This window comes from Pagrus major, chromosome 5 (assembly GCF_040436345.1).
Source record: "Pagrus major chromosome 5, Pma_NU_1.0".
NCBI classification, from domain to species: Eukaryota; Metazoa; Chordata; class Actinopteri; order Spariformes; family Sparidae; genus Pagrus; species Pagrus major.
The window spans coordinates 2318941-2440836 of record NC_133219.1 but is presented as its reverse complement, the minus strand read 5'-3'; the positions used below and the strand labels follow the sequence as shown (position 1 = coordinate 2440836).

Sequence of the window (121896 nt, the reverse complement as noted above, 5' to 3'; positions counted from 1 at the left end):
CTTTCCAATCACACAGACGCCGTCTCGCCTCATCAGGTAGTATCTGATACTACCTCCGGAGGTGGATCAGAGCTGCAACAAAACTGTCCCCCCTCTCCACATCTGTAACTGTCACACAGATGCGAGTATCAGCGCATGATTCCCGCACTGAATGGCAGTGTGAATGGTGCTAGTGAATACCCGTGTCAGTCTCTAAATGCCTGCAGTAAACATATTTATTGCCAAGAAGGATTTTACACCAACGAGGAATTTGTCTTGGTGCATAAGTTGCATACATTGAAGACAATAAACAATAAACAAACAGTGTTTATATTGTATATATTATAGTCAATATATACAATATAAACAAACAAACAGAAACAAAAAGTGTGGGCTGACTGAGGGGTCGGCCACAATCCTACCTGCACGCCTCAGAGCCCTGGAGCTGTGCAGGTCCTGAAGGGATGGAAGGTTGCAGCCAATCACCTTCTCAGCAGAGCGTATGATACGCTGCAGTCTGCTCTTGTCCTTAGTAGTGGCAGCAGCGTACCAGACGGTGATGGAGGAGGTGAGGATGGACTCGATGATGGCAGTGTAGAAGTGCACCATCATCATCTTTGGCAGGTTGAACTTCTTCAGCTGCCGCAGGAAGAACATCCTCTGTTGAGCATTTGAGGGATCTGATGTTCAGTTCCCATTTTAGGTTCTGGGTGATGATAGTGCCCAGGAAGCAGCAGGACTACACAGAGTCGACTGGGGAGCCACACAGGATGACGGAGGTGGGTGGGGATGGGTTCTTTGTGAAGTCCACGACTATCTCCACTGTCTTTAGAGCATTAAGCTCCAGGTTGTTCTGGCTGCACCAGGTCACCAGATGCTCAATCTCCCACCTGTAGGCAGACTCATCCCGGACTGGTGACTGGAGGTGCAACCGTTGGTGTACAGGGAGAAGAGTAGGGGATAAAGAACGCAGCCTTGGGGGGATACGGTGCTGATGGTCAGGACTGTCCCTTTGTCTCTCAAAGCGACAGTAGAACTCGTTCAGTTCATTTGCAATGAAGTGGGGGGGGGGGGGGTTTAGGTTGGTAGTTTGTAATCTGTCTGAGGGAATCAGGTGGACCATGACGTGGTCGGAGAGGCCCAGTGTAAAAACAGATACCTCCACTTTTAGATTTGCCAAAAAGTTCTGTGTCGCGATCCGCTCTGAAGAGTTGGAAGCCTGCCAGCTGCAGCGCAGAGTCTGGTATCAATCTGCAGAGCCATGTCTCCGTAAAACACAAAACAGAAGATGAAGAAAAGTCTCTGCTTTTCCCCACCAGCAGCTGAAGCTCATCTTGTTTGTTGCACAATGAACGCACGTTGGAGAGAAAGATTTCTGGTAGCGGTGTGCGATGTCTGCGCTGACCGAGACGCACGAGCGCACCAGATCGTTTCTCCTCCGTCGTTTCACCGCATGTGCAAACGTGAGCACACCTATGTCCAATAATTCAACGGATGGGAGGAGAAAAGGGGGGAATAAATCTGCTGAAGTGGTTGCCCTTGTGGACAGGAGTACTTCTCTATTGAAAGAGCACTGGGTATTCACGCAAAAAGTTAAAGTGTAACTCTCACCAAAATGCAACCTAGGCTTTTTTTTTAAAGGAACCCGAGTCAAACCTTCGTGTAAAAGCATAATTATGACGAAAAAGCCACTTTTAAGATTTACCGTATTTCCGATTTCGGGTCAAAATCATTTTCAATTGCGTGCTAGGGGCAACATTACGGTAGCATCAAAATTGCTATTTTTAAAACACTAAGAAGACTCGACACAACATGAAGCTTTGCTTGTAGTATCACCAGGGTCTGGTGGGGTCTGGTGATACTACGGATCCCGAGTGCAACCTAACATGGAGCTTTCCACCTTTACTCTCCTCCATGTTACGTCGGACTTGGGGATCGACGCATATCGACTGGCAGGACGGTGGCGAGCGGAGCAAGCGGCTGCTAACGTGAGTTGAAAAAATCTAATTTTCAGGCCGAGGAGGGCTGAGAGATTTCATTGGATTAGCCCAATGTCCTTCAAGAAAATCAACCAATGGGCCATCGTGGTCGATGATTTATAATATACTTTTTTGATTTAAAGGAACTTGGGGCAGGATCTGTGAAATTATAAACATGCATTTTAAGATTTTTAATGCTAATGGGTGATGAAGCGTTCAAAACCAAAAAAAATGTAGAAATGTAGTTATGCTATTAAGCAAAGTCATTTAAGAATAGAATACCATTAATATGCTCACACACCTTTTTCTCCTTTTCAACCCTAACCAGTTTAAAGGGATAGTTCAGTTTTTTTGAAGTGTGGTTGTATGATGTATAAATGGCCACTGAGTATGCTACGTGAGTTGGTTAGTTCCAGATAAACTGCTTTCTGTCCGACCAGTTGATGCACTAAAAAAAAATTATATATAGCGTACACTTAAACTGGTATTTTATTTTGAGATGGGGCGTCTTGTAGGCAGTGAAAATGCGCTGTTGTGTGTGTCACGTGTGGGACTGTTCACTGCTGTTTATTTCCTGTATCTCTGTCCGGCACTGTGTGCTGGTATGACATACTGGGGGAGAGCAGAGAGTTGTCTACTGTGGCTAATACACTTGGTGGCCACTTCAAAAAAACTGAACTATCCCTGTAATGTTTTTGCTCATGTTTCTAGTTCACATGACTAAGGCTTTTATACTATACTCTAATAATGTATGTTGTGTGTTTTAGGTGCTGGTGGTCCATTCATTGAAGTTTGGCTACAACTGTGGATGAAGTGGAGTTGTACGTTTTGCAGTTTTGCCACTTACAGTGAAAGAAAAATAGTGAGCCATTACAAAGGTGGACATGGACATGGAAGACGGGGCCTGAGCTGCATTTACCCCAGCTGTCTAACTGTGCTCAAATCCCATGTGGATTTTGCAAAACATATCTAGGAGCATAAAAAAGGATCAAATCCAGTTGCTAGACTACGCTGTGAACTTTGTACTTTTTCCGCACCAACCAACATAAAGCAATATTTTCTTCATTTAAAGAGACATTTGAGAACTCGGGACACTGTGAATTTTCCATTTGAGGGGTGCTCTTTTAAGTCGAGTGTATTTTCAACTTTAACTGCCCACAACAGTCGGTATCATCATGATGCTAAGTTTGTTGTACCTGGCCTTGTTGTAAAATGTCACAGTCAAGCCTTTGTAAGTGATGAAGAGGAAGACTTGAACAATTTAGTGTCATCGGATTTATTGTCTGAATCTGAATTTCAGCCTGTGCAGAATTCCATTCAGCAGCGGATTGCATCCCTTTTACTTCGCCTGCAAGCAACCTTCATGTGTCACAGACAGCAACTCAAGAAATTGTTGATGACTTATTGATGTTAGTGAATGTGCGGGACAAATAACTAGGCAGACAGTTGAAAATATTTTGAAGGAGCATAATTGCACAGCTGAGGAATTAACAGCATCATTGACTGAAGCATTACAGAGTGCCAACCCACTTTCTTTACTTTCAAGAGAGGGGTCTCTTGGCACCGAATTTAAAAGGCAGGCATTTTATAGACATAACTTTACTGTCATTGAGCCTGTTGAATATGTTTTGAGTAGACAAAAAAGGTCTCATACTGTTGTTTATGTCCCTATTCTAAAATTACTTTCTGAACTTCTGAAAAGAGAAGGAGGTATTGCATGAGTTGAGAGTAAACAGACCAGTTGAACAGTCTGGACATTACACATCATTCTGGATGGTGACTACTTTAAAAGAAATCAAATTCTCTCACATGAATATGTTAGTTTATGTGTAACTTTGTACATTGACAATTTTGAAATTTGTAATCCCTTGGGCACCTCCAGAAAAAAACACAGAGTTTGTGGTGTGTATTGAGCTAATTTGCCAAGAAGATACAAGTCATCACTGTCATCAATTTACCTAGCTTTACTGTGCAAGACTGAGAATATCAAAATTTATGGGTATAATAATGTTTTGGCGCCACTGATAAAAGACATTCAATATCTAGAAACTGTTGGTGTGTTTGCTGCGAAACTTGCTTGTAATGTAAAAGGGACCATTTTGTATGTGGCTGCTGACAACTTGGCTGCACACTCCTTAGGTGGGTTCACATTAGACAAACTTAATAGTGAAATACAAGGCTTCGCTGACAACACAAACCGCCCTCAGAAAATTCCAGCAACTTTCCAGCGGAATAAGACTCTCGGCGGTAATGGACATGAAAATTGGAGTCTTGTGCGTTTCCTTCCCCTCATCATCGGTCACTGTGTTCCAGAAGGTGATCAAACATGGGAATTAGTCCTTGAGCTCAAAGGCTTGGTGGAGTTACTGTCGACCCCGTATTTCACTCCAGACCTACTTTGTTATTTACAAGCAAAAATATCAGACCACAGACAGTTGCTGCAGACAGTTTTCCCTGAAAAATTTGATTTCCAAACATGACTTTGTTGAACATTATCCACATCTTATTCAAAAGTTTGGACATCCAACTGAATGTTGGACAATCAGGTTTGAGGCAAAACATTCTTTCTTTAAAAAAGTTGTGCGGGATGCCAACAACTTTAAAAACATTCTGCTTACCCTCGCTTCAAGACATCAACTCATGTTGGCACACTATCTTGAAATGCCAAGCATTTTCAAGCCTGAGACTGAGACTGCAAAGGTGTCTGATATGTGCCTCGAAGTCTTAGACGCTGCTGTCAGACAAGCCATCTTGAATAGATTCGGTGATGTTGACACAGTAGGACTGACCCCTCACGTCTTCCTAAATGGAACAAAGTATTGAAAGGGAATGATTCTTTCTGCTGGGAGCACAAGTGGAATACCAGACTTTGGATTGATTTTGGAAATATGCATTCTGTTGGCTAGTCAAGTTTGCTTTGTTATTGAACCTTTTACAACGTACTATGTGGAGCATCTGTGGAGTTACCATCTTGTGAAAAAAAATCCTACTGAGTGTCTGTTGGTGAAACCAGAGGATCTCAACGGCTACGTGCCACTGATGTCATACCTCATTCGGGGCTGCCTCCTGGTCACTCCCAAGACCAGTGCAGAAGACAGACCTTCTTACTGAAATAAACCTGCTGTAAGTAATTACTCATATTAAGGCTGAACAATATTGAAAAATTTCTAATTGTGATCATTTTGGCTGGTACTGCAAGTAAGATGATTTGCATTAGATGGAATATTAATTTTTGCATTTCTCATTTTAAGTGAAACAAATAATTATGATGTGATTTTTTCAGGTCGCCATCAGGAACATGACAATATTAAATGTAGAATGCTATTTTGACACATTTTGTCTTTATCAAATATTGCATCTGCTGTAGTTATAATATTGCAGTAGGTCATATTGCAATTTTGATAAAATTTCAATTGTGCAACCCCTAGTCATACACATACATACTATCATACATACTCATATTTACTCAGTCCTATTATGGACACCTGTAAAATCTAATGTTTTTTGTTACAACAGCTCTGCCAGAAATTCTGTTTTTGTGACGTTTATTATATTGACAGTCTTAAATGTTTATCAAAGTTCAAAAGTTCAAAGTCGACTTTATTGTCAAAACTGCAATATGTACAAGACATACAGAGAATTTAAATTGTGTTTCCCTCTGTCCAGACAATATAAGTGAATATGTACAGAAAAAGCAGAAAATAGAAATATAAGAATATAAAATAAAATAGAAATATAGATCTAAAAATAAAAATAAAAATAAAATATGTACAGCTAAGAGACATTCGGGAATATAAAGTCCGGAGATATAAATAGTGTGGAATAGGTATGTCAGTATTGGGGTTGGATATAAATATAGATATAAATATGGCAGTTTGATATAAATATGACAGTATAAAATGGTATAAACTGGACTATGACAATATGACAATATTATTATTATTATGTATATTTTTACTTAAAGTGCATAGTTTTTCTTCATTTTCAGGTAAAAGTTGTCTACAATGCTTCTGCGTGTCATAGTGTCAGAAATGAAATCAGACGTCTTCCAGTTGAAGGCACCCCCTCAAGTGTCGAGGAGCTGTACCAGGTGTTACGAACCAACCTTGGTCTTAGGGTGGGATTTATTTTACAGTTTGAGGATCCTGATTTTAATAATCAGTTGTGCAATCTAACGGACATCAAAGACCTTCCTGTGGAGCGGGCAACTTTAAAAGTATTGTTCACAGCTGATGACTCCTTAGATTCTACACTGGACACAAGCAGCCTTCCTTCCATCAGTAGTGGGGATTCTGTCAAATGGCCCGACCCTTTCCCAGTTCCACAGTTCTCACACGATGTGGAGCTGCAACTGAGAGAAGCAAACTGTAGATACACTAAGGATGGATCTGTGATGGTGATTCCTAAAGGTTTAAAGACTGATATTCTTGACATACTTGCAGACAGTATGTCGAAGATTACTGCCTATCCTGAGAGGGACCACTATGAGAGTGTAGCCAAGGCACTGGTGGAGAAGCATCCCTGTCTGCAAGAGCCAGGGTCTGAAAAGGGATGGTATTTCGGTTTCACAGCCTGAAATTTAAGCTTGGAAACTACCGGCAAAAGTTGAGTGCAGCAGGATGCCCTGAAGTGGTCATAAACAAAGGAAAAGGAGGAGGCTCGAAGGGAAAATGTGTCAAGAAGTCCAAGAAGGGTGAGGTGAATTACTGTCCTGATCCACCTGAAGGACAATGTCCTGAAAACATGGAGGAGAAATGCCAGATAATGGAAGCTGAAATGCAAAAACGAGACCCTGATCACCAGCTGTTGGGGAATCTGATGGTTGCCACGTTTTCTCAGCGCACAAGAGAGATCACTGGAGATCAGCCACTCATCACAGAAGTAATTCCCCGATGGCCAGCTCTGTTCCATGGGAGACAGGTATTCACATGACTGCAATTGTATTCCACAAAGAGTTTTAACCTTCCTATTGTCCTCTGGGGTCAAATTGACCCCACTGTTCCTTCCTTCCTCCTTTCCTCCCTCCCTTCCTTCCTCACTTATTTCCACTCTTCTTTCCCTTCCTTCCTCCACCCTTCTTCCTTCCACCTCCCTTCCATACTCCCTCCCTTCCTTCCTCCCTACCTCCCTCCCTTTCTCACTCATTTCCTCCCTTCCTTCTGTCCTCCACCCTTCTTTCCTTTTTTCCTCCCTACCTCCCTCCCTTCCTTCCTCCTTTCCTTCCTTCCTTTCTTCCTTCCTCCTCTTGTAAAGGGTTTGGTTTGGACCCAATAGCAGCACAAAGACAGGCGGGTATCGTTGGTAACAAACTTTATTCTCACAAGTGCAGGAATCAATGGCAGTAGGCAAACCAGTCTGTCTTCTGGCCGCTGGCCTTTAACAGTCTCTGGTGGGGATTGTAGATTAGGTTCAGCCGAACCAAACCAGGATACTGGTGAGTAACGTCCGTGAAGCTCAGTCTTGTACTCACTCAGTGAAGGAATAATCAGAGCCACAGAACTGCAGGATGCCACAGAGGAGACGAGAGTGACACTCACTATGCAGAGCTGAATCAGGTAATCACCGGACAGCCAAGGGAGCAGACAGGCAGAATCCAGAAAGGGACAGGCGAGGATCGTGGTCGGGGACGGAAGGCTGAGGTGATTACCAGGAGATCGCTCAGGCAGGATGGTCGGAGGCAAGCAGGGTCGAAACCGGGAGATCAGGCAGAGAAACGCTGGAGAGCCTGGTGCAAGCATCGAGAACAATCTGGCAATGAGTGAGAGTGGAGCTGGGGCTTAAATGCAGCCAGAGCAGAGCAGAGAGCACAGGTGAGTGGAGTTGGCTTGATGAGAGGGGTGTGTCTGATTGGCAGATTGAAGCAGGCAGGTGCAGAGTGGTGAGGCAGAGATGAACTGTGACACCTCCCTTCTTCCATACTCCCTTCCTCACTCATTTCCTGCCTCCCTTCCTTCCTTCCCTTACTCCATTCCTTCTTTCCTTACTTCCTTCTTCCTTCCTTCCTTCCTTCCTTGACCTGAGGACAACCAAAGGGTTAATCATGTTATGTCAGACACTGTATTGTGTCCTATTGAGAAATATGTTGATCAGTATTTTCTGTCTGTCTCCTCAGATTATGGCAGAATTCAAGAGGATTGTCACCATAGACCTCCTGGAATCTTTTCTCGAAGGACTTGATGGTCTGGTCCCAAGACTGCTGGAGGCGTACAAAGCAGCAACCAAGTCTGGAAAGAATCAATCACTAAAAGACATTTTGGACTGCCTTGTGAGAGATGTAAGTGGAAGAGGGGATGACTAGAAAATTAGGCATCATTTGTTATGTTTGTTATAACATTTTCATCTTACTGCATGTTTTTGTTTTTCTGCTTGGTCTGCCATACTACATATCAGGCGAAGATCCATCGAATGTCATCAGGATGTGTGATGTAAGAATAATTTTTTAATTTAAAAAATATTTAAATATGGTATGCACTTGAACTGACATTGATACTTTACCATGGGACTTTTACGTGGTTAGAATTGGCTAAAATATCTTCTGTTGTTGGCCTCATCCTCAGCAGTTTATCGATCTGCTTCTGTGCCATTACTATGCTCTGTTCTCCAAACCTTTAATTTTGATATGGTGTTGTAAAGCTGATGTACTTGCGGATGAGAATGGTCATACGTTATTTCTGCTTTTCAAGGCTCATGCTGAGAACCTGGATGAAGCCATGAAGGGGATGCAGCTTGGAATCCTTTGAGTTTCTTCAGAGAGTGGTAATGAAGATCAAACCTCGGGCCGAGGCTTGGTCTAGCCTCAGCCCAAGTACACAGATTGAGAAACATAATCTTGAGGTACAAACTGTAACATCTGTCCTCTGTTTTCAACTTCAGTTTCTCATGTGGAAACAAAACCTTCAGGATTGAGCTGAACTTATGTACTGTGAAAAATCATTACTGTCTCAGGGTTTTGTTTTTGAGATTGCTAAGGAAAACACACTGATCTTGTCCCACTTCATTATATTGGACTGATAATGAGGGCTAATGGCGTTGACTGTTCAACACAGAATTGTGATGTTAAAATGTGGGGAACTTGTGATACAAGACTTTCATTGTAAATTCTCTGACAACACAAACCAGCCTCCAAAAGTTCTATTTTTCAGTGGAATAGGACACAAAAATTGGAGTATTTGCATTTCTTTCCTCATTGTCACCAGGCAAATTTTGCTGTTCATTCTTTTTTTATTCACTGAAGAAAACTTGGAGCTTAGCCTCAGGATTTAAAGCACTGATATTGACCATCTTCATTTTGTTGGACTGACTGAGATGATGGTCTCAGATGTTCTCTTCTGACAGACATAAAAATGTGTTTTATGAATGTTAAATTCACTCTGCAAAGTTTCAGCAACCTCAGGATTTAAAGCACTGTTAATAACCCACTTGATGGTTTCGATTGTTCTGTGCTCTGGCAGATGTTTATTTTTTTTAATTAATATTATAACACACTTTAATGTGAAATGCACTACATCTGATTTATTTTAACTCTCCTGTCAAGGAAGGAAGTGATTGAGGAAGGGAGGGAGGGAGGGAAGCAAGGAGGGAGGAAAAGGGAAAGAAGGGAATAAAGGAAAGAATGAAGGAAGGAAGGCAGGAAGAAAAAAGAAGGGAGGAAGGAAGCAAAGAAGAAAGGAAGGAAAGGAGAAAGGGAGAAAAGAAGGAAGAAATTGACAGCTGATTGGGTCAACTTAGTAATTTACTCAACGTTCTTGTTAACATGCATAAATATGGTCTCAGATTGGCTTTTAGGTTTGCCATCTGCCAAAATTGTATTCAACAGAGAACGAAACTGTAAGTTGGAGTAATTCAAATAAATGTGTTTGAAGTTGAGTTGTAAGTGTATGCAGTGTAATCTTTTAGGAAACTGGTGAAATTTGCAATTTTAAGTTCAATTGCTGTTAACGTAACTTGAAAAGGCAGTTGGTATGAATATAGTTAGTTGGTTAAACTGAAAAATGTGAGTTGAAAGGGTGTGTAATTGTATGTTCTTTTGACATGACAAAGCAAATTTTCTCAAATGGATAATGTAATATAGTTAGTAGTTTCAACTCAGTATCAAGTTCAAACAATAAAAAATTATGAGTTAACTATTGTAACTGAATTTTGTGAGTTGAAATAACATAATTGTAGGTGTCTTTGACAAGAGAAAGTAAGTTTTTCTTAATGCATTATGTAACGTAGTAAGTTATTTCAACTCAGTATCAAGTTCAAACAATAAATCATTAATTAAGCAATTGTCAGGCCTGGACTAAAATGAGGACTCAGATGCAGAGGATATCACGTACAAGCACACTTTATTGATTTCAGATCCTTCTTTGAAGAGTGACAAAAAACTGGGCTATGAAAAACTCACTTAATAAACTAAGGCCTGGCAAGATAACTCACAGAAGAAAAGACTTCCTAATAAGGGAAATCTCTCGTAAAAGTGAGACAAAAAACACACTAGAATCAGGGAAGACCCTAAAACATAAACCGCTCTCGAAGGAGGAAAACAAAAGGCTAGATCAAATCAAAGCGCTCCCGAAGGAGGAAAACCAAAACTACTGATAAGCAGGACAAAAGAAAAAGGCTCACCTAAACAGGAGGCTCTACAACTATCTAATACTATCTAAACACAAAATCGCTCCAAAAGGGAGGAAAGAAAACAGTTTACCAAATAATACAAAACAGACGCTAAACTAGAAAACTTTACAAAGGAGGAAACAGAAAACAACTTACGTGGCGTATCAAAACTCTTGGCAAAACTGACTATGACTGTGGTAAAGGGCTTGGGTGCACGGACCAGGACGAAACACTTTGACAAAGGGAAGACGCAGACTATGAGGGTAATGGGGAACAGGTGGAAACAATCAGGGATCAGGTGAGACAATCAGACCGGTGACACATGAGGAAGGGCAAGTGACCTGAAACGAGAGGAGAGTTAGGTTTCAAAATAAAACAGGAAGTTACGAGACAAAAACCCAAGACAAGACAAACCTCACCGCGGTGTGACAGCAACTTGTATAACTTACCTTCCTGAGTTGAAATAAAGCTTTTTTCAAAGTTGAGTTTACTTATGTTTTTAAGGCAGCAATTGAACTTAATATTTTAAGTTTAACCAGCCTGATAATTGTGGGGGGGGGGGGCATATTTGAAAGTTGCAGTTGCTGCTAATGATAACCTGATAACAGGTCACATAGTACACGCCACAGGTGTAGCTATTATAAGATCAGTCAAAATATTCAAACAGTGAGCAGAGTTGTCTCGAGTTCTTTTCAACACCTTTCAGCAGAGAGAGTGGTCTATAATGAAAACTGGAGCAAACTAAAACCTCTGTTTGCACGCAATTGGTCAGCAGAGGTGTGCACACAGCTACAACATCACAAACCAACTTTCGTGTAATTTACTTCTTTTACTTTTCTGTAGTTTTGCATCTATAACTTAATCATCTGAAATGTCCATCAAAGTACAGATATCAATATGACTCAAACAGGTCTGAAACATGTCAGATTAATGACTGAATGTAAATATAATGTTGCCCAGGTGCCACTGAATGTATCCAGGATTTCACAAGAACATCAGTTTTGATTTTTTGTTTCAGTATTAGGACTTTGAAGAGATTGTGCCGAAAACTTTGTCTGTTCAGAAGGAAAAATCACACAAGCATGGAAGAGGTGGCCTCATTCGCACAAGCTGAAAATGAAAGGATGTAGTAATGGCAGAGACCGGATGCTCGGGCAGCTCACATAGCTGTCAGTCACTCCCAGGTTGCTCCCCTAACTAGATTTGAGGGACCAGAAGAGCTGACTTTATTCTGGAAATATCGACTTTATTCACACAATTATATTTCAACATTATTCTTGACATTTCGTCTTTATACCTAAAATTGTATTTCGACTTTATTCTCAACATTTTAACCTTATTCACGAAATTGTATTTCGACTTTATTCTCGACATTTTGACTTTTTTTTTCAGTGCATAATGAAAAAAAAACCCTCATTTTTTTCCCTCATCCCTGGCCCTAATAGTCTTCCATAGAGAACTGAAGTACACTGTGAAATGTATCCTGTGCTTGTAAATATTTGTCAGGGGAGTTTCTTCTAAAATAGCCTGATAATACATCCATTCTAAGCAATTAATTAAAAATGAAAGGAAACAATATTCCTGCTGAGCATCGTTTCATCCTAATTTTATCCTGATTGTTTTTTCCTTCATTGGATTTCATTTATTGGAAGTAGTTATTACTCCCTTTCCTTCTGCTTGGCCCCTCATTTTAATACATTGACGATCTTGTAAATGGTGTGCCCCCCGTTTAATAGGTAGACGTCGCTGAAGGATGCGACTCCCCTCTTGGTAATTTCTTTTTTAAAAAACATTTAAAAACACATTTGAAGTAATATTATGGTCAAAGACCTGGAAAGTAAATTTTCTATTCTATTTTTGTTTTTTCAAAATGACCAGAAACAGAAGTCCCCGCCTGGTCAGTGTAAACATTTAGTCCACTCTTAGCAATGAGAGAGAGAGAGAGAGAGAGAGATGCGTGTTGCTTGGCCATCCTCAGTTTTCCATTTCATTTTCCGGCTGAATGGTTGAAAGATGCTTTCCTCTCCAATGCTGTTGAATTAATTTCTGTCAAACCTGAAAGATTAAAAACAAAAGTGTAGCGAAATATGAAGGCACTATCAGCAGCAGCATCAGCCGCCATTGCCATTGATCTAAACAATATCTATGCAACACAATATACAATCTTGTGTTGAATAATGGCAAATTAATCTTAAATCTTGAATTAATGGGAATGTAAAATCTGTTGTTCAGTGCATTCATTGATTGTATTCTGATGAAAACAAGATTAGAAAGATCAAGACAAGACCACAGAACTTGTTGAACATCTTGTGAAGTGTCTCTAACTGTGAAAAATACTAAACTCCTGTGTAATACAAGACTGGAACAAAAGCACCACACTCTAACCTCAGTATCTTAACTGCACTCGCACTCCTGTAAAGCTCATTTGTCAGAGACGTACTGTTTATGGCAATTCATGAGAAAAAACACACCTTTGAGAGAGATTTGTGGGATTCCCTCTGTATATACTTGACAAGATGTTCTGGTTATATAAGCTTGTGTTGTGTACCTCAGCAGAGGTAGACAAGTGTTCAGCTGCTCTCTGGTAAATACTGGTTTCCATAGCATTGAAATGATCTTCTTATAGTACCTCCCTGCCTGCGGCCTTGAGTGGACTACAGCCTTGCATAAACAGAGCTTTTACCAGAAAGATAGCAGTGTGTTATTCCCACAAGACTTCTGAAAGGAAATGTAATGTCTTCTTCCTCAAGCAGAATGGTATTCATTGGGCTGGTAGAATACGGATTGATGAGGATTTCTGTTGTTGAACACTGACTTCTCCCACTGTCTTGCCCTTTAGACATCCAGACAGTGTATTGTTTTTTACCCATTACTCTCTCCTTAGCCACCAAAATCATGATCAAAACATCAATGCAGGTTTAATGGGAAATGACTCTAAAAATAGTTATTCTATCACAGCTGAGTTCACACGCTTCAGCGCTCTCATAATGAAAGATCAGCCCCACGCACAGCTTTTATCAGTGCTTGGCAAAGGCTCCCTCTAGTGGCTTCATGGAAATGACAATCTTCATGCAGGTTTATACCATTAAGACTCAAAGCAGGTCTGACCATAATATATTTTTCTATGGTGCACATCTGTTTGCCTTGATATGACTAAACCAGCATTCCTGAGCAGATATATAATGAAAAGACACCAATGTGGAAAAGTAATAAGGTGCAGTTAAGTGCAGTAGTTGAAGAACTGGTACTTTAAGTAAGCTACTACTTTACACTTACACCAATATTGTACCGCATTTAATGGCAGCTATCAGGGTTGCATTAACCCATCAGGAGGTAAGACTTAGTTGTGAACCTCCTATTGACTTGCAGTACTATTCCTCAAACAACACTGTGTATATATCCTGTTGCTTATACATTAATAATAATAATGAGGAGAACTTAAACTATAGTATTTCCATTCTATGCTACTTTATACTTCCACTCCACTACATTTTTGGGGCAAATATTGTATGTTTTACTCTCTGAATTTGTTTGATAACTTTAGTTACTATTTACTTTGCAGTTTGCTGCATCAGAGCCAAAGTAGCACATTTTTAAATTAATTTATCTAATGGGCAATCAGATAAACAAATACTGTTTGTGATAATCATGTAGCGCTCCCCTCAGTAGTCATATTGGTGAGGCAGGGCTTTTGGGTTCTTTTAAGATATTTATCAAATATTTTTAACCCTGATTAACTCAGTTTTAATTATTATCTTGGATTTCTTTTTAAAGTACACACGTGAAATGTTTTTTAACCTACCTATGAATTCACCTTTCTTAAGTTATAGTTTTAATAAAGATTTTTAACCAAATGTCTCTCTCTCAGAATGAAATGATAACCTCTTTCCAGGTAAGTAATAAAGTAACACACACAAGGTTTTGGAAAAATAAGTCTCAATTATTTACTTAAAGAAAATCACCAGTTCCAATGAAATAATAAAATTAAATAAAAATGTGACTGTTCTTTTCTTAAACCTTCAAAATAAAATGTCCCTTTTCTTCAGGAAAACACTGCAAATTAATTCTCCCTCTTTCTTAAGGAAAACACTAGAAATACTGTACCATATATAAATGCACAGACCACAATTTAAACCATTTTAACCCTCAAATGGATTACTTCAAAAAACCTCAATTTACCAACTTCAAAGTCACTTAAACACAATTTGTGGGCCCACACACACACCTTAATGCCGGCAACTAAAAGTATTATAAAACCAAAATAAAGTAGCAGGCCTGATGCGGTGCTCGTGTTCGTTGAGGCCCAAAACTTAATGGCCGATGGATGATACCTGAGGTAACGTTTCTGTCCCGTCCTTACTCCAACAGTCACAGATCAGCATCTCAACACGGACTCCGTCGGGTTCTCTTTTCTCTTTCCACGTTTCCAACAACTCACAGGCAAAGTCCTGGTTGCCCCAAGCTCTGTCTTCAGGTCAAAAACAGCGGATAAACCCCTCAATCTGGTCGACTGAGGGAATCAACTTGAACTGTCAGTTCACTTGTAATGAACTAACTCAGTCCTATACTTCCAGGTGGCGAAGCATTAGTTTTAGCATTAGCAGTAGCACAAAACGTAAACAGTTTCCCGTTTCTCAATATGCAGCTTGTCACTCTTCTCACTGGTTGTCGTGCAGACAATCATAAGACACAAGTTACACACTGGTTTGTGCACTTCTAACTCACAACGTAACTCAGAAAATCTCTGGGTCACGCTCACTCCTTAGCTACATCTTGCCCGCTCTCTCCTAGCCTGTGCTGAGGTGCCCCCTCCCCCTCGTCCGTGCTGAAACACCTGAGCCCTGACGCTCCGGCCAATCGCTATTAACCCCATAAATGCTGGTTTAGACCGTTTTCAGGAATACATCATCTTTTAAATAAAACAATAAACATATAACAATTTTTAAACTGCTTTTAACATTGTTATACTAACTTCTTAAATGAATTCCAACCATTTTAATCACACTATTTATATGCTTTGATCATTAAATGATACTGCAAGCATCACTTATTACCTCATGTTTTTAACTGGGTTACAATCATAAAAAGAAATTGGATCTGACAGCTGGCCAGGCCAACAATCTTCCAGCAGACAGTATACAGTATATACATACAGGTTCATTTATGTACAATACACTTTTGATGATTACGTCAATTTATTACCAGAAAACTACAGTTGATGCAGATACAAGACTTTTACTCAAGTATGTACGGGTATTTTTTCCTTTTATATAATTTTGACACTTTTACTCAAGTATGAGACTTTGGTACTTTTTACAGCAGTGTATAATTGTAGATTTTGATACAGAGGCCCTCCACAAAACAGCAAAAACTCAGCATCTACTTTTTGAGGCCTTATCAGTTCACTTTACATTGTGCATTCTCAAATGTTTGCATTAAATCAAAGCACCACAGAGTTAACTTTTACACCCTGCATTCTGCCACATGGCTGCACAACCTTATTCTTCTAAGTTCAATGCCAAAAGTTTGTGACTGCATGTGAGTGTTGGAATGAAGCTCAGCTCTCGCCTCACAGGTACAGCAGCCTCAGGGACAGTGTGAGGAGTCATCTGGAAAAAGCTAGGTGGCAAAACACTGCATGCTTTGCATGGAAAGAAGACTGATTCGAGATGGTTTGAGCATGCGATTAGGCTCAATCAGGTCATTAAACACCTCAGCATCCCCCCAGGAATATTTGGAGGACAAAGCTGATGAACTCTAACCTACCTCACTATGTGTGCTTCACAGTGAGCTGGACCTGGATCAGCAGCAAGGAAATCGATGGTTGGACGACTAATTGCTGCTCTGTGAATTTGGGACCTCCAAGCTTCAGGGATGCTGAGAGCATGCGAACATTAAGCTCAGTTGGTTATCCAGGATTTGTTAGTGTGCAGATTGAAGGAGCAATTTGTGAGATAATTTTAGTATACAAAATTAAAAAATGAACATTATCAGCAGAGTGTGAAGAAATAACAGTGTACAGTAGACATTTTGTCAAAGACATCTATGAACTGTTTTGCAGATATCTACTGGCATTAGCATGCTAACCAGCTAGCCCCAGCCCGTCCTGTCTCTCAATATCTCTTTGTATGGCAAGAGGTTAGTCTGATAGCTTGCTATAAGTAAGTAAATTTTAAAAAACTCAGAAAATGTCAAGAAATGAAATCCTCTGACTTCTATTTTCCTTACCAAACAGAGAATACAATCGTACACTGTCTAACTAACTAACTCATCGTAAAACACACATCTTTCAGACTGGACAGGAACTGAATAAAACAAACCAACAGTCCAGGATTGTATTTCCAGAATCACCTCTGGTTTGGTCCAAATTAACCCTGTCAAATGTGAAAATATTCAGGTTGCTGATGTCTGACTCCCTCTCTCTCGTCTGTTGCTTCATGTCTCTCCTGTCCCCACCTGCCATGTCTTCTTGTCCCTGAAGTCATAGTCCTGGTCAGACCTGCTGTAAATCACCACTATACTGTATCCACTGTCTTCAAACTGGCATCTGTTGGTCTCTTTGGGGCTGTGTTCACTGAGCCCAGTTGAAAATCTCCCTCTTTATCTCAGCCTTCAGGTGACGAGGATGCTCCCCCCTATGGTTTTGGACCTACCTTTGAGTTCTGTCCATTTCTTACAAAATACATCTTTAAAAACACTGATCTGCATTCGTCATAATGAATCATGTAGTTATGAGACTTTCTTGGTATTTAACTTGTGGTTTATTACATGTATTGTATGTTGTGAGAACAGAAGGTGTAGTAGGCTATGCTGCACAGATTGCATCACACTTTGAGGCACATTTGTGATTTTGGGCAATATAATAAATTTAACTTGACTTTTTTATCAGTAAAAATTTGACTAATTTTTTCACCACTAAGTAACTTCCTGTAGTCAGCTCAGACCTTGTACTTCAGAGAGCTCCTTATTCTTTCATATTTATTTAGTTGTCACAGGCAGAGACCAGAGTTTAATGGAAGCCACTTTATTAGCTTAACACACATCCTGCAGCAAGTATTGTTCATGGATGTGGACATAAAAGCACAGACTTGTGAAATATATCATAATACTGAAATCTCTCTTCATACACAGTGGATGACTAGTTACAGAGAATCACAATACAACAATAACCAATGACAATACTGTGATCCAACACAGGGGACAACAGGAAACTGGATGTCTAAAGGAGAAAAGTACACTGCTAAAATCACTAGTAAGATTACCAGACTATACTGTATATGTCTCTTTCAAAATGCTTCATCTACAGCTTAATACACCATCAGAGGGCTTTATGTTGCCGTTTCCAAGGTCAGACACAACACTGTAAATCTGATGATTTGTACAAAACAGTATGGTTGCTACTGTATGGAAAGCACTACATTAACACTAGCAGGCTCCAACAAAATAAAAGAAGAAGATGAAGGTTATGTGTATTGGAAGGGGAGAGAAAACAATAGAAGTGAATAAACAGATAATGTGGTAAATCCACCAGTGTTCAGTGAAAAAGACCATTTTGTTCCATTAGAACTGTGAAGCAGTGGAATAATCGTACCAGTATAATCTTTAAGCAGTTTTCATTTATAACCCATCATCCCTGAATCTCTCCTAGTCCTCTAAACTAATTCACATACATCACTTTTCCAAAAGAAAGAAACATCCCACAATATACTGTCGACAACATTCAACACAGATCCAATCTCTTCCAATAAACTTTGATCAACATCAGCACACTCATAAAATCAACACACAATGACGTGATTTAAAACACAGTTTGGTTTATGAGCCACACAATCATATTCAAGATCAAATGTATATTTAATGTGTGAGGCTGGGGGAGGAGAGGGGACTGAGGGAGGGAGGGGTGGGACAGTTTGAAGATCCTGCTGAGGAGAGAACGCTACAGGAGCTTCTTAACTCATCTGCTCTTCTTTTTCCAAGTCTTTGAGGGCTTTTAGAAGATGAGGAGGGGTGAAGATTTCAGTTGATCCTGGAAGACACAAGATGACCAATGATCAACCTTTTCACAATAATGACCTGAGGGAATTAAAGCTTCATTTTACTTATATTTTTCATGGGTTTGGTCATCATTTCTTTCAGTAAGAATGTAGTACTATAAAATACAACTTAATCTTGAAAAATGATATGTTATCTGACAGCGAGGCTTGCTGAGCAGGGCACAGTTTGCTGAACAAGCTGATCAAATCTCTAATAACTGCACTTCTTCCTGCACATTTGCTCTTTGCGTCTGCACTGCTGCCAGTCAAGCACCACCCCCACATTGATGATGACCTTTTCATCAGTGTTGTTCGCATTAATCTATGTGAAGGAGGTTAGTTATCCACTTCTACAATCAACAAAAATATTAAAGCCACACTTTTGTTTTTGTTGACTTTTCTATGCACACAAAATGCCTACTTCTGTCATCTGTTCAGCACAAAGCACACCATGGTGGTGTTTGGTGAAAGTGTACATTAAAATGTAGCCTTTTACTGTGACCATAGCACACCTGTCCCTAATCATGCTGTTTATTCAGCATCTTGATATACCACACCTGTCAGGTGGACAATTATCTTGGCGAGGGTCAAGTGCTCACTACCAAACAAATCTGTGTTCCAGACTTGAGGGAAGGCTTATGTGTTCACAGAAAAAGTCTCAGATCCTTTTCATGAGTGAAAGTAGAAACAAAAGCCTTTATATTTATGTTCAGTGGAGATAAAACGATAGAAAAGATGGAGATAAAACCACTGTTGCAGGTAATTACATAGATTAACTGTGACAGCACTGATGAGTTGACGATGACTGTTTACATAATCTGTGTTTACTTTTGTCCAGATTTTGTTTGGCCTTGTTCTTGTCCGTTTTTTTATCTTCCTGTCATTTGTTTTATATATATCATTGAAATCAACTTCAAATCCACATTTACATTTTTCGTATGTGTACACATACTTGGCCAATGAAGCAAAATCTGATTCTGATCATTCATTTGTGTATGATGCCACATCCTGATGGACTATAAATGATTGGCAAGTACTTATTTTTTACATACACCGATCAGCCACAACATTAACTGACAGGTGATGTGAATAACATTGATCATCTCATCACAATGCGATGTTCTGCTGGGAAACCTTGGGTGCTGGCATTCATGTGAATGCCAGTTGATACTCACCACCCATCCAAACACTGTTGTGGACCAAGCACACCCCTCATCACAACAACACTACCCGATGGCAGTGGCCCCCCAGCAGGACAATGTGCACTGACACACCGCAAACACTGCTCAGGAACAGCTCGAGGAACACAATAAAGGGCCCAAGGTGTTGACCGGGCCTCCAAATTCCCCACATCCAAATCTGATCGAGCATCTGTAAGACGTGCTGGAGCAGGTCTGATCCATGGAGGCCCCACCCCCAACATACAGGACCCAGAGGATCCACTATAAAACGTCCTGGTGCCAGACACCACAGGACACCCTCAGAGGTCTTAAGTCCATGTCTTGACAGGTCAGAGCTGTTTTGGCTGCACAAGGGGAACCTTCACAATATTAGGCAGGTGGTCATAATGTTATGCCTGATCGGTGTATACCCTGAGTGGTGCCTATTTGACATATATTGTATCGCATCTTAAATGCATGGCATTCTCATCAGCCAGTTTCAATAAAGTTTTGGTAAATCAATCCTAAATCGTCCGTGCAGAATTTAGACAAGGAACCAAGGAACTTTTGAAAAGAAGGAAGGGTCATAACGTCACTGACTCTAGCAGCTGGTAGCAGCTGTATTGAAGTCTATGGGGGATGATGGAGAAACACACTCAAACCCAACATATCTATGTCATATGACTGATGAAGAAATGCCTCCAGAAAATGAAAGAACACACTTCAGAGAGGAGGTTAACCACAGATTGTTTTGTTGACATGTTGTTTGTTCCTCTATTTTGTTTGGAAAAGGCTCCTCTTCGCGGCAAAACTGCAGTCTCAACAGTGAAATATGTTCGGACCTGTATCGTTTGATCATGATATTATCGGCCCTGTCAATCATTTGGGAAAAACAATCAGTGGTTAACCTCCTCTCTGAAGTGTGGTCTTTCATTTTCTGGAGGCATTTCTTCATCAGAAGTCAAACAATGTAGTTTTGTTGGGTTTTAGTGTGTTTCTCCATCATCTTCCATAGACTTCAATACAGCTGTCACCACAGTCTGGAACCAAAGTGAGATTCAGTGACGTAATGACCCTTCCTTCGTTTTTAGGTTCCTTGGGTGGAACAGGGAAGTTGCCCATCACCTCTGTAAATCACACAAGTCATGAAAGACTGCAAGCTATGATTGGTTAGGGTCTAACATGTACTGTGCCATGTGTGCCAACAACTTATAACTCTGTAATTGCATCTGACACACTGAAGACAAAAATAATGAAATAAAAAATAAAGAATAATACCAGCATAACTATATTTTCATATGGCAGGCCATGGTTGCAGCAGGTTTTGTGATTTCCCTGCCCACCTATGCATGCTGGCAAGGATAAATGAGAGTAATAGTACTAACTTAATTGCACTGCTTGTTTACGGTGTAACAACATAAGTGGTCCTGGCAGCACTCAGACAACCACAACTGAAGATCTCCTGACACATGGTTCATTTTGGTGTCATGGCTGCTCAGTGATTAAGATGGCTACAAAACAACTTTTTGTATCAAGATCGAAAGAAAGAACACTTTGTTTACCAGTCAACCCTTAACCAACAAACAGCAGGGAGACGGCAACAAACATTTTCCTCAACTAGCAGGACATTCAGAAACAAGTTACAGGGACATTTCTCCCTGTAAGGTTGTGGCTGCACAAGGGAAAAATGTGCCACGGATTGTGTTGGAAAAGGAAACTGTGCTACTGGAAAGGAAGACAATGAACAGTGGCAGAAGACAGAAATCACAACAACGGCCCTGAACGGTGTAAAAGGGAGGTGAGATACAACACAGCACCACAAGTCAGACAGGAAGATACATGAAAACAAAATGATAACAATGAAATTTTTTTCTTCAAAAACTGAGCGACCAAGATGAAAATCAACCGTTGTAGTGAACTGTGGTCTGAGGAAAGTGAAACTGCCTCGGCTTTATATCACTTCTTAATATAAAAAAGGGAACAGATCTTCTACTATTAGCGAGGTTGTTTTATTTGATTAACACTTTTGACATGAAATGAAACACCAGACAAATATTTTCTATTATATTAGAAATTCACACAATGTATTTATTCTAGGTTAGTGTGTGTTCTGATCGACTTATGTTCTGTGATGTTGCAGTATCACATGTGTATGCAGCACTATTATGGATCCCACTGCTTTTCTTGGTATGACCCACCCTACTTTACCTCTGATTGGTTGACTTCATTGGTTGAGTTGATAGGTTTAGTCTTGAGGATTAGTCATGGGATTGGTTAGGATTAGGTTCAGACTATCAGAAGCAGAGTAGGGTGGGTCATCATATTTAACATACAGTAATTAACGTATGCATATGCAGTGTTAACATAAAACAGTAGAGCCACACTAGACCAAGCCAAGTTCACATCAGGACAGTCTACCAAAAAAGCTGCAGTATTCCTTCAGGATATGAAACACGGGTCAGGGTCAGTGTCTTCACAACAACAAAGAAGCATTTGAGTGTGAACATCACTGAGAAAAAACACTGCAGGGATCAAGGGTACAATACTGGGCATGTGAGCTGGCCTGGGAGAACACAGATTCACAAATTACACCATTACTTGTGTATTTACTTCCAAGCATGTTTTCAGTCTGCAGTTTGCTCCTCTGTCCCCTCTGTCCCCTCTGGTGGGGCGTTGGGGTCCAGGAAGTCTGGGTGCTGGAGTTCCTTTTGGTACTTAGGTGGAGTGAGAATGTGGGTTGAACCTACCGGGGACAAATGCCTGAAAGGTCAGCAAGGACTGAATTCTGGATGAAGGCTTGTGTACTACATAAGATGCACATTAGACTGGCCATGACAAAAAAAATCCACTTAGGTCTGATTGAAAAGTTACAAAATGCTACTAAAATATTCAGTGAGACTGAGAGTCTAGTGAAATCTGAACAGTGGATGATTTTGCAGATTCACTTATTCTCTCCTCCTTCCTGTCCCTGACACTGAATCCACTCGCTGAGAGTCACAACAACATATCAGCTCTCACAGTCAATGTGATTAATACATTTCACATTTCACAGAAGTCACACTCTGCTGAGTCAGCTCTGCAGGGAACAGAAATATAACAGACACATCAGCAAAATGCAAACACTCAGGAGGACTCCATAAAGGAACAGTTCACCCAAAACTGAAAATTCAGTCATTATCTCCTCCAGCTGATGTCATATTGGATGAAGTTCAGAAAAAAATTCTGGAGCTTTACAGCAAAACAGCATTCTCCTTAACAACTGAAGTAGCTGGAGACTTTAAAAATGTAAAAAACACGTTAAAAACATTACAAAAATTGCTCCATACATACATAACAAAGACATTATTTACATCCTTTTTTAAGATCAAATCTTCGCTGCTGCTAAGCTAAAGGCGGTAGCGTACACCCCGTCTGAAGTAGGTGCCCAAGCTCAATGGTTGAGGGTGTAAATAACGCCTTTTCAAATCACTTTGGGATCTCAGAGCTTCGAGAAACTTAGATTACAGCATACGAGCTGTACAGAGCCATTGGATGTTTTTTGGTTAGTTTTCCATTTTAATACAAGTCCCCAGCTACTTCAGTTGTTTAGGAGAATGCTGCAACACTGTTTTGCTGTGGAGTTTCAGAAATAACCTTAGACCATCGATCCTTCATGTACGCACTAATATTGGCTGAACTGGTTTCCGGCACTATGCACCTTTTAAATGAAATGAACTGCAAACTGCACTCAGACTTGAGTCTTACATTTACTTGCGTAGATTAAATCAATTTTAACGATTCACAATCTGATGTATTTTCTGATTCTTGTTAATTGTTTTTATAAACCCCTTTTTACTGTGTAGTTATGTTGTTTCTGTCTGCTGATTGTGTTCTTGTAAATGTTTCTTGCTCACAGTCTCTCTTGGAAAAGAGTAAGACTGTCGGATTAAATAAAGATTGAATAAATAAAATTAACCTTAAAATAGAGGAAGAAAAATCTGTCAAGTTAGACACATCAACATGAGGCAGAAATAGTATTCATATTAAACAGTATCCATACAAATAATGCTTTTTAACTGTATGAAAGAGAATGTTTTTTGCTGCATAATCAAATATAAAGGGGCACTTGACTAATAAAGTATCACACTTTAGTAAGAGTTGTGGGACTGAGACAGATTTGCTCTTTCTATCCAGTGAACTCACCGATCAGCGCCTCCCACTTGCCATTGGCCTGGGTGACCTCATATCCACAGCGCATCTCGCTGTATGCCATCCCTCCGATAATAAATACGATGATCCTTGGCCCCGTCTTCATCTCTGTGGGGCCCCTGTTCTTGTGCCAGTTACCATAGCGAGCACTGCAAGATGTGAAATGAAGAAATAGATATAAATAAAGATAGAAATAAATATTTACTGCAAAACACTTTTTAAACACAATTTAAACAACACTTTATTTAGGTGCTGTATCGTAGGCAACTGGACTTGTTTCAGTTTCTTGAAGACGTTTCACCTCTCATCCAAGAGGCTTCTTCAGTTCTAACTAACTGGAGAGGAGTTGGCAGGCTTTTAAACTCTGTATGGGTGTGTTCTTACAGAGTCATTAAGGACATCTGTGAGCTCTGAGTTTCAGAGTCATTAGGGCCACTTGTTGGTAAAACCGGCCATCATGTGTTTGTCCTTAGGATGGAAAGTTTCTGCCTCATTGTGTTGGTAGGTTTAAAGTGAACTGAGATATGATGTTTATTGAAGATCCTCCTGAGTTTCTCAGATGTTCCTGCAACATAGGGAATGACGATGTTGTTACGTTTTCTTGTCTCCTCCTCTCTGTCTGCTCTGGATCTTTTGGGTAGCCACAGGTTTTAAGTGCTCCCCTGATGTGCTTCTGTTCCTTCTCCTTCCCCTCTGACTTAGTGGGCATGGTCTCAGCCCGATGGTTTAAGGTTCTGATGACCCCCAGTTTGTGCTCCAGTGGGGAGGGGGATCGAACAGCAAGTACTGATCTGTGTGTGTAGGTTTTCTATACACCTCAGTGTTGAGGCTTCTGTCTTCTTCAGTGTATACTGCGCAGTCCAAGAAGGGCAGACTGTCTCCTCTGACATCTTCTCATGTGAACTTGATGTTATTGTTACCAAGGAGAACACAGCACCTGGCCCAGACAACATCAGTGGCCGTGTCCTGCGGAGCTGTGCAGAGCAGCTGAGGTGCGTCTTTCAGCTCCTGTTTCAATGATCCATGGACAGCAGCACAGTTCCCCAGCTATGGAAGCACTCCACAGTTGTCCCCATCCTCAAGAAGAGCTTAGTCAAAGCTCTGAACGACCTCGGGCCTGTGGCTCTCACCTCTCTCGTGATGAAGGCTATGGAGAGGGTCATAAAGAGACACTTCATCACGGTATCTGACCCACTGATGGAGCCTCTCCAGTTCGCGTACCGTGCAGGCAGAGGGGTTGATGATGCCAAAACACTCATCATGGACACGGTACACAAACACCTGGGACACCCCAACACCACAGCCAGACTCCTGTTTGCAGACTTCTCCTCTGCATTCAACACCCTACAGCCACACATCCTAGCAGAGAAACTCTCCACCCGCTTCCACCTAGATGACCAGCTGATCCTGTGGATTACAGACTTCCTGACCAACAGATCACAGAGGGTGCTGGTCAATAACACCTTCTCCGACGTCTCGGTCACCTCTACAGGCTCCCCTCAGGGCTGCGTCCTCTCACCTCTGCTTTTCATCCTTTACACCGATGACTGCAGGTCCACCCATCCAGACTGTCATCTGGTCAAAAACACAGATGACACAGTTCTCCTGTCCCTGCTCTCAGGCCCCTCACATCACCACAGCTCATGAGTTTGCAGAGTGGTGTGATAAAGGAAGGCCCTGGCATCACTCAAAAGAGACCATTATAAATGCCGACACCGATAGTTTGGAAAATGCCTAATATCGGCCGATAATATCGGCCAGCCGATATATCGGTCGGGCTCTATTTAGAATATCTGCAAAAACTGGAAAAGAACAAAGCCATTGACAGACCATTGTATTACAGACTTTTCCCCCGAGGAAGCCATCCCATGTATCTATGGACTCCCCAAGATACACATGGAACGACCACCACTCAGACCCATCATCAGCAGCATTAACTCAGTTATTTATAACATATCCAAGCATTTAGCCAATATCCTAGCACCTTTGGTCGGTAAAACTCAACGCCACATCAAAAACTCACAGGATTTCACCAGCAAGGTGAGAGAGATAACACTCGTCTCGGACGTAACAATGGTTTCTTATGTCACATCACTTTTTACATGCATTCCCACTCAAGAGGCTGTTAGGATGGTGAAGAAACACCTGCTACAGGACAGCACTTTGTCCAGCAGAACCAACTTCACCCCAGATCACATTTATGCCTTACTTGACCTCTGTCTGATGACCACCTACTTCCAGTACAGTGAAGGCTTTTACAGACAGAAGCACGGCTGTGCCATGGGCTCACCGGTGTCCCCAATAGTGGCCAACCTCTACATGAAGAAGTTGAGAGCAGAGCTTTGATCACCTTCACAGGAACTGCTCCAAGCCACTGGTTCAGGTATGTGGACAACACCTGGGTCAAAATCAGAGCAAAGGAAGTGGAAGCCTTCACAGAACATATAAATGCTGTGGGCAATAACATCAAGTTCACACGGGAAGCTGTCAGAGGAGACAGTCTGCCCTTCTTGGACTGCGCAGTATACACTGAAGAAGACAGAAGCCTCAACATTGAGGTGTACAGAAAACCTACACACACAGATCAGTACTTGCTGTTCGACTCTCATCACCCACTAGAGAACAAGCTGTGCCCACTAAGTCAAAGGGGAAGGAGAAGGAACAGAAGAACATCAGGGGAGCACTTAAGACCTGTGGCTACCCAAACAGGACCCTTGTCAAAACCACTAAAAGATCCAGAGCAGACAGAGAGGAGGAGACCAGAAAACGTAACAACATCGTCATTCCCTATGTCGCAGGAACATCAATGCAGCCAGGAGAAAATCATTCCTGTGAGGACAACAATGTAAACATCTTGTCCAGAGAAGACAGATGGTTTGAAAGAGGAGTAAAGGAATACATCTATGTCAAACTGGAACGACCGTCTTTGAACAGAGGAGGTGGCCTAAGACATTACTTATCATCCTGCTGTACTGAGTTCTCTCCCCAGACAGCTTAACAACCATTCACACCTGGGCTCATCTAGCCTTAGAAACCCACATGAAGGCCGGTTTGACCAATGACCCACAAGTGGCCTTAACGACTCTGAAACTCAGGGCTCACACGTGTCCTTAAAGACTCTGTAAGAACATGCCCACACAGAGTTTAAAAGCCTGCAACTCCTCTCCAGTTAGCTAGAACTGAAGAAGCCTCTTGGATGGGAGGTGAAACGTCTTCAAGAAACTGAAACAAGTCCAGTTGCCTACGGTACAGCACCTAGATTTACCATGACCTGGATGACTGAGAACCTTCATCAACAACAACACTTTATGGCTTTATTGAAACAATGTGGTACCAGTTGTATAGGCAACATGCATTAAAAATGACAAACCTTGATGGAGCGCTGGCTTTGGCAGATACTTGTCGCTGGGAAATGTATGGGTACTGCTTGGGGTCAAGTTTGTCCTCAATGGCGTCCTGTAGGAACACATTGAAGTTACTACAGTTGGCATTAGAAACAGACTTACAGTTTTCACCAAAAATATTACCTGAAGCCACATTCAGATAGATTAACAGTACAGGGAGAGTGATGAATAAAATATTAACCACCACAAAATGACAGATTGTGGTCTGTAAAAGACAGGACAGCAGGACAAAGCCAAAAGAGAACGACAACACATCTGATGAGCTCTTTCTCTCCTGATGACTTTGTCTGTAGTTTTATTTCTTCCCAAATAGGCCTCTATGTTGTTGTTGGGATCCAATTTAAAAATTCAAGGACATTGTTCCTGACGGGTATGAAATAAAAGAAGGACCACATTATCATTATTGTAGACTGCATATTTGTAGCAGTTATGGCACTAATCCCTAATAAAGTCTACAGTCATACTGCATTGTGATAAAAGGAAAACTAACACAGAAAAATCACCTCAATGAGATCCTTGACGAGGGGAGTCCACCTGGACAGCTGGTAGGTCTGCTCACTGATTCGCTCTTTACGATCGGGCTTCTTGGCTTTCTTGGTGGTGCCCTGAGAGGAAAGTGATGCTGATCACTCATCTGCTTTCATAGTTCACACAGCAGTACATCAACTCAATGAGACAGTTAAAGGGTGTGTCATTTTTCATATCTGTCTGGAGTTTCAGTTAATTAGTGTTGGATACACACATCAGAGCACAAACCATGCTTTTACAGAGAGGTTTTCAGTTCACTTTGCTGTTAGACTGTCATCAACATGTTTAAGAGACATGCTCAGAGTGGATTTTTCTGTTGGCAGTTCCCAGCCAGCCACCTACCACTGTAGGTTTTCCATTTTGGGCCTGTGTGCGTTTCATGTGTACTCAAATATAAATGGGAATAAGACATTGAACATGGTCTAGAATGGAATTTAGGATAAATTATATATATATATATATATATATATATATATATATATATATATATATATATATTAAAAAAAACTGGAATGAAGAAAAAAACCCAGACAAACCAAGTTCAGTAAAGATTCTGCGTTATACATGGGCACACTCTGAAAAAAGAACACCAGAAAACTGCATTTAAAGAGCCCCTTCAGACATGTATTAAGACATACATACAAATACTCTGCGTGGAACAAGTATGTACATCTGATACTTTTCCTTAAAAAGAAGTATTATGTCCACATTGAAAACATTAAAATGGCACATATTCCTCTGCCTCATAAAATATCCTGATTTGTCAAAATGCAATTTTTGTTCATTTGTGAAGTTTTCCTGCAGGACATGAGATGTCTCCTACTCCACTGTGAAAGTCCATTCTCAGTGTGTGCACACACAGCATCATCACACTTGTGTTTGCTGAATATCGGACCAGGATAGACTTCCAAACTATTTGTGATGTCATAAATCATGCTCGTAGCTCTGCCTCTTAAAATCATATTTTCAATGAGTTCAGAGAAAATTTTGAGCAAACAATGTGAAAACAACCTTCTGTAAAACATTGCACATCCATCATTCTAGGCAGTGAAGCTCAGACATTCAACTGGAGGATCAAGAGTTAAAGGGTAACTATGGATATTTGATATTTTCTTAAATTCCATGAAAAGACCAAACCAACGGTGACTGTATCTACTTACATGTTTTGTTTGTGTGTTAAATAGAGCTCTATTGTTAAAAGCTATTGAACTGTGAAAACACTGTAGCACTGGGTGACATGTTCCTTCATTACTATGAACTCAGTCCCACATACACCATCCTGCTGCAACAAATACTATATATACTGTATGTGCAGTCTATACTAATACCACCAAATTAATCCGCTGCTAAAATAGTCCCCAACAATTCCTTTCTGTTTGAGTAACATTTGATAATGAAAACTACAGTTTCTGAGCATTTAAAAATTACATTTTTAAATGTAATTTTTCATGTCACAGGTCATACACAAGACTGAGCACAGCAACAAGACACAAGGTAGTTATACTTCTTCAGCAAGGTCTCTCCCAGACAAAGATTTCAAAGCAGACTGGGGTTTCAAGATGTGCTGTTCAAGCTCTTTTGAAGAAGCACAAATAAACGGATCGTAGACGCAGTGGTTGGCCAAGGAAACTTAATGCAGCAGATGAAAAACACATTAAGCTTATTTCCCTTCGAAATCGGAAGATGTCCAGCAGTGCCATCAGCTCAGAACTGGCAGAAACCAGTGGGACACCCATCTACTGTCCGGAGAAGTCTGGCCTGAAGTGGTCTTCATGGAAGAGTTGCAGCCAAAAAGCCATACCTCCGCCATGGAAAGCGACTTAACTATGCATGAAAACATAGGAACTGGGGTGCAGAAAAATGGCAGCCGGTGATCTGGACTGATTTAAATAAAAAAATAAAAAATATTTGGCTGTAGCAGAAGGCAGTTTGTTCGCTGAAGGGCTGGAGAGCAGTACAATAATGAGTGTCTGCAGGCAACATTGAAGCATGGTGGAGGTTCCTTGCAAGTTTGGGGCTGCATTTCTGCAAATGGAGTTGGAGATTTGGTGGATTAATGGTGTCCTCAATGCTGTGAAATACAGGCAAATACTTATCCATGATGCAATACCATCAGGACGCGTATGATTGGCCCCAAATTTATTCTGCAGCAGGACAACGACCCCAAACATACAGCCAAAGTTATTAAGAACTATCTTCAGCGTAAAGAAGAACAAGAAGTCCTGGAAGTGATGGTATGGCCCCCACAGAGCCCTGATCTCAACATCATCGAGTCTGTCTGGGATTACATGAAGAGACAGAAGGTATTGAGGAAGCCTACATCCACAGAAGATCTGTAGCAGATTTAAACCAGCCAAGTTCCTTCAAAAACTGTAGTATACCTTGAAGAATTGATGCTGTTTTGAACGCAAAGGGTGGTCACACCAAGTATTGATTTGATTTAGATTTCTCTTCTGTTCATTCACTGCATTTTGTTAACTGATGAAAATAAATTATTAACACTTCCATTTTTGAAAGCATTCTTAGTTTACAGCATTTTTTGCACCTGCTCAAAACTTTTGCACAGTACTGTATGTAAGGGATAATGTATAGTTCGGAGGTTGTTATGGAGAAATAAACCCCGACAGGTTGTATGTGTGACCGGGTGAGTCATCTCCCCCCTGATCACTGCATGGCGCTGTGGCAGCCTGGCGCAGGTTAATGGGGGGACGGCACTGTTAGGTGATTAAAACAGCTGTGTTGGTCGACATTTTCCCTCTCTGCTCCTGCTGTGCGGTGCGTCCGGTGAGCTGGCCGGCGTGCTTGTTTGTGTCTTCCCGTCGTATCATTAAGTGTTGGAGCAACGGCGAGCTGGTGGAGCGGCGCTGTGTGTGTGATTGGGACAGGTGTGTTTGGTCGCTGTTCCCCCTCTCTGCCTCTGCTGTGCGGCGCGTTCGGTGAGCGGGCTGGCGTGCATGCCCGAGTCTCCCCGTCATATCACTAAGTGCTCGGAGTGGCGGTGAGCCGGAGGGAGCGAGCGGTTCTGGTGGGCGCGTGTTGGGTGCAGTAGGGCTCAGAGCGGGGCGCTGTAACCAGCGGCCCCCACTCTCCTAGTTCTGCACACTATCCTGCGTCCTGGTGTGTTCCAGTCATCGGCCACCACAATGTTTGCTGCTGTTTTGTTTGGCTCGATTACATGGTTTTGATTAAATGAGTGTTGTTGCCGACGATAGTGACCTCGGAGACATTTAACAATCTATTTATTTTTTTCTTGTTTTCCTTTTTTTTTTCTTTTTTGTGGGGGGGCGGGTTTGATAATTGTTTAATTGTTTTCCTCTAATTTGTATTTGAATATTTTAAGAAGACTTTATTATGTTTAATTTGGTTTTGTATTATAAATAATTAATTGTTTTTGGTGTATGTGAGGTCAGCTAGACTGCGGCCATCCTAATTTTCCCTTTCTCCCTGTGGACAGGTGCTGTAGTCCAGCGCGGCGGCCCAATCCCTGGTGGTGGCTTCTTCACGTTTCCATTGCGTGTGTGTGCAGTGTCACGGGTGATATTATTTTCTTGGTTTGTTTCTCCTTCCCCTTGGTTTGGTTTAGGATCACCGTGGCTGGCCCAGCCCTGTCCATTCCCCTTTCTTTGGCCCAGTCTTTTAGTGAATGTGAAATATTTTGGCAACTATTGAAGTTTTATAGAAACAATATTGTGACAATAAATATTTATTTTTTCGATACCTGAACTCTCCCCTGTGGTGATTCGAGCCTGCGTGACCTTTTTCATTTTTATAAAAGAACAGTAACTATTTCCTGGGGCGAAACTCCCCAGGTGGCGTTGTTGGCAACCACTCACCACTACTCACCACTCCACCTCGCCACATCTTGGCGTTGTCGGCAGGATCACCACATTTAAAGGGGCAGGGACGTGTTTTTTTTTTTGTGTTGTGTTTGTTTTTTGTTTGTTTGTTTTGTTTTTTTTTGCTATTGAGATTGATTTATTTTTCTTTTTCATTGATATTATTGTTTCTAGTTACAGAGTCAAAACAGCAGCATCCATCCCAAGAACCAGACTTCGGTATCGTGAGTATTGGTGCTATTTCACAGCCATCATGGCGGATGAGGTACAGCGACTTAGGGATTTAGTGTCACAGCTAGAGGCAGACAATGAGCAGCTGCTTCGGGAGCGCACTGCTTCCCGGGACGTGCCCGGTGGAGCTGTTGCAGGTCCCTCCGGTTCAGCTAGCTATGCCCCATCTAGTGCTGCTACTGTCACGGAGCGGTTGGTTGTGGTTCCCAGAGACCGTAAATGTCCTTTGTTTAATGGGAAGACAGGTTTAGGGATAGCTGAGTGGACGGAGGAGATCGAGGCATGCATGCGGGTTCGCCACCTTTCCGCCGCCGACAAAGCCCTGTTCATTTTTGATCATTTAGATGGGGAAGCCCGAGAGGAGATCCGGTTTAGGCCCAGCATAGAGCGAGGAGATCCAGCTAAGATTTTTGCTATTCTGAGGGAACTGTATGGCTGTGCACAATCGTATGTAACGTTGCAGCAGGCCTTCTTCTCTAGGAGACAACAGGAGGGGGAGACTCTGCAGGAGTATTCCTTGGGCCTGCTGGCTTTAATGGAGCAGGTTGAGCGGTGCGCACCCGACGGGATTCCTAATGCTGGGGATCTTTTGCGTGACCAATTTGTAGAGCATGTTCTTGACAGTTCTCTCCGTCGAACGCTTAAACAGTACGTCCGTAGCAAGCTGACTGCTTCCTTGTTGGACGTACGCGCTGAGGCTATCAGATGGGAAAGGGAGGGCCAATCAAGTGGGTTTAGGGGGCGAAGCCATTCGTTACCATCAGCTTACGGTCTCCAGTATGGGGTGCAAAGCGACTCCCACCCACGTCATCCCGTTGCCCCTCCCAGGTCAGAGATGAGTGATTTAATGGAACTTTTGAAGCGTCAACAGGCCCAACTTGACCAGCTCACGCAGACTGTGGCTGCTCTGCAGGCCCCACGACCACCAGGGAATTTCTTTCGAAATGGTCCTTTAATTTGTCGAAGGTGTCAACAGCCAGGCCACATCGCACGGGAGTGCCGGGGCCCAACCGTACCCCCTCGTGCACGGGCCAACTCTTTTGGTGGTGCAAACCCTCAGGTTACCAGGGCGACCTCCTCGGCTCATCAGCCGGAAAACTGACACCCTCTGAGTCGGCGGGCCTCCGCTCAGATGGGGAAGTCAAGGGCTCACAGGAAGAGTTAGTTGCTGGTTTGATGTCGTCATGTCCAAAAACTGATGTTGTGTTTAGTGGTGTTCATGTCCCTTGTTTGGTCGACACTGGGTCTATGGTGTCCACCATTACTGAGAGCTTCTTTCAACAGCAGTTCTCATCTTGGGACCAGGATCGGCTTCGGTCGTGCAATTGGCTGCAGCTGCGTGCCGCTAACGGGTTAGAAATTCCCTATGTTGGTTACTTAGAGCTTAATGTTGTATTGTGTGGAAAGGTCATTCCTCGCTGTGGGGTGTTAGTCGTCAAGGACCCCCCCGGCACTGTGTCTTCCGTCCCTGGCATCTTGGGGATGAACGTCATTCGCAATTGTTACAGAGAGCTTTTTGGGACTCATGGTTCTTCCTTGTTTGCCTCGCCACCCGTGTCGCACGCTCCAGGTCCAATCTTTGAAGCGCTGCAGCAGTACCATCAGTCTTCAGTCAGCGAGCCAAACCCGTGCACAGGCACTGTGAGGGTCGGGGGTGAGTGGACGATACGAATACCTGGTGGGGTCCTTAGGCTTGTCGCCAGCACTTGTCCCGAGCAGGCCAGCGATCAGGCTGTGCTTTTCGAACCCTTGGAATCTGGTCTGCCATGTGGCTTGCTTGCTTCTCCCTGTCTTGTTCGGGTCATCCGAAGCACTGCTTACATCCCGGTGATCAATGTGGGGACGACAGATGTTCTTCTGTACCCTCGGACTCGTCTTGGCTCCCTCTGTGGGGCCCAGGTAATCAGTCTACCTCCGGGCGTGACTGAGGTTAAGTCGATCACCGCCAGTGTTTCTGCCCAGGGAGCAACCAGTGTAGCACAGGATGAACTAGCATCTATTGACTTGGCTACATTGTCTGATGAGGACCAGAGGGAGGTGAGATCATTATTGCAGCGGTACCGTTCTGTCTTTTCCACCCACGATGGTGACTTGGGTTGCTCAAATCTTATATCGCATAACATACCACTGCTGGATGATGCGCCAGTCCGGCAGCGTTACCGCCGCATCCCACCCTCTGAGTACGAAGAGGTGAAGTCTCATATCAACCAGCTTCTTGAGACCAAGATCATTAGGGAAAGTTGCAGTCCTTATGCGTCGCCGATTGTTTTGGTCAGAAAGAAGGACGGGAAACTTCGACTGTGTGTAGACTATCGTTTGTTGAACACCAAGACCCGGAAGGATGCGTTCCCTCTCCCTCGCATTGAGGAAAGTTTGGATTCTCTCTGTGGTGCTCGTTGGTTTTCCACGATAGATCTGGCTAGCGGATACAACCAGGTTCCAGTTGCAGAGGAAGACAAACCCAAAACAGCATTCTGTACACCGTTTGGACTTTTTGAATTTAATCGAATGCCTTTCGGGTTATGTAATGCCCCGAGCACCTTTCAACGATTGATGCAGAGAATGTTCGGGGGTCAGCAAGGTCAGTCTTTGCTTCTTTACTTAGACGACATCATTGTCTTCTCTTCCTCCGTCAGTGAGCACTTACAACGGCTGGAGGCCGTTCTGGGCCGGCTCCAACAAGAAGGCCTGAAAGTTAAGCTGGGGAAATGTGCGTTCTTTCAGCAGCAGGTCAATTATTTGGGGCATGTTATCTCCAGCCAAGGTGTTTCCACCGACCCTGCTAAAATCGAGGCCGTGGCAAAATGGCCACGTCCACGCCAAGTGGCTGAGTTGCGCTCGTTTCTCGGCTTTGCGAGTTACTACAGGCGGTTTGTAGAGGGCTTCGCGAAATTGGCTGCCCCCCTTCACAAGCTGGTGGCGACTCTTGCTGGTACGAAGTCCAGAAGAGTGTCAGGGCAGGCCTTTAGTGATGCTTGGACGTCCCACTGCGAGGAGAGCTTTGAGGCCCTTAAGTCCAGGCTGGTTTCTGCTCCTGTGTTGAGCTATGCAGATTTCTCGCGTCCATTTATCCTGGAGATCGATGCGAGTTATAGTGGTTTGGGAGCTGTCCTTTCCCAGGAGACAGAAAATGGCGTAAGACCAGTGGCTTATGCTAGTAGAGGCCTCCGGCCCACGGAGCGCAACATGAGCAATTACAGCTCGATGAAACTAGAGTTCTTGGCACTTAAGTGGGCCATGTCTGAAAAATTCCGTGACTATCTGATGGGGCACAAGTGCATCGTCTTTACAGACAACAACCCACTGAGTCATCTCAATTCGGCCAAGCTTGGGGCGACAGAGCAGCGATGGGCTTCGCAGCTTGCCATCTTTGACTTTGAAATAAAGTATCGTTCGGGTCGCAGTAATAAAAATGCAGACGCGCTCTCCCGGAAGCCCGAGGTTGTATCCAGCGCCATCGGTCAACTCTTGCCTGGTACGCCAGTCCCCAAGGTCCTTCAGGAAGTGTCACGTCCAGCTCCTGGGGCGACGGTGACCCAGTCCATCGTTTCGGTCCTCCCAGGCCAGTCCACTGTCGACATTGGTTCCTTGCAGGAGGCGGATCCGCTCCTGAAGGAGGTCTTGTCTTTCTGGAGGAGGCAAACTCGGCCTTCTGCAGCTGAACGGCGTCAGCTTTCTCCATCAGTCATGGCTGTGTTACGTCAGTGGGACCGTCTGGTTGACCATGAAGGGGTACTGCATCGTCGGATCTTCCTCCCGGAGGGTGGAGAGGGGATTCTTCAGCTCCTCCTCCCAGCAGTTCTCAAAGAGGAAACTTTGAAACAACTTCACGAACAGCATGGTCATCAGGGCGTTGAACGGACCACCGAATTGGTCAGGCGTCGTTGTTATTGGCCAGGAATGTCCCTGGACATAAAGAGATGGGTACAGGAATGTGAACGTTGTCAAGTTGCAAAAGACTCTGGCTCGGTGCCACATAGCTTTATGGGCCATTTGTTGGCCTCCCGGCCAAATGAAATTGTGGCTGTGGATTTTACACTGCTTGAGCCTTCCCGAAGTGGTTTTGAAAATGTTCTTGTCATGACTGATGTCTTTAGTAAATTTTCTGTAGCTGTCCCCACCCGGGATCAGCGGGCTTGTACCGTTGCTCGTGTTTTGTTACATGAATGGTTCTACCGGTACGGGGTGCCGAGTCGCATCCACTCAGATCAAGGTCGTTGCTTTGAGAGTCTGTTGATCAAACAACTTTGCTGCTTGTATGGTGTTAATAAATCCCGCACCACTCCATACCACCCTGCCGGGAATGGGCAGTGCGAACGGTTCAACAGAACTCTCCACAATCTTCTTCGCACCCTGCCAGTTTCACAGAAACAGGACTGGGCTTCTTGTTTGCCACAGCTGCTTTTCAGTTATAACAGCACACCACATCAGGTTACTGGCGAGTCCCCCTTTTTCCTGATGTGTGGGCGGGAGCCACAGCTTCCCATCGATTTCCTTCTTGGTCGAGTTAAGGACCCGGTCCCAGGCGAGGTACAGGATTGGATCATTGAGCATCAAGCGAGACTTGAGGTAGCATTTGAGGGTGCTAAGGAGCGGCTGTTGGCTGCTGCAGGCCGCCGAAAGGAGAGGCATGACCAGAGAGTCAGAGAGGTGCCTTTTCAAGTTGGTCAGTTGGTATATGTGCGGGACCTTGGTGTCAGAGGTCGGCACAAGATTCAGGATGTCTGGAGCTCTTTGGTCCATCAAGTAGTGAAAGCTCCAGGTCAGGGTGCAGTGTACACTATCGCTCCTGTGGAGGCTTTGCATCAAGAGCGGACAGTACACCGTGACATGTTGAAGGCTGTCGTCAGGCCCGAGGCCCTTACTCCACCCCCGGAGGAGCAACCTCCCCCAGCTGTGCTGGAAGCTGACAGCGACTCTTCTGTTGATGATCTTTACTTGCTGGTTCCAGAAACCCCATTGCCCCGCACCCCAGTGGTGCCAAGCTCGGTTGGCTCCTCACGCCAACTTCGGAGAGACCACCTAGGAGGTGGGTCCAGCCCCGGCGCTGCTCCACAGCCGGGAGGTTCTGTACCAGCTTCGTCGCACCCGCCCAGGGATCCACCCTGTTCCAGTCAGCAGGCTCCACGTCGTACACCTCGTTTAACAGCTGGTCTGCACTCAAATGTCTATCATCTCCCACGCTCCATCGGTCAGGTAGATGGTGCTACCAATGAGCAGCCCGTACTTACCGCTCAGTCTGCTCACTTTAGGCCTTGGAGTTGAGGTTTCACGGTGGTTCATCGTCGGGACGCCGATGCAAGAAAGGTGGAGTAGATGTGACCGGGTGAGTCATCTCCCCCCTGATCACTGCATGGCGCTGTGGCAGCCTGGCGCAGGTTAATGGGGGGACGGCACTGTTAGGTGATTAAAACAGCTGTGTTGGTCGACATTTTCCCTCTCTGCTCCTGCTGTGCGGTGCGTCCGGTGAGCTGGCCGGCGTGCTTGTTTGTGTCTTCCCGTCGTATCATTAAGTGTTGGAGCAACGGCGAGCTGGTGGAGCGGCGCTGTGTGTGTGATTGGGACAGGTGTGTTTGGTCGCTGTTCCCCCTCTCTGCCTCTGCTGTGCGGCGCGTTCGGTGAGCGGGCTGGCGTGCATGCCCGAGTCTCCCCGTCATATCACTAAGTGCTCGGAGCGGCGGTGAGCCGGAGGGAGCGAGCGGTTCTGGTGGGCGCGTGTTGGGTGCAGTAGGGCTCAGAGCGGGGCGCTGTAACCAGCGGCCCCCACTCTCCTAGTTCTGCACACTATCCTGCGTCCTGGTGTGTTCCAGTCATCGGCCACCACAATGTTTGCTGCTGTTTTGTTTGGCTCGATTACATGGTTTTGATTAAATGAGTGTTGTTGCCGACGATAGTGACCTCGGAGACATTTAACAATCTATTTATTTTTTTCTTGTTTTCCTTTTTTTTTTCTTTTTTGTGGGGGGGCGGGTTTGATAATTGTTTAATTGTTTTCCTCTAATTTGTATTTGAATATTTTAAGAAGACTTTATTATGTTTAATTTGGTTTTGTATTATAAATAATTAATTGTTTTTGGTGTATGTGAGGTCAGCTAGACTGCGGCCATCCTAATTTTCCCTTTCTCCCTGTGGACAGGTGCTGTAGTCCAGCGCGGCGGCCCAATCCCTGGTGGTGGCTTCTTCACGTTTCCATTGCGTGTGTGTGCAGTGTCACGGGTGATATTATTTTCTTGGTTTGTTTCTCCTTCCCCTTGGTTTGGTTTAGGATCACCGTGGCTGGCCCAGCCCTGTCCATTCCCCTTTCTTTGGCCCAGTCTTTTAGTGAATGTGAAATATTTTGGCAACTATTGAAGTTTTATAGAAACAATATTGTGACAATAAATATTTATTTTTTCGATACCTGAACTCTCCCCTGTGGTGATTCGAGCCTGCGTGACCTTTTTCATTTTTATAAAAGAACAGTAACTATTTCCTGGGGCGAAACTCCCCAGGTGGCGTTGTTGGCAACCACTCACCACTACTCACCACTCCACCTCGCCACATATGGAACCCCTCCGCTTTGTGTCGGGGTTCCATACAACCTGTCAGGGTTTATTTCTCCATAACAACCGACTAACTATACATTATCCCGCTTATTACACCGCTTACGAGTGAAATAAATAATAAATAATCACCCACAATGATTCAGCAGCGACAAGGATTGGTCGGAAAAGTTTTCACTTTCACTTTCACTTTCAAGGCCGACCTGAGAGAGGAGCTGGACAGTGTTGCTTCTTTTGCTGTGGTTGGTGTAACTAAACGCGTTGCAAGGCCAGCTGTCTTGCTTATGTTGCTATATGTTGCCAGGGCGGATCAGAGCGCCGTCCCTAGCAGCGGTCTGTTATACTTGACGACGGTCATTATACAGAAATAACGGACCGTAGAACGCAGCGATGGACCAATCAGAGAGCAGCATTCAATAGAGCAAATGACAATATTTTTATTTGGAATTTGGGAGAAATGTTGTCAGTAGTTGATAGAATAAAACAAAACTGTTCATCTTACTTAAACACATACCTATAAACAGCAACATCAGAGAAACTGATAATTTTGCAGTGGTCTCTTAATTTTTTCCAGAGCTGTTTGTATATATATATATATATATATATATATGTATATATATATATATATATATATATATATATATATATATATATATATATATGTATATATATATATATATATATATATATGTGTGTGTGTGTGTGTGTGTGTGTGTGTGTGTGTGTGTGTGTGTGTGTGACTTGTTACTGAAAATATTTTCATCATCAATGACAGATGGACTGTCAAGTTTTCATGAGATTTGTTGAAAATGAAAAAAGTACAGAATACCTCTGTTCTTATCGTTTAAGGACCAGCGTTTCTGAAAATCTGAAAAGTGATATGTAATCATTATTACAGTAATGACTGTGTTTGTATGTCAGGTCTGTTGTTATTACACACAACCACATCTCAGAAACTTTGTGATTGAGGAATCTGGAACAAGTTTTCCATTTAGAATCGCAACTTAAAGAGCCATGCTGCTTTATTATGAATAGTAGGTTAAGGGTCATATGGTCTTGATGAGACACTGAGGTCCTGGACCAGGACAGCTCACCTCAGAGATAATGGGAACGCCCATGTGGGCCATGTTGGAAATGATGTCACTGTCCTCTGGTGGGATGTTGGCATGCTGAAGGAGCTTACACAGGTTCTCCTCAGTCACACCTGACACACACGTAAAGATACACAAACACATGCAGCATAGACTTTCAGTTCACACAACACACACCAGCAGGTGTGAATGCACATTCACAAATATGGTATAATGCATGCAAACATGAAGGAACTTAAGAATGGATTAGCACTGAACAAAACACGAGAACAAAAAATGAATGCACATTTCAGATTCCATCAAAAACTCTCAGTTAATAGTTGATATGAAAAACAGCACGGTGAATATCTGACCATTCTTAAGGAAGATGTAGAGCAGAATGATGCGGATCTTGTCAGACACACTGACATTGGCGTCCAGCAGAATGGGTACAATGAGCCTCATGGGATCCTTGATCTTCTCTCCCTCTGCATCTATACCCATCGCCAGATCCTTCAGAACAATGGAGCGCAGGAGAGGCCAAAGCACAACATGATTCCACAGAAGTTCCATTGAAACAATTACTGAAAGTTTCTGACTAGACATGTAGCTCAGACAAAAGCGATATCTGATATCGCTGTGTTGGTGTTGTTCCATCATTACAACTGATCAGTCACATTTTTGTTATGTTATAGCTCTGCGACTCAGGACCAGACCAGAAAAAGACGCATGGGAGAAGTTATTCTGGATAACATGTGGTTAATGTTTTGAAAGTGTCTATCCTTGTTGTGTAAACTGAACCAAACAGCACAGAAAACAAAAAAAGGAAATAATAAGTGAACTAGTGTAAAGACAATAAATGAACATTATAATTAATATGCTGTAAGCAGGATACAAAACCTGATCTCCAGGGTATAAGTACTGTACTGAACCCAATCAGGAGTTTTTCTCTTTGTGTTAAGTTAACTGGCAGTCCTGGAGCAACAATAATAATGTTCTAAGAACAACACCAACACAGACATATCTGAGAAAGTGTTAAAGAAGAGCCTGTACGTGGCTTTAATTACCTCCACTTAAGGGGTTGAGAGAGGGGGGAGAAGCTGTGGGGAGACAGCAGGAGGGGGGATAAAGCAGCCACAGCAGTAATAACAGCTTTAATCCTTTTAGTAATGTGTTAATATTACTTTTTCCCCCTGGTAATGATGCATTGCTGTAGCACATTACTTTTAAAATGCATGTATAAAGTTACCCCCAACACTACTGGGGACTGAGGATGGATAGGGTCATTTTTGGGTGTGTGGATTTGGTTTAAATTCTAAATTCTGAACTGACCTCGTTGTGACCTTGTTCATGTGAACCAAACTTTGAACTAGCTGCTGTGAAGTGTGAATGTGCAGTGCTAATATCCTCCATCAGCTGTTGACTGTGTGGTAAGTGGGCCAGGCTACAATAACTAACTTCCTGTTGGCTTTAGAGCACTAGCGTTCACCTGTGCATTCCTTGTGTATTCAAGCACATTTCCCACCCCCCATGCTGCCATTGGTTGCTTAAACTGAAATGCCACATCGAGGTTCCCTCACTTTCTATGTTATTACACAATCTAGAGACAGATCTAACTTTACAGCTGTGGTGTCTGAGTGATTTACTTGTTCTACACGACAGAGTTTGTCCACAGTGCCCTGGTAGCGGTTCATACAGTCTTCAGCCAGGTGGAGATGGGTTGAATACTGAGGTCAGAGAGGAGAGATACTGTCAAATTTGACACAGAGAATACAATCAGCTGCCAACAATATTAAAACAGAATGTTTTTCAGTGTTCATATATACAACTTGGGAAATCTGCAAAATCTGAAGCTCTGTTCTCAAATTAATAACACCTGTTTCGAAATCACATGTCAGATAATGTCATTTTCTCCTCTTGCTGATTGATTGGTGAAACAGTGTTACAACTAGATCATCTACGTGTCTGTACGCACATGCACATGTACACACATGAGTGCACAAATGTTCAGCTGTGTACAGTGTCACAGTGTAAGTGACTCAATATAGTAGCATGACCTGCTGTTAATGTATAGATGTACAGTAACACTTCAACCTTGCTGAGCTCCTTCTGATACTGAGGCATCTTCTTCAGCATCTGAGACAGTTCCTTCATGGTGGTCTGAAACACATTGAAGAGTAATATACTTTACTAATGCCATTTACCTTTTTACTTTCATATAATACTATACTTATGTTTGCTTGGCTAGACTCAAACATTCTACACATTATTGGACTTCATTCACATTTTAATTACAGAGTGCTAAGTTTGTCATAAGTTCTGTATCAGATCATGAAGTGCGGAACAGTAAAATCAAACCTGCCCCATAAATGTGAGGGGAACGTTAATTAACTGCATTAACATTAATTAGTACTCAGTTTAAGTGGTGTGTGATTTCATCACAGTGAAACTATATTTCTGTGAGTGTGTCAGTGTGACACGGCCTGCAGCTGGCTTGATGTTTTGAAGAGGCCTCTGTGGCATTTTCAGTTGTCTTTTGTTAGGATTGTAAACTGTATGGCACACATTCAAGATTCAAACAAATCAGTGCTTCATCGCATGCTTTTAATTTAATTATTCATTCATTTATAATATTTATTAATAAAGCAAAGGTTTATGCTAAGGAAATACATGTGCCAGGTATCTCACTTTAGTGCTTTGCTGGAGTTTGAAACATTTCTCCAACTCCACACCGGCGCCTTTGGGCCTCTAGTTGTTTAATATCAGGTACAACCAACTCTCAGGTTCCTTCTCCTAGCTCTCCCTGCAGGACTAGCTATGAAAGAAAGCTGGTTTTGACACGTTTAAGTAAAATTTTCACACACACACACACACATGCAGTTATACAGTTCTTGACATATTCGTTTCAGAGGAGGAAATCTGTCCCTGTATCCTTCTGGACGAGCAGTGCCTCACAATGTTTATACTGAAACCTTGGTGATAAGCAAAATCTTCTGACCTCCAGTGATCACTTAACACACACACACTTCTGAGATGTCATCTCATTTAAAAGACATGCCAATCGTTGATGATTCCTATTTGTAAGCTGGGAGCATATTTACAGTCAGTCAGTCAAACAGTGTTCAACTCAAAGTGATGGCTGTTGGGCCAAAGCAGTATAAAATGCAGAGCAAGATGAATAAGACAGTTTTCAACGTTACCCTAGAGTGGATGGATGGAAGCTTTTTTAGCTCTGTGTTTGGTCCTGAGAGAAATATCTGGTTAAGTGTTCACCAGTCTCTAACTGTGGTTGTCTGTTATTTGCTGCTGAGCAAGTACTGTATAGCATTTTTTTTCCATGAAGACATACACAGATCAGGCATAACATTATGACCACCTGCCTAATATTGTGAAGGTTCCCCTTGTGCAGCCAAAACAGCTCTGACCTGTCAAGACATGGACTTAAGACCTCTGAGGGTGTCCTGTGGTGTCTGGCACCAGGATGTTTTATAGTGGATCCTCTGGGTTCTGTATGTTGGGGGGTGGGACCTCCATGGATCAGACCTGCTCCAGCACGTCTTACAGATGCTCGATCAGGTTGGAATCTGGGGAATTGAACCCTGGGCCCTTTATTGTGTTCCTCGAGCTGTTCCTGAGCAGTGTTTGTGGTGTGTCAGGGCACATTGTCCCGCTGGGGGGCCACTGCCATCAGGTAGTGTTGCTGTGATGAGGGGGTGTACTTGGTCCACAACAGTGTTTGGATGGGTGGTGAGTGTCAAGTGGCATTCACATGAATGACAGCACCCAAGGTTTCCCAGCAGAACATCGCATTGTGATGAGATGATCAATGTTATTCATGTCACCTGTCAGTGGTTTTAATGTTGTGGCTGATCTGTGTATGTCTGCTGTGCTGAAACTGATCCTGTGAGAGCGGTGAGAGTGAACCAAAACATTAAAGTTGCAGCAGGACAACTAAATGAAGAGCTGAGGCTCACTGTAAAGCGAAGGGGAGCTGCAGATTCATGTGATAATTCTGTTAGTTCATCACTTTCACATTGTCACACTGTTATTTGATACATTGATATATCAGCTCCCACACACTGTCCACTTCACTTGCGAATGAGTTTAATGACAATGTTTTGGTACTCATCAGGTCATCTCAAGATAAAGAAGATAACCTGATGAAGGTCTGAGTACCAAAACATTAACCTTATTTGCAAGTAAAGTGGAAAGTGCTGGAGCTTATTTCCTGATTTTGTCGGCCCTTGGTCTTCTCCTACAAACCTGTCGATCCTCAGGTAAGCAAAAGCTGTACTGTGTATTATAACCACTTTAAATATATTTCATAATAAATCTTTTACTTTTTGTTGACTACTTGTCTTCCCAAATGTATATTTTTAACTTTGTTAAAATTCAAGTTAAGTCCAGAACTGCTGCATGATACTTTGACTCTTGTATCACCTGTATGTGACTGTGAAGGACAGTTGGGAGCTGGAACAGAGTAACAGATCCTGAAAGCAGAGTACAGTGATACAGTGTGTCCTCTACCTTTTCTCCAGTGTTCATCTTTTTGCTGGCAGAGAATTCTTTCAGAGAACGAGTCACAGCCCTGCGCAGACCAATGAGACAGAGAAAGAGAAGGACAGGGAAAGTCAGGAGAAATGATTTGATTCGTGTAAACTGAGAAGCTTCACTGTATGCTGATCTCTGAGAAGAATAATGCTCTGCGGCAGCTTTGTGCCACGAGTGTGTATGTGTGACTGGAAAGGCAAAGGCACTCACGTTGACACCTCAGCGATGTGTTTGTGTCTCAGAGTCAGCCACAGGTCGTCATCCTCATCCAAAACTACCTCCTTCAATCTCGTCTCTCCCATCCCACTGGTCTCAAAACTGACAGAGAGGGCAAGAGAGCTTTACAGACTGTTGTTCTGTTTGTTAAAGAAAATTCAAAAAAATGCCAGTGGAAATAAAATATTTCCCCAATGCAGATCAACACACATACTTATTATGATGTTGTATTTAACCCACAGGGCCACCCTGCCACCACAGAACCCAAACTCAGTGACTGTCACAATAATCAACAAAATGAGCTCAGTGACTCCTGCAGCTGTCAGAGCGCCTTCACCTGTACACGTCGTTCTCGATGCCCAGCAGGTCGTAGGCCATAGCCTGCAGCGTGAGCTCATGCAGGAGAGGTGACACAGGGTCGAAGCCACGATCCAGAATGAGCAGCTGAGTACGAGACTTGTCTGGACCCTGAAGGCATCAGAACAGACACACAAAGCGCTGTGGAGGAGTGATATTTTATACTTTTTACTTGCAGCTGATCATCTGAAACACCCTGCATGGTGACGTGTCAGTGATGTATCTGCTTCTACAAATGAGTTATTTAGCTCCACCTCCCTACCTCACCCATGGTTGGGTCATCAGCTTTGTAGCTGTCCAGCTTCTCCTGAAGCATCTGGGCCAGAACTGCACAGTCTTTGTACTCCCTGAACCAACACACACACACACACACACACACACCAGCATACAAAACCAGCTCTTTATCCTGAATATGAAACATTTATTAATCATTAGAATAGAATGTTAGAGTAGAATGTTGTACTTTTTACTTCACTACATTTATTCGATAACTGTGGTTACTAGTTACTTTGCAGATTACATGCTGCATCAGTGCCAAAGTAGCGCATATTTAATTAATTTAGTGTATTGACAAAAAAAAACGTGTTGAATATCAGATCCAATAACAGGCCAGGTGGATAATCTGTTGACCCATGGTATACAGTGGTATGTAAATATATAAATAATCTCCTTTCTTGTACTTGATTAAAAATTACTTGTAATATTTCGGTATGTTTAATATCAGATACTTTCAGAGTTTTCCTCAGGTACTATACGTATGGCTAAGTTTTACCAAATTAAAATATTTTAACATGACATCTTTTTTTTTTTAATCATGTATGACTTTTGGGAACTTTTTGGGCAAGTTTGATTCTGCTTGAAACGTGATGATAGCCTCTGTCACACCATAAACCTTGTCCTTGCTGGTCTCACCCTCTGTATCGGACTCCAGGATACTCTTTGAGAGTGGCACAGAGGGTGGCGAGCTGCTCAGCACAACGCTCCAGCATGTTATTCTTCACGTCAGCCTTGAAGGGGCTGTAGAAGTCCTGAAAGGCATCCACTTTATCCAGGGAGTAGACCTGGACACAGAGAACATGACAGGGACACAACATGAGCTCCAGTTCACATTCATTAATGCTACAATAATTGTCTACTTGGGGGATCTTAACCCAAATTCATCCAAAGCAAAGATGGCTATATTTAATTCACAGGTATGCATTCATGTACTATATTATAAGCATTTTTGATAATGAGTTTTAGTGCTCTATGATGATCTAAATGGGGTTTGAACGTTTCTCAGCTATGAAGAGAATTGTTGAGGAAATACAGTAATAATCATTCAGGTTTGAAGTAAATAATAGATTAAAATATATTGTCCAGCAGAGGTCTGTCTCAATGTATTGGAGCTGGCACTCAAAATCTGACACTAATTAAACTCCTTTCCACACACACACACACACACACACACACACACACACACACACACACACACACACACACACACACACACACACACACACACACACACAATGACCCCCATCTGTCACCGACTCCATCACACGATAATGATCCTTGTGCTTTCTCTTGTCACACATCTTATCTGTGCTCTCATTGGCTGCAGAGCATGCATATTGGTACTGTCAGCCTATGAGATAAAGGGATGAGTGGAGGACATGTGGGCAGGGTGGGTATGATGTGTCCCGCCCACTCAGGATTAAGACTCCAGGACACCAGCAGAGGATTGAGGGCTAATGCTGATCCAAAACAAAATACTGCTGATGCTCCTCTTTACCACTGTTCCTCCCTCTGTGGAGGAACTGAGTCAATATCACAGGGCGAGGTGGGGAGCGGGCTTGTCAAATATGACAGTGGATCAAATGACTGTGTGATGTTAAAGGTAGATGTAGTGATGAAGTTACTCTGCAGCTCCCCTCAGCTCTCTGGAGCTTTTTGTGTATTTCAGCTCTTTGTATTGGTTTAATGTTCCGTAATTTTACTGGACTTTACTTCACTGCTCTCAGAGTTCTAAATAATAAACCCACTGTGCATCAAACAGCAGACAGACACAGTTAGAGACCAGCTGCTGAACATAATGGAGCACTTAGCTGGTACAGAGCCAGACATTTTTCTCTAGAGTTGCTGGAGACCAAACTAAGGAGCCCGGGAGGTCTCATTGTTGTAGTATGTTTCCATGCACACTTAAGTCGAACTACGGTCATAGCTCGATTAGGCCATTTAATTGGACTACTGCCATTGTCCCAGTATACAAACATCAGGGGAGAATCGATTTATTGACGGAAGTATGTCCAACTCCACCACGGTAGGTGGCGATATGCACCGTTTCAGCTAGTTGCGAACCTTCATCCGGTTGACCTACTATGTCACATACCAAACAAGTTAAGAAGCGGCAAACAGGCTGCACAGCGAACGGTGAAAACATGGATGACTTTTCAGCGCTGTACAACAATGTGTATTTCTTGTTCTAGCGCTGGCCACGTTGATACCTTCACCGTTGTCTTCTTCTTTTGTTTTTCCCAGCTTCCTGCTACAGATTTATGCCATGGATGACTTCCAGAACAACATGAAATACATGAAAGAGTAAATCAACTTCCAACCACATTATCTGAGTGTGTTAGTCCCACTTTAAGAAGTTCGATTTAGTACAATTTCAGTCAGACTAACATGTTAAGATCATGTTAACATCCTGATTGATTCAACGATTTGAGTTCTCACATGAATAATTCATGAGCACAATTTAATATAATTTACCTCATCACAAAATGTTGTGCTATTTCTCTTGTCTAGTGTACCCTTCACATTCTCGGATTTAAGGCTTAAGTTAGCACACAGAGGATGCAGAATAACCAAAAATGTGAGCTTTAGAGATAATGAAAGTCTGGCCACCATGTCTCATGACATAATAATGCCAAGTCTTATCTTGTAATACAATAAGCCACACAATAACTTTATGCACAATAACTGAATCGGTTGTAAAAAAAAAGAAAAGATAATAGGTGGTTAAAAGGAGATACTAAGGTTGCTAGAGGCCTTGCAACAACAATGTGAGTAGATGTCTAGTAGTAGTAGAAACTATTGCAATTCAAGAACTCATGAGAGGACTGCTAATGCAGGATATGGCCTCGATTGATTGACTAAAGAATAACATAATGCATAAATTTACTGCATCCATCCTCCTCTAAAATGTTCATAGTCTCCCTATGTGATGATGTACGGTACACATCCCAAATACCTTACACAACATCTCACTTGAACTCCAAGTCCATACAAGGCAACAAGAGAGAGGAAGGCTTCTCTTCATCTTTTTCACACAGTTGACTAAAATCCTTCCAAACCTCATCCATCTATCTGAGGTAGACGGTTAAAAGTGGCTGCAGTGGTATAATCCCAGTCTAGACAGCGTCTTACCTGAGATTCATAGGGCAGAAAGGCGATGTGGATCTCAGTCAAGGCCTTCATGGCTTTGGAGGCGCGGGATTTGGTCAACAGTCCAAACAACGAGTCTGGGATTGCTGCCGAGATTCACAGAAAACATGGTGACTGTCTGAGGCAGGTAGTCAGCAGATATAAGAATATCAACATTATGTCAGTCCTAAATGTTATTATTCTTTTAGAGTACAAAATATTTTAATTCACCTAATGTTGTTAGATAAAAGCAGGCTGTTCTCTTAACCAGTGCCACATAAGGGTTAGTTTTATACACAGGGAGCAGTACACAACCTGTGAGAAAAGTTGTGTAATGTCTTCTGTTGCTCCGGAGGAACTTTGTCGAGAGTAAGAATAATAAACCCAAATGATGTCATTAGTTATCTCAGTTTGGGCTGAGTGGCAGATTTTTAACAAAAGCACACAAAAGTCAATTCACCAGACTAAAATTTTCTATATTGTAAGTTTCTGCAAACCACAGATAGGTTGAACGTCTATGTTTCATATGTACCATATGAACATTATTACAATACAGGTAAAGTGACAATGTTCAGATAACAAAGTAAAGGAAAAAAACAACACAGTCTTAGTAAATAATACCAGAATAAGATCCAGAGGTCTGATCTGAGACAATCACTTTATCTTTCATCACAATCATTTCCAGGTAAATAGTATAAATAAGCTCTTTGTGTTACAAAGACATCTATGTGAGACTGTGAGAATGTGAGCTTCCATTTATTTCATTGGTCTGTACAGCACCTTGCAGGACGGTGTTCTGTCCTTGGGTCCCTTTCAGATTAGGTCTTGTGTTTCCAAAAATGTATTTAAGATTGTTGGATTACATAGGATTTCAGATATTTATTATTTAAAGAGTCCAATATTTCCAAAATCTAATCCCAGCCAGTCGGAAGGATAAAATGTTAGCATAACGTTTCTGTAAACCACTGATATATTAAAATGTGTGCATGTCATCAGCTACGTACCATATTGACATGTCTACCAAAAGTGTCATTTCAAATTCACATTACATGTTTACTGGACATTATAAAGAGAAATCTGGTCTATTTCCAGTCATATTTGTGGCAACCAAGATAGGTATTTTAAGTCAAAACATTATCTTTCAACCCGAAACAAGTAGTTTTGGTGCCTAAACCTAAGGAGAGTATAAGCACAGTGTTGTGACAAGAGAAACATTTAACTTGTAACATAAAGAAAGTTAAAGTTTTAACTTATCTGTGGTTTTTAAGAGATGTACCTTGACCAACATTGATTCTGGTGATTGGGTTGCTAATCCACAGACTCGAGCTGTGCCCACTTGTCAACAAAAAAAAGTGGCAACTGTGGCTGTTTTAGGATTTTAACAGTTACGTTGGAGTTCTGTGAGAGAAAGAATGACTGAACAATATGTACCTTTATGGCAGAAATGGTAATAATGATTGAGCAGTCTACCTACAGGGAACAAGTTATTACCTTAATGTTTCCCATTGCTATGAGCTGTATGTTAACTTTACATTCTGCAGCCGTTTTGGAAACATTCTTTGAGTATGGTTTATGCAAGCTTCTGCTAATATGAAATTGAATTTGTGTATCAAGAAGTTTCTAGATTAACTTTGACTTTGAGCAAATATTCCATCTATATTTTGTTGGTGAGGAATGGATTTACTCACTGTCGGTGAAGAAGACGTGAGCTGCTCGGTACCTCGGAGACTGTGGATCCCTGAAGTCATCAATCAGACCCTCAACAGACTAGGACAGCAGAGAGCAATCTTTTAGCTTATGAACTGTGACTGTAAAGGGAATGACAGTTAGGACAGTTCTTCACTCTGTTCAAAAGTTACTGGATAGAAATATTGAATAAAAATCCAGCGTGTTTCCTACTTTATTCAACATTTAAGAGACCAGCACACAAACTAACCATAACACCCACTGAAATGACAATGAAGAGCATTTTTCAGTTGCTGGACAAAACTGAAAAAAAAAAAAATTTGACTGAAGAAAGCCAATGAGTTACCACTGACAGACTTTATGTAGTGCACCAACAGCCTGAACAGGAGTGGTATCACGTACCTCATCTGAGGGTGTGATCAGGTAGATGGCCTCCATGCTGGGCAGAGGCTCACGCCGCTTGTTTATGTCTTCTACAACTGAGGAGCATAGGCAAACAGTCATATAATATACTCATCTATCAGCTTGATTAGACTAAACATATTACCTTTCAGGGCAGCTGGATTTGTGAGATCACTTGATCGTGTGATCTTGCAAATCCATCTTGCCAGGATTGAAGCTATTCACTTGTAACTGAACACAGGGCACTGAACCAATCAGCGTTACTCTATATGAACTCATGTGATCCACTGGGTAGAAATGGGTCATTTTAGGTGAGCTGAATGAGATTTGCCTTCACTTAATGTATGAAAACTGAGTTCAGAGCTACAACTGAAGTGAACTGAGGTGACCTGGGTGGTTGTACTTACTGGTGATTCCCTCTGACATGATGTCTGTCATCTTACAGCAGGAGGAAACCATCCTCATACTTAGCTTGTCCATTACCAGCACCTGTAACACAGACACACACAGCAGGAGCCTAATAATGAGCTCATTTTGAAAACTTGTGATTGTGAATTTACTCATATCCAGTGTCAGGATCACAGGGGAGAGATGCTAAACTTGATCCGAATAAGAGGTTACCTTCCATTTTCCCTTTTCTCTTGCCTTCTTGATGACATCATTCATTATTTCTGTAAAAAAGGAAAACAATAAAGACATCAAGGACAAAGACGACGGCCAAGAACACACACTCGGCCGTGGGTATTGGTCCCACTGATCTCCCTCCTTCTTATCCAGCATACTACCAGGGCCATGAAAGTCTTTACCAGCATAACTGACACATTAGTATTTGCTCTTCAGTGGCTATCTGGTGAGATAGATCAGGATTAGTTAGACCAGTAGAGAGGCGGAAGAGTTCGATCTGTTTATCCACAAAACTACAGTTTTCTCAACTGCCAAAAACATTACCTGCGTCTTGATCAAGCAGATCAATTATGTGAAGTTGTTGTAGTTGAAGTTCCTGTTTTCCTGCTCGTGTGACAAGTGTTGAAATGTATTCCCACTAAAAACTAAAACACTATACAGCACATGTACCAAGAGTGAATTATGCTGTAGAACAGAATAACTAAGCAGCAGCCCACTGTTAGAGTCAGTGATAGAGTCAGCATTATAACCAACTGAAACTGATTACCCTGAGTGACCACAACGTGTCTCTGAAATGTCATGATGGACTTTCAAATAACCTCTACTGTATTAGGTCAGTGTCAAAAGCCTCATCAAAATATTTCCCATAATCTTAAACTCTAGATTGACTCCACACATGATTGACCTGAGCAGAGGCAGCTGCTGGCATAGGCAGTAATAAACGAGTGAGGGCGCCAGAGTCCTGAAGGGGCTCATGGCGGGGAGAGAGAGAAAAGTAAAAAACAACATAATAACATGTGTAAATTATGAAGGGTAGAGTGCCTGCTGTGTTGTCAATAGATTATGTTTACTTAATTTCTGCAAACAACAAATATATAGCTAGGTGAGAAGGCTGCCATGCCAGAGACCACTGTTCAAAAATGCATTTCAACATTTGTAAGAGTGGGACATTTTCCCACCATGTTTGTGGCAACCTGAATTATATTCCCCTAACTCTAACCAAGTGAACTTAATCAGACCAATAGCACAGTGTAGCCACAACAAAAAAAACTAAAAAATGGAACATAAAGAAATGTAAAGTTTCAACATATCCATGGTTTCCAGAAATGTGCATTTAAACATTTATTCTGAAGACTGACCAGTGTTTCCATCAAGCAAGCAGTGACTTGTTGGCTAAGGGGCAAATCCCTGCCCCCCCCAGCTGCATGCCGAAGTGTCCTTGAGCAAGATACTGAACCCCAAATTACTCCTGATGAGCAGTTAGCACCTTGCATGGCAGCCTCTGCCATCAGTGTATGAATGCGTGTGTGAATGGGTGAAGTGTTGTAAAGCACTTTGTGTGGTCCAGTAGACTGGAAAAGTGCTATAAACAGAAAGAAAGAAAGAAAGAAAGAAAGAAAGAAAGAAAGAAAGAAAGAAAGAAAGAGTCCATTTTACTTTTTTTTTAAATACACAGGCTCTGTTGGCAGTATTGCCATTTGATTTTAAAATACCAAGGCCTATTCCATGTCAGAAGCACGAGTAGAGCAAAAGTTCAATCATTCCTTGATTTGAACATGGATTCTGGTTCAGAATTAGAGATTAGAGATTAAAGTGAGAGCTATAAAAACTAGAATAAAATTCCTTCCACAACCCAATTGCCAGAATAAATGTTGGCAAAGTATATTTCTGCAAAACTACCAGTACGATTAAACGTTCCATTTTTTTATGTTTCTTGAGGTTCAATTTTTGATGTTTCTCTTGTCACAGCACAGCTCTGCTTAGGTTTAGGCCCATAAACCATTTGGTTAGGGTCAGGGTTGGGTAAACATCATGTTTGGCTTAAAATACCTATTTTGCCACAAACACGGCTGGAAATTGTCTCTGGTCTCTGTTGAAATGCAAACTTAACTGCAGTCACCTACTTGTCAGCCTTGCCTGCAACTCCACCACCATCTCTTTCCACCTCACAACATGAAAGTCAGGTAATAAACATGTCATGTGAATGGGATGCCACGTACACATTTTGAATGTTTACAGAAACATTAACTAATAACATTTTGTCCTGGCAACTGGGCTTTCTTGCACATTGAAATATATTTGGAAAATAAAAATGTTTCTGATTCAGATGCTGGCACTGATTTAAGCACAGCCAGGGAACCCTGTGGGCCCACATCCATCTCCCTATTTCTCCCAATCTCTGTGCACTGTATTAGTTGGTATCAAGTCATTAGTTTGTAGAGAATTGCACCATGGGATAACAATATATAACTTCAGTTTATAATGTCACATCAAAAGATCCGGAATAATTATGCTATAGAAAATGTAGTGTCTCTAAAAGGAGGATCTGAAACATGTATGATTCTCTCGGTATTGCTGGAAAACAATATTTCTGAAGTATGGTGGTTAAAGACATCCAAATATCATCTCATGTCTGAATACAAAGCTCTCTATGTGACAACCTTGATGACAACTATGCACTGAGCACACAATCTCACGACACATTGATTGAGCAAATGTTTTTCCATAAGCAGTAGGGAAACAGAGGGACAGAGGAACAACATGATCCCTCATGAGGAAAGCAGATAATACCATCCTGTATATACTGTAGCCTAATATTATCAATAATAGAGGGTCGAACTAGAATTACTCAGGGAGATGAATCAGTTCCTGAGGTGTGAATCAAACCAATGTGTGTAAGACATAATTCAGCACTTATCAATATCCTGTCATTTTTGTTGATGAGCAGCGTCCCAGTTTCCCTCACTGGGGGTTGTAGCGTTTGTCCAGTGTGTCAGACTGAACATGAAGGGACTCTGGGAGGGTGCTGGGAGGGACGGCCCACTGCAATCACTGCCTCTAATCTGCTCCCAATCCTCTTACCCCATCCACCAACCCCACCGCTATTTCTGGGCCGTTTCTATGTCAGCGGACATGATGTCACTGGGAGGCAGCATCACTCGCTCACACACATACAAACACAAACACAGAGATAAATACACAGACAAGCAAATAAGTCAACATGTCCTGTTTCCACAGAGGGTCAGAGTGACATTTCACTTGAAGAGCTGCTCCTAAAGTGTCATAAGCACATTATCATGACATTGGGGCCATGTAATAATAATGACCCATCTGTGTGGCTAATGATGATAATTTTGAATGACATTACATGAAATTGGAAATTTAAAGAGCATGCCATCTGAGCAAAGCTGGTAATGACGGTCGGTGTTGTATAAATCAGTGAATGGTCCTGTTCATACAATTGTTAAACTGGAATAAGTTGGAGTTCCCGTGAAAGAATGGGAAGTCACCTGACAAGCAATTTTCACAGGCGGGATAAACAACGACAGGCTGCTGCTGCAGCGGCGGCAGATAGATATGTCTTAGAATGTCTATAGAATATAGTATTTTATCACAGTAACTAGCTGTGAGTATGGAGGGGTTAGTAACCTCTCCAACCCTACCAAAAGCACTGCTGTTTAATAATAGTTTAGTTTAGTCCCAGGCTGGCAACACTTTTGTTTAGTAGTTTAAACCTGGGAAGAGACTTAACAATCAACTATCTTTATTCAGAATCCCTCACATGCTAACAAGCAGCCAGCTCGTCCATCAAATAAAAGAACAGAGTAGCTTGGGTTAAAACCACATCAACAACACATCCTCATACCTAAACCACTGAATGACTTCCAAAATTACATATGATGGAGACATGACCATTTCAGATAAAAAGTGGTTTGGCTTAAAATAACTACATTACATATGTAACGTCCATCACAAACGTACCTACTACGTAACTTCACTACATTAGTAAGAAATAAAGTAAAATAACTCTTCGACTTGTGGTTTCACACTGGACACGAACAGCGGCCTGCTGGATTAAAGTCCTCTGCTTGTTTAACCCAACAGTCCTTCCCCAGTCTCCTCCCTACAGTACATGGCTTTGTTGCTCTTTACATTACTTCTCCTGACTTCCTCCTTTGCTTATGAATATCAAACAGGTTTAAAAATCCTGTTCAACAAGCTATCAAATGATAATTGTACACATATTCTAAGTGGACTTCGTTTATTTTGACTCAGAGACAGATTAGTGCTTAGAGCGGACGTATTTCACAACATAAGAATGAGACTCAAAAAATCAACGTTCTTTCTTCAGAATTGCTTTCAGAGTTTGCCTACATCACATAGTGCTGCTGTAATTGTCCACCTTATTGCGCACACACACTGGCTGGCCTCTGTTTCTCTCTCCCAGCAACAGCAGTAAGTTTTTTATAAAGTGGACCAAAAAACACACCTGACATTCTGGATTTTTTTCACCCATGTCTCTGTTGTCATAACAGCAGGTGAGCCACATGTGAAGGAAGCTTGTGCACTAAACAATATCGCAACAACCAGGAGCACTTACAAGTTTGTACAAAACATAGCATAAGTAGGACGACATTAAATAGGAGAGGTCTAGAGGAAAATTGTATCAGGGTGGCCTTGGCCCCCCCGGTCACCCTTTGTGTACGCCACTGAATCCAGACGGCATTACACTTCTTACAAAACATATCTGCAAATAAGACGTACGTATACAAACAAAGAAAACATATTAAATATGTAAACATATGAACACAGGGACAATATTTTTGATGAGCTGATAATCAGACTACATTTTGTTTTTGTTTCACAACATTATCAGTTACCTTGTGGACATTCAGAGGTCTGGAAGCAGGCCAACATTGGTATATTGCTAGCTAAAATGCTTTTACTGGGACGTGCCTGATGTAACAATATGGCTCTCAAAAAGACTGAATCACCATGAAGTCCTGCTAACAACGACAGTCAATTCCAGACAGCAACTGGCTGTAACCCTAAAGTTTAAAGCTACAAAGTTAAACACGCTGGTCCGACCTATCTGGCCTTATTTTATGTGCTGTGCTGCTCTGTTAGATCTTTCACAAACTGAATCTGCACAACTGCGACAGATAGCAGATAGTTGTCACACCCTCCCCAACTATCGTCAGTGAGAGTGTTGTCATTAATGACATATGAAAGCATCGAACATGTGTTTAAGATGAATTAGAAGTATGCACTTTGAGATAAGATCATGAAAAAAGAAACTAAGGGTGACACAGGGGTTTTCAACCCTGAAGGTATTGTAAACAATCATGATTGGTTCTTGTGGATGACTATAGCTGTGACTGTTAATTCTGGGACTGAACTGTGTGGTGATTGTTGGCCTTTGTATTCAGAGCGAAGCGTCATCTCCATTGTGCTGATTTGGTGACAATTCAAATGAGAATCTCCTGCTGCAATTTCTCTCTGTCAGGGTACATCCTAATACTCTTACATCATAGTTCCACCATCATCTGTCCTTGTGTGACCCTGATATTGATTAAGTTCACTAAATAAGCTCTAGTTCTTGTACTTGTGCTCAGAGACCCAGAGAGAACTCCTCGACATAGCATATGTGTTCGTCCAACTATCATTTGTGTTTTCTTCTATTTGTAACTTTTTTGTAAATTTCAACTATTATCATTGATAATAAGGGTGACCTCAATGGTTTTTCAAGTTTAAATAAAGGTTTGATGATGATGATATTTCACTTCTGTCCTGGAGGGCTGGGAATTCTATCTGTGATTTTCAGGTTTGTGTATCAAAAAACCCAACTAGCCCTAATCTGACAACAGCCTCATATGTGTTTATGTGTGTTCAAGTGTATCACAGTCACTGTTGATACTGTAGGTTGGAGCTATACTTACAGAATAAGTGAACAGAGTCACATACTACAAACTAAGGATTCAGTTTGTTAGGAACTGATGCTTCTTTCTACGAAATATGGAGCTGAACAACCATTTGCATCAGAATTTCAGACTTAAAGAGGTCAAGGCCAGGTTTCTCAACCAAGTCGCTAGGACAAAATGCTAGCAGTTCACATTTCTGTAAACCACAGACACGTTCAAATTTATTTGCGCCATAGGCTGCGTACCATATTGACATCTCTACAAAACGTGTCATCTTTGAGCTGGTGATGTTCGTTTAACGGACATCTCCAGCTGCGTTCAGACAAAAACAGGTCATTTAAGCACAAACATGTTTTCCAACCCTAACAGAGTGGTTTTTGTGCCTAAACCTAAACAGAGAATAAACCCAGTGATGTTACGAGAGAGAATCTATAAATCTAACCTAAAGAAATGTAAAGTTAAAGTTTAATTTCTTCTGGTACTGTATTCATTCATACAGCTTAGCTGCTTCTTATGTCTGCAGTAGCACATTGCCTGATGATTTTAAGCTGCACTAATCAAATTTTTTAAAGGCATACTATCCAGGATTTGTTGGTTGCTGACACCAGCTGCAGTAAGCAATTCTGAAGAAAGACAGATGATGATCTCATTTCCAGGTCATCAGATAACGAAGCTGCAGCCAACCCAAAGTGTATTGTGCAAAATACTCCGTAAATAAGAAAATACAGAGGGCAGTGACATTACCCACCACTTTTTTTTATGTCTATACATTGTTTATTTATCTATTTATTATTTTTAGCAAGGTCCTGCATATCGCACCTTAAATTTTAAATTAAATTTAAAAGGTGTTACTCTGCAGCTCCCCTCTTTTTTGACTCTGAATAGCTGGTAACCTAGTGGCGTGCTTAGTACTTTAAGAACCATTTTTTTCAAGAGTTGTCATAACAGAGCTAAAAGAAGAGTGAAAACTGGTCTGAAGTTCACTGAGGCTGCTGCTGTTTGGAACAAGGTTGATAAGCACAGTAACAACTTCTGTGTGGGTCCGTCACTCGTACCTTTCCCACAACATGTATTATCTGACCTATTGTAAATATAAAAATATTGAGTCATTTTTACAGTGTTTTCACCTCAAGGAATCTGTCATGAAGATGTGACAGACACGGCCACCCTCAAAGACCGAACCTTCTTGAAGAAACATTGTGTTATTAAAATATATCTATCAAGTTATTTAATGTACCCCCCTGGAGCTCTGCACCGTGGTGCCCTCTGTCTAAGCAGCCCAATTGATTAGTATGGGCACTGAAATGAAGCAGGCAGCACAAAAGTTGTGAGAAGCGCACGTACGCAGTAAAAAGTCACAGAACACCAAAGAGTCAAATGTAAAAGTGATGATACTGAACACTGGTCATTACCTGCCCACTTAAAGCACTGGTCTTCAATCAGATACACTAACATCAAGTTAAACATCTGCAAGCAGAATGAGGATTATGTACCTTGTTTTAGTACATGTTTAATGTGCCCAAAGACAATATTTAGTATGATAAGGAAAAATGACAACAACAACATTTGTTGTGACTGGTTTTAATTGGTTTTGACCTTTGACAATTGGTTTTATCAACGATCAAAGGCAGGATTTATGAAAAATGCTGAAATTGTGTGTTATAATTTTTTTCTATAATGCTGCATATCTGTCCATATCTTTGATAATCACCTGATGAGTTCATAGATAGCCAATGCACGATTGTGCTCTTTGTTTTTCTGAGTCACAGTCCTTTACTTAGTGTACTATGTTTAGTTTTCAGGCACAAGTGGCTACTGTTTTTTCCTAAAATGGTAGAAATGCCCTAAATAAGCATTTATTATTATTATTATTATTATCATTATTATTTTCAGTGCACACATGCAAGGGGCTCCCACCTTTATTTTCCATATAAATAAAAGTTGCACAGAACTATTAGCAGGTGATAGCATATAAATCAATGATGATGATTTCAGATGACTGTTCTGACCGGTTTAAAACAAAAGTCAGATTTGTGCTTAGGCCAGCCCAGAAAACACTTACACCAAGGGGCATCCAACATCCCAGTGAATGGCTTATGGCTAAAAATGTTTTTTAAAGCTGTACCTTTTTGAGCAGCTATTTTAATTAGCAGACACCTGCAACGAAGCTGGACCACCAACCAGCCACCGTGGCCAACTTCCCTGCAATTTTACTCCAGTGATGCCTATGACCTGAAGAAGCCCCCCAGGAAACCTCTGTGTAGTCATCAGTAACAGTTGAAGGTGAAAAAGTAGCATAAAGCCTTTTGTGTTTCCAGAGGAAGCGGCATGCAATCTGATAAATTACCTCCAGTGATGTCACTCAGTGGATAATTTGCACTGTGGGAAATGTAGGCTCCAGGTATAAAAGCAGTCCACTGCCCCTATAACACTGCTGAACTCATAATGGACAGATCAGAATCAATACAGCAGAACAGAGATATCACCTTTTTATTCCACCTTTTCAACATCTGGTGCATACATTACCCACAATGCAACTGAGCCTCTGAGTGACATCACTGGAGGTAATTTATCAGATTACATGCAGCTTCCTCTGGAGAGACAAAATGCTTTATACTACTTATCTCCAGCACCGTATGAGAAAAATAAATAGTTTTAAAAAATAGTTTTTGATTTGTTTGTCTTTTCCTTCCTACAGAAATACACTAACATGCCTTTTTGATGCAATACAAGAGTTTATATTTGTTAAGTGAATGAATCTGTTATCTTTGATTTGACTGTTATTTCTATTTCAGTTTCACTTTCTAGATGTCACTATGAATCGGTTCAACAGCCTGTACTGAGCAGTGCAACTGAAACAAATACAAGCAGAAATATATCATTGACCACTGCGGAGCGATCACTGGGTATAATAACCTGAAATAATCTTTAGCTTTAGGTCATTAATGTCTTGCCATTGTTGATTTTTCTTATTATTTTCTTTTTAGTTTTTTTACATGTTGTTGCCACACTGTACATCATCAAAAATAAACGGCGAATAAACGAAATAACGAGCTCTTGTCTCTGCCTCCGCTAAACATCTTCCAGAGAGAACACGTCAGTAAAGTTTTTACTGAGTGTGTCTTTAGTCGCGTGAGAGCTTGTCTACATTATAATATTGACTAGCCTACATGTGGACCATTACTGATGACAAACTCTAGTTTAGTTCCTGCTGAGGCTGTCACAGTCGGATGTTCACTGCTGCATGTCGCTCCTCTTCATCTGAGGATGATGTCAAAGCACTTAATCCGCACAGACAAAGATTAGCGAGGCAGGATTTAACCAAACCAGGTCCCCGCTCTTATATTTCAGACAAACACCAATAAAGGCTGTATGAACAATAGAAACTCCAATCAAAGTCTGACAGTGCACCACCGAACAACTTCGTAGCTGTCTGGTTCATGTCACTGACCGGAGAGTCTGGAGAGATTACCATTTCTTGAGCCGCATGCCTAGGATGTGCCTGTGCGTCTTTTACGCATCGAACTTCACAAACTAAACCAAGTATAACCAGGATCTGCGCTGTATTCTATCAGCACCAGTAATCATTAAAAACACGTAAAACAATGTTCATATCTCACATTGAAGGGTTGGGGATGGGGATGGCCCTTCATGCTGGTAGAATACACGAGAAGGCTTTAGAGTGGGATAACAATGATTAATCAGCTGTGGATGACGCGTCAACATGTCCAAATAACAAGAGTGAAATGTTGTGATGAATCACAGAAACACTTACTGTCTCCAACAATGGCTTTAAGTCCGAGTGGTGCCATGATGAGCCTCTGTTGCGCGTCCACCTCTCCACACAACTGACTGCGGCCACAACGCGCGTCAAATCTCAACAATGAGCCACACACTTCCGTTCCAATTGATTACAAAATAAAAGCCCTAGGTTAGGAACGTAGCACAGTGCCGCTGCTAAGAGAAGTCAAATAAGAATACACACAATACAATGAACCACATACAGAGGGCAGGCTGTGTGATACAGAGCCAAATGTGCATGCATCAATACGTGTGTGGCTGCCACATGAAACCACTCATGGGAATCTGATAATGAATAGGAAATAATGTCATTTGTAGAATCAGCTTCATTGGCCAAGTATGTGTACACATCCACATAATCTGAGTGTGCTTTTCATTCCTCTCGATGTACACAGGAACAGCTAAGAAGGAATCACAGCTGAACAATGAATGGAAAGAATAAACAGGACTGTTGTACACAAGTCTGTGAAAAAAGTGTTTGTGTGAAGAAGAGAAAGACAAGAAATGAAGCTGTTTCTTCTGGACTGTTTGCATTGTTAGTTTAACGTTGCAACATTTAAGAATTTTAGTTTAAAACCAAAAACCCTCTCGACAGACGGCGACAAAACAAGAGTTTTGACTTTATGTCAAAGATGTCTGTGTACTGCCGTGCAGACATATCTACTTAAGTTAGCGTGCTAACCAGCTAGCCCTGTCCTGTCCTGTCTTGTAGCACTGCAGTCAGGGGGCACCCAGTGGTTCAGCTGGTAGAGCCCCCTCAGCAGGGGCTGAGTCCTTAGCAGCAGCCCTGTGTGATTCGACCCCAGGCCTTCTGCTGCTTGTCACACACAGGCCAGTTAACATGCTTACTACAGATGATCGTTTATAAGGTTTTCTTTTGAAGGCTACATGACAAAACCGGAAGCTGAATATTTGCTACTAAGTTCCAACTTGCTGTGTTGAAATAAAATTTAAAAAATAAAAAGCTCAAATGAAAGTCAATGGACACATTAAATAGTTCTTTTTTTGTTGTTGATATTTTCATATTTAAATCGCAGTCATGTGGTCTATATGTCTTGTTCTGTTTGTTTGTTTTTACCCTCTGTGAGGCACTTTGTGCTACAAAACTGTATGAAAAGTGCCATATAAATAAAGTTGATTTGATTTGATTTGATATATGAGATCTCCATGGTGCAGCTGTTGGATCATGATCTGAAGTTTCTTGAAATGTATGACACAAAGAGCAGAGTGGGATTTTAGAAACTCCTCTCTTGTGTCCACACAGACAGACAGACAGACAGACAGCAGCCTTTCATAAAGGAGCGCACTTACAGGTAATGGCAGAAACACTGAGTGTCCATGAGAGGGCAGCAGAGGAGAGGCAGACACCAGATCAGCTCCCTGTGAGAGGAGGACAGAAGCAAAGAGCTCTCAATCTCTCGGAGGAAAACATTTCATTTAGAAAATGTTACATTATTTGTAAATATGTATGTATTTTGGCAGTTTCATACACCTCCATACTCAGTTCTCCATGTGCCCTTCAGTAGACAGGATGTTGAAGAGCTTCAGCTGCTGGAAACTCTTCCTTCACACCGCTGACTAATGATGCGTTCCCGTCACATACAAAAAATATTTTTTTTATGGGTAAAAGGGCAGTTATCTGTTAGAAATGCCCTCTCACTCTTTCTTGCTGGTGAGGTTAGTAGTAGACAAAATGAGAGAAATCACAAGTTAGTTTGTATTTTATCACCTTAAAGTGAGCTCAACTGTATGTTCTAGCATTCAGCATCAGATGAGCACACTAGGATTGTGTCCTCTGTCCTATTTAAGGAACATTTGACATTTAGCAACCTTGTAGGCATGATATCTATCATAAATCATGGTTGGTTTTATATTCTGAATCTGGTTTTTAGACTGAATAAATTAATACTGTAATACTTTTAGGCAAAAGAAATAAATATTATGAAAAGATTTATGTTTCTCCTCCAAAATTGTCTTCCTGGCAGTGTGGAGAAGGCTTGGAAAAAATGGAGGACAGAAACCACAATAATCTAAATTAATAAGTAAACTGATCAGTAAATAAATCAGTATGCTGTTAAATGCTCTGAAGATAATATTAAAAATGAATGTAGGCTTTAATTAATGTATAAAATGTGACATAAAGTGATTCTTCTGTTTGAATCTGCTTGCTGTGTTTATTTACCCCTGTCTTAAATTTAACTACTTGTTTTTACTTTCCCTGCAAAGGAAAAGAATCCAGAAATAAAAACTGAACAGTTTAAAAAAATAAATGGATCAATAAATGAAATGGAATAAAATAAAAAGGCTTTGCCAAATTAATAGAAAGATAAATGAATACAGACATATCAATTTATGTGACATTTTATAAATTAATTCATGTATACATTTTTATGTTACTTTCATACATTTAACTGCATTGAATGATATGCTGAGCCATTTCTTTCTTTCTTCAGAGGTATGGTTAACAATTTCGGTAAACTAATAAAAAAAATCATTAATGAAAAATCCAAACGAATTGTGTTCTGGTGTTAGTGTTGTAGGAGAATCAGACTTATGACCTAAATATTTCCTACATTTTGGCTACAGCCCTGTAAAAGAGATATTTTGGATTCGGAAACTCGTGTCTACCATTATTCCCATGTCAAGTGAACGCACCGCAGCTGGAAGGTGGAAGTTCGTCTCCAACTTTAAAGAGGGTGTGTCCGTCCGAGAAATAGGCAGTCACTGTGTAGGGCAGCCGACCGTCTTTTCTTCTCCCTGCCTCTCCTGCCGGAGTGTCGCTAGACCGCCCGTCTTCAGCTCACTGCGCTCATGTTGAAGAGGAGCTCAGAGGCTTTCTAGAGGATCTGAATCTCTTTGTCTCAAACATCAGTTGTAGGCCAGTGGAGTCAGGGTGGGTCTGTGAGATTCAGCCACCATGGGGGACGTGATTTCCAGTCACCTGGATGAAGCCAAGCGGGAGATTATCACAGGTGAGGCGTTGTGTGGAGGTTTGTTTAGTGCGTGCTGCTGTGGCGTTTTGGCACGTGTGCGTTTTTACGCAGCGGCCACGCACTATCAGAAGATTCTGCATCATCTTGTAAAAATGAAGTAAGTCATATTGCCAAGATGTGACTGTGACTGTGACTGTGGCACTTCTTACTGTTTTTGACTGAAGGTGTCTTTTTGTAGACTGCTCTAATCGCCTGTCGTGTCGTTATTGGTCTACTGTTGTCGTTCACGTGAAGGTGTTGTGGATGTAAGCAGGACAGCATTTTCTAACAGTGGGTCAGATCTGAAGATCCTTTCAAAGAGACCTGAAGACAGTCAGACATATTGATTTGATGAGGTTTATTTAATTCATCTGTCCAGTGACCACCTACTAGATGGTCCAGCAGTTGTTTTCTAACAGCTTGTCAATCTGTCACAAAGGACTCTGTTCTGAGGAAAATGAACGTGTTCAAAATGGGCTTGTTCTGTCCTGATCTGTTGGTCGTTGGCACTTAAAGGGGAAAACTGACTGGCAGCCAAGGTAACTGCCTGGCAGTTCTCAGACTTAGAAGTAAGATAGGAAAAGTACTCTGAAAAGATAGAGGCTGCACCCTTATCAGCCTCAGCTCTTATAAATGGCCATTTGACATTGTTATTTGACCTGTCAGGACTTGTTCAGTTAGAAGTGAAGTCAGATGTTATAATAAACATAAAAACATAAATGTATATAATGCCTGTTACATAGTGATGAACATAAGTTACAGAAGTAAAGGCTCGACCCCAAACCGGGTGTTTCAGGCAGTGCAGGAGCAGTGTTTTCTTGGTGTAGACTTTGGGCTTTTTCACTTTGTAGACCTTTAACATGCACAAACATGCTACATAACACAACAAAGGAAAGGCTAAAACCCAAAAAGCAGAATATGACCTCTTTAACACAAGCAGCCAGAGAGCAGAGAAGCTGACGCTGTGCCGCGGAGTCATTGGAGCATCAGACTAAAAGGAAAGCGCATCTTGTACTTGATTTTGTGTTTTTTCTCAAGTAACCAGTTAGTTACTGGTTAATGGGTGTCGGCAGGTTTCAGGTTTTAGAACACATGCAGCCGACTACCTCTCAGGAAGAAATGGAGAGAGAAAGCTCTGTGAGACACCAAGCGTCATCTTTTTTAATGCCCTGAGTGGCCCATTCAGAGTGAGGTACACACGCGCACGCACACACACACATCTGATGTAGAATCTGAGGAATGCATGAAAAAGTGTGGCTGGATGGAAACCTCCTCCATGCCTCGAGCTGCACAGCAAGCGCCCCACAGTCTCTGCTGTCAGGCCCAGTGCCTGGCTGGCTTCGAGGGAAGTGCCTGGATTTATCATTAAAGCACGACACACACATTCACTCATTTTGTTCACTCCTGATGCATTCAGAGGGCGATGAACCACTGTGCCACTGTGTGTGTGTGGACATGACTTCTTATCAGACTTGAGGTAATCATGTTTAGAGATAGCTTCATTATTCAGTGCCATTGTATTAAGGCGAAGATTTATGGCCAGTGGATGAATGGGCCGCACCTTCCTGTTGTCATCTATGCCTCGCCTTGATGGCTGATAAGAATAGCTGTGGGAGTCCTGAGCAGAGTCATATGTAACCAGCAGGCAGTGTGTTTCACTTCCCTCATATCCTAGAGCATGAGGTAATCGTTACAGGGATATGTGGGGGCGTGTTTAGGGTGGAAATGATCACATGATCAACCTCTCACTTCCTCTTTGAAAACTGGCATGAGTGCACGTGTTCAAGCCAGGCTTATGTATGTACTTTTTTTTTTTTACTGAAAACTGACATTGAAGATCAACCAGTCAGTGGAACTTAAAATATTTATATTTTTCTGAATGTTTTGATCTGATCATGGTCAAATATTCACTTACTACTAAAAATGTGAACATTTTGGAAGGTACCTATCTTATTTTCAAGAGAATAGAATATTATTTACTAGGGCTGTCAATATGTCGTGTTCATTTCGATTATTTATCATAGAAAAATAACACATTAATCGCTCTGACACCCCTTGACCAGCATCTTTGTAAACATGATGGAGGCAGATGCCACTGAGCATAGCCTCTGCGTAGGTGCACCTCCCCAGAAATTTAAATGCACGTCACAGCAACACAGACCACAAGGACTGTGTTTGGACGCATGAAATCATTACACTTTCCAGTTTCTCCTTCGGTGCTTGGCGGCTTTGCTAATAACGGATGTTGTGACCTGTAGTTTCCCCATTAAACACACTGGATTCTTCGGCAGCTGCTGTCCCTCCTGAACGGCTGGCTGCTGCTCTGCTTGGATTATACTCCCCCTCCTGAGCCTCTCCTCTCTGCTGGAGAGTCTCTGGGCAAGAAAGAGCAGACAGGCTGAATGTCTGAAGGGCAGGCTGCCCCTCAACAAAGAGCCCAGTGGCAAACCTGACTTGCCGAAACCAAGTCATTCCAGCCGGGTTTGTATGGAGCTGCGGGCCTCCCTGCAGGCACTCTGCCTGTCCGCTCGCTCGATTCCCGAGACACAGCTGTTAGTTGGTGTGTTTTTTAAAGGGGAAAGTCAGCTGGCAATCCACTCACCACTGCCATCAACACAGACACACCAGCACACATGTATAAATGCTCATTACGGTGTAGGTCACTCGCCTAGGTTACAGCCTCGGCTCTGCGTAGAGCCTACATGCAACCATAAATCAGCCTCTATTGTAACACCAGAAGCCAAGCTTTGGTGGATGACTTAAAAGTCCCAGATTCTACTGCAGTCCATTCCATTTTAGTGACAGCTTAATGTTTTGTGTTTTTTTTTTAAGTTTAAGCTCAAAATTAAGTTATTTGTCAAAAATTCTAAAACATCGTCAGGAAAGATCATAAAAATACCAAAACATGCTGAATTGGGGCTTCATGAAACACCCAGATGGAACTGTTGACAGTAGCACTGTTTGGTGCAGTTTATGCAGCAAGGAATTTTTGTACCATCCGAGTACTTCAAGCTAGAAATATCTCCTCCTTTTAAAGTGTAGAATGTCCATTTATTCACTGATTCACTCATCTATAAAAATACATTTGCATTGAAATATTTTTAAATGCTTACAGCTAATATTGGTATGTGTGATTAATTCTGATTAATTAATCACAAGGCTTTCATAATATTAGATTATTTTTTGAATAGCTTGACAGCCCTATCATTTACCCTTTAACATTAATACAGATTTCATAAGGCATCACATTAACAAGAACAAATGATCAAATTCACAAAATGAGTAAATATTCAAATAGAATTGTGAGAAACAAGTAATTTTACAGTTTTTCAACACACATTTGAAGCCAGTGGTTCCAACAGAAAAGAACAGGTATTTTTTTCTTTTTATTTCTCTTTTTCTTTAATCATCTTTTGACCCCTCATATTCATGGAGGGACCCCTTGGACGTACCCATCACATGAGTTAGGAGCCACTGCTCTGACCAACTTGATTAGGTTTTTCTGGAAGATCTAACAGGGGACTGCCAACTTCATAATCAAATTAATTCAATAAATTAATTACATTAATTTCTTTTTAGTTATATGTGACATCACACAGGATAATAACACACACAGATGTAGAGGGGAGAGTACTAGAACAGCTCGCTATCATAGAGCCCGAACAATACTTGATTTTATAGGCTGATGGTGAAATTGGGGAGTGAAAAATCTGCTACATTGATTTGGCCGATTTGCACACATGTCGCAATGATCTCTAAAATGTGGTTATATAGATATATACAATTCAACAATTCAGGATATCTAATATATAATAAACATAAATTTACCCCAAGCATCTTTTTCTGGATTAAAATTTCTAAAAATACAAAGTAAAAAGTTTTCAAGTTGGCCCATATTGGACAACATATAGGCCAATACCGATATATCTGTGATCAGCCAATATTCAGGGTCTAATAGCTAATATCAAGAAAAAGATGTGCAAGTTTATTGGTGTCCTCCACAAAGAACAAAGTGTTGTTGTTCTGTAATCATTACAGTCAGAGTTTCAATATTCTCTTTATTCACAAAGACACACTCCACACACATTTCCCCACAAAGTTCCTTTATGTATTCAAATGTGGAGCAGTATTAGCTTGGTCAGCAGAAGAGAGGCCAGGAATCAGGACATCCTAAAATGTGGACATCCATAGTGTTTTTCCTTGTTTTTCTCTGTTATATCTGCAGGCTCTGGAGGGAGTATCAGGTGGCCAACAGACTGGCTCTCTGTGGCCTGGCGAGGTGTGGCACACACCTCAACACACACCCTGCTCAGCACAGAGAGGCCTGTTTTAAACTGGTTCAGATAGTGGAAATACCTGCTGCTGGGACCCCACAATATATACACATACACTTGTGTTGGAGGCAGAGCTGGTCTGAAAGTAAAAATGAGGTAGACCTCAACAAACAGAGTTACAGAAGGTTTCTGGTGAGGTGACATCACAGTGAAACCCATACAGGAGGGAGAAGTTGTTGGGGTGTAGGCTTCATAAAACCTTCATAAATATAAGCTGGCTTAATCAGTCTTCGGGTCGTGTTATCACAGTCCTGGAATTTTTAACTTCAATACAGTACTGTGAAAAATAGCAATATTCGATACCATATTTGATACCATGGGAAAAAGTTAGAAAAGGTATTAAAAGATAAATATAATGAGGCTTGTGTACTATGTGTTATGCACATACACAACAGCATCTAAGTTTATTTACTTGTGGAGCAGGAGGGAGTGTGGACACTACAGCGCTGCATGTGTCAAGAGAGGCGAGTAAAAGAAAAGCAGCTCGTACTGGAACGTCAGTACCTTTTTTTTAACACATTACTGTTGTTTGGTCCTGTAACGTTGTTTTGTGGGTTAAAGTGTGGGATATTTCTCTTTTATTGGATGAGTGAAGGATCTGTTTAGCTGTCAGACTGAACTCCATCAGACTGTCATACTCCTGTGCCGCGCTGTCGGCATTTCCATTCACACAGACATCGTCTCTGTTGCGGCTCTGTTACTACCTCCACTCGAGAATCAGAGGTGGAACGAAACTTATCTCAACTTTCATACAGATGGCGAGGCAGAATATCGGAACAAGATTCCGGCCTTGAAAAGGCAGTGTGGCAGTGTCTGTTGTAGTCCTCTTTTCAGATTTTATTAATACAGCACAGTAAGCTCAAAGGGGGGTTTCCTGTACAGGAAATGTTGGGGTCCTAAGGCAAATTTCAGAGTGCTATTAAAAAAGGATCAGTTAACATTGTATTTTAATACAGCTGAGTCAATGGCGCAGGCTTTTTCCTGAATAGGCGATGTTGTGGTGGGCACCAGAGGGGACTTTTGGGCTGCCTGAACAAAAACAGACTGTCCCACTTTGCAGCTGCATTCATTGTTAACATTTGTTTGGCCCCTTGGGAGACCCAAAAGTCCCACCTGACAGGACAGGACAAGAGTATACAGCTCTTTATTTGTCTCCTGCTTTCTTACAAGGATTGATTTATTGTTTTCAAGAACCATATCAACTCAAGAAGGATAATTGTGATATTATGATGTATGGAGGACATCCTGGTAGCATGTTTGGGTTTTTTTAAACACTAACCAGGCCTGTTGCATGAACGTATCTGAACATATCTGGCTCTGCAGCATTTAATTGCCTTTCTCCCCCAATGTGCCTCAGAGTTGGGCTCGTTTGATTCTGTGGACCATTATCATGAGATCATGCAAATATCCCCAACAGATTTGACTTATTTTGGGCCTTGCATCTCATACTGATCAGCAATGATGGTCCACCTCTCTGAGTCAGGAAAAAGCCTGGAGCGGAGCAGTGAAGTTTCCCTGTTGGCTGAGGTGAACTCTGGAAAACTAAACTGAACTAAAATCCTGCCCTGCCTCTAATTAGCTCAGTAAACTGTTTTTTGTTTTTTTTTAAATATTTTATTTTTTATTTTTTCAAGAACAAAGTTACAGTTACAAACTGACAAGACAAAATCAAATCAAGGAAAAACTCATTATCCACAAGGTGGCAAAGTAAAAATGAAATGAACTCACAATGACAGGACAATAGAAAGTGGAAAAAATAAATAAATAAATAAATAATAATAATAGTAATAAATGAATAAATAAAATACATTATGCAATAATCGAAGATACAGAGAGAAACAAAGGGTAGCATCACTGCTCTTAGATCATGCCAAGCCAAGCTCGAATGCAGGGAAATTAGTCAACCTGGTGTGCTAGTAGATTTTCCATATAAATTAAAAATGGTTGCCATATTTTGTAAAAAGTCTTACTTCTTTTCTGCATCCAATAAGTCATTTTCTCTAGGGGCACACAGCTATTGATTTCACAAAGCCACATTTTAGTTGGAAAGGGGGCGTCTGATTTCCACTTTATTGCAATACATTTCATAGCAATTGTCAAAAGGATTTCTGTAAATTTCTTAGCATAATTTGTCTCAAGATTGGAATTAGTAAAGTTCCCTAGTAAACAAATTTCAGGGTCCAGTGGAAACGTAACCCCGTGGATGTTTGATAGAGTTTCACAAACCCCCTGCCAAAACCCCTGCAGTTTAGAACACTGCCAGGTAGAATGAAGGAATGTTCCTTCCTCCGTGCCACATCTAAAACAAAGAGGTGATATATTGGAGTTGTATTTATGTAATTTATGTGGGGTAATATACAGCTGATGCAGGAAGTTGAATTGTATCAGCCTATACCTAGCATTTAAAGTAGAGGGGACCCCATCTCTGCACAAGTTCCTCCATAACTGCTCCTCAATAGTTATTCCCAGGTCCTTCTCCCATTTAACCCTTGATCTATCCATATCTGGTATTGATAAAGTCGACATAAAGGCTGTATACACCCTTGAGATAGTGCTAAATAATGGTTGGCCAGCATGACACAGATGCTCAACTGGAGACGTGGGAGGTAAATTCCAATCTCCTTTTTGATTGGCTCTAATAAAGTCACGTAACTGGAGATAACTAAGGAAATCTTTATTTGTCAAACTGTACTTTTCTTTTAACTGTTCTAGAGACATAAATACTCCATCTTTATAGCAGTGTTCTAGGTGGCAAATACCTTACTCCTGCCAAGATCTAAAGTTGCCACTCTGAAGGATCATTGGTAGCAATTTATTTCCCGTGGGGCGACCCCCATTCCGAATGACCGCCATTCCGACGGTCCGCCATTCCGAAAATTTCCGAAGGTAGACCTTTTTTCAGGTTCGGAATGGCACCCTTTTTTCTAAAATAATTAAGGGCCAGCATTCCAAAACATGAAAGTGAGCGTTCGGAATGGCGGCCCTTCGGAATGCCGCCCTGGAACCCTATTTCCCCATAATGGAGTTTTAGGAGAAAGAAATCCTTCTATCTTAAAAAGTTCACGGAGTTTATACCAAACTTGGATTGAATGGATGATTAAAGGATTATCAGTTGTAGTTTTGATTGTTTGTTTTTTTATCCCATTTATACAATAAATTTGTTGGTGTCTCCTCTTTCATCTCTATCCTTTCAATATTGAGCCATGAAGGAGGAGGGCCCGTGTCTGTGCCAAGAATCTGGATTGAGCAGCATAATAGTACAACTGAAAATTAGGGAGTTTAAGACCTCCATCCTCATAATCCAGAGTTAATTTATCCATGCTGAGTCTTGGCATCTTACCATGCCAAATAAACTGTCTGATTAATTTTTTAAGGGAGGAAAAGAATGCTATTGGGACATGAATCAGAAGTGACTGAAACATATATAGGAATCTAGGCAGGATATTTATCTTTATAACATTGATTCTACCAAGTAAGGTAAAAGTCCATCCATTTTTTCAAATCTTGTCCCACCTTCTGAAGCAAACTAACTAAATTGAGCTTGTAGAGATTTTTAAGGTTACTGTCAACAAACACACCTAGATATTTAAAACCCATAGTCAAGTCAAGTCAAATTTATTTATATAGCACATTTCATACGACAAGCATATAAACTTTTATTTTTGTGTTTCAAAAATAAAAACAAAAGGAGACCATTTAAAAGGAAACTTACGCTTAACTCTACTGAAATCAAATACAGACAGCAGCAAAATTTCACTTTTGTCAGGATTAACCTTTTCCCCAGAAAATGAAGTGTATGTACCCAGTAGTTCCTGGAGGTAAGAAAGAGAGTGTTCAGGGTTGGTCAAAAATAAAATGATGTCATCAGCAAAAAGTGAAATCTTGTGTGTATCAGTGCCAATCTCAAAGCCACATATATTAGGATTGCTTCTAATGGCCTCCGCCAGGGGCTCAATGGCAAGCGCAAAGAGGGCGGGGCTAGCTGGATCCCCCTGTCTGTTGCCTAAGCCGGAATGTGCCAGAAGTGCTCTAGATCCTTGCACAAGCATAGCCGTGGCTCTGTCTTCAGCTCTGATGGGAACATAGTCTAAATTTATGAGTCAGACCATGGGTCTATCTCAGAGGAATGTTTTTGTTAAGGCACCGTGGAGAAATGAGGGGGGTGGGGCTGGGGGGTTCTCTTATGGGTCCATGAAACAGCAGTCTCTAAACTCTCAAGTCAACTCTATGATCAGATCTCTGTGATCAAAATGTGCTGAAGTCGTCAGGGCGTCAGCGATAAGACGGGCTGCCATGTAAAGGAAATGTGGTGTTGGTTGGATCAGATTACCACAGCGACAGTCCTCATCATCAGGACTGATAGCTGGCCTCAGCACTGCAGAGGCCCCCTGGACAATTAGTGTGGTTGTTGGCTGCAGCACAACAAGGAGTCAGCTCGACTCACAGCAGCAGCAGCTCCCTCATATGTTTTTCCAGCCTTATACTTAATGAAAACAATGTTCCGTGTCTGTACAGAGCTGGGAAGTGGGAGGAGGTGCAGGCCTGGACACTTTGTTTACCACTGTACATTTCAGTCACTGAGTTTTAGTGATATTGTCAGTGTTCCTGAACATGGAAACAATACTAGGTTTATGTTGCTGCCATCAGTTCAAATTGTTTCCACTTTGTTTCTGAGAAAGCGTGTCTTTTCCTGCAGTTTGTTATGGCAGTTGGTTCTGAATATTACATTACCCATGAGCATGAGTGTTAGAAAGTAACTAAGTAGATTTACTCAAGCACTGTACTTCATAAACAATTGAAGTACTGACCCAAGTATATCCATTTTATACTACTTCATACTTCTACTCCACTACAGTTCAAACAATGATTAGTTGATGGAGAAAAAAATGCCCCTAACTATTTTGATAATTAATATTTTTGTCTGTTTCAGCTTCTTAAATGAGAGGATTTGCTGCTTTTTTTTTGGGTTATATATGATTTAAATGAAGAGTCTTTGGGTTTTGGACTGTATATTGAACAAAAGAAGTGATTTAAGGAGGTCACTTTGGACAAAAACCACTGAACAGATTTTTACATAACTGTAAAATCAAGGATGAGTCGCAGCCCAGAATAGACCCCATTAACTTTTTGGTGTGGATCTGGATAAAGGAACAGATCCAGGATTTTTTTTTTCGTTTTTCTGGATCTGGCGGATTTAAATATGTTTGAGATTGGATTAGGCTTGATTGAATTAAAGGGGACTGACACTATAGTGCCTTTCTAGTTTTGCAAATAGATTGCTCGTGATATTCTGGACCTAAGTTCAGGAAATCTGCAACACAGACTGGTAGAGCTGAAACGATTACTCGAGTAACTCGAATAATTCGATTACAAAAAATGGTTGAAGCAAAATCTCTGCCTCGAGGCTTCGTTTAATTCCTATTACCCGCGTTATGTGGCCTGCTTAGCTCAGGGATCATTTTTCCACACGGACACACACCACTACGTTCAGAATTGAGTGGGCACGATGGCGGAGAGCCAAGAAACCGTCCGTAAAAGACAGAGAAGGTCCAAAGTTTGGGATCATTTCACACTTAAAAAAGAAGATGACAAAGTGTGTCTACTGCAAAGCAGAACTGGCTTACCACAACAGCACATCAACAATGATTCAACATCTGAACCGAAAGCATCCAGTTGTTAACACCAGCTCACCAAGCGTCGCCAACACAAGCTAACGTGAACAGTGATGTTAGCTAATTCAACGTAGCCTACCATCGCTAGTTAGAACGTATGGTATTTGTAGAGGCTGTAGCCTGACTGGTGATTGGCTTTTTCATACGCAGTGGTTCCCATTAATGAACAAGACTCTGGCAGTCCACCATAGTCTGATTTGCTGCAACAAAGTCTCATTGAACTGAAAATATTTTTCACATCTAATAATAGTGTTGAAGATCTCCAATGTTTTGTGCCGTTAATTCAGCAAAGCATCTTTCACTCCCAGTCAGTCAAGCCCCCCCACCCCTTGCTGTATAGGAACACACGAACACACATACACACACATACTCCAGCCCAAGGCCCCATGAATTTCGCCCCCTCCCCCTTGTATCAGAGTGGCGTGTCACTAGCCCCATTCACACTGCCCTTTGAGTTCGGGAATCATGTGCCGATTCTCCGCACCGTCCTCTGTGTGAAAGTTTCAGCTGTGGAGAGAGGGGACAGTTTCAGTGTGGCTCTGATGCGCCGTAGGAGGTAGTATCAGAGCCGCAGCAGAGGCGAGGCGGCGTCTGTGTGAATAGAGCGAATAGAGGTGCGGAGCAGGGATTGATCTGATGGTGTTCACAGTCTGACAGCTAAACAGATCCTTCACTCATCAAATAAAAAGAGAAATGACCCACACTTCAACTGGTAGTGTCTTTGGCAACTTACATGAGGAAAAAAATACCACAGTTATACGTCGCAAAGTATCTGTCGTCCTGTCTGTCCTACTGACTACTCGCACATTTCGGCCTGAAAAACAGCGTCTGTCCCTGGCAAAAAACTTTAACTCACCATGTGTTTGTCTCTTTCCACTATTGTTGTTATAGTTACTGTCTTGAAAAAGATCCAGAGAGCCAGACAGGGTCCGCTGTTTACTGTTGGCTATTATGTAATTATGTAATTTAGAGCAGAAAACTTCACTTTGGCACTCTCCAGGGTGTTTGGTGGGTCAGGATCTCAACCACAACACATTATAACTGCATCCATATGATTATAAACAGTCAGCAGGTACATGTTTAGATTAACGCATTGAAAAAAACCCACAGATTTCAATGTCCTCATGCGTACCTTTGTGCCTCTTTTGGATCTGCCGCGCCGGCGTGCTGTATGAATTGACACACTGGTGCGTCTTTACGCCGGAGCTGCTTGGCTCTGTGTGAACAAACAAATGTGGAGAATTGGTGAGCCGTCACTGCGGAGATAATGCAGAGTCTCTGTGTGAAAAGGGCAAATGTTTACAAGTTAAACTATGAAGCAGAAATCTGGTCATTACAAGGAAAAAACATCAAAGATTTACAGGAACAGCTATTAGGTAGATTCAAATAGTTTCAGATAACTAATGTTAAGTTGATGTGTTAGTTTGCAGTCTATCTGTGTCTGTCTGTCTGTCTGTCTGTCTGTCTGTCTTGTTAACCTAGCTAATGTAAGCTGGTAATTGTATTCCTTGGTCTGCTGTTTTATTTACCAGCCACTTCCAGCGCTGTTCTGTGTCCCTGTGCCTGAGAAATGTGAGACTAAATACAACTCGTTATTTATTACATTTGATAAGCACACATGCGTAACATTGTTTATGAACTGCAGCTTGGAAAAGATATACACACGAAACTCAGGTTTTCCAGCAGCAGCTTGAACCAGACTGACCAGACAATGGACGAGATGGTTCTCCTGACAGTTGACAGTCAAGGTTTAGTTACATCAAAGTTTAGTTACAGTGGATTGATAATGACTGTTGCCTATAGGCTTGTGTTAATAGTGTATAGCCAAAGCTGTATTGTATAGTAAATTGTGATAATCACCTAACCAATTACCGGGCAGCAGAGCCAAAGCTTAGTTATATTTCAGTATTTTATACATTTAAAATTTTCTGATTTATGGCATTAACGACAGTTATTTATGAGATAGCCTCTTAAAATATGCAAATTGTTCGTTCGGAGCACCCTCCTGCAGGGCCTGTGGTCCACCATAGTCTCATGATATCCTTTGGGAAATACTGATACCATAATGCTCCCTGGAAATCGCACTTTAAATGTTTATGACCACAGGTTTGAAACTAATGAATTTTTTTTACTGAAAGATACATCTCATTGCATTTGTAGAGTCTGCAGGTTTGGTTTTTAAGTTTAGGCCTCCTGTATGGGCCCTCTCAGCCCTGCCCAGTAAGACATCACCCTGATAGTCCTCACACATCCTCACATTGTTGTCAGAAGGCACTTTATTGCAGCTTCTCTGTTTTGGCCATAAATTCTGCCTAATCATCAGGGATGTTCTCGTTCAGGAATTTGATGGTCAGTGGAAGTACTGAAAAGTTTGCTGACGTGTACATATGCAACTAGGACAGTTTAATAAGGGCTGCATCATCTTTTAGTGTATCTCCTGCTGTCTTCAGTTCTTTGACATGAATGAGGTCTTTGATTCTCTGATGCGGTCTGGTTGTCATGTGATTACGCTGAGTGACTTTCCAAGAGAAGCATGTCAACCATAGAACAAGCTGCTGTCAGTCTTTCCATATGGATGAAACTGAAGGTCAGGGTTCTGAGGGCTGCTGCTAGTTATAAATACTTGTATAGTTATACGTATCCCTTGACTGAATCGGCTGTTAGACATTGTGATCAGGGAAGAGTCTGATGGAGCTTTTGAAACAGGGATTGCACAATGATAAAGACTAAAGTTCTACATTTTCAACTCAAACCTGCTAGGGTCAGGGATGAGGGAGTTCACACAGGCTTTCTCATGCAGTCATAATCATATGGAGCTTAGTGCTGTTTGACTCAGCTGAGTGTCATACACATACAGATGATTGCATTGTTTCTGTCTGCTGTGGGTATTACATGAGTCAGCGCTGACTTTATTCCCCGGTCTCCCACCCATGATGCACTCGCCCTACAGTGCTCTGGCCCCTCCCACCCAAAGGGTGGAAGTAGATGGAAAGAGCACAAATGTTTTGAGAGGTGCAGTACTCACCAAGATCACTGCTGGGATGGAATGTACTCTTGACAACTGATAACATTCTCAGGAGTAGGGCTTGATTAAAATGTGTCTGCGGCCTGACGTGTTGGTGTTGTGTTGGAGACACAATGAGCATTACAGTTTTGACATTTTTCAAATATCAACAGTTATTAATCAAGTGCATGCTCAGATTTCGTAATTTGGTTTTACTTGTCACTCGTACAGTTTTTGAATTTAAATCTTATATCTTTTATCTTTAGACTGAACATTTTCAGAGTTCTAGTACAGCCACTTGTAGGCAACTTTTTCCATTTAAGACCCTTTCCTCTTTTCATTAGGTGAATAACAAATTACCTTCACTCCCACTTCACACTGTAATTTGCATTCTTGACAACACCTATTTCATGTTTCTTTGTCATGTGCATGTGTGCACTAAGTCTGGAAATGTGCAGCATTGTGCCTGTATTTAAACGAACAGCATCTCTTGCCTGTCTTTATGACTGCTGGCTTGTTTGACTCTGAATCGCTGCCATATGAGGTGGGAGTGAGAATGTGTTAGGAAACATACATGTCTCCAGGCATTCATGTATTTTAGAAAACTACAATAGTGCTATCGAAGCTAACAGTACATGCCAGCCTACACCTAGCCTACTAATTAAAAATGGCAAATGTCTAAAAACCATGGGTCTGGACTTTCTCCTTCCTCCATCTCTCGTTTTCTTAGCTAAGGGTCACATTCCTCTTGAGACTTCCTGTCCGACCCAGAGAACAATTCACTGTTGCTTTTTTTTCTTGACCATGTGCCTGTGCAGGAGCTATGGTACATTCAATCACACTTATTTTTAGGGAGTAAAATCTGTATGTAGCCTGAGAGCTACATTCAGAGATTTGTACAAGAGCATGAAAGCAAGAATGTCTGCTCTTGAAGACATCATGTAATTAATTGTTGGCTTTCACTTTATTTGTTAACCTCTGACACAGCAGCAGCTCTGTGGATGTAACTCTGCTCTGTTGACGTCTTTCATGAAGTGTGAGACATTCTTTGTGGGAGAGAGTGGAGCAGGAGGCAACTGACTCAGACTGGCGAATGTGTAAGAGAAGCAGTTCACTCTTTGGTCACCAGGATGTTTATTCAGGATAGTTTGCTTTAATCCTCACAGTAAAACAATGATGTCAGGCTCATTTCACCTGTATCCACCAAGTGTTATTCAAAATGTTGTCCTGCAGTGACTTTCTACTTACTACTACTTTCTACTTCCCTGCCTTTTTCTGGCCACATGTGAGACATTCTTTATGAACCAGTTATTGTTGAAGCAAACTGATATATTGTCTAGGTCTTTTCTTTTGTCGTGTCTAGATTCATTCATATTGTTGTGTGGCTAGCTTCCAAATGCCAATACCAGTGATCTTAATTGTGTACTTCCAGCTCTTCATAACCACAATGCAGAGATGGGCTTATCCACGTCCCTACTGCAGTTGCACCTGTTGGACATATTTCCCATCAACCCTAGATGGAATCCTGATTACACTGAACAGCCAGTTACTAATGTACGAATACAGGATCAACATGTAATGCAGTTTGATCGATGCAAATATCCCCAAGATGCTCGATAGTTCCTTTTTTCAAGTCGTTTCATCTAAATGAATTTTCTATTTTAGATGGACTACTATTTTTCTTTGGGTTCATGAGTAAGTGAACAAAGCTGTTTTTGTTTCCCGGGAGTAAAGTACAGTGTACCCTATTAGGCCTTATTTGCTTTATTAGCCTTGTTACATTGTTGGCAAAGGTGTGTTTGTCAAACATAGCTGAATTTACCCGACAGCCTTCTTTATGTTAAAAAGACCACCCCCTTTTCTATTTATTTGATAAATGTATAATAATTCAAGGTATCAATTTGTTTTTTAAAACCCTTGTTTAAAAAATGACAATAAATGTACCTTGAACCTTGTAATGTGATGAATTGTCATTAACAGTAGGACCTATTCAACAACAGTTACATGGACTGTTTTTGCTCCATACGAGTGGATGACACTCAGATCTGGATCAGGGAAAGTCACACGATTTGGATTCACCTTCAGTAGCCATAACGTGTCTTCCATCACTAATTCTATCTATGCACAAGAGAGGCCAAGTAGTGTAAACTTTCCTTTCACAGGTGTACAGTGTAAGAAGTTAGACATGGGAAGGCCAACCAGAGCTCAAGCACAAACTAATGATGTGGGCTCACTGATAAAGCACAAAAAGAGCAGTTTGATGTGCCACATTTTACACTTTGTCAAGTCTGTGTTTGACTTTCACCTTCAAATGTTCCCACTTGAATAACTTTAGGCTCTCAGGTCACTGGACTTGGTCTCATTTAGTCTCACTTGATCTACTCCGCTAATTGAATTGTATTCTGTATCAGGGTGTGCATTAGTGAGAGTAAGTGTGTCTAGTTATACACCTCACATTTGTGAGAACACATTTAAGTTAAATCTTGGGTGTGAGTTGTTTGCTTTTTAAGGTTTAGGTTAGGGTTAGGTTAGAGTTGGGTTTAGGTTTACGTTAGGCCATGAGGTTAGGCATTAGTTGTGATGGATAAGGTTCAGGCAAGGCTTAGGGTTAGGGTTATATTCATATATCAGCCGATGTACACACATTTATTGCAATAATCCCTCAAATGTGGTTATCAAACACTTTTGACAAAGACACAGTGCCTATAAAAAGTAGGGTTAGGGTTATTTGCCAAAATCACTCGATTGGATATCTGAGAGGGGTAAATGTATAATCCGATCCAATGTATTAGCCTAAACTCTCCCATAAATGCTTAAACTATGCGCAACATGCTGTAAAGCGAGCAGCATGTGTCACGTGACTAGCTGGAGCGAGCTTGAGTGAGACTCTCGTCATGTCAGCTGTCTGGAATTACTTTAAGATAACAGAAGAAAAAAGCAAAACAGCTGAGTGCAATTTATGCAAAGCAAGTGATTCGAGGGGTGGCAGCACCATTGGAAACTAGAAAATTGGCTGCAAAAGAAGAGTACAATTCAGGGGGTGGATACAAAAGATTTCGGAGTCACAGACTCCACATACAACAACTGTTGCCTGGATTCTTCACCAGTCAAAGCTTTATGGGAGAGAGGCAAAGAGAAAGCCACTGTTGAAGAAAGCTCATTAAATCTCAACTAGAGTTCACCCAAAGGCATGTCGGAGACTCCAAGGTCAACTGGAAGAAGGTTCTTTGGTCTGACGAGACCAAAATGGAGCTTTTTGACCATCAGACTAAACGCTATGTTTGGCGGACACCAAACACTGTCAATCACCACAAACACACCATCCCCACCGTGAAGCATGTTGGTGGCAGCATCATGCTTGATTTTAACAAGCCTTCCAGGGCCTGGAAGGCTTGTAAAGGTAGAGGGTAAAATCATTGCAGCAAAATATAGTGAAATCCTGGAGGAAAACATAATTCAATCTGCAAGAGAACTACTTGGGAGAAGATTTATTTTCCAGCAAGACAATGAAACGAAGCATACAGTGAAAGCTAGAAAGAAATGGTCTGAAGACAACAAGGTGAATCTTCTGGAGTGGCCGAGTCAAAGCCCAGACCTCAGTCCAATAGAGAAATTGTGGCTGGACTTGAAAAGGGCTGTTCAGGCCTGATCCCTGTGCAACCTGACAGAGCTGGAGCAATTTTGTAAAGAAGAATGGAGTAAAATTGCAGTGCAAGCCAGACTCAGTGCTGTGATTTGATGGCCCACAGTGCATCTACTAAATACTGACTTGAAGGGGGTGAATACTTATGCAATCACTTATTTTACATTATATATTTTCAATTAATGGATTTGTTTTTTATAATAAAAAAAAATGTCAAAAAAGCCAAATTATATTGACCATGATTCCATTTATAAAAGCAAAAAAAAGGGGAAAACGTCCCAGGGGGTGAATAATTTCTAGGCACTGTATGAACTGAAGACAGGATATTTGACAGTTTTACTGTAAACTTTACTGTCTAAAAAAACATCAGTGCAAGTTTTTATATCGGCACATATCTGACAACATATACAGCAATAACGACATGTCTGTGAAGGACCGCTATCAGCCACCCAATATGTCAGTTGTCTCAACAATGCGTTTTGTCACTGAGAGTCCTCACATCTATATAAGTACAAACTGTGTGTGTGTGTGTGTGTGTGTGTGTGTGTCTGTAAAAATGTGTCTTTCCTGGATTGTTTATTTTATTTCTGAATTGATTGATACGACCCTGATTCAAATGAATGTTGAAAGTCCACGTATGTCACAGCCCCTGAAGCTGAATGCTCATTGTGCTCATTGTTTCAAGCACCATGTGAAACACAATAAACATTACAGTCATTGTATTTGTAACAGTGTGTGCATTTGTGTTTGTGTGTTTCAGCTCGGACTGGGGAGGTGATGGGGCAGTTTGGGCATCTGTATGAGCAGCAGTATGCAGTGGCTCTCTTTAACAAAGTTCGCTTTGACATAGAAGGAGGAGGCGGCCCTCAACCTCAACTACTACACCGCAAGGTAAAATATCCTCTTCCACCTCTCTCAACTCAACAGCAGAACCTCCGACAATCTGCCAAAATGTTTCCTAAATTTTTTGAAATAAACAGCTGAACACAACTGTATGCAAGGGCACTTCTGCCCAGAAACTTAAAAAACTAGTTGAAATACTACAGTAAAATTATGGAATATTAAGAATCAAATTTCAGTCAGTTTCTAATTGGGCAATATTTTTCCTCAAAGTGTTACTCCACTTATTGTACACATTAAAGTATGTGTACAGGTGTTGGTGAGTGCGACTGCGTATGTGAAAAAGTAGTTTATTCAGCAAATCTGTTTCCATCAAACATTTTGCGCATTGGCTCTGATACTTAAAGACAGGCTGGCTTTTCTGCTCTTCTACATGCCTGTGCAGTGTACTGTCATGTCATTGAATTGAAATGTGTTTCACCCACAGATTCCTCTGGAGAACAAGTCCATCTTCTCCGGCTCACTCTTTCAGTACCTGGAGGAGAATAAGAAATGGAGGAACCGCTTCTTCTTCGTCCCAGACTCCTACAACATCAGTTACTATGACAACAAAGCGGTGAGACAAAAAAAGTGTCTGTACACACTGTTTTATATGATGCTTGTTTCACTCACTGTTCAACATGTTAACTCTGCTCCATGTCTTCACTACCAGGCCCATGACAGACACAACCATCCCAAAGGAACCATCAACTGTGCTGGCTACAAAGTTCTGACATCTATTGAGCAATACATGGATCTGATCAGCAACTGCCTGCCTGGTGAGGCGGAGAATGGGATGGGAGAGAAAGGGAGGGGAGCCTCAGCTGCAACAATTCATGCCGAATATTTTAAGCAGATTTTTTTTCTATTCCACTTTTTCATGACCAGAAAAAAGATTTGAATCATATCATCAATCAACCTCTGGACATTAAAACTCAGTAAAAGCCTAGGATTGTAGTAGAAGTTCTCACATTTGGGGAGTTCCTGCCGATTGACGATGTATGACACATTGGTTGGAAAGAAGATCTCAATAAGTGTGAGTTTGGGAGTTAAGGGTTGGAACATTGGGAGGAATTATAGATGGAGAGAAAAACAGAGTAACTGTGTTTGCAGATCAGAGGGACTCATAGTGAGACTGCTGCTCACCTAAACTTCATATTGTAAACATGAGAGCAGATGGGTTGTGTTTAAGCCTGCCAGAGGCTTCATATTCTTGGTGAAAACCAATTTGACTGAGGTGGCAATAGGAAGATAGAATGGGACAAAGGGGTGTCCGAGATAAGATTATTACAGGTATCACTTACATCCGTCTTTATGGCTTCACCTTTACGTCAAAAGGAAAACTTAGGTAGACTCTATGACGAGCTTAATCGCCTCATAAATTCATCCTAAACATTTTTTACTCAAAATCTCCTCTAGTTTGGTCTAAGTTAATCCTCAGTTCTACACGCCATTTTGACCCACTGCTGATGCTTGACTCTCTCTAGCTTCTCTCCTACTACACACCTCTCCCGTCACTGCCTGCCGTTTCTTGTCAACCCTAAAGTCATAGCTCTGGTCAGAGCTGCTGTAAATCACCTCCTTACTGTATTGCCTGTCTTCAAACTGACCTCCATCGGTCTTTGAGGCTATATTCAGTCCAAGTTTGGTCTTTCAGGCTGCCAAATCCAGTTGAGCCGAGCCCTGTCTCCCATTGTGACACACCCCCACCCCCCCACCCCACCCCAACCCCCCCCTCCATGGCCAACTGAGCCATGAGCTTTAGCTAATGGTAGCTACAGTAGCTACAACCAAGGTTAGCTAGCATAGAGCAGCAGTTGCTCGTTTGCTCTGGTGATAAGCTGCCCTGTATGTTTTTGGAGCTTTGAATTCTGACTATATTTTACAAATGATACACTTTTAAGATTAAAGATTGATTCAGTTGTCATTATGCAAGTTGTTTAAAAAATGTTCTGTGGGGTTGATTATTGCCTGACTGCACTACATGGATTAATAATGTTGCTGCTGAAGCCTACATTAATCTCTTAAATGTACATAGACACTCTTCATTCATTATAGTCAATTTTTTCCAGGTGTGAAAGCCAAGTTGGGAAGTTCACCTTTCCTGAAGTGTGCCACCCAGTTTCCTCTGATCCTGTGGCACCCTTATGCCCATCACTACTACTTTTGTGTGGCAACAGAGAAAGAGCAGCAGAAGTGGCACGCTGTCCTCCAGGACTGTGTCAGACATGCCAATGATGGTGAGTCCTGCCAACTAATGACCAACACAAAGTTGGTCAATTAAAGACACACACACACACACACACACACACACACACACACACACACACACACACACACACACACACGCGCGCGCGCTTATTAATACTGTGATGGACAAAAATGACTCAACACGATATATGACATGTTTGTTCGTTTCATAACAGTAAGATTATGTCCTTACATGGGTCATTAATGCTCCAATTAGTTGACGATTTAGTTATGCAAAGCACTTTTTAAATGAGATGCTTTACAATGCTCTGATATGTTAAATTAAGTTACAAGGCACCAGGACACATCAGCCTTCACTGATGCTCTGGGCAGGTTTATGAGACAAATATGAACTTGAGTCTTTTGATTTAGTCTGTGGCTGCCTAGGGCGGCAAGCTGAGGGGAGTGGATGAAAGCGTCCCCACAAGTGGCCTCTAGAACATTCTGAATATATGTGGCTTAAACATATTGGGCAATTTGCCTTCTGTTCACTTGCCTTATTTGCTATAGAGACATTTTGTGGAAAAATGGAGATGCAGTGAGAGCAAGAATGGCCTCATCCTGGACGAGTTCCTTCAGAGTTCTCTGTTAGAACAAAAACATTTGATGCGTTTTCATAAGAGCTTTGTGGAAATTAAAGTATCACTTTTCTACACTTATTCAGAGACCTTTAAGTTCTTCTAAGTTTGTAAAATAATACCTGATGATGCAACAGTTCTTTTGAATCAACATGTCTCATCTTGTCTTACATGCTCGGCCCCAGTATTGAATCACTTCTATTGCAGTGCACAGGGTTGCTTCTTTCTGAATTGTGGAGCAACTCAATCCCAGTACTCTATCTGGCCCCTCTCAGACATGAAGCCATGTATTTTGGGAAACATTCCTGAAAGTGATATTTCAGATGCACTTTTCTCTGGACTCACTATCTTGCATCAGCACTGATGAGTGTATTGACCAAACAAGGTTAGAAAACAAGAACAGTCTCTGCAGTCCTCCCGTTGTGCATAACTTGCTCCATCAGAGGACATAACTATTTTCCAGAACGCAGATATACTTGCTTTCAACTATGCATTCACATGTGCTTAATGACTATCCCGCACATCCTGCATTCCTTTAAGCGTGTGTAGTGGTGATGGTATATTAGGTTGTAGCAGACTCAGTAGCAGACTCCAAACAAACCAAAACAATGAAAAAAGTTTTAAATTCCCTTGGGTGGTGCCATGTTTGGTATGTTGTGGAAAATCTGAAGTTTTGAAACCAGATTTGATTCAGTCTTTACCTGCCACCCAGTTAAGTTGCTGTACATTTTAATGCTTCAGCTGTGCGCAAGGTATGAAGGCAAGTATGGGAACAAAGACACCCACATTGCAGGTCTGGACTACATGTTGGTTAAAAGCAGGCATATCATTTTTGCTGATACACCAGGGTAGTTGTTGAAGGAGTGGACAGTAGTACTAATGTAGCCCATTGGGATCATGGAATCAGCTAAATGCTTGGGGATTGTGGGTGTATTATACAGTAAACACTAACAAATTAGTGAAAAAATTTACAAATGTTCTGATTGCGGCATCAGGGTAACTTGATGTTAACTTGCAGGATAATGATCTAGTATCACAGTTGTATGAAAGTAAAGGAGTAACACAGTGCTCCTGGCCAGCAGTGTGCAAAGGGGTTGTATTTTTGTCTCAATATTAATCATTGGTGGGTTTTGGGTGTAACATAAATAAACCAATCAGAGTGTCATCTGCCATTCCCTTTTAAAAGCCAGGTGCGCCTGCACATTGCTATTTAACAGCGATGCTCGTCTTCGCTGAGGGACAGGGATGTGGTCCTTGTTCTGCTGGACCCTCTGCCTTCACTATCTCCTAATCCTCTGTCCCATCAACAACTCCATTTACAAAGTACAAGGTAAATTTATTGTAATGTTTTAACCAAGGGTTTATAAAACAAAATAATAATTCACTCCTTGAATCCTGTCACATCTTTTAGACAATAGAGTTTTGAGGATGAGTTGAGGAGTCTCACAGTCTGAGGAATGAAGCTGCTCTGTAGTCTGATGGTATGACAGCAGATACTTCTGTATCTTTTGTCAGATGGCAGCAGGGTGAACAGACTGTGGCTGGATGGGTGTTGTCTTTTAGTATTTTTGGACTCTGTGCAGACATCTCACTTCACTGATGTCACTGATGCTCTGTAGATGGTACCAGTGATGTCCTGGATGGTGTTAATCACCAGCTGTAGAGCCTTCCTGTCCTGGGCCATGATGAACCATGCCACTTTGGGATGTTTGCAATCAGGATGCTTTATATTGCTACTCTGTGAAAGGTGACCAGAATCTGGCTCCAGAGTATAGCCTTGATAAGTTTCTGTGGGAAGTAAAGCCTTTTCCGTGCTTTTTCAACCAGGGTGGTGATGTGTGATGACCATAATATATAACTAGAACTGTTCACAAGTTTCTTCTTCTTCTTCCTCTTCTTTTTCTAAAATCAACAATCAGCTTCTTGGTTTTGCTGACGTTGAGCAGTAGAGTGTTCTCTGTGCACCACTCTGCAAGATTGTTGATTTCCACCCTATATGAATTCTCATCGCTGTTTTTATATTACTGGCAATGATGGTGGTGTCGTTCTCATACTTCACAATTGAGTTCTCTTGATGTCTGGGAGTGCAGTCATGGGTGTACAGTGTGAACAGGAGGGGGCTAAGCACATAGCCCTGGGGGGCTCCGGTGTTGAGCACCAACGTAGAGGATGTGTGACTGCCAATCCGAACTCTCCAGGGTCTGCTTGTGAGGAAGTCCAATATCCATTTGCAGAGTGTTGTACTGAAGTCAACAAGCAGCATCCTGATGTAGCTGTTCCAATTGTCCAGGTGTGTGAAGACTGAGTGGAGGGCAGTGGAAATGGCATTGATCTGTTGGTTCTGAAAGCAACTGGTGAGGGTCCAGGCTGGCAGGGATGTTGTCTTTGATATGCTGGCGATCCAGTTACTCAAAACACTTCATCAGGATGGGGGTGAGAGCCACAGGGTGGTAGTCATTAAGCAGTCATTAGCAGATTTTTTTAGGTACAGGAATGATGATTGCTCTCTTGAGGCAGGAAGGAATAGTCTCCTGTGAGAGTGAGATGTTAAAAATGTCAGCTCAGCTAGCTGACTGGCACATTTTTAGTACACAACCAGGTATATTATCTGGACCAGCAGCTGTTTAAGTAAATGCACCAATATTTAACTGATGAGAATAAGCACTAATGCGTATCCCTGTGTATGTAAGTAGTAAATTGATTTTAGTCTGTGGATTAGTCTGGCCAGGTCATAAAAAATATGAATTAAATTAAAATTATTCTTATTAATAGCGGATGGGAGGCAGTTGGGCGAAATAATACATCTTTAATGGGGAAAATGTTAATTACATTACCTGTAGTGATCTCCCAGCGACAGGAACAATAAGAGTGTCTCTCCATTAAGAAAGATGCTGTGTATTTACTGAGGAAGAGCAGCTAAACTTTAAATGTTATTTAAATCTTGCGACATGTCGACAGGATTGGTCTGGATCTAATGTTTGTTAACAGTCTTTGTTCTTCTAGACATCAAAAGGTCACACACACAGCAGATTCATAAAGTCAAATAGTTTGGTCTAATGCACCTGTCCTGATCAATCCCGAGTTCCATCAGAGCTGACTAGAAATATTTAATTCAGAAGCTAAAAATGTAATTCTGTTTCCTCTGTCATTCAGGTTTATAATTGAAAATTAAAGTTTTGCTGCCTAAACATGCCACAATAACCACGACAGTGACATTAGCTGTCTCTCTTATCATTAAAGCCAAGTTTCCGTGCATTGTAAACCAGTCTATGTAGGCACATCTTACTATCTGAATAATGCAGCCTTTAAATAGCAGGAAACATGCTGAGACATTGACTTTAGACAACAATTAGGTTTTTGTTGGTCTATGGCACAGTCGCCTTCTGCTGCCTAAAGATGGCAATACACCTGATCATACCTCATTTGAAGCCCTACGTACATGCTCATAGGCACAAGCACACAATGTGGGCACTGGTCATGAAAATGACAACTGCGTCAGCCAGAAAACTGCCATGACACTTTGCACTGCGGTAAGATAGGGTCCAAGCAGGCAGCAGGCTAATGCTGGCTAGCTTCCGACTTAAAGTTGAAAAAATAAAGTGCTTCTTGGTGTAATCTTTAACATAGTTTTGTCAGTCCACAAGTGACCTTACTGTTGCAGAGTGAAGATAGAAACTCTAGCCTGTGAGCTCTCAGCTGTATATGTATCTGCCGCAATCAGAGGTGAATGTGAAACTGGCACTGGATTGCAAGTGTAAATAAGAGTAAATAACTACATTATGGTGTCATGCCATGACATATTTACCTGGTTGCCATGGTGCTCAGCTCAGATTAACACAGTGCCAGAGGTAGGACCCAGGAGGAAGCTGTCACTTATAACAGAAGCTTTGTTCTAACTACACCTCTGCTGTTTACTTTAGCAGTGGCTTCATTAACTGACAGGTGCTGCAGTTCATCCACCACACTTGCACTTACATTCTCAGACACACAGTTTATAGATATTGTAGGGTGGAAACAGAGACAGACAAATAGGTGTCTGAGACTGTGTGTGCTGTGTGTTCCCAAAAAAATTGTACAGTGTAGATTACTGGTCCAGCTCTGAGCAGTGCAAACTGTTTTCATGTGAGGTGTATGCAGATCAAGCCAGTAGAACTGTCTGAGTAGCATTCTGCTTGATTTCATAAAATTAGAGACTGTGATTCAGGAAGTTACCAAATCCAACATTTGAGGTACTTGTATACAATATATAAATCTGGATCTCAGACTGTCACACTCCATATCAGGGTGCTGAAAAAGCCCTCTCTCAGAACCTGTAAATATAAGTAAATCAGGTTTTCATTAATTGGTTATAGCCAAAGGGATTAAAAATGGCGCAGGTAGTTAGTAATCATCTTAGTAGGGTTGCACAATATTTGAAAGAACTGACATTGCAATATTTTTCTTCTCTGCGATGTATTGCAATATGAAAAACAGACAGGAATAATAAAAATATGATATAATAGAAATGAAATAGCTCCCTCAAACCATCGGAAACAATAAAACAAATGACAAGTAGCAATGAAATATACAGACAGACCACAACTCAATTCAATTTTGGTGTGTGTGTGCTTGAAAGATGCCCCAGAGTTCAATCCCTTGGTAGATAGTTGTTTTCCCCACAACCCAAAACGGTTCAGTTCCAATCCAGTTCACAACCACTGAAAGAAAAACGACTCAAAACTCAGCTTAGGGAAGATCCCCACAAAACAGTGCTGCTGAGACGAAAAGCTTTAGAGAAACTCTGAAAAACACAAATTCACCAGATTATTTCTCCTCCTGACGCAGACTCCGGAGACATGGCTTATGTTTTACCCTCTAACCCTCATCCTAACCCCTTTTCGTAAACCTAGTGGTTTTGGTGCCTACACCTAACCAACTGTCCAAAACTTATTATATGTGAGATGTCTGAAAGCAAGCTTTGTATATTTATTATTACTAACTTGACCACAGAGCCCTAAACATGCAAAACTGATGCTAGAGTGCTCACTGACCATCACCATATTTGATGAATCAATAGTGAGAACATGTTGGATCGGCGAGCATACAATCTCAAAAATTTGACCCGTATCACATTAAAACAACTTGTTTTCCATTCAGTGCAAGCATTTCTTTTACATTATTATTTTTTTAAATAAAAAACAATTATTTTAACTTTCTGTAATATTTGTAAACTATGGTGTTGTTAATGTTAGAGAAAGTGGTTACACATCTGTCAGTCAGGCCTGGGACAGGAAGCAAACTCAGATCTCCTGCATGGCCACTACATGCCCATCAACCTTCTCTCTACCTGGCTACATAAAGGAGACTGCTCCATGGATACTGGACGTTAGTACTACATGTAAATATTGAGGCCCAGTATAAATAAACATAAGTCCTTGGATACTATAAAGGCCAAGCTATCAGTATATTTACCGTCATGCGTCACAAGAACACAATATTCATATTCAAATCATTCATAAGTTGTTGGTGCAGCATCTTTGACTGTTGATCCTTCTTTGCTTATGAAGAAACCAGACAGAATGTCTTACAGTATGATGAACAGAATTGCACATTATATGATAGTAACACTTTCTGTGTTTTAGTTGTTTGTAAAAGTTTGGTAATAGCTCACAGCTCCTCAGGCCTCTGCTTGGTTTCCCCTCTCCTCCTGAAACTCTTTAAACCAACCTAGTGCTTTGATGGCTTTAAACAAGACTTTGTTATTTTCATGTCATTGGTCATCGCTGTGCAGTTTACAGCAAATGTAATACAGCTATGGCAGTGGATACAGTGGCATTTATAGTTTTCTTGATAATTGAGAGATTTGATGGCGGTGCCAGAGGCAGTGAGTGGTTGTTCCAGCGTGGCTTAACAAGAGCACATTGTTTAGACTGCACTGTTTCCAAGTCTGCTCTCTATCAGGATCCATTTCTTTAAATTCCCTTAGTCTTTCTAGCTCTGACTGCTCTGAACACAGTGTCTCTCTTCATGTCTCTTAATCATTATCATTCTGTGAGCTTTGAATACTGTATTCTTAACTTTTGTAGCTGTGAAACCTGAATGTGAAAACCAGGACCACACACACATTTGTAGACAAACAGTGGATTTTCAGACTTTCTCACCTCAGAAGCAGATTTTTATTTGCTTTAATGTCCCTGCAGTGTCAAGCATTGATTGGAAACCTGTGTGAGCTGTGAGGGCTGAGCCTGTGAGGAGCACGGAAGAGGAAATGGTACTAATAGTTTACATGCCTGAGCCGTGACACAGGCCAGCTGCATGATGTATGAACGGCTGAATGACTCCATATGTTCTCTGAGTGCCGCACAGAGACCTGCTATGACATTTTAACAGCTCTGTTAAAAAGTCAAGGTGTGGGTGCACTGATCTCACCCCAGGTAAACCAGTCATTCTTCTTCACACAGAGGGCTCTGTCAATGTGAAAGCAAATGTAAAATTAGGGCTTAAAATGAGCCGGACAAAATGAGTTAATGTTCTCCTGAATTAAATGATAGGAAGGAACAACAAAAATACAGAGTCAAGCACCCAAAAAACTTGATAAGTGCAGGTTTTCAGTGCATTTTTTAAGTTTTGCCTGAAAATAGTAAAACAGTGCCTCTTTTGTCTTCTGTAGAAAATATATTCAATAGGATTTTAAAGAATGAAAGGAATTGTCTCTGGATCCATGTGTACCCTGTGGTGTTTTGATCAGCTTCTTTGGTGATTGAAAGGGCAGTGACATGCAGCAAGGGCCTCCATCTGGATTCAAACCAGGAGGTCGTTGTTATTTAGCCTTGTAGGGTGAGGGTATCATCAGGTGGATGAAACGTCCCTGATAATGTCACGATTCTGGACTTTTTCTAGGAAATTTCCCTAATACTGTTGATGAAACAGAGTAGGTACTGAGAGTCTGATAACTCTGTCCTTTATTTCTCCATCTCTAGTATAAATATCACTGGGATTTGGTTCGGAGCCATCATTTGGTAGAAGCTGCATTGAATAGTAGTTTGACGTAAGCTTAGGTCACTCTTGAGAGAAGCCACAGCTAAATCCAGAAGGTGTGACTGATGTCTTGTGTTTAAGAAGAAGCAATTTTGTGGGTTGTTCAGATGGAATAGGAGACTGTAAATCCTGATCTTTGGTTTGTTTGAAATCCCCTCATGAGCAGAGGCTCAGACAAAATAACAACCCCCTCTTTGAGAGGGTCTTGGGACTTCCTGTTCCTGCTACTACAAGGAACTCTGGTCCCGCCACTGCCCTCCCCCACATACATGTCATCGCTGGGAGTTCTCACACACTGTCCAATAAGGCTGTACATATTTCAGAGTTTAGTTTAATCACAGCACTCAGTTTTTTCATGCTTTACTGATTTTAACAGATTTTCATTTTCTTTGGAAGCTAGACAACTTAAAGGAATGTAGAGAAGTTTAACTTTCTCACGCACCATTTGACTCTGGTGTTGACTACTGTCAGTTACAGTTAAACTTAAACGGCACACACACACACACACACACATTATGGGTGATCTTCCTGCTGCTTGGCAGAACTAAAAAAGCAGCCGTTATTCGCAAAAGGTTGCATGGAATAAGGAATAAGGTGGATAGACTATGAGAACATGGCAACGCAATTACTCATCATACTGAAACGTATGTCTAATTGACAGTGTAAAGGGTGACACATTAAAGGGGAGGTAGCTCTCTCATGAACACTACCAAGTGAAAATGAAGCCTACTCCAGCTGCAGTAATGGGCCAATCATCATGAATGTTGGGGAGTTTTGGTTTTGGTTTTATGGCCCACAGTTTCGACTCAGTCACCATGAACAACAACAGGACCCTGGCCCTGAAAGCTAAATGGAATTCAGCCATCATTCATTTCATTACTAGGCCTGTACTTTCCCTACTGTCACATCAAAATATGGTCCATCAAATAGGTTTATGATAATGATGGAATGAAAAATGGCAGCCATTAGTGTTGTTTTTATTTATTTTAGTGAGCAGGATTTGTCCAAACTGCTAACTAGATAGCGTGCTTAAATGCTAACAGCTAACAGCTACTAATCCTCCCATCCCAGGTTTGTCAGAGGAGAATAAAATCCAAACACCAGCCTTTACTGACGCAGTACGACTCTACCGCCAAGCTCAAGGACACTATGGCACCTGGGAGATGATGTGTGGTGAACCATCACAGGTGAGCATAGCAGTAGTAACATCTATCACTCCTCTATCTCCTGGAGTCTGCCTGTTCTTTTTAAGTAGGAATGAAGTCATGCTGCAGTATCACTGATGAAACACACCAGACTTGGTTCTGTATTGTAATGGGTAAAGCAGAACTATGACACGCTTTATGTAATACAGATCAATCATAGGGAAACACATTCTCTAAATTTCTGCCCTAACCTGATTCCTTCCACTGACCTCGTTTTATGGTGTGCATCTCAACACAGTGAGACTATTGACTGTCTGCTAAGTGTTTCCACTTTTGATCTCGTCATGCTTTGTGTGTCCTGAAGGCTGATTAAAAGGCTGAATGTATCGTCTTGCAGGCGTGATCTGGCCCAGGTTTCTATACCTGTACTGAACAGTGCTAAACCTCTATGCTGCAAACCCACAAAGACATCACATGATGTTCCAACTCTTTAATGGCTGATATGTCCGCCTTTTTTTAACAGGAAAACAAATGTTTATGTGAGTAAGACTTTACTTGGTAATCAGGAACAGCCATTTTCAGTATTAAGTGGCTGATGAAAAACTGCTTAGGAATGACCAAAGGAATGTGACAAAGATCCCAAGGCATCAATCCAATCCTCAAAATCCCAGTCTGACAAGCATCTGTGGGATGTGCAGGAACAAGTCCGATCAATGGACCCACTGGACCCAAAGGATCCACTGCCAGTTTCCCAATGCCAGACACCACGGGACACATGCAGAAGTCTTGTGTCTGCGCAATATAAAGCAGGTGGTTTTAATGTTGTGGCTGATCTAGGTATGTCAAAAAGGATTAGCAATTAGGGTTGTATGTTTAATTATGTAGCACTCCAAAGGGGACTATAGCTACAAAAAGATATTGTAAAAATTCAGTAAAGTATTCATAAAGGGCTTTCTGCATACTGCACAGAAAAGATGCATTATGCTTTTTTAAATATGTATGTGTGTATATATATATATATATATATATATATATATATATATATATATATATATATATATATATATATATATATATATATATATATATATATATATATGTATATATATATATATATATATATATATATATATATATATATATATATATATATACCACTGCAAAAGAACAGATATCACTAATTTGTCCTTTTTACTGAAAAAATATTTCATAGTTTTACAATCAGGTTTCATATTACTCAATCCTCCTGCAAGGTAGAGCCTCCAGGTTACATTAACCATGCACTACAAGTACAACACATCCACATCTCTGACCAAACTGTCAGCGGTTGAGTTGCATTATGGACGATAAAGGTGCCAGGTTATGACAAGAAACTTTAAGGAATGGTAAGGACGTGTGTGTGTGTGTGTGTGTGTGTGTGTGTGTGTGTGTGTGTGTGTGTGTGTGTGTGTGTGTGTGTGTGTGTGTGTGTGTGTGTGTGTGTGTGTGTGTGTGTGTGTGTGTGTGTGTGTGTGTCTGTCTTCCTTGCAGATCCTGTCTAACCTGGTGATGGAGGGTCTCCTCCCTGTGCTGAGGGACCTCATCTCCCCCCGCCTCAAAGGCAAACTACATGACAGGCAGAGGAACTGGATGCTGGTACGAATATTCTCCACATACACTTATACTGTGTGTATTTTTAAAAAAGTATAAATCTACAGATCGTGTGTGTGTGTGTGTGTGTAGATTAGTGATGCGGTATACAGCCTGGTGCAGGGCCAGTGTCAGGCCCAGTATGAGGCAGTGTTGCAGAAGTGTGAGGCGGCCCGCTCCTCTCTGGAGGCCTCCATACGGACAGACATGGACCAGATAATCACCTCCAAGGAGCACATCACCAACAAGATCAGAGGTTAGTGAGAGAGTGGATGTTAATATCTGCTGAAAGACTGAAGGGACATAATTTCTCAATCCATGTGTTTTATGCTTTTCTTTTTTAATTTCTATGCTGGTCTGAATCAATAATTATTCTTCATTGCTACATGAAACACATGTCTAACTATCATTTATAAAGCTACTACAAGGAGCTTTCATTTTTTCTTCATAATGACGATGTTAAAACAAAGTTAACCTTGTTTTATTGCAGTACCACCAGACTCCATTGCAGCTTCTCTCCTCAGGCTGCAAGACTCCTCGATTCATCCTCAGTTTCCCACCATAAAAAAAGTTTTAATTTTATGACTTGGAATCCAACCCGGTGACAGGCTTTTAGAATAACTACAATAATTCAATAATTCTACAAACATTGGTCTTGTTTGCTTCTGTAGTTCACACAGAGGGATCAGTATTAATCTGAGACTGTTTCGAGTCTGTTAAAAGTTCCTTGTAGTACGTTTAATTAACTGGCTTGTTTTACTTTGAGTTTATTAATTGATGGTTTAATTTCAAAACTAATGAGCCAATTTACTGTTCTTCTTTAAATGTACTGTATTGCTATTTTTTAAAAACTAAAGGTAAAAACTGTTTCCAGTGGCACACTTGCCACTCCATGAAGAAATAAAAAAAATGCTTATATACAACTTTGCATACTGCTGTATTATACTGATATTTTCATGTTCAGTAATGTTCCTGTTAAAAATATCTCCTGACATTACTGCATCAATTAGTGTTAACCCTAACCCCCGACCCATTATAAGTTACTGCTGAAATGAAAGACAATAATGTGTGTACTGCAGAAGGACCAGCCAACATACATTATCCAACACTGACTCATAGCATTGGATTTAACCTCCATTCTTTACATTTGTACCACTGTTTACCAGCAGTCTGACAGCTTCCTGTCGTTGTCACACAGCAGAGACATGGCAGACATACTGCATTCCTCACAATAATAAAAATGCTTTGTCTCAAAGAGTGACCCGTGTCCATCGTTCCCCCACAGCGGTCGTTCTCCACAAAGCCGAGAAGTTGCTGAAGGTGAGCATCCAGCCCTACATCAGCTCCATCCTGGACGCCCTGATGGAGCCGACCAGCCGAGGTTTCTCTGAAGTCCGTGATGTGATCTTCAGAGAACTGGTGGACATGAACAAGAACACCCTCAATAACGGCACTAAGGAGGCCGTGGCACAGGTGAGGAGGTAGAGGAGGAGGTTAAGGGCTGACAGGCTTTGCTGTGACAGCAACCTGAGTGATCAACAGGCAATCAGACCTTCCAGGAGTAAAAATATTGCATGTATGAACTGGTATTGCCATCAGCTGTGCAGTGATTTGAAATCTTTGTGACTATGAAATCAGAAACCCTTCAATAGTCCATTGATTTGTGAAACTTGAAATAACCTATTTTTTGTCCCCCATCCCTGCCTCCTCCTCCTCAGCACATGGAAAAGATCTCCATGCTGGCCTTCCACCCGGTGAAGATGCAGAGCTGCTATGAGAAGGTGGAGCAGCTGAGTCTCGAGGGTCTGCAGCAGAGGTTTGATGTCTCCAGCCCCTCAGTGTTTGTCCAGAGGGCCCAGATCCTCATGAGAGAGGTGACACTCTCTGACACTTGTCCTGTTTGCAGTCTGGGTTTTACACTGGAAGCTTTGCTGGTCCTCAGTTACAGCTTCAATCTGGTTAATTACAACTTCAAGTCTTATTTTCATGGTTATGTCCATCATTTCTATCAGTTATTATAACATTGTACTAATCAAGTGATTGGCTTAGAGTGTCGGAGCAAAATGACATAACTGCTCAATCTGACAGGTCAGAAAGATGAGCAGACATGTTTATAAACCATCCAATATTTTTTTCTAGATTATCTAAACATTTATTTGGAGGTAAAACATAGCCTACCAATGAATGCACCTGAGATGTAAGTAATAATCCCTCATTGCACAGGAAAACTGTGTATACAACTGTGTCCCGAACAGCAGTTATGTAATCATAGCTTGGCAACTGTAACTAGACACAGCAGGTCTAAAGATTCAGGTTTCTAAGCATGCTACAGTGGTGTTCCTGGGGGATAATCTGCCGTGTTTTATCACTTTCAAACTACAACACAACAACCAAAGGATCCAGAGTGCAAGGTATTAGTGCAGTGCTTCTGTCCTGCTGTTGGATTGAAGTAACTTTGCCTGAGATGACTATGCAGAAATCTGAGCTTTGTGTGGTTTGTACAGCTAGGAAGCCAGAAAGTCCTTTTCTGTCATTTACTACCTCTTATAACATGCCTTTCACAGGCAGTAGAATAACTGCCTGTGAAAGGCATGCAGTATTTTGTGGCAAGTGCAACAATACAAGTAAAAGGTGTTGAGACAGTGAAGTATGCGAAAATTCACTTGAATCAAAAATCTTTACCTTCATTAAGTTTATATATGATGCTTTTTACATTGTAATGAAGCTTAAATATCATCTAGCATGTGTCTGTAAGATGTAAATACTGAAAAATGCAAATGCAATGACAAAATGTCATTTTTCTGTGTATCCAACCACAGCAACAGTTCCCCTCTCCTTCGATTCTGCATATATAAAGCCCAGGGCCTTGAAATATCTCTCACATGTCTCATGTGACCAGACCTGCACAATAACTCAGTCTCAGCAAAGAGATCCAAGAGGCAAGAGAAAGCCATTCTGGCATTCAACCCCCCCATGGAGAAATCACTTATCATGACCTCCTCACTGGGGCCCAGTGGGGGGGTCTACACTTTAACTCAAGGTCATTCAGAGTTCACGTATTGTTTAGAAACTGCATACATTCAAGCTGTGAAGCCTGTCCTCAGGTCCTACGCTGCAAAAAATAAAGATAAATCCAAGTCTTTAAAAATCTCCCTACAAAGTCCATTTAGTAGCAGCAGGTGAAGTGTGCCCGGGTTTCTTGGAATTGTGGGTGTTCAAACTTCCATTTTTCTGAGTACTGTACACACTAAAGCCTGATTTATGGTTTCGTGCATGTGAAGAATTTTGCTATGTCACATAGTCTTTTTTTAAAATCTTGTCAGTATAGTTAGATTGTTCAAGCATATATAGTATTTCTAATCCGGTTAAAATACAAAAAACAAAAGGTTTCAGTACTGTCGATTTCTGACTACAAAGTACATGATATGTTCTGTATTTCTGGGCCCGTATTTATAGTGTCCTATACTAAGAATTGCTCCTTGTGAGGAAAGTCTAAAAAAATTCTTAGAATAATGGCGTTTTCTAACAATTTTTCCTCAAAATTAAGACTAGCTCCTTGTAAAGAAAAAGTTATTCATAAAGCGTCTCAGCCCTGAAGAGAGCTCCTCGGGTGAAAATCTGTTAGGAGTAGGGAGGAGGACTTTAAGAGCCTGAGGAGTTTCTTCATCAGAGCAGAAAGGAGTGAATGAAAAACCACAGTTTAGATCGTGCAGGGAGAATGTGTGGTCGATCTCATTAGAGAAGCGATCGAATCTCTGACACAATGCAGTAATGCTATAACAGCAGAAATGAAAGTGATCACACACTGAGATATCTGGCAACTGTAAAAATAAATATATATATTTAAAAAATACAATATCCCCTTCTGTTATATAACACTCCTCACTGGTGCACTCCCTTAAAAATGGCTTTACACTCATTATCAAATAAACTAAGTAGGCCTCCTGAAATGACCTGCCTAGTAAATAAATGGCAGCAAACTACGATCAGCATGACAATAGGCTCCTGCACAAGTAGGTCTGTGTTTTCCAACACTTCTTAGGCTTCTTTAGAGTATGTCTTACATTCAGCAGAGATATTACATTGTGTCTTATTTGATCAACCAATCACAGCTTTTAAAATAATGTGTCACACCTAGCAATGGGGTCAACCCCCCCCTCCTCACTAAGATAAAAGTTTCTGGGTCTTCCTGCTCAGAGCTCCTCTAAAAAGTGTCCTAACTCACTCTTAAGCTACGACTCCTTGCTGGAAGTGTTTTAGGCTCAGTTAGGAGCTCTCTGAGAGGATTCTCAGAATGTTTGTGAATACGAGCCTGGTGTCTTTGAATCAGCAGCAGATCACTGTGGTTGACCAGTGAATGGATCTAATTCAGGAGATAATGAAGTCAATATCTGAGTTTTTCTGCTGTCTGGAATCATTTATTCATTTACCAAGTTTTTATCAAAGACTTTATGCTGCTGCCATCCCTGTGTGGACTCCTGCTCTGATGCTAACACACACGCACCACTGACTCACTGCTCTCAGTATGTTAGAATGTTTGTTAAATGTCTTCAAGTTCATATGCAGTCAGCACGGTTTTTCAGAAGCTGTCTGTTTTACATGCAAGTGAGTGTTTTTAGTCTTAAAGCTGATGCATCTTGGACCGGAAGAAGAATTGTCACTGGTGTGAAATAATTAAATTTATCTCCAAGTCATTTTAGTGTCAAGACACAAGGTATAGTTACACTGCAGCTTCCCTTTGCTCAGAGTTTGTGGAAGGATTAGATGAAGTCCAGCTTGCAAGTATAGTTGAACTGTAAGAAGTGCCCCCCAGTGGTGGGTCAGTAACTGAGGAGAACAGTGAATGAAAGGGAAGCTGTACTATTTGTGTGGAAGCACATCATGGAGAGACAGCGGGACTGCAGGTGGTGCATTATTACATTTTAAGCTATACATGCAAATGTCACCAGACATACTCCTCCTCCTCCCCCCCAGGAAATGGATGATGCAGTGTACACGTTTGAGCAGATCCTTCACCAGAGCCTGGAGTCTCAGGGTACAGAGGAGCTCTGTAAGACCATCCAGCGCTGCCAGGACAGAGTCATTAAGGTAAAGCACACATGCAATCACACACTCAACAGGCTAGGCAAATGTATTAACAGTATGAAGACTGGTTGGGTCAACGACCCACAAGTGGCCCTTACAACTCTGAAACTCAGAGCTCACATATGTCCTTAACGACTCCTGTAAGGACACAGAGTATAAAAGCCTGCAACTAGCCTGCAAGCCTCTTGGATGAGAGGTGAAACGTCTTAAAGAAACTGAGTCCAGTTGCCTACGATACAGCACTTAGTATTTACAGTATATAGCACATTTCATAGCCAAAGGCAACCCAAAATGCTTTACAGATTCTACAGGCAAAAGCGCAAGAAAGAAACTAGGAAATCAATAAAAGCAGCAGCAAAGCAAACATTAACAATCAGAATGAAAAAGATAAACTTACAAATAGATTATATATAAAAATGGCGAGTAGATAATCACTCTAATCCTAAACCTAAAGGAACACACAGGAGGGGCAGGACGATGACATTCACAAGCTTTGCTAACATTAACAATGACTCTCACGCAACTGTCTCGGTAAGATGTGACAGTGTGACATGTGAAATGTCTTACAAGAGAGGTCTATATCGTTTACACTGTCTGTGTCTAAAATCACTTCTCATTTGTTATACAATGCACTATATTTACCATCTGCCATTTTATTTACTCTACTCTCTCAAACATGTCCACAATGGGACAGATAAAATTGTGTACAAGCACTACTCCCAGCTAACGACCCCACAATGAAATACCTTACATTTTATAGATTTGGAAAATTAAAGTTGTGCAACTTGAAACCTTGGTGATGGCACAAAATGATAATGCACAAAATGCATTCAAAATTCCACTTAAGTAAAAGTTAGTGTAACCAAAAATGTACTTAAGTATGGAAAGTGAAAGTACTCCTTAAAAATATCTTTCGTCTGATATATTATTATATATAGTGTTGTAAGTAGGGCTGCAACGAGCTGATGAAAGTGCCATACAGAAAATGAGTCAGCTTTTGTGTGCTAAATAATAGAGGTGTAGTAGTTATAATTAACGGTCATCTCCTCCCAAATGGTAGCACAATAAATCTGGGGCTCATGAGATGATGAGTAGGAGAGGAAAACCAAATAAAGAATTTTTTTTCATCGTTTAGTCTTTTTCTAACAAGTAAATTGAATCGACAAATTGAATGTCAAATGTGAGTAGACACTGCTTTTTCTAGTCCATCTATATGGTTGATTTTGTGTTTTGTTTATTATGCAAAGTTTTAATCTGAATTTTAAAAGTAAATATCTGTCAATAAATGTAGTGCAGTAGAAAGTACTATATTTTACGGTTGCACAATATATCGCTTCAGCATCGACATCACAGGACAAATGTTTGATAAAATGCACTCCCCTACACAGTCATCCCAGTTATACTTGAATGATAAATTATTTCCAAAAAGAGCTACCCAGGTTATAAAATACAGCAATGTCAGTTTTTTTTCCAATATCATGCAGCCCTACTTTATTTCTCTCTGAAATGTGGTAGAGTAGAAGTTAAAAGAGGCATTTAATAGAAATGCTCATGTTAAATGCCTCAAAATTGTACAGTCCCGGAATAAATGTTCTTATTTCCTCATTAGACATTATTGTTGACACCAGAAGAAGATTTCTCAACAGTGGTGGAAAGTACATGTCACCTTTTTAAATTGTACTTTTAGAATGAAGCAGTTCACTGATGAAAAATGTTATTTAATAAAATCATATGGTGGTTATAATGCTTTTTTCTTTTGTGTTTGTTCATTTTCAGAAATTTGACTATGACAGCAGCACAGTGAGGAAGCGTTTCTTTCGTGAGGCTCTCCTCCAGATCTTCATCCCCTACATGCTGAAACAGCTCAGCCCGTCCTGTGCCTCGGTGAGTCTCTCAGCATTTTGTCAGCAAAAACCTGAAAGATTAATGGAAAATTAATGCATTCAGTTATGTGTTTCATCCTTTGAGAGTCATGGGAAAACATTCAGATGTTGCAATAATGGTTTTGTATTGTGTGTAACCCTAACCCTAACCCTTTGTCTGTTGTGTGTTCTTGTGCAGTGTCAAACTGTACCAATTATATTTGTCATGTATGTCATAATGAATTAGACATGTAGTAATACTGCAACAGATGGTAGAAGTGTGTCTATACAAGGATGGTTTGGATTCTACTGTCTTGATCTGTATTAGAGTAAGACTTTTGGTATCTTTTAAAAAGAAAATGACTGACTCGCTGAGTGAGACGCCTCATGTTACACCTTTACAGGAGGATGTTTAGAAAGATGTTTAGTTCAAAGATGTTGAATTGAGATGATGAAAGCTTTTGACTGTTGTTGCTGTGAACTCCAGGAGCTGCCACGCTTCCAGGAGCTGATCTTTGAGGACTTTTCCCGTTTCATCCTGGTGGAGAACATCTTTGAGGAGGTGGTGCTGCACTCTGTGATGAAAGACATCATGATGGGTCAGTCTTCTGCTTTTTGCACAAAAAAATTGTTATGTGGTCCAGAATGCTGCTTTAGAAGGCTCCTTAGTTATCACTGGATGGGAAATGTCACTGTTAGACGTACAGAAAGGATTGTTGTCACAGTTCTTCAGTGGGAGACAGCCAAACTTTCTCTTTCTTTCTTTATTTTATTTATTTATTTTTAACTTTTTAAATCATTTCCAAAAGAGATATCAGCCGACCTTAACTTCACCATAAATAAAGTAATTCTTGAAAAAAAGGAAACAATCCTAAAAATGTACTGAACGTAATATAACACATACCCCAAATATACAAAACCACGGAAGCAGACAGCAGCTGTGTTTACCCTGTGCTTTTAAATTTTGTTAGCACTATCCTTGGATAGCAAAGTCATGTTAATATTGAAAAGCTTTATGGTATGAATTGTATTGTATGGCATTTTAGGATATAATGTGACATTCAAAAACATGATATTGAAAAGCAGTCGATTGACGTGATCATGTACAGCTTCACCAAACAATTATTCCTGTTGTTATTGTACTAATTAACTGTTTAAAAAACACAGCATGTATGGTGCTGAGTGTGCACATTTTGCCACTCTGCACCATCTGCACAAGATTTATCTTGTGTTTACCTATTGTTTACACAGATGCTGTGGATTGGTGAAATCAGTGATGTGACTGGCTGAGAGTGTATTTATTTATAACCACACCCTTTGATCTATATCCACCAAAAAATAAAAAATCTGGTCATTGTCTACTCACCTGCCTTGTGAATGGAACGTCAGGTGAAGTTTTGTAGTCCCCAAAATATTTCTGGAGCTTCGCAGCAAAACAGCATTGCATCCATCCATCCATCCATCCATTGTCTTCCGGTCATCCGGAGTCCGGTTGCGGTGGCAGCAGGCTTGTAAGAGTATGCCAGACGTCCTTCTTCCCAGCAATGCTTTCCAGCCTTTCCTGGAGCGAGACGTTCCCAGGCCAGATGAGGTGTATATATAACCCCCCCAGCTGGTTCTTGGGCTTCCCTGGTAGTGCCCAGAAAACCTCCAAAGGGAGGCCCCCAGGAGGCAACCTAACCAGGTGCCCGAACCACCTCAGCTAGCTCCTTCCGGATGTTGAGCTCCTCACCCTATCCATAAGACTGAGCCCAGCCACCCTATAGAGGAAGCTAATTTCGGCATATTATATCCGCAATCTCGTTTCTATAGTCACTACCCACAGCTTATAACCAAAGGTGAGGGTTGGAGTGTAAACTCCTTTGGCCTAAGGTGGCCTGGTACCAAGTACGCTAATGGACCGCCTTATGCTTGAACATGGTGTTTGTTATGGCCAATCTGTGACTAGCACACAAATCCAATAACAAAGCACCACTTCAGGTCAGGTAGGCTGTTCCTCCCAGTGACCCCCCTCCAGGTTTCTCCATTGTTGCCCACATGCACATTGAAGTCCTGCAGAAGAACTGCAGTCCTTAGATGGAAACCCTTCCTGGACACCACCGAAGGACTGCAAGAAGGCCAGGTTTCCCAAGCTGCAGTTTGGTGTATATGTACAAATGCCCGTCAGAACCGCTCCACCGTTAAGGTGGCAATTCTTGTTGTCCTAAACAACTGAAGTAGGTGTTTTAAAACAAGTCCCCATCTGCTTCAGATGTCTAGGAGAATGCTGCAACGCTGTTTTGCTGTGAAGCTCCAGAAATGTTTTGTGGACTACAAAACCAAACTTTTCATCAGCATGGGGGTGAGGAGTTAATGACTAAATTTTCATTTTTGGTTGAACCACCCCTTTTGTCACGTTTCCTCGTAGAATGGCTATAAGTAAGACTGTAGTACAAAAAAATAACATGAAAATGAGATTTTTATCCCATTAACTTGTAATCTCCAGATATTGGTATTGTGTAACCACAAAATCAACCTCTATATCTTAATATCATGATAAATTAATGACAAAAGTCCTACAGGTAATCTCCATCATTTAAACGCAGCGTCTGTCTTAAAGCTTAAACTGTCTGATCAAATCATACCATTTAGGGTCTCCTTATTACACTTTACAGTATCACAGTATCGACAAAAGGTTTTAATCTCGACAAATTGTTTAAATTGTGGTTTTTATAAGCAGTCTTCTGTTTAAGCCTTGAGGCAATTTCAGTGCAGCCTAAAATATTTCAGAGAGTCAAGTGTTTATTTCTGGGCACATTGAGTCCTGTAATGTCTTTAATATTTTCTGAGTATACCTCCTGAAAAGAAATGTGATATTGTACAAATTATAGTGTAAATAAAACCAGCACTCAGTAATACTGCACACGGTTATTACAAATGTGTTTGTATTTGTAACTTAGTTGCATTAGTTATAGAGTTTAGAGGAATTTGGGTGTAAAAATGACATTTTAGATTCCTTTAATTAATCTTTTTTATCACTCATCATGTGGAAGCACATTTTAACCTCATCTCTCTGTCTGTAGCTGTGAAGGAGGCAGCAGTCCAGAGGAGACACAATCTGTACAGGGACAGCATTGTCCTCAGCAACAGCGACCCCACCCTGCACCTCCTAGGAGAAAACCCCTCTATCGACTGGGCAGGAGAGTACGGAGGAGCCCAGGAGGAGGTGGACAGTACAGGGGAGGATGCTGAGGGTCAAGTTGAGGAGTCCAATAAGAGGAGGAGGATGAAGCAGGTGGTGTCCATGATTCAGGTGGAGGGCTCCCCAACCCTGCCCAGTGAGTCATGCATAGAGGTGCCTGGCGTCAATGACATCCCAGAGGAGGACGGAGAGCAGGAGGATGGAGATGGGGAGGAAAACTCAGATGGTAAGGCTTCTTCTGACCAGAATGAATCTACAAGTCCTAAAGCTTCTGAGAACGCTCCAGACGGTTCTGTCTCAAAGGAGGAGGAAGCCAAACCAGAGGTGCAGGATAGAGAAGCTTTCCTGACAGAAAGTGCTTCAGCCATAGAGGAGAAGGGAGAGAAGAGCCAGCCAATGGTGGAGGAACAACCGCCCTCCAACCAGGAGGTATCAGAGGAGGTATTGCCACCACCACCACCTTCTGAGGAAATCCCTCCTGAGGCGACATCAGAGTTGCCCCCGCCTCCACACAACGACAGTGGCTTCCAGTCTCCCAGCAGTGAAGGCACAGAGGAGGAGGAGGTGGTCCCGCCGCCTGTAGAGGAGCACCCTGCAATGAGGGAGGAGGTGGTCCCATCGCCCATTGAGGAGCACCCTGAGGTGAGGGAGGAGGTGGTCCCGCCGCCAGTAGAGAAGCACCCTGCAATGAGGGAGGAGGTGGTCCCATCGCCCATTGAGGAGCACCCTGAGGTGAGGGAGGAGGTGGTCCCGCCGCCAGTAGAGGAGCACCCTGCAATGAGGGAGGAGGTGGTCCCATCGCCCATTGAGGAGCACCCTGAGGTGAGGGAGGAGGTGGTCCCGTCGCCTGTAGAGGAGCACCCTGAGGTGAGGGAGGAGGTGGTCCCACCACCCGTAGAGGAGCACCCTGAGGTGAGGGAGAAGGTGGTCCCATCGCCCATAGAGGATCACCCTGAGGTGAGGGAGGAGGTGGTCCCGCCGCCCGTAGAGGAGCACCCTGAGGTGAGGGAGGAGAGTGTTGCCGCAGCACCAGAGGAAGAGACCAAAACCAGAGACTCTGAGACCAGTGACCAGTGATGAAATGATCCCCATTTGTTTGACTTAGACGGAATCCTGCCCCATTTATTTCCTTTTGACAAAGCCTTCATGCCATTTTAACCACATCAGTTTTCAATTCCCACACCATATCAGTCACTGAGCAGGGCTCAGGTGCTGTCCTCATTTTTTAAAATATGTTTGGTTTTTTTGTATGATTTTCACATCTTTCCATTGGACAGACATACAAACACCTATGTTCCACGTGTTATTTTCTCTTCACCTGGTATTAATGTGAGCACATTGGACAACCTTGAGTTCCTAATGGTGTGTTTATAAACAAGGTGCAAGAACACCCAGTTGAGGTGTCTTTGGTGAAATACATGTCAGTTGGTTTAACTCTTAAGTCCCTCTTGTTAAACTACTGTGAGGGCTTCAACAACCTTCAGCCTTTTGATTCATTTATGATAAATGTTGGTGTAAATACAGTCTGTGCTTTTGGAAACCCCTTGTTGGTTATTATTGGACCTAATTGGCCAACAGAAAATGCTTTCCAGAATGTGGAAAAGTCTCAAAGGTGATTTTTTTTTTTTTTTTTCATTTCAAACTTTTTTAACTGTTTGGCTGTATGCAGTGACGTCTCAAGACTTGACAATTTCTTTGTGTTGGTGGGAATAACACTATTTTATGAGATTATTCCTTAATAAAGAAAGCTTGTGTATATTATGTATAAATACTACCAAACTGTCATTTTACATAATTTTATATCCCTTCATCGGTGCCTTAGCTGATCTTTCCCACCTATTTTATTTATTATTTTGCGCCCCTTCTCTTTTTGAACAGTGTACTTTTAGATTTTTTTTTTTTTACTTGTGTGATATGAATGTCTTATTGATAATAAATCATGATTGATTAATTATTATCAGTTTGTCTTCATGATCTTTGTCATTACTACTCATGAGCAGAGGTTTCAGAAGTCCACACATTGTTTCCTCCAGTAGAACTTCAGATACTTGTGTAAAGAAAGTACAGGCTCTCATATGTACTCAGAGTATCACAGTAAAACGTCTCCCTCTGAAGGACATTTTTGGACCAAGCTAACTGAGTTATATTAATATGATATGAGCTTCAAGACCACTAAACTTAAAGGTAGAATCAGTAGGATTTGTCCCAGCTGTTCCTAAGTGCACCACAAAGATAGATGATTATTGAGGCTCATTCCCAGGATGTCAAATAGCCACATTTTCGGTATGTAAAGCGTCCCGAGCAGCAACAAAGTGAGAAAATGAGAAAATCCAGGCAGATGGCTGCAGGGTCTCTGCAGATATGAGACACTTACTTTTCTTCCCATTCCAGTCTCCCTCTCCAACAAAGTAACGAGCCTCTTCTGAAAATGTAAGGAGGAGAAAGTACAGATATTAGGCTTCAACTGTCTGATTGGAAGAACTTTTTAAAAAACTTTTTAACTGGATCCAGACCTCCAGATTTATTAGACATTGAAGATTTGATAATCCATTTTTTTCTAATCAAACTAAGTCATAAAATTCAAAACTGACTGACTATCATCAGCCCATCCCAACTGGCTGGCTTTTCACCACAGAAAACCTCACTGAACACCTAATCGAATTTATCACGTCATTGGGTAGTTCTGCAAGGGTTATGGTGGAATGTGCATGCTGCTTCAGTGGGATGGCTTATCATAAGGTTCAATTTGGCACGGCAGATGTTTATAGCAAAAAATAAAAAAACTGAATTATTTTTCTTTTTTTGCTACAAATCACTTTTGATGCCATTTTATTTTTTGTGAGGTAAAATCATCTGTAAATGGGACTGCCTAATAATTCTTTTTTATAATCTGAGCACAGCAGGCAGGTAAGTCAGAGGGCACTTGTGATCTTAGAACCATTTTGCATCTATACAATACAATACAACACAGAAGGTGTTTGCTTTTCGTCCATGGTCCTCCATTAAGTTTCAATTTTGGCCCTTGAAGGGAAATAGTTTGGGCACCCCTGATCTGAAGTGAATAAACAAAGTGAAGCATTTCTAATTTTATGGAGACCCCTGGTGGTAGTGAGGGGTGATAAATACTGGTCTAAAGAAGGTAGAAAGCATCCTGACTGGAAACATCACAAACTGGCATGGTTCAACAGACCCAGGACAGGAAGGCTCTACAGCAGGTGGTTAAAACCACCAGAACATCACTGGTACCATCTACAGAGCATTAGTGAGGTGAAATGTCTGCACAGAGCCCAAAGATACTAAAAGGCAACACTCACCCAGAAACAGTCTGTTCACATGAGCAGGTATCTAGTAGAATATCACTGGTGCTTTTTTCTGATAAACACCACCTACAACTAAACTACTTGTGTTTGTACGGTATATTGATGTAGTTTTTCACAATTTGAATTTGTGTTTTGGTGCATAACAATAAACACAGTAAGTAGAAAAATGTAAAGAAAGATAAAGGGCTGGTACTTCAAGTCAAAAGCATGAATAGATTAAATGACCAAAATGTAATATAAACTGGGACATCTGTACAGTTTTGTCCAGGAATGTCTAAAGTATTCACCATTGAAAGAATTCGGGGACTACGTTTGAAGCAATCATATCAAGTGCTAGAACTATACTTTGTTTTGCATTATCTCTAAATTGTTTGAATAAATTCTTGAAAATGATAAATGCCTTTTCTTTACATTTCCAGCATAAACAACCAACCTATTACAGTTCTTACACTTTACATGATGCACTTGTAGCACTGGTATTAAATCTGTGCTAACTGAGACCTAGGTTCTAAGGAGTAATAGAGAATATAGATAAGGTAAATAATCTGACAGGTTTATTTCAGTACAAAAAACACAAAAATATCAAATTTACAGTGACTGAAAAATATCCCCAAATAAAATAGAGCTCTCTTTACTTTAAATAAAATAAAAATAAAAAAATAAAATTATCTGGAAAAGAAATAATTGTCTCTGGATCCAGTTTCTTTCGTTCAGTTCTTGTTGTACTGGTACTGTTCTTTGTGTTGTTGGTCTTGTGTTTCTAATGTACACTACCCGGGTAGGTATTAGTGTATGTGTTCATGTGCTTATCTGGGGAAATCCTGTTGCGTTCCAAGATGATCTGAAGGTGAGGACCCTGTAGTAGCTGGCCAGTCTACTAACAGAAATCCTCCTCAGAGTTCTTCTGGTGGGCTTGGCTCGCCATCAATCTCAAACTTCTCTCAGCGAATCCGGGGTCACCAAAAACCAGTCTACACATATTGTGCAGAACAACAAATACAATTACTTTATCATCTCCAATTAAAATGATATCATCATAAATGAAATAATATCAGATTCAATCAAATCAAGATTTCTTCACTTAACTTTTTAACTTATAGAGATAATCTCCCCATGAATTTACTATTTTTTTAACAGTGTTCTCATCTAAACATTTATTTATCAGATTATTAACAGTATTTAGACATGAATTTCCTCACATCCACATTCACAATGAAATTACAGCATTTTTAAATAACACAGTAACATGTTTTTAACCTTTACACATTTTTAAGTGTTTTCACGTGATATGATGAACTTATAAACACATTATAGCAATATAATATTCAGTAATATTCAGCATGTATAACTTCCAAAATACTCCGACTGGTTTTAACTGACAGTCTTCCATGCTAAATGATACTAATGTGACCAATTAGCTAGCCGACAGTCTCGCTAGCTTACGGCCGAGCTAGCTGACGGCCGAGGGTTACACCCCGCCTTTCCGAAACCCCGCTGTTCCGAAAATAGACTTCCATTCTTCGTAATGGCGGGGTTTCCCATTTTTTCTAAAGACCCCGCTATTCCGAAAAGGCTATTGGGGAACCCCTGACCCTAACCCTAACCCTAACCCTATTGGGAAGTAATTGGAACTTGAAAGTCGGATTCGGAACAGCGGTGTTTCGGATTGGGGGTGTTTCGGAATGGAGGGCTTTCGCAATGGAGGTGTTTCAGAATGGAAAGGGCATCCCACGGCCGAGCTAGCCGACAGCTACACATAACGAACGCCTTCACTCACCGGAGTTCCCAGGGTAAGTCAACAATTATGGCCTCTCAGAGGGAAATATTTAGCTTTTGACTTCACTACTTTACTATAACAGCTGAGTTAAAATAGAGAGATGATCTTCTATGTATTATATCTATACATTATAACTAATGAGTGCTCTTCTTAGTTGGGGGCACCTGTGCACAGATGGTGTTCCCGCAGTAGGCTTACAGTCTCAATAAAGCAAAAGTCAGATAGTGATTTGTGCTGGTTGTTGAACATTGCATATGCACTACTTTTTTACTATTCATTACAGTGTAGAATGACAAAGGTATAAGAAAATATACACAATATAGTGTTTAATTATGCTTTGAAAAGTGACTGATGGGACACAGACAAGCCTATTGTACAAGTTAGATTAGATGAGATGAGATAGGATGAAATAAGATAAGGTAAGATAACATAACATAAGGTAATCCTTTATTAGTCCCACAACGGGGACATTACAGCAGTAAAGAGCGAAGGGGATAGCAGAAATAGAGAGCATCATTTAAAACCGTTATAATAAATAAGTAGAACATATAAAAACATACAAGTATAAAAAGCAGTAAGACAACAACAACAATATAAACAGAAACAAAAAACTCTAGAGATAGTTATATTATTATATAATAAAATACTGCACATTGAGATGCTGAAATTGCCCATCGGGATATGGAGATTGCAGTTATCAGTCAGTGTTGGTGTATGTATGGGGTCTACATGGAGCAGTGCTGGTTGTACAGTCTAACAGCAGCAGGAAGGAAGGACCTGCGTTATCGCTCCCTGTTACCTGTCACTGAAGGAGCTCTCCAGTGCTTTCAGAGTGTCCTCCATAGGGTGGGAGTTACTGAGATGATGATCGGACTTTAAGACTCAGTTAACCTAAATTACAAGCAGACATCTCCACAGTGATGTGAAACTTTGAGACAGCTCAAAATCTTGCCATATGAAACCTTTTCCACTGCTTGACCAAAAGAAAATTATATGATATGTTTTGGTGGTGGAAGAAACCTCAGGAAGAGCCATTGTTCTGCCCTCTGGTAAAAGTTGTGATTTGCCCTTTAATTTATTTCATTAAAAAAGGGAGTTCATAATTCATGTAATGTTAAAAAAAATACTATTTACAGCTAAAAAAGTGATAATATTACATTGCTTTGCATTATTTCATGATGTACTCTTATTTTGAAGGCTTGTAAGAGATACGCTATGCATTATGGGATAAAGACGAGTTGTTGTAAACAAGTGAAGCTCTGATGAACATGATGGAGCTTTTCCTTGTGTCTTAAACTTCATCTAGACACCTTCGAAAGCAATGGCTGTAAGTTTCGGTTGTTTGGCACCTTAAAGCACAAGTTTAAGTGTCTTAGATGTGTTTTCTGTACAGAGTAGAGTTCGTTTTTTGCATATCTGTTTTAATAGTAGCTAACTGACTTTGCTAGCATTAATGCTATTCTAGAAGCGTTTTAGCCTATTGGTTGACTGTGTTAGCATGCCAATAGCGTTTCAAGCCGTTTGTTACCACATTAGCATATCAATGACGCTTACTTTTCATATTTGCATATGACATTAGCGCCTGTTGTTGTCTTAATGGCTATCATTAGCACTTATCGCTACCTGTGTTTTAGTCAGTAACAGTTTTTATGCTAATAAGAGATATTTTCTCTCTCTTTTTGTTTCTATAACAGTTTTACTCAAAGTCTTTCACCTGTCATGAATGGAAACTGTAATAAAGGAGCAAGGCACTCACTTCCTGGCTTGTGAAAACCGAGTTTGACTGGCTGTTTATCTATGTTAACATACTGGATGTATAACACGTAGTGGAAACAGTACAGCCATAGTGGATGGATCCCTCTCCCAGGACGGACAGAACAGAACAACAAAATCACAGTTTACAAATTGCATTGACAGAATATCTGATACAAATTATATAATATATGTAATGTAATTGCATCAGGGAGCACGCAGACTATATACACACTACAGCGTAAGCCAGTTTATTGTGATGTTTTGAGCTGCACTTGCACACTAGTAAGCAGAGGGCGCTGCTGACTGTTGTTTGTTGTTGTTAACCAGAGTGGAAAAAAAGGACATGGCTGCTGCCAAAAGTATGCTCCTCTCTCTCATCTGTTTAGCATCTTAGAAGTTAAGATAACCGGTTCACATGGTGTCAGAAGTGAACACACAGTGTTTCGGAAAAATAGTTTGTCGGAGATTTGCCTAGCAGATATTGCAGAGATGGCGAAGTTTTCGGCGCCGGAGCAGTTCAACTTTTCCAAGCCGGAGGACTGGCCGGACTGGAGGCAACGTTTTTCCAGATACCAGGTCGCAACGAAGCTCAATAAAGAGGCAGCCGACATCCAAGTGAGTGCGCGGATATACACCATGGGTCCAGAAGCCGAACAAGTGTACAAATCTTTTGCCTTGACAGACGACGATGAAGCTGCGGATTACGATTATGTATTGGGACTGTTTGATGAGCACTTCGTGCTGAAGCGTAACGTGATTTTCGAGCGAGCACGTTTCCACTCATGGACCCAAGAGGCAGGTGAGACTGTCGAACAGTACATAAGGCATCTATATGAGCTTGCTGCTCACTGTGACTTTAACGAGAAAGAGGACGAGACACGTGACAGGCTTGTCATAGGGATCAAAGACAAAGATCTTTCACTCAAACTGCAGATGACCAGTGATCTCACATTAAAGAAAGCAGCAGATATGGCCAGGCATTCGGAGTTGGTAAAGCTCCAGAACAGTGAGATGGGTGCAGCAAGGCATGCAGATGAAGTGAAGACAAAGTCTTACAGAAGTAAGTGGAAAAACAAAGCCACAGGGGCCACAGGTGGACACAATGCTAATGAAAGAAAAAAATGTGGCAGGTGTGGACGCACTCATAAGAGAGACCAGTGTCCAGCAAAGGATAACGAATGTAACAAATGGCACAAAATTGGCCACTTTGCTATTAAATGCAGGACCAGACAAGTCCAAGAAGTGACTGAGGAAATTGCCAGTTTATTCCTTGGCTCCATAGATGAGACTGCTAATCTCATGAATCTCTTAACCCTCTAGGCGCCAAAGTCGCATTATTGCGACAGGCAACGTTGCTCATTAAAACAGCCCATATCTTTAAATCTACTACCTTGTGCTGTTACTGCTTGCTACCACTAGATAGCCAATAGATTCAGCTTCAATCCTGACGTCATTTGGGGGTGTGTTTCTATGCAAAATCCCTGAGAAAAAAAAGTTTGAAACCCGACACCAGCTGTCGGAGCGGCAGCGGCTAAACGGCATAGTGGGAGAGGAGAGAGCCGTGGAGCGGTGGCAGAAGTGTGCTGGACAGATCGAGAGACAGATAGCGATTTTTGTAATAAAAAACAAAATGCCCAAAAGACTTTACAGTGCGGATGAGGTGCTTGCACAGATCTTTGCTGATCGCGATTCAGAAGCGGACGATTTGCCCTCTGATGACGATCGCTCGTCAGAGACGAGTGACTGAAGATGCTGCAGCTGCGCACACTGTCACACAAGCAACACACGCTGATCACTGCGAGAGTTTTCTTTTTACAAGTTAGATTAGGAAATTTACTCCAATCAAACTCCTGTTCATTTACTCTGAGGATGAGAGGATGAAAAAAAAAAAATCTACTGTGTAAATATGTTCAGAATTCCGTTTTACTGAATTTTACATGGTGACATACAAATTAGATTAGTAAATTTACTCCAATCAAACTCCTGTTCCTTTATTTTGAGGATGAGATGACAATATAAATATTTTTTTTCTGTGTAAATATGTTCAAAAATCAGTTTTACTGAAAATTACTTTCAGTCACCTGGTGACGTCACAATATGCAAATTAGATGATTAAATTTACTCCCATCATTTTCTCATTTACACTATGGATTTATCTCTCACCACTTCCAAGCTACAGCCTTTTGAAATCTTACAATCCAAACGGAATATTTTCCTAAATAAACTCTGGCGCCTAGAGGGTTAAGTAATCACTGACATAGAGCCACCCTGGCGTACCACACTAGTGATATGCAGGACTGCAGTCGACTTTAAGATTGATTCGGGTGCAGACACCACAATAATAAACAAAGCAACATTCAGCCGCCTCTGTGAAAAACCAAGGCTGAGGCCAGTAACATCAAAAACTGACAGTCCAGGAGGAAAAGTGGACCATAAGGGACAGTTTTTGGCCAAGATTCAGGTAACAAAAGGTAGAAAAACTAAAGACTGTTATTTCAGAGTGATAGTTGCAAAGTCTACAGGTGTCAACTTGCTGAGCAGATCAGTTGCAACTTACCTGAGCCTGATACAGCACCTCAGAGAAGTGGGTGTGTATGGAGAGTTAGGACTGCTTAAAGGCGATCCTGTGAAAATAGTCCTTCAAGAAAATGCCAAGCCATACAGCATAGCAGCACCCTGCCGCATACCTATTCCATTCACAGAGTGTCCGCCATAACCGCCCTGGAAACACCTAAAAATGTGACTGCATTGAGGCAAGTGCTTGGTATGATGAACTATGTTGGCAGATACGTACCTCACTTGTCTGATACACTGCATCCTCTTAATGAACTGTTAAAAACAAGTGTGACATGGATGTGGGGCCCTCAGCAGGAAGAAGCCTTCAGGAAGGTTAAAACACTGATAACCTCTGCTCCTGTGCTCCAGTACTATGACCCAAAGCGGCCCACTGTAGTAGGCGCTGACGCATCCAGTTAGGGACTTGGTGGCGTACTGCTGCAGGATCATGGGGGCACGCTCAAACCTGTAGCCTACTGCTCTCACACAGTCACTGAAGCGGAAAAGAAATACGCACAAATAGAGAAAGAATGTCTTGCGGGTGTATGGGCTTCAGAGAGGTTTCATCTGTATTTGTGTGGTCTGGAGAGCTATAGACTATTGACTGATCATAAACCGCTTGTGACACTCATCAACCACAGAGACCTTGATAGAGCTCCTTTAAGATGTCAGTGACTCCTCATCCGTCTTATGAAGTTCAACCCCATCACTGAGTACGTACTGGGCAAGAACCTGATCGTGCCTGACACGCTGTCGAGGCATCCAGAATCCAAAGTGGATGACACTGGATTAAATGAGGACGTCCGAGCATATGTGGATGCTATTGAGGAGCAGGAGAGACATAAGCCAGTGCTAGAGCACATAAAAGTGGAAACGGCAAAAGATGATTCCCTGCAGCTTGTCCGACATCAGGTCAGGATGGCCACAACATGAGAGAAATGTCACCAGGCCTGCCATGGACTATTACAGGGAGAGAGGTAGTCTGAGTGAACAAAACGGACTGCTGAAAAGAGCAAACCAAATTGTAATTCCTCAAACCTTAAGATCAGAGATGCTTGAAAGGATCCACCACGGGCATCTGGGTCTGAACAAATGTCGAGAAAGATACAGAGATACCATCTGGTGGCTAAAGATCAGCCAAGCAGTAAAGGATAAGATACTGTCATGCTCTCATTGCAACGAACACAAACCGAGCCAGCACCGGGAACCACTCATCACTACACCTCTGCCAGAGCTCCCTTGGCAAAAACTCGCAGCTGACTTGTGTGAGTTTAAAGGACAAAACTTCCTAGTAGTTATAGACTACTATTCAAGATGGCTGGAGATATTGAGTCTCACCAGGACCACAAGTGAGGCTGTGATGAGTAAGCTGCTGAGCATATTCGCACAGTTTGGAATACCCGAAGAACTGATAACTGATAATGGCCCACAGTTCGCCTCACAGCAGTTCAAGGACTTCATATCTAAGTATGACATACAGCACACAATGTTGAGCCCGTACTACCCCCAGGCTAATGGGCTCGCAGAGCACGCTGTTCGCACAGCCAAAAGTATCCTGAGACAACTAGACCCTCAGCTCGCCCTTCAGAGTTACCGAGACACAACCACTGAACCGACCAAGGAGAGTCCAGCTAGACTCCTTATGGGAAGGAGACTATGGACCACAGTCCCTAAGCTGAATAACCTGCTGAGGCCAGCCTGGCCCGATCTGTCTACAGTGAAGCAGAACGACGCCAAGGCCAAAAAAGCCTACGAAAGCGCCTACAACAGGAGATATTCAGCAAAGCCACTTCCTGTTTTGGACGTGGGTGACAGGGTACGTCTCAAAACTGACATCAAGAAGGAATGGAGCGGGACTGGGGTCATTCAGGCTACAAGCTCAACTCCACGATCGTTTGTTGTGAAAACACCAGGAGGGGACACCTTCAGATGAAATCGCTGGCACTTGCAGATTGTCAACAAGGAACCTAATGACACTCAACCAGGGACAATCTCCCCTCCACCAGACTGCAGTGTTATCACTCAGGAGTTCTGGCCCTGCCTGTACTGAAGCAGAGACTGTTGCTGGGACACAGACACCCAGAGTCAAGTTGACACGTTCAGGACGTGTTGTGAGACCTGTCCTTAAGTCAACCTTTTAGTTAGTCGGAAGGGAAGCAAAACGGGGCGGAATAATCCCCCTTCCTATTCCACCGGGGTGTGGTAGTCTACCCACTACCCTGTAGACTAGAAATGTTTCATTGTTTTAGTGTTCATTTCATTATATACTGTATATTTGTGTTGCTATTTCATCCTTAGTTAGGAATCTGAAAGGAGTGGGGGAAAAAAGTAGGAAAAGAGAAAAGGACTGAAAAAAAAACATTTATTAGTTACCTGAAAAAGGGACAATTGCATAATAAATAGACTGAGAATGCAAAGTTGTTTTCCAGGACATGTTTGATTGTTACTGTCGACGTTCCGAATTAATAATATACTGAAAGTACTTCTGTGAGCTTTAAAAGGGGGAGATGTGGCGTAAGCCAGTTTATTGTGATGTTTTGAGCTGCACTTGTGCACTAGTTAACCAGAGTGGAAAAAAAGGACATGGCTGCTGCCAAAAGTATGCTCCTCTCTCTCATCTGTTTAGCCTCTTAGAAGTTAAGATAACCACTTCACACACACAAGGGCTGATTAAAAAACAAACAAGGTGAACACAGAAAAATGGTGGGAAATCACACAAAAGGAGGAAATGAAACGCAACACATGACGGCAAAACTTTGACGGCGGAACAGGAGTTGTGCTGGGATCCAGACAGAGAAGCACTGGAGGATGTCGGCTGGGCCGCCAACTGGGAACCAGAGGCTGATGTGGTGTAGGCTGGGACCCCCGACGCCAGAACTGGAGAGGTGTCTGCCAAGGACCCTGACGCTGGAACAAGAGTGGTGTCGGCCAGGACCCCCGATGCCAGAGCAGGGTCACTGGGATGGCTTGTCTCGGGTGCGTTGGGCAGGCTTGGCTCTGGTGCACTGGGCAGCGGCAAAGATGAGCAGCTGGGCAGTAGCGTAGAAAAGCGGACCAGGGAGCTGGATGTCAAGGAGTCTGGATGTGGTTGGAGGCTGGGCGGGTTCCCCAGAAAGGAGACTCTTGGGACCTGTCAGAGGTGTCACCAGTCTTAGTGCGCGTCAGCTCAGAAACAGACTTAGGCTGGGGGCTAGCAGGTCCTGGAGCTGACGGCAGGCTAGCAGGCTGGTGGCTAGCAGACACTGGGGCTGACAGGAGGCTAGCAAGCTGGTATCTAGCAGACACTGGGGCTGACTGGAGGCTAGGAGGCTAGCAGGCTGGTGGCTAGCAGGCTCCATGCTAAGTCCTGTATGGGAGTCACTATAGTATATCCAACAAAGTCTCTTCAAGCATAGCCACTCCGGATAAGAGTTCTGCTGAGCTTGGAGCTTTCAAGTCCTTTTATAATGGCAGTGTCAACGGGTTATGGGCCCAGAAAGGAGTTTGGAAGCCAATGGAACTGTTTATGTTTCGACGGAGATGAAAGGAATTATGAGTTGTGGGAGACAAAATTTCTGGCACACCTGAGTCTGCTCAACTTAAAAAGCACCATACTGGGTGACCCTCCCAACGAGGAAGATGAGGATGCAGAAGACGACACTAAAAGAAATGAAGAGTTCAGACTCGACTCGGACTCGTGTTTTGGGACTCGTGAACAATCATTATGTTTTCTTTTTTGGCGTATTAACATTGAGGAAACTCTGAAACATCTGGTGAGCTTAATGTGATTCCTTCCCTTTTTTCATGGTAACCATGGTAACCATATTACGCATCGAGTGTGCGCCTCACGGCCTCATACACTAGTACCTCGGATGATGACTATGGCGACCAGCAGCACACCTGCAGCTGATGCTGTACCATTTGTGATTACATTTGGTTGTAAAAACTTTAAACAGGACAGCACCAACAAAAGGAGCGCTGACTGCAGAGTCTGCAGTACCCGAATCAAGAATGCTGGATCCACCACATCAAATTTTATCAGGCACCTGAAAACTCACCCGGATAGGTCAGTCACATTAGCGCATATGGACATTTAGCTCAGCATCAGCTATGTAACATTCATTTAGCTTGCAACTAGCTTTGTAACTGAATATTTGAGTAGATGAGAGAATGTTAGTTTGCTTGTCGCACTTGTTTGCATTGAGTGGCGTTGACATGACGTAAAAAAAAAAAAAGGTCGGGTAACGTTAATCATCTACGTTCCGCTGCCACCATCTACTGGCTAACGTTAACCGTAGAAAAATACATAGTTATGCTGTCGGCTTACAGGCAGGTTACAGGTTAATTGTTGACCACATAACATTAATGTTACAGGTTTACCAGGTTACCATTACACTGAGTTTGAGTGAGAGGATAGAGGAATGAGTCATTAGAGACCCAGTATAATTAAACAATAAGGTTGCAGATTGCAAACTTTTAACTTTTTTGTTCACTGGCAAAATGGCTAGACTAGTGAATGTTGAAATTTTACCAGCCACTCAATAGATTACCATTGTTATTTTGGCTGGTGAGTGCAGCACACAGTACCAGCCGCTTGCATGATTTACCAGCATCTGAATGGTGTTAATTTTGTGTAGGAGATACACTACCAATAAATGCAATTTATCAATCACTGGCGATTAATAAAACACTCGTTAATGGGGCACCACCTCCGATGTTTTATCTATTTGAATAATCTGGAGGTAATCAAATTTGATTAAACAAGGTTAACTTGTATCAATTCTAATCGATTTCAGTTCAATTTATTCAATCTCATAAATGAAGTAGTGAATTCTACACATATCCATCGGTTCTCCACATTAAAACAAACCTGCACAGACAACGACGTACGGTTAAATATGTTTATTTACTAAATAAATCAAGGTGAATAAATGAAAGGATGATTCAAACAAACAATAATGATAACATAAAATGTAGAGACTAAATGATCATGGTAATGAATGGATGGAGATGAGCGGATGGTAAAGTCGCGAGTCTGGGAAGTATTCAAAGATTACGGAGTAATTTTGACACTAACGAGACCCTAACCGGATTTCTTATTAATTAAAGATTACTATGAATCAAAAGAAAAGAGACACCACCAACTCGAGAACATGCGTGTGACTCCAGCAGTGTGCATGGGTGTTTAGCCTACTTTGCCTGAAGACTGGGAGACGTTCACCACCTTGGACCTCTCCGGAGCTGATAGCTTGACCTCGGCTTGAGGTGCCGGTCCAAGAGCAGGAGTTGAGTCGCGGATCGTCTGCGGCTTGCAGATGCCGGTCCAAGAGCCGGAGGGATGTCGCAGCTCGTCCGGTCTCCCAGTGGGTTTCTCTCGTCCGCTGCCCAGCGGGATGGCACCGCTTGTGAGCGTTGGGGGCAGGCCGGTCTCGGCAAAAAGTCACTCGTTGCAAACCGTCACACGGTTTGTTGATGCAGGCAATTACTGCACAACGCTGGTGGTCGGAATAAAGTCTTCTTCTTGCATGGAGTGATGACTCTGAACTTTTGATCGAACTAATTCAACTTTCTTGACGAAAATAACTAGAGAATAACGCTGGCCGGGCGAGTCCTCAGTTATTACTCAAAACAAGACGAATTAAGTCAAATTAACTTCTACTGAGTAAAATAATGATACTTAACAAAACGAAAGCACTTAGAATCAGTGCGTCCTCAAATTAGGATATTGAGGTAAAAATCGCACGTGGTCAATTGTGCGGAGATTTCTGCCTAAGAGCGTGTCGCAAAAATACAAAAGGTAAAGATTTAAAAGTGAAGCGAAGAAAAATTTTAGGAGAGAGTTACAAAAAGAGTTACAACAAGAGAGCGAGTGAGAGTTGTCTCTTGGTATTTGTAGTCCAAATCGGCAGGCGGTCCCTAAGGGGAGGGCTGACGATTTTCACTGTGGATCATATCAATCGCCTACACTTACGAAACTTGAATTAAATTAAACCGATTTAATGTTTCGCGATCGTGCTTCACCTTTCTCAGGACCTTACCATGGCAAAATAAATGGACTTAATGAAATAATATGACCTGATTAAATTCGCTGAACGACTAAAAGAAATTAACACTGGATCAAACATGAAAACACTTAAAGATACAGTAGAACTGATTCATATCGAATCTGACCACATATATAAGCATTTCTTATAGTTCTAATACCTGTAAATGAAGAAACATATTACAGACTTTTAATCAGGAAAACGTATTAAACCAAAGATATCCCGACAGTCTAATTCCTTTGTACCCAGACTCACCACTGGAGGGCACTGTGGTTCCACCAAACACAAGACACATTTAAACATTAAATTTGATTTCAGTCAAATTTCATCACAGAGAAACGGGAGAAAGATCAGTTTTATGAGCTTCTCTTACTGACCCTTAATCTGTTGGAATTAAGAGAATGAGATCCTGACTTAATGGTTAATTAGAAATGGTCTGAAATCTGGAGGAACACAGAGACCATTTGGGTGGAATGTGACCACAGATAGCATCCAGATGAGTCGTAAATCACAGACATGGGAGTGTTGGCATGGAACAAGTCAGAAGGTTTCCAGTGTCCTCTCAAGCTTATGTGTGCTGTAGAAGATGAGAGGAGGAGAGAGACACAGGTAGAGAGAAATACTCTAAAACAAAGGGGAAGAGAGCCATTTGATGTGTGAATTAATTTACATATGTAAAGACTCTGTATTGACACCTTCTGATGACCAGTTCGTTCGTCCCTCCTGGTGAACTGGCAGAGGACTCAACATGACCTGTGGAGAGAGTTTATCTGTTTGCAAAGGGAGAGAAAGTTCATCCACAGGCTTTGGGTTGTAAATTAATTAAAAGTGTCCTCATACGAAGTATTTATGACCAAAGCAAAACACTGTCCTCTCTGCCAGGCGATAAGATGGCGCCCCTCTTCCTGTAGAGTTGCTTCATCCAGAAAAACAGAGTTGATAAGGAAAACAGGGCCTCAGCATCAAAGAGAAAGGAACACAGGCATGTGTTCCTACATTTGTGTCCAGCAGATGTAGCTAACTATAACTGAGATTGGATGATTAGTTATTATTGCATGACTAATAATGTTAGATTTACAAGATACTTTATTTGTCACATACAGAAGTCACAGATTAACATGCAGTGAAATGTCTCCTGGTTACTCCTAAACTGGCCTTATTAATAGAATAAATAAGATGAATATGAATAAAATCAAACTAATATGATGTAAATAATAAGTATAATAATAATAATAAGTTGTTTGCATTTAGCTAAAGTGTGATGTTTTGCACTACTTGGAATGATTTTAATTACAATGTAATTAAACATTTTCTATATTTTTTCTTATTATGGTCCCACTGAGCCTGCACAATAGGGGGCAAGATATACTGTAACTGTATGGTCATGTTGGAAGAATACAGTTTCCTTTAAAGGAAAGTATTGTGTGTTTTCTTCATATTGCATTGCAATAGTCTGTTTAAAGTGATCATATAACATACAACTAATCAGTACTGATACTGTATGCTAATAGATAAAGGAGTGATAATAATACAGTAAATGCTTTGAATTTCTTAGATATAGCTGTGCAGTATTCTTAGTAGACTGGATAGCAGCAGATGACAGAAGGCTCATTACAACCAGAAGAGACATAAGACTTTTATTTTTTAGAGACTTGAGACTTGACTTGGACTCATGACCAAAGACTTGAGACTTGACCAAGTCTCACCCCACAAAGACTTGAGACTTGATTTGGACTTGTGACCAAAGACTTCAGACTTTACTTGGACTTGCAAAAAAAGACTTGTGAACATCTCTGATTCGCGCAGAGACTGCTATTACAGCGTTGCGGAATGCAGGAGAGACTTTAAGTGATGGCTTACTGACTGCAATGATTTTAAAGGGCCTGCCAGACGCCTTCAAACCATTCTCTGTTCACATTACACAGAGTGATGAGAAGTTAAACTTCACCGAATTTAAGACAAAGCTGAGGAGCTATGAGAGCACAGAGAAGTTTGCTGCTGCTTGTTAAACTGATGACAGCGTGATGAAAGTAAGAGGAAGAGAAAACTTTAACATGAAACTTACTTGTTATAGCTGCGGCCAGAAAGGTCACAAAGCCCTGGAGTGCATTAAAGTCAGTGGCGGGTGCAGAGCCTAGAGACAATGGTGTAGTTTCTGTAAGAGTTCCATGCATAAAGATGCAAACTGTAGACGGAGACAGTGAGACAAGGTAAAGCAAGCAGTGGATGAAGAGGACCACACATTCGCATTCAAGGTGGAAGACGTCCCGGTCAGTGGACTGAAGGAGAAAGGCCTCATGGTTGACTTGGGAGCCACGAAGCACATTGTCACAGACATTGCGAAATTCAAGGACTTTGATGCAAATTTCAAGCCACAGAGCCATTTCTTGGAGTTGGCTGGCGGAGAAGGGACCAGCAGCATCGCGGTGAAAAAGGGCACTGCCAAGGTATGCCTGAGAGACACCAAAGGCCAAATAGTGGACATGATGCTGATGGAGGCGTTGTACGTCCCATCATTTTCACAGGACATTTTCTTGGTCAAGGCAGCAACCGCCCAAGGAGCGACAGTCATTTTCAAAGAAGGTCAGAACAGACTCATTCACAAAAGTGGTACGACATTTGACATTCACGTATATGACATGTTTTACCTGAACACAGTTACAGATGATATTGATGAATGTAATGGCTGCTATGACATTCAAACATGGCATGAAATTCTTGGTCACTGTAACTATGATGATGTATTAAACCTGGAAAGTGTCACAGAGGGAATGAAAATTAAAGGTAAAACTGAGAAGTCTAAACTGAAATGTGAAGTATGCATCAGGGGTAAATTTGCTCAGAGCAGGAACAGAGAGCCAGATGAAAGAGCAAGGGGTGTACTTGTGATGGAGGTTTAAAGGTTGTAGACTGGCTTCTCTG

The 121896-nt window shown here is 41.5% G+C and overlaps 2 protein-coding genes across 3 annotated transcripts; one reads left to right on the top strand and one right to left on the bottom strand.

Annotated features, from left to right (window-relative positions):
* Positions 1-18505: 18505 nt before the first annotated feature.
* stxbp1b (syntaxin binding protein 1b) lies at positions 18506-60303 on the bottom strand. Of its 2 annotated transcripts, none has more exons than XM_073466387.1 (19): positions 60267-60303; positions 50787-50836; positions 50573-50654; positions 50166-50242; positions 49766-49844; positions 48081-48184; positions 45585-45733; positions 44935-45019; positions 44653-44783; positions 44310-44417; positions 44076-44136; positions 41643-41708; positions 41195-41275; positions 39923-40061; positions 39573-39682; positions 27845-27946; positions 27308-27393; positions 23932-24086; positions 18506-18582 (listed from the first exon to the last, which is right to left on the bottom strand). In XM_073466387.1, the coding sequence occupies exons 1-19, from the start codon at positions 60301-60303 to the stop codon at positions 18506-18508; spliced, it is 1779 nt and encodes a 592-aa protein (XP_073322488.1). The 2 variants fall into 2 exon arrangements, with proteins under 2 accessions (XP_073322488.1, XP_073322489.1); XM_073466388.1 differs by having other exon boundaries at positions 48081-48175.
* A 2715-nt stretch (positions 60304-63018) lies between these two features.
* On the top strand, positions 63019-105449 carry niban2b (niban apoptosis regulator 2b). The gene is made up of 14 exons (XM_073465306.1): positions 63019-63264; positions 80678-80808; positions 81245-81373; positions 81470-81575; positions 82869-83036; positions 91713-91828; positions 93317-93421; positions 93509-93671; positions 94701-94888; positions 95134-95289; positions 98390-98503; positions 100277-100384; positions 100850-100961; positions 103425-105449. The coding sequence occupies exons 1-14, from the start codon at positions 63210-63212 to the stop codon at positions 104618-104620; spliced, it is 2847 nt and encodes a 948-aa protein (XP_073321407.1). The 5' UTR covers positions 63019-63209; the 3' UTR covers positions 104621-105449.
* Positions 105450-121896: the final 16447 nt, after the last annotated feature.

Bases quoted from the DNA above. Each gene is read 5' to 3' on its own strand.
- niban2b (XM_073465306.1), top strand. From the start codon at position 63,210: ATGGGGGACGTGATTTCCAGTCACCTGGATGAAGCCAAGCGGGAGATT. The intron at 63,265-80,677 runs GTGAGGCGTTGT...TGTGTGTTTCAG, and splicing joins CAAGCGGGAGATTATCACAG to CTCGGACTGGGGAGGTGATG. The intron at 98,504-100,276 runs GTAAAGCACACA...GTTCATTTTCAG, and splicing joins GCCAGGACAGAGTCATTAAG to AAATTTGACTATGACAGCAG.
- stxbp1b (XM_073466387.1), bottom strand. From the start codon at position 60,303: ATGGCACCACTCGGACTTAAAGCCATTGTTGGAGACA. The intron at 50,243-50,572 runs GTAAGTACAACC...TATGCTCCTCAG, and splicing joins CATGTCAGAGGGAATCACCA to TTGTAGAAGACATAAACAAG. The intron at 40,062-41,194 runs GTAAATCACTCA...ATTGTTCTGAAG, and splicing joins AACTCTGTCGTGTAGAACAA to GATCTGGCGATGGGTATAGA.